This window comes from Emydura macquarii, unplaced genomic scaffold (assembly GCF_026122565.2).
Source record: "Emydura macquarii macquarii isolate MOO-44397 ecotype Brisbane River unplaced genomic scaffold, CSIRO-AGI_Emac_v2 contig_2422, whole genome shotgun sequence".
NCBI classification, from domain to species: Eukaryota; Metazoa; Chordata; order Testudines; family Chelidae; genus Emydura; species Emydura macquarii.
In genome coordinates, this window is record NW_027132559.1 from 29,556,020 (window position 1) to 29,668,626 (window position 112,607).

At 40.7% G+C, this 112,607-nt stretch overlaps 1 protein-coding gene across 1 annotated transcript; it reads right to left on the reverse strand.

Moving 5' to 3' along the window:
* Nucleotides 1–3,940: 3,940 nt before the first annotated feature.
* Nucleotides 3,941–72,926, reverse strand: SDHAF3 (succinate dehydrogenase complex assembly factor 3). The gene is made up of 2 exons (XM_067561690.1): nt 72,572–72,926; nt 3,941–4,833 (listed from the first exon to the last, which is right to left on the reverse strand). The coding sequence occupies exons 1-2, from the start codon at nt 72,752–72,754 to the stop codon at nt 4,630–4,632; spliced, it is 387 nt and encodes a 128-aa protein (XP_067417791.1). The 5' UTR covers nt 72,755–72,926; the 3' UTR covers nt 3,941–4,629.
* Nucleotides 72,927–112,607: the final 39,681 nt, after the last annotated feature.

Sequence of the window (112,607 nt, forward strand, 5' to 3'; positions counted from 1 at the left end):
GGAAGTGATGTTGTGCATGGCTGTATTCTTGTTGTGCATCAGGATGTGCTAATAAAAGAAAGCTAGTTACTGGTGAGCAGTTAATCACTGGTCTTATTTGCTTTTGTTGCATCTTTCCCCCCTATTCCTTGGGTACTTGGTCTATTTCGACTGTAGTCTAAGCTGGAGCCAAGGGCCAGAGAGGGCTGAAGGAAGGGGGAGCAGCAAAAAGGTTTACCTGCTGATGTTTCCTTGCTGGAGAGCTGCACCCTGAGGAATAGTGAGAGAGTGACAGGAGTGAGGGATGATCCCCTGGCAAGATTAGTCCCAGCAGAGAGGCTGTGGGAAATCCCACTGGGAAAAGAGGTGTTGAACCCCAGAAGGAAAGGATGGGGTGGCTGTCCTGGCAGAGGGACAGCGGTTTCGCAGAAAACATCGAGGTACAGTGAGAACAAAGCTGGGTTTTGCAGACTAAGTGCACTGGTGGGGATATGGATTATGTTTAGGGACTTCTGTTATGGACTATCTGCACTATGTCTTGTTAATGGACTAGAGCAGAGGTTCCCAACCTGTGGCCTGGGGGCCAAAAGTGGCCCGTGGGGTATTTCAAAATGGCCCACTGCTCCCCTCCTACTGGCTGCAGAAAGGAGCTGTTGCCTACGGACCCAGGCGGAGCGCATGGTCGTGGGGCTACAAGACCGGTGCAGGCTCCTTGATGCAGCCAAGGGGAAGGGAGATCAGCGCTCCCTTCCCCCTGGCTGTTGCAGGGAGCATGGCAAAGCGCTCCGCCTGGGTCCATAGGCGCTGGGGTCCCTGCTGGAACCAGAAGGAGGAGAATACTGATTTTCTTTCCTCTTGGCTACCGAAGAGAGCCACTGCCTAGGGACCCAGTTGGAGTGCACAGGGCTACAGGACGTGTGCAGTTTCCCTGCTGCAGGCAGGGGGATGGGACATCAGCAAGGAGGCAGCCTCCTCGCCCAACTTCTTCTGTCTGGCGGCAGTGGACTCACCAAGCTTGAGGAGGAGCAGGACTCTAAAAATCAGTGCCTTCCAGTTTGGCCTGCTACCCACCATGGCTTAGCTGCCAGGCCATGTGCTTCAGTGTGTGGTGACAGTCACTCATCTACACTAGTACTTTGTCTGTGAGTGTGACATACGGTGAGTAATTTGTAGGTGTAAAATAGTGAATGTAAAAATGAGCACAGTAGCATCAAAATGCTTACTTTAAGTATGTAGTGATTTGTGGTCCTTAATGGTGTATACGTCAAAACATTTTTTATGAGTTGATAGCCTGGTGGCCCTTGAGGGTTGTAAAAATGATATTTGTGGCCATCGAGCCAAAAAGGTTGGGAACCACTGCACTAGAGGATAAGCTGATATGGAGTAGTTGGGACCCAACAGGGAAAGTGAGGTGAGAGGACAGCTATAGGGCTGCTCTAAGGGGGCACCTGGGAAGAGGCCATGCATTTACAGACTATATTCCTGTTTACCTTTCCATTTTCCATTTCTAGTGATTAACAACACAAATTTACTTAGTTCTTTGATCAGTTCCTCATGAAGCCACATTTTCTGCTGTTTGTTTTTATTTTTCCCTCCCTTGCTCCAATGAAAGGGTAGTTTGTGCTCTAATTATGGATCTTTATGGACTCCCCAACCTTCTTCTACATTAAGGGATTTTAATACTTTCTCAGTTGGACCTTACTCACTAGATTTCTTAATCCTTCAAAATCCACTTTATGAAATGTAGTATGTGGGTATTGTATGTTCTATGAGCCCGTTCCTTAGTGTAGTGAATTCAAGTAGCCTGAGCTAACTGGCTCCCAAGATTCCCATATACTCAGTTTCTCTCAATAATAGAAGTAGGTCCAGTGTATCTTTTCCTCTAATTGGGTCTTCACGTTTTAGATCATAACCTACATGCTATTTAATTTTGAAAGCTTTTTGTTGCATGTTTGGCCATAGATTAGCCAACAGAAGGTAGTTTAAAATCCTCCATCAATTAAGTATATTGTGCTTTCAAGGAACCTGATAGTGGTTAAGAAACATCTTTCTTGCTCTCCTTCAGTTCTGGTGGGCTGTGGCTGATGCCCAGTGTCCTTTATTTTTCATTTATTGTATTATAAAACAAAGAATTTCACCCTTACTGTTTTTTGCTGATGTGTAGCTGGTTGCTTTTGTAAGGATTCAATGGGACTATCCGTGTATGGGAAGTGAAGCACCTGCAGTGTTGGTAGGATTGGAACAAAATTTGTTCATTATGACCAATAGTCTTATCAAACTTACAATGTGTCAAGATATTCCATCAATAATGGATTTCTATGAGACATGTAGCTAAAGAATATTGTTTTACTTACAAACTAAGAATAAAAACTGAACTGAAAAAATTGAATTTCAACAAAATTAATCTTCTGAGTCCTTGGATTTATTAAAAAGAGAAGGTGTGGGTTTTTTTTTTTAAATACAGATTAATATTGTTCCCAAATTACCTTATAAATTTCAGGTCCATTGTACATTTAAATATTCTAATGTAGATATTTATATGCCAAATTACTCTTATTATTCATCAATTTGTCTACTAGACAATTGGGTGAATTTAACTTTGCCACCAAATATTTTTATATGACTAAAAACATACTTAAGTAGTTATTTAAGAGCCAGATTGGTTTCATTTTATGTGCTCACAAAGAAAGAGGCCTTTAACTTAGAATAACAGTCTTTCACATTCTAATATTAATGTTCTAGAGGCAGAAATATAAAATGTTGGGTGCTCACTGGGCTTGAAACTATAAAAACAACAGGTTTTACTAGTGAGGTTATTTAAAGCTTTCCCATGAAAGCACACACTGTTCCACATTAAAACCTCACATAGACTTATTACAGAAACTTACTAAATTTACTGTAAATCCAATTTAAATTTGAACATAGTTCCTAAATTTATCAAAGACCTGAACTGGAGTTTGATTAGATTTTTAAAGACTTTTGAGCTATGGAAGAGGGGACCATGTCTTTCTATGTGTTGAAGTAGCTAGCAAAATGGGTGCCTGATACTAGTTGTGCCTTTGGGTGGTACTACAATGCAAAAACAATCAAACTAGAGCAGCAAAGAAATGCCGCTAGCACATGGTACATAGCAATCAAAAGTTCCCCTTGTACAGAATCTAGGGATTTAACCTTGAATGGTGATAAACAGCCTGTAACTCCTGTTGAGGGTTTCAAGAGCTGGGAGATAGTGTACTCCCTCAACCTGTCAGAATTAGCTCCCAGAACAGTAACTTTGGCAAACACAGCATGGTGCTATGGCTTGAGACATCTGTAAATGCACTCCCTTGTCAAAGCTGTTGTCCCTAAAGAGGAAAGAAATTATGTTATCTTGAATACTCTACAGGGAGCAGTCAGTGGAAGATCCAGAAGTAGAACAACATGAGCAATAATTATAATATAAATATAGGTTTAAAATACTGAAGAGAAAATTGCCTTAACAGCAAATAAGTTGTGCATTTTGAAGACATGGGAGGGCTATGGGAGGAAACTTTTTTTTTAAACACAAATCTGTACATTGCAGTGAACTGAGCATTACAATAGGTACACCGTGTCTTGCTGAATGCAGTGCTTTGTTTCCATTAAAGTTTGTCTAATCCAGTGGTTCTCAACCTACTTACCATTGTGGGCCACATATGCAACTCTCTATGTGTTATGTACTACCTGTATGGCCCTGAGGTTGTCACATGGGCTGCAGCTATGTGCCAAATGGATCGCAAGCAGCCTGCAGGCCACGAACCACTAGTCTAATCTATTTCTGATATTTATAAAATACCATGAAGGAGGCGCAGGGGATCATTCCTGTTATTAGATATAACAAAATTTGTTTCTGTATAAAAGCAGAATATGGGCTGATATTGAGCCGTTAAGCTTCTTTGCATTTTAATTGTATAATAATGACTTAGCATACTCATTTCAACTAAAGAATTATTTTATTGCTGAATGAATGATTAGAGAATTTACTATCTGCGAAATTGCAGGATCTCAGGGATAAGGAAGGGAATCATACTTGGATAGATGCTAGGGGTTACACCGTTTATTTTGCTCATAAGCCAGTGGTTTTAAGCGGAATACATTTTGTTTTAAGGAAAATTTCACAATAAAACTTATGAAGAAAACTAGCATTCAAATGAAAGAACAACACATCCTTCTAAATATGGTTTACTTCATTGCAATGCAATAAACCCAAATCAGTAGCACATTGAATCCACATCAGAAAATTACTGTTGATTGCATCCTTTCCATTATTAAAGGAAGAAGTGGATGATATACAAATAATGACTTGGCTTGAAATCAAGACCTACCAGGTGCTTAAATCCAATTCTAGCATAAAGCTTTCCATTTTGAAAACATATGACAATTTTTATATGACCAAATTCTTAAAATACAGCTTATTTTCTAAGTTCCACAAAGTGCAAATGTTTGTTCTGATATACATAACATGGAACCATAGAGTAATTCTAACATTCATCATTGCACAAGAAAACAGATATGTCAGGTTAAAACCAAGAATGTACCATATCATCAGCTTTCATTATTCTTCGTAATAATGTTCTATTCAAATTGAAAAAGGAAGCTCTATAAAATGCTTTTCAGTGCATTTAAAAAAACCTAGTTTTTGTATTCCGAGTCATCAGAAATATTAAATTGCTTATTAGGTTTAGTGGCTTCTTGCATTAATTCCTGCAGCTGTCCAATCTGTTCATTATGGAAGTCATTAAGTTTCTCCTCTGTGAGGTGGACTCCAAAGCAGGTCTTTTTTCTTGAGTTTTGTCTGTCTTCATTAGCTTGCTGCCACAGCATTTCTGCATAGATCTAATATAGAAAGAAAAATAAGAGAGAGGTCAAAGAAAGATGACAAAAGCAAGATTTTTGTTGACTTTATTAACTCTGCTAATACTTGCAAAGTTTACAGTCCTTTTACCAAGCATCCTTTTCTGGATCAGTCACAAAACAAAATGACGACAGCATCTTGCTGAATGAAAACCTATTAAAAGATATCAAAATTCCAATGCCTTTTGGTAATTTTACGCTTCTGTTTAAAACAAAAATCTGCGTCAGCTCTCTACCAATGCTGGATTAATTTATTTGTCATGCATCAAGTCATGCATTTCAATTGGTCAATAGTATATTTAATCACAGATGCTATGCTTTTATAGACTTTATCAAGCAAAAGTATCAACAAAAGTAACTGCACATTGATGTGATTGGACTGGTACTACTTGTCTGCAAATACACACTAGAATACTGCAATACATTCATGGGGCTAGCCTTGAAAATTACTGAATGACTGTTGTTAATATATAGCATTGCTGTCTGATTGCTTAGTAGCATGTTGATAATATTCTGTGCTTCAAAGACTGAATTAAGGCTACTCACGTTTCCTGGTAAAATCAGATTTTGATCCATAATACCCTACCTAATTTGGAATACTCTCTCTAACCCCAGTTCGGAGAAGTGCTTAAGCCCATGCCTGAGATCTATTGACTTCAATACGACTTAAGACACGTGTTTAAAGTTAAGGACATGCTTATGTGTTTTCCTGAATTGGGGCTGATGTCTCTTCCTCACTCAGGGGGTGCTTATTTATACTGATGCTTTTTAAATGCACCTCTCCAGAGCTCAAGGCACATGTACAAATAATTTTAAAAATGCATACAAGATTTCCAGTTGGTCTCATTGTGACACTGGCTATCATTCCCCCAACCACCGGATGGGAGTTTTTCCACTGATTTCAGTGGGTTTCGGATCAGGTCTCATGTGAATTGCAATAAATTTTGTAAGCATCACAGATTATGAAAGTGAAATAACTTATAAACATAGCAATTTTTCAAGGAGAGAATCCCATGGCATTCGGAAAGAAGTCAGATATCTAACAAAAGGAAATACTTTATTATGAATTTGAATGTGCAATGATTGTGTGATGTGACAAGCAGAATGGGGGCTCGGACAGTGTGTGTGCACTTCACTTGCTTGTGAAAGGGACACTGATAGGGTGGAATGACTCTACTTGCTTGAAATGGTGGATAGACATTCTAAATGATTATCAATTACTTAGATGACTGCTTACAGCACTGATGTTTATGATTCCAATTCTTCCATTACACAGCGCTTTCTCCTTGTTTTACCGTCTAGCATTAAATAATTCCCAATGGACAGCAATAGTCTATTAGGAAAGTAAATGGGGGTGATAATGACCACTACTACTATCCTTGAATTACATTCTGATGTAGATTATCTAAACAAACTATTTTTACAACATTAATTTCTCCAAATTCAAGACCATTATAATAGGGAATCTCACCTCCCACACAGGGTCCTAGCCTTGTCATTTACCGTGACCAAAAGATATATTTAAAATATTGTATGCCTTCTCCCATTTTTAAAAATTTAAATCCCACAGTTTAACCCTCAATTTCACATCTATCCAAAAAAATCTGGCCCCAGGGATAGCATTTTCTTTATTGGGTAGAAGAGAAGAAATTAAATGTTACCAAGAAACTTATTAAAAAAAACCCAAAATAACAGTATGCACATTAGAAAAATGAGTATCATACTATGCAGATTTTAAGGCGAGAGAGAATCATTAAGTTGTGTAGTCTGACACCTGGTATAACACAGGCCATAGAACTTCACCCAGCTACCCCTGCATTGAGCCTAATAACGTGTGTTTGACTAAACCATGTCTCCCAGAAAGCCATCCAAAGTTTTGATTTGAAGACCACACGAGATGGAAAACCTATCACTTTCCTAGGTGGCTTGTTCCAATGATTAATCACTTTCACTGTTAAAATTTGTGCCTGATTGCTAATTTGAATTTGTCTGGCTTTAACTTTGAGCCACGTGTTCTTGGTACATGATTACCTGCAAAAGCAAGGGACTGGACTCAATGATCCAGGAGGTCCCTTCCAGTCTTATGTTATGCTTTTCTCCGCCAGACTGAGGAGGAGCCCTTTAGTACCCAGTATTTTCTCCCCTTGAAAGTATTTATACGCTGTAGTCAAGTCATCTCTCCAATCTTCTTTTTGATAAACTCATGAAATTGAACTCTTAAATCTCTCATTATAAGGCATCTTCTCCAGCCGTTGGATCATTTTTGTGGCACTTCTCTTCACCCTCTCAAATTTTGCACCCTCTCTAACTTTTTAACACCATTTTTAACTATTACAAAATGTAATATATTCATAAGGTTACATTGCATCTGTCTAAATCATGATAGCCTTATGCTATAGATGCAATGAAGTATGTTAAATATCAACATTTCCTTTGCCTAAGTAGAATGCTTATGACATTTTCTGCCCTAATCATTCATAACATGTTTAACTTTAATAGCATGCTACTGGAGAATATTGCATTCCAACACTAATGATCTGGGCTACAATAAATGTTCCTTTTTAGCATGTGCTTGGTACAATTCTTACCAATTGCTGCTTTTTAAAATTGCACTGCTAAAAGTAGGGCATATTTAGATATAGAACCGTATTTCTCACAATATTTATCAGTTTTTCATTATTAACATTTGATTTACTGAAATTAAATTGTTAATTTTTTTATGCAAAATATCTATTTTTAGAGGCACAAATGTAGTTTTTTAGTATAAAGCACATGCAGTCATAGTCCCTACAGAAAGCCTTCAAACCTACAGCTTAATTTTAAAAACGATGCAACTCTTCTTGACAGCAAGCAATCAAACATTGCATATAAAAAGTAGCATCTGTGTGCACATCTAGTAGAAAGGCCAGATTCTGATAGCTTCACATGGAATAGTACCTTACTTCAAAAGCAGTGCACTGACTTCAATAGTACTTCTTATGGAGTCAGGCTACCCAACATGAACAACAATGGTGAAAATGGTCCCACATTCTGCCACACTTGCTCTTGGTGCGTAGTATGTACCTTACTCTTTGGACAGCCTTAGTGGTTTCAATGGAACTATTCAAAATATAAGGTACTACTTAACATGAGCAAGGGTGGCAGAATCTGACCCTTAATGGGGATTCACACGCTCTGTGCATTAATCAGGCAATCATCTTTTATAATAATGGCTAATAGGAAGATAAGGAAAAACTGCAGGGGAAAGGATAAACATTTCTATACTGTTTTGAATGTTTACTTAAAATAAGCTTGTTCAAGACCCCTTTGCTTTTCTCCTATTACAAACCTCTTCCTCAATTCCATTCCAGGCTTTCAACTGTACAATACAGGCCAATGAATCTGTACAAGTCTCACTGTGTATTCCTCAATATTAAATGGATATTAAATCCAATTTAGCTTTTATAATAGACAGTGAGGGATTAAAGTGGCACAGGATTATAGTGGAAGGGAGGCAAGATTTCAAACTTACCTCCCCCTCTTTCGAAAAGCCTCTGGCAACTATGACTTACTGACTGTCAAGACTCCTGGTATGGCCAGGAAAGCCTAGGGCTCTGTAAATTTGTTCCAGGTAATTATACAATGGAACTGCAACAGCAGGATACAGCTGTAACACTGCTGGGCTCGGAACATGTCAACAAGTCTTCCACCTACTCAGTGGCCCTTTCTTCTTGCTGATTCTGGCAGCTGCAGCTTTGAGCCAGCAGATTCTCAGCTGTCACCTCCTATATATCTACACACACTTCTCATGCTGCTCAGCACAAGGGCTTTTGCCGAAGCTGAGAGGAAGATGGTAATGTGAGCCGGTTGGGAAACCTCTGTTCCATGCAAGCAAGACTGGATGTCAGTTCTGAAGTGTGGGGGAGGTGGGAAAAAAGGGAAGCAAAATGCTTTGAAGGGTAGATTTTTTTATTTTTTTTAAAGACAGGAACTAGGACAGGATTTGAGGGAAATCACTACAGAGTTTTATGAGCATTTTGTTGACTGGATTTGTCAAGAGTTGCCTAAGATGCTTACTGATTTAAATTAATTGAACTATTCGTATACTTAAAGTTAAACACAGGCTTAAGTGTTTTGCTGGATTGGAGCCTAATTATTTACTTTTCTTAAAATGGACTTGGAAACAATGAAACTCTAAAAGTTAGAAATGAAGCATAAAATGCATTTGTGCATAATGTATGTATGGTCCATTCCACAAAGAACACTAACATCTTTTAGAAACCCTGAAGTGTAACTCTGAATACAACGAAAGTTTGAATTACTAAAGAAACTATATTTTGCATAGATTAAAATTTTGATTAACTGATTTGTGTAGGCAACACTTTTTGTAAAGAATTAAGTATGAGGAGGACTAGATGAGAGGTGATAAAAGAGACACTCCCATTTATAACTATTCAGTGGTTTATGTGAACTGAGTTGGCGAGATCAATCCAGTTACTAGCACTTAAGTATTCTCATTACGAAAGCCATTGTTACAACTGTAATTCAGAATATATCCGGGGGAAATGAATTAGTGGCCAAATGATGTATTCACAGGCATATGATAAATTACAAATATATCACATATAGCACTTCTGCATATATGATGTTTGGGCCTAATCCAAAACCTATTGAAGTAAATAGCCTTTGGATCAGGTTCTATATAAATTTATCCCATGGCTGTGAAGTTAAATACATGGATATTAACTGTAAATCTTTGAACAAACTATGATAAAACAAGCAAATCTAAGTTAAAGTAGCTACTCTGAGTTTTTAATCCAGGAACTTTGGTCCATGATTCCTATTAACATGAAAAAGAGCCGTAGCTCAGTGCTTAAAAACCATTACCTCCATCTTTCTCTCACAAACCGCCTCACTACATCTCTCCCCTTCTTAAATTAGGTGTGTGTTCAGGACAGTGTTAGTCTTAACTATGATTTATACTCAAGAGATCAAATTAATTCCTACTGTAATTCCACTGATTTCAGTGGCGTTACATGAGGCAGGAATTGGCCCTATGTTTGTGGGAGGGGTTGTATATAGATTTTCTTATACATAAGTGAAAATTTAGTGTTACTAGCAACATATAAAACTTACTGATAGATTAGCTAGTCTGCAGTTCCATGGTCTGCACAATTTCTTGTAAAGTCAGAAGACCACATTTGAATTCTGAAGCCTTTTTAGTCTAATAAATTACTGACATTACACAGGCAAATTCTACACAAAGAACAATCCAACTAATATTGATTTTAAGTGGTAGACCTAGAAGAAAAAAAACAACTTCTCATTCTACAGTTCTTCTTAAGAATACAAACAGCAACAATTGTACGATCTTGCTCCGTAACAATACTGAAAACAAGTATACTGAAAACTGTAAAGCTCATGGTATTTATACAATATACCCCTAGGACACAAATTGAAAAACAAAGAACCCTAAAAGGAATTCAAAATATAGTAAATGAATCTACAGTCACTGCAAAGATTGAGTGTGGGTTTTCTGTCTATTAAGGCAGAATAGCTTATACACTATAAAACGTGCAAATGAAATGTTGGCTGTGATAATGAATTATATCCATTTTCTTTACATTCTAACATTCAGGCATCACAATTTGCAAGGCACTGGCGTTAACGAGAACATAGCTCGGAAGCTATGCCATTCCTAATTAGGCTAGATTTCAAAGGGGTAGGAATACCTTCTTGGGAGCTACTCTGTGGTTGCTACTGAAGCTATGAGGCTACAGCAGTTTCCCTAGTGCTTGCATCCCCTCTCTACAAGGGGCAATAGCTAGGGATCTGAAGACATATCCCCTGGGCATACCCTTCTCTTGCCTTCCACCTCTTCTGCATGACAGTACTCTGCTCCATGACATTTCAAGGGTGGCACCCAATAGTTGCCATCTAGAGGCAATTCACTACTAATTCTCCTTTGCATGGAAACATCTGCCTCTGTAAGGGTAGGTGCATTCATCAGAATTTGTATCTAGGTGAATGAATACTTTGCATGTCTCAGAAAACGTCAACAGTTACTGTATACATCACAAACGGATATGAAACAAAAGTTTGGAAATACGAGCTTAAAGAAACGTTATCCTTTTCTTTTGCATGTGACAAAAAAATGGAACAGTCTCAGCTCATCATACCTAAAGGCAGTGATGCATCAATACAAAAGAATATTTACAAGAGTAACATACAAAGGAGCAAATACAGTGGATCTGACTTTGCCTGTGGTGCCATTTCAGGAACCACCCAAACATGATTTGAATACTTACTAAATTCAGTGTTGTTGCTGTCTGAAATTCATATTTATTTTTACTTAATTTGCATCAAGTAGCTGTAAAATTTACATATAGCTGTACTATATAATTTGCTGCCTTGGAAAACTGTAAATTTAAAGTTTAGCTTACAATGTCAAGTGACATTTTGTTCACTGCATACATATTTTGACATGCAAGTTTCAGACAAACTACTACAGTAAGTTAAAAGTCGTACTGGAAAAATGACTATACCGCAGATTTAAGCAGGATGGCCATTGTCCTGTTTGCTGAGGGAAAGGGAACATGCTTTACAGGTGTGGAGGGGAGAGACATCAGAAAGTGCTGCAAAATGGGGTGTGGATTAGTGTGGCCGGAAGGGCGGAGAGATTGAAAAGGGGTAACCCCAGGCATGAGAAGCTCTTTTTCCATGGAATAGGCAAAGCAGCTTGTTAAGGCAATGATTCCGCAGGAACAAATTGAGGGCAGAGTTGCAGGGCCGTAGAGAACTCATGGGTTTTTCTCCCCCGAGGCTTGGCCCCCCAACAGACTCCAGGAGAATATCGATTCCATCTTCATCTTTCCGGGGTCGAGGCTTAGCAGATGCCTTGTCTCATTTTCAGAGCTGGCATTAGGAGCCAGCCAGGAACCCGAGCCAATGTCGCTAGCACTATGGAACCATGGCATAGGACGTTTGACATGTAGCATGGAGATTTGTGGCTCTGCAAACATGGCAGAGCTATGAGAGCAGTTTTAATGATTTCATGCAGTTCCAGGATTGGGCAGGCTGGCCACAGATATGGCCCATTATGGAGAAGCGGATGCTGTGGCACATGGTGTCAGTGGCAACCTACCAACTTAGCATCCTCAAAAATCTTGAATCACCTCTCAGCCATTATGTTCATCGGTAGGCTAGATGGTTATCCAGATTCTTGCAGCGGTTTCTTAGTTTGAAGGTTTCTGGTGGGGTGGTCATGTACCAATGGCCCCAAGGAGGATTTACATCATCCCATCACAGTTAACGTTCTTGGGAATCTTGTGCATATCCTTGCCACCATATGTCATAGTGGACAGAAGGGGATCTTGCTCAAGGCTATTCTTGAGAGAAGAGGGACTTGAAGCTGATCTTGAACTTTTTCCAGGAGTAAAAATTGTGTGGTTGGACATGCTTCAAAGCAGGGTCTGACAGGGTGCAGTGTGGACCTCCCCCCCTCCCCGAGTACACAAGGTGAAGAGATATGTGAATAGGGAGTTGGCCAAATTTCTGCGGCCATATGAGGGTCACTAATTTCGCATCCTGGCAAAGCGTATGGGCACCAGAGTTATATCGGGAGGATGGGGTTCACCTATCAGACTTAGGTTTTTGGCCAATCTGAAAGGGCATTGGGAGATGTCTGGGGACCTGCCAAGCTAAATGCTGGTGCCTCCTTGTGGCGGATGTCCAGCGCAGATACTCCATAGCGAAGGCATTCAGTAATGGGATAAATGGCTTGGTAAAGGACTTAAAAAGTAGGCGTTGGTTAAAGGAATGGAACAGGGAGGTGTTTGGGGCTCCTATGAATGGTACTGCAGGGAGCCAACCCCTCTTTCTTATAGCCCACCTTAACCCTTGTCTGGGGGGAGCAGGGGGTGGACGGTAAGGTCCCAGCAATGGGTTAGCTGGGGGACATGGATGGAAAAAAGGGGGGCTGGCAGAAGCCCAAGGGTAGTTATTGAATGAACATGGAGTTACCTGCACTGCACACTGTTATCTGCCAGGTAGTCCCAGACATCTACTAATAAAGTTGCAATTGATTAAATAAATCAAAATCAATCAAATAAAGTTGATTAAAACTATATTAAGTGCCTTTAAGTGCAGGGGCGGGGGAGACTGTTGTCTGGCTTGCCAAGGAAAAGGGAACAGTGCGTTGAGGGTGTGGGGGGGGGAAGAGGTCAGAAGCTGCTACAACAGGGGTGTGTGGGTCAGTGTGGCGGGGGAGAGGGGCTGGGAAGGAATTTTTCCCTCACTATGGCCTAGATGAAGTGGGGTCCTTCTTTCAGTATAGCCGGACAACAACCTAACCTTCAAAACAAATACACATCCCTTCTACGTCTACATGAGATCAATAACATCCTTTTCATGTAGGTAAGAAGAGCATCAACAATGAAGTGTCTGCAGCATAACTTAGTTTTCATTTATTAAAATACTCTAGATCACCTTTCTGTGAAGACTTATCAATGTGTCATCTTCCTTGGAATGTGAACTGCAAGCCATTTAATTAATGGATTGAACTCTTGTTTAGTTTCATGACAGTATCAGTAATATTTACTTCTCTTCTGCCCCAATGGTTTTTGGGTATTTTTGTGACTTTCAACTATAGCAAAACGCCTCAGTGCATCACATGGCACACCTTACATAGCAACATACACTGGAGGGATTATTCTGCCATGCTTATTTGTAGTAGGCTGCAGCAGGCACAATGCAAAATGGATAACACTGAAGCCAAGTGTCTAGGTCTTCAGGTGCATCAGAGCCATGCCCAGTGCACTTGAGGAGGAAAGGGAGGCATATAAGTGTCTTTCCATCCCCCTGATCCATGATAAGGTGAGGTCTGGGTCAGTCAGCACTAGTTTGGCCCCTGGTGTATATTAGAACAGCCTGTTAGAACTGTTCTAACTAGTTCTGGCTTTAATGACCCCTTATTGGCCCAAAGTGCAGCAACTTCATACCATCTGGGTATTCCCATATTCAAGGAGAACTGCCAGATAGCTGCTAAAGCAGCTTTCTCTCCCTTGTGTTTCACTCTATCAGTACAAAGAGCACAAGATGGGGCAAGGATCAAGCCCAAGGTCTCTTCCACAAAGAGTTTACACTTTAAGTAAATTTACAGCAGTGGAAAAACACCAGTCACAAAAACTGTGCTAAATCAGGACCCTAGTTAATTCTCTATGTTACCACTCCGTAAAGCAAATATATGCACACGCTGCTACATATTAAAAGCAATTAAGAATTGCTTCCCCAGTGAAGCTACATTTAAACCACCAGCAAGTGAATTACAAGAAACTAAAGAACACTTTTTAGGCTTATTGGGTGGATTTTTTTCAAAAAAGCCTAAATAAAGTGATTTAAGCACAAGTCCCATTTAAAAAAAAAACTCAATGGAACTTGTGTCCAATGTCACTTAGGCTCCTTTGAAAATCCCACCTGTTATGTTAATGAAAAAGCAAACGTTCTTTAAGCCTTTTCTGCAAAAAAAGGGCAAGACAGTATTTACAGTAAGTGATAACTACAGAGATAAAATGAATGGGTTAATTAAATAATAATGAGGTTCATATAGTTTTCTTCCTCTCTTTGAAGCATTAACATCCATGCAATTCATAAATTATAAAAAGGCAACTGAACGCAGGATATTCAAAGTTCGAAAATATCATATCAAAGGAAGAAAGCGTCAGTCTTGCTGGCTCCAAAGTACAGAAAGGAAAAACATCTCCTTTGAACTGCAATGTACAGACTGTCCCTGATAAAGTGATAAAGTTTGTAGATGACACAAAAATTGGGGGCGTAATAAAAAATGAAGGGGACAGAGCAATTTGGATAAGTTGGTAAACTGGGCACAAGCAAACAGCATGCATTTTAACATGACTAAATGGAAATGCATACATCTAGGAATAAAGGATGTAGGACATACTTACAGGTTGGGGGACTTTGTCCTGGGAAGCAGTGATTCTGAAAGAGATTTTAGCATGCTGGTGGATTCTGAAAGAGATTCTAGAGAGCTGAACATAACTCTTTGGGCCACAGCATCACAGGGAGAGCTCAATACAATCCTGGGATGCATAAAGAGGGGAATCTTGAGTAGGAATGGGGAGGTAATTTCACTTCTGTATTTGGCACTGGTACGACCATTGCTGGAATGCTGCGACCAGTTCTGGTATCCGCTATTAAAGAAGGATTTGACAAATTGGAGAGGATTCAGAGAAGAGCCACAAGAATGATTAAAGGATTAGAAAACCTGCCTTATAGTAATAGATTCCAAGAGCTCAATCTACTGAAGAAAGAGAAGGCTAAAGGGTGCCTTGACTACCTTCTATAAAATTCCAACATGGGGAACAAATATGTAATAATGGGCTCTTCAATATAGCAGAGAAAATTGTAATATGATCCAATGGCTGGAAGTTGAAACTAGACAAATTTGGACTGGAAGTAAGACATCAATTTTTAATGGTAAGAGTAATTAACCATTGAAACAATTTACCAAGGTTTGTGGTGGATTTTCTATCACTTAAACGTTTTAAATCAAGATCAGGTGTTCTTCTAAAAGATAAGCTTTAGGAATTATTTTGGGAAAAAGTTCTATGGCCTGTGTTATATAGGAGATCAGACTAGATGATCACAAACGTTCCTTCTGGCACTGGAATCTATGGAGATGAAAATGTAGCATTTGGTCCATCACAGAGAAAAGCCCCAGAAGACTTTGGTTCACTATATAGCAGGGGCATAGCCAGAAGTGATTTTCCGGCACAGCCTGTGATTGACTTCAGTGGGCCTGGGCCACTTCCTGCTTCCGATCAAGTTCAGGTAGCGACTGGGCAAAGAAACTAAGCTGCCGGATGCTCCAGTTACTTTAGCAACTGGAACTTCGGGCAGCTTAGTGATTCTCCACAGGTCACTTCCTGAACTTCCTGCTTCCAGTCATGTGGCCGTAAGCAGGAAGTTCAGGTAGTGACTGGCCAAAAGCTGCCTGACGCTCCAGGGTAGCTTAAGCGGGGCATTGGTAGCAGAAGCAACAGATTGGGTGGGTCTGCTTTCAAAGTGGGTGGGCCATGGCTACCCAGGCCCATCCATAGCTATGCACCTGCTATATAGAAGAAAAACAACAAACAAACAAAATAAAACCCAACGAACATTCATGATCTTAGAAGTAGGAGACAAAAGACTGAGAAGAAGGATAATTCACAGTTACATATCTGTATGATTTGCCAGCAAATTGTTGCCTGATTCTTTTAAAAATAAAATTCCTAAAATTATGATTTTCCTTTTTTGGATTAGCAAGACTAATGTATTTATCTATTCAAAATTAATTAGATTACAAATGAAGAAAATGACAATACTGATGAAACAACATCTTTGTTAATTGGGCCAGGTCAGGAGGTTCTTTTCCTGGACACACTAAACATGACTAAAGCAGAGCACTGAAAGTGGTATCATATGGAAGCTTCCTGTAAATGGCCTTTCTCAGGGTAACATGAGAAAACAAGTGTGGCTGTGCAGGTTGCCCCCCTAATGTGATGCTGAAAGTTAACTTGGAATTGCAGCATTTCAAAGTCTTCTTCTGCTGCATGTAGTAAGATCTAATACACACAGCCAAAACTAGAGCACAGCCAAGCAATGATACTAAAGGAATAGCATGGTAGGAAACAATCTGTTCTTATTTTTGGCAGAAATATTCTGAATGTACTTCTGCAATATATTTTGCCAGAATTTTGTAAAGGTATATGTTTAAAAACGACTGATTTAAAAACTTTTTTTATTTAACCCAATTAAATATCTGTAAAATATCTGTAAAAGATTAGATCTTTAGAGAAGTGATTTTAAACAAAAACAAAATAATTGCCTCATGAGCCACCAAGGCATCATACACTTGAATTAAATTTTACCACAAGCTTTATAGGTAGTTTTAAATGTAACAGTAAAACCAGGAAAATTCTACCCACTGTACAGCACAACTCAATATACAATCCTGAAGTATATTTTCATTTTTGCCTCAAATAAAAAAACAAACAAACATAACCTGCACTTCATCCTTCAAAACCACTTTAAATATTACAAGATCAAATGAAATACAGCTACTGGATCAAATTAAATAATTTATTAAAAATCTAATCTGAACTGGCAGCTATTTTAACATTTCAATTTGAAGTCATGTAACCAGATACCAGGAGCAACTGATTATTAGATTATTTCAAGCTACCTTTGTTTGCAGAAGAGATGTACTAAGATCATTTAACATAAATATAAAACAGGATATAATGGTATTAAGTGGGCTTCTCTGTTGCTTTGTAGAATATTCATTGAGTCTTATTTTAAATTATTCTAAATGTGACACACTTGCATTATCACAAGTCTCTTATGTGTGCACCAAAAACACTTATTGCTCCGCTGAAATGAATAGACAGTGGCTATGGATCACATTCTCAAGGATATAATATACAGCCAACCACTGGAAAGCATGGCAGAAGTCAAGGAACGCTGGCTCCCTGGGATTTTCAAAGGAGTGTATGGGAGTCAGGTGCCCAATCCCCAATGAAACTCCACAATGGGACTTAGGTGCTTAACTCCCTTCAGCAGCTTTTTCGAGGATCCCAGCCATATAAAAAATAACTTTACAATACAGCTTATGTTCTGCAGTGCCCCAGGTACCTCAATGCACTTCACAAGGTAATACAAATTGAGCATGCATTATGTGCACAATCACAGTTTGCAAACGGCTCTGACCATTGATTGGTAAGGAGGGATTTTCAGAAAAGCACTCACTCAACACTGGCTTACCATTGCTCCTATTGAAGTCAAAAGAATTTTGCCATCAAGTCCAATGGAAGAAGAGTTTGGTTCCTTTTTTCAGGCCAAATCCTGTTCCTAATGAACTAAATGAAAAATTTGTCATTGACTTCAATGTGAACAGAGCAAGGTTAGGATTTTTCAGAAGCACTAAGCATTAACCAAACACAGACTAGCCTCCTACTCTGTTTGCAAAATACTATGGGATCTTTAAATTCCACCTTAACATCCATTCCAGACTCACATGACACCAAACACTGCATCAAAGGGTCACAACTGTAATGTAATATTCAATATCTACAATATTTTAAATTCAGCTCTGGGTCTTCTAAAACTTAGATGCCAATAAAACCCCCTAAAACATTAGTAATGAGCTGACCTTCATATTAAAATGCTGTAAAATCCTAATTTAGCAGATTTAACAGAGCTAGCATTCCATGCATTTATGGTAGATATCGAAAGTTTTCCTTATTTTTCAGATTAAAATATATTCTTTCTTGATACTGTAGTATGGAATTTTGGCTCATGCTTTCAGTGTCAGCTAGTGGCTTTTCAATGTATGAAAGTTAGTTTTTCACATCCTGCTGACACTTTAAAAAAATGAAACTCTTGGGGTGAGATCTTCATCCTTCCCTCTGGCCCCTTCATGCCAGGTAAAAGGGCTAGAGTGAGGTACAGGGGTTCTAAAAACCCCAGTTCCAGCTGGAGGTGGATTTCCCCAGCAGAGGCAATGCAGAAACTGCCATAAGGCTACCCTCTAAGGACCCCCCAAGTGTAATGGGGGCATGCCAGAAGAGAGCTGAGGTGAAAGAGTGTGACTGCGAAACTATGGAGTTTCTAGGCTGTGCGGCAGCCATAGGACAGCCAGGGAGGCTGTCATAACTTAGGCTCCCAAAGCAGTCTTCACTGCATTATTAGCTCAAGCTGTAACTTGAGTTTTGTTCCTAACCTGACTCTTATCCACACACAGAAATCTCTAGTTTGAGTTTAAAGCCCCATTTAACTTGAGCGAGCTGGCCTGTCGAAGACATGGATTGAAGCTCAAGTGTTGCTGATGCTCGAGCTAGTAATGTGGTGAGGACTCAGGGACAGGCTACAGCTCAAGTTAACAGCTAAGGAGTTGTGCTGCCAATCAAATCACTATGTGTAGGTCGAGCGTTGTTTCGCAGTGTGGGCCACTCTCACTAAAGCTAGGCGAGCTCAAGATGATGTAATTCAAGTGTAGTAAATCAAGCTAACTTTGCTTTGAATTCAAGCCCTAATTTATGCTGGGGGCATCTCTTCATTCATGCAAAGGCAGCTGAAAATCCTGGTTGCCTCTGATCTGCATGTTCTATGCTCTTTTTTTTGTTCTCAGGAAAATAGATGTTTCACAACTTAAAATATAAAACAATATTAACAGTTAGGGATTCTGGATGAAAAGGGAACCCAAGACTCAAATAGTTGATAAACTCTCAGTATATCAATTTTCTATCTTCTTCTGATCCCCCGGGGGGAGGGGAGGGAGGAAGGAAGGGGGGAATCTGATTTGTACTGCACAGGTGTTTGCTGTCCTTTGTTGTGTCACTTATTTCCATTTATTTCCATTCAATAAGAGCAAATCACTATAAATGCTGCTGCTCTTAGATCTGATCATCATCTGTAGCCAGTTTGTCAACATAAAGCCATACGCTCCAAGGACACGCTAACACGTATTCCTTACATTTCTAAAATTCATCTATCTTTGACGATTATCATTCTCAGAAATTGTTAGGCAAAATGTGGAGCATCAAGATGGCCAGTTTTACTCAAAGGTTTGTTATAATAACTATACAAGCACATCAATACTGAAATATAATTGCTTAATAGATAAGAGTATTATCTCTAATCCAAGAAGGTCACAAGTGTAAGCACCTTTGAGAAAGAATCTGACCATGATCCAGATATAAGTTATTTGAACTGATGTTGTATTTAAAGGAGCAGCATTATTAGTTCAACTTTCAAAAGGCTGCACTTTGTTTACATCTCTTTAGAGCACATTTTTATATTAATATTAAAATATGGAAGAGCAGATGTTTTATTTTTACCCAAAGGAATGCAAATTCTACTCACTACTCACTTTGATCCCTGCTTATATGAAGTCTGAGTACCAGAAACTATGTAGTAATCCTTAATTAAAATGTAAGTTGGTAGTTTAGGGGATTCTCCAGAACAAAACCTGTGTGTTGTGTAAATACAGAAACAATCAGAAAACTTCCAAGATTCCTAAATTCCAATTTGGAAGAAAACAAAAGGTTCAATAAGAGAATAAGAATTTGGATATAATAATGATTTTGTTGGGATTTGGGAAAAGGTATTGTAATGAAAAGGAGGACGGAATCAAGATCTTGTGGTGATTCATGTGAATTACAACTACATACACATAAATCATTATGTTTTTATTTATTTATTTAGTCCTGTAATTTTTTTTTAAATTTTTTTTTGTAATTTGGTAGAGGAGAAAGAAAGATTGCTTGGCTAGAATGGAGCTGATGAATATAATCATGTAGTATTTAGTAATGAGTATGGAGAATTATTATTAGATCAGGAAGATAGTAAGTGGGCTGCTTTATTTGAACACAATTTACTCAAGATGTTAAGAGGAAGGAATGACATTTATTTAGAGGAATGTGACACAGCTCAATGACAGATTCAATCATTTTGTTTTTAGTTTGTTTCAAGACATTCAAATTGGACATGATCTTTTTTAAATCTTAAATTGAGACAAAACTGAAAAGTTTGTGTGTCCTCGCTGTGAAGCTAGCTGCATAGCAATTCTGTTAAGTCAGGAATACGGCATAACAGTAATAAAACAACAGAGGTAGTAATATTGTAATTTGTAGAAAATTAATCTATAGTTAAGTGTTTTATTTTGATGTGGAACATATGTGACTTGAATGCTTTTGATCTCATTTTTTAAGTATTGACATAACTTTATTAATATTCACCATATATGACTAGGCATGGTGGTTTTAATAAGTAAGGGCTAAACTCTAGGTCACTAAAAGCCTTATACACGGTCTCATAACACCACATAATCTTTAAAGGGCCTCTCCACTTTCGATAATGGGATTTGGAACAGGCCTTAAATTTAAAACTCATTTCCCAATTTTAGTGAAAAAGTATGGAAGCAAAAGCAATTTGAAAAAATATGGGAAAGAAGAAAGCAGCTGATAACATTATGAAAATATGGGAGAAAACAACTGAAAAGCATCTGCATGGAACAGCTGAAATTTGGAAGGGTCAGTATAGATTTATGTCAGGAAAAAAATATAGCTGATGCTACTTTTAACTTACGAATCCTCATGGAGAAGTTCAGAGAAAAGACTGTAACTTGGCATGATCATTGTGGACTAGAGAAGGCCTATGATCCTGTACCAAGAATTAGTTTGGTGGAGCTTGTGACTGAGAGATGCACCAGAAGGATACGTCAGTCTTATCCAGGATATGTATGATGGAGTTACTATTATAGTTAAAACCAAATGGCGCTATAGCAGAAAATTTCCAGTAAACATTGGCCTGTACCAGAGGTCAGCATTGAACCCTTTTTTGTCTTCAGTTGTCTTGGATGTGATGAGTAAAAATATTCAAAGGGATCTGCCTTCGAATATGCTGTTCACTGATGATTTACTGATATGTGCACAAGATTGTGAGACCCTGCAAACCAACTATGAAAAATGGCAACACAGTTTTGAGCAGGTGAGATTTAGAGTGAATGCTGGTAAGATGGAGGCTCTGACAACTGAGGGAGGAGAACCCACCATAAAGGATATTACAGGCAGAGAGCTTAGAAGAGTAAAAGAATTTAAATAGCTAGGGTCAAAAGTTGCTATCAGTGGTGCTCTCCTGAGCAATGTCTGGCATTGTACCGAAACTGCTTGATGAAAATGATGGGAGCTGAGCCTAATTCTCTGTGATAAAAAGATGCCAATTAAGTTAAAAGATGGAGTGTATAAAACTGTAACTTGACCCATCCTAGTGTATGGAACAGACTTAGTCAGCTACAAGACAAGAAAACAGTATACTCTCCACAACAGAAATGAAGATGTTGAGATGATAGGAAACAAAATGAGGTTGTGAGGGGCCTAATGCAGGTTGCCCCAACTGATGACAAATTGAGGGAGGCTAAGCTACATCGGTGTGGACACGTCCAGTGAAGACCTGCGAGTTATATTGGTAGGATGGCCCTAGCAATGATCATAGATGGAAGATGATCAACGGGGAAGCCAAAGACTTGGTACACAAACCGGATATTGGCAGAACTTAGTGAGACCAATGTGCACAACAGCAAGACATAGGATTGTGAGTTTTGTAAGAAAGCTATAAAAGTCACCAATCCCAAACAAGGAAGTGGCGAGGAGGAGAAAAGCAGTTGCTTTAGTATTGTAGAAAGAGATTACAATCTGAAATGTAGATGTTGCACAATAAGTGAGGGTCTTAACGGAAGGAAGGGACTGGGGTCAGGAAACAACATGTGGCTGGGGACTAAAAAGTCTGGGTAAGCCATGCAGCGGCTCAAGAGCACTTTTATTTTCCCCTTGGGTATATAATCCAAGTTACAATCTAGCCCTAAGAGACACTATCCTCTTTTAAGGAAAAAAATACCCTTCAACTGTCATTGTGCTTTGGGGGACTGTTAAAGTGACATCGAGAGAAAAATATTTACTTTCAAAGGGATATAATAAAAAACCTTAGTGAATGTCATGAAAAAATTCAAAACAAGCAAAGAGAATTGTTCATTCTAGAGCTGTAACATATAAATAAGATGATAAACCTATTTTATAATCTTCTATATGATGATAAATAATAATACCTAGCTCTAGAAGAATACATAGTAACCAAAGAAGTTATAGAAAGGAAATAAATGGTTTGTTTAGAAATACTCGTACAAATACTAATAAATCCTCAGAAGAAAAGTCAATTCCAAAGATGACTCAGTTTTTGTTTTGTTTTGACTTTCTGTGTCTTATTTGGCAGCTCTCTCACCAACTGAATCTGTCCAATGCATTTTTGCCTACACTTATTATTTTGTCAGGCAAATGAAATGCCACACACGGGCAGAATACAAATGTTTACAACTTGTCTTGAAGTAGAACAGAATGAAGAACAACATTTTTAGTCGCAGCATCAATTAATCATAAGAAAAGAGGTTTGTTTAATATATTTTATTGTATTTTTTCACTTCTACATTAAAAATATAACTTAAGAAAATTCTATCCTGAAAATTTTTTTAACATAGATTGCTTCCAGTTAATTGCAACTGTAGTATCATTCAGACATGTGATGTAATAAATTACAGGTCTTTTGCCAATCCAATTAGCAGCACATAATTAAAGCACAAAATGGAAACATCTCCTACACTGCTCTATACAAAGTTCTTTACCTGAAGAACGATCACCTTAAATGGATCAAGGTTTTATCTTTTGGAAGTTCATGCCTACTACTCCCAGGTTTTCCTGGAAGCCAATGTAAAAACATCAGAAATAGAATATGTTAGAACATGTAGATATTTGCAGGGAAAAAACCTGTTTCCAAGACAACCACATCAGCTTCCAGACTTTTAGATACTAAACAAGAATATATAAAAGATTACATATCCCAGCTGATGGCACTAAAGAACGTGCACCATGTTTCAGTGCACATTCTTATTATTAATTTATACACAATGAAGCTCTTCAAGCATAAATATTTCCAAAAAAGCTCCAATGCAGCTGTTCTTTTACTGCTCGTGTAGCCAAAAACTCAGATATACTAGACATTAACATAGCAAAGAATATCTAAACACTGAAATTCTGTGGGAGAATACAGAACTATTTCTACACACAGACACTGTACAAATACAAGATGTTTGAGAAAGACCTGTTAATAAATAATTTTATATTAAATGTAGGCAATCTTTCATAAATAACCCAGAAGGTCGCTAGCCTGAAAAACTGACATATACACCACAAAGCACTGACTGGAAAAAAAATCCCTCGTTTATCTGAATAATTTCCATATTCTCTACTTTAATATAATAAAATAGGGTCCTTCTGTTGTTACTTTGGGAAACAAATTGGTTAATAGAAAATGCTGTCCAAGATTCTGTCCAAGATTCTGTCCTGCAGTCTAAGTTCTTTCCACTACTTTGGCCAGTTCTATCCTGGTCCCCCCAGTATAGACCAACTGTGGCAATCCAGCTATCTCTAGTTGGAATTACAGCCCCGTGGGGGCCATTATTTTAGCATAATTGCATGTGCATAGTTAGACATTCCTCCCCTGGAGCTAATCCTGGGAATTTGATTAGGACTTCAGTAAAAAAAGACCCTATATATGGAACTATGTGCTTTTTAAGTATGAAGAGTCATTGTCCTTGGGCAACATGGCTGGGATTTTCAAAAAGTTCCAGACAGAATATAACACTCAATATAGCCCCTTTGAAAATCATTCCCCCCGCACCCCAAAAAACAAAAAACAAACAAACCAGATATGTGTGCAGTCAATGGCTCCAAAGACTGACAAAAATTTATATATGCCATTTAAATTCATTGCTTGCTTCTATGGTATCTCTGTGAAAAGAAATATATACATTAACTTTCTTAATAATCGCCTCAATAAATTGATCAATATAGCTAATTACAGACTGGTTTATGTCCACTCTGTGTCTAATAACGTTTTGGAAGGACTACGTATCAGGAGAGCCAAGTGAAGGAGCAATATAAACTATTATGGGTAAAGAAGGCTCATTTATTTTAAATCCTATACATTAATTATGGGAAAACAAAAAAAAAATTTAGGAAGTCTACTTACCTTCAAGATGCGTGAAATTCTTCAAGATATGCGGTCTCTATGGTATTCACTGTGGATATGCATGCACTCCGTGTACCCAAGATCAGAAATTCTTCAATAGCAGAGTCCATTGGTCCACACTTGTGCTCAATGCTTCCTCCTCGTGCTGCAAGCAGAGTGCATGAGTGATGATGCAGACTGACTGCCCCTTCAGTTCCAACACTACCACAAATCAGTGAAAATCTGAAGCAAAGGGAAAGAAGGGTGGGTTGTGAATACCCATAAGAATCACACATCTCAAAGCACATCAGTTATTTTAAGGTAAGTAGCTTTCTTCTTCGAGTGCTGGTCCCTCTGGGTATTCACTGTGGGTGATTTCCAAGCAGTGCTTATTTAGGAGGAAGATATGAGGAAATAAATGGCACCAGGGTCTGCCAAGACCTGAGTCAGGGCAAAGTGTCTGGTGAATATATGGACTGAGATCCAAGTAACTGCCCTGCAGATTTGAGAAAGAGGGCTGTAGTTATGCTTGTAGTGATGCTACTGAGGCTGCCTAGGCCCTATTTTAGTGAGCCTTGATACCATGCAGAGAGGAGTTTCTGAGAGCTAGTAGTGGAGGAGGATGCAGCCAGAGATCCACCTTGAGAGTCTCTGAGAAGAGATGGTCTCACCCTTCAATCTTCTGGCAAATGAAATGAACAGCCAAGATTTTTTAAATGGCTTTGTTAAAATCCAAATGGAAAACCAAGGCCACTCTGTACATCTAGAAAGTGTAATTTCCTGTGATCTCTAGTGCTTTGTGTAAAATACAAGTAAATGAATCATTTGATTCAGATGGCAGTCCGATGGGATCTTAGAAACAAACTTAGGATGTAGTCCGAGGGACACCTTGTCTCTGTGAAAGATGGTATAAGGTGGGTCTGAACTGAGGGCACCAGGCTCACCTTACCCTCCTAGCTGAAGTAAATGCTGTAAAAAAGGCCACCTTCACTGACACATATAGGAAGGAACATGAAGCCAAACACTCAAAGGGTGGCTGCATCAGCACTTGAGCACTAAATTCAGATCCCAGGGAGCTGTCGGTCAATTTACCAGAGGGAAAGTGTTAACAATGCTTTTAAGGAATCAGACTGTTGTGGGATGAGAAAAAATTGAGTAGTTCTCTATAGGATGGTGAAATGTGATGATAACCACTAGATGAACTCTCACTGAGCTGACTGAAAGTCTCAATGTATTTAGGGAGAGGCAGTCAAGGACACAGTGACATTCTGATGGTTCCGCAGAAAGATGAGGCTTCTGGCCACATGGGGAAAAATGCTTTCACCAAGCAGCATAACGTGTATTATAACTAAGTTACTATTAAGCAAGATGGATTGTACCTCATTCGAGCAGATTCACTCTAAGTCTGTTGACCAACCAGAAAAGGCTGTGATCTGGAGGGAAGTCAGGTTGGGATGGTCGGTTCTGTTCTCATTCAGAAAGAGCTGTGGGCAAAATGACTGTAGGTGAATGAACATGCAGATTGTCATGATGGGGCAACCAATATACTATTATTTGGACCGCCTTCCTTCCTGCTTGTTTATATAACAAACAGTGGTCATGTTGTCTCTGAGGTAGAAAAGGGAGTGAAAGGGATCCCTAAACATACATTGTTCCTCTCTTCCCACCAGGTGAGAAACATTCAAACTGGAAGCAGAAGCAAGACCTTCTTTTTAAGGAGTCCTTGTTCAGGGTATAGACTGATTTTAAACCAGGTCTGAAGACTTCACAGCTGTAATCTGGTGAATGAGGTCCCATAAATACATACTGACATTTGCCCCCACAGCATCAGGCAGCAACAAGCTGTCATCTGAGGGCTGAGAAGGATTTGGCTACTGAGATCCCTCTAGGCTAGGAACCTATCTTGTGGTAAGTATGCTTTGGCCATAGTTGGGTCCAGGGCTGCTCCAATAAACTCTATAGTTCATGTAGGTGTTAAAGTGGACTTTCTAGGATTTACATGAAGCCCCAAGGATGGCATAAGCTTAGCAGGGTGGTCAATACTGTGTGTTCTTCTTGATGTGGTCAACCCTCTGGAAGACAATCTTTGAGGTAGGGAAATGTGGTATCTGTTTTTGGAAAATAGACTGATATCCCTGCTATGACTTTCATTAATACCTTTGGGGATAGCTGATAGCTCCAAAGGGAGTACTTTGTACTGGAAGTAGTACATGCCCACCATAAAGTCGAGAAATCTCCCATGGGCTGGATATATATCAATATGGAAATATACATCTTTCAGATCAAGAACTCCAAACCAGCCATGTATGTTCAGCAATGGGATTATGGCAGACCATGCAACCAACCTTAATCTTGTATGACAGATGAAGACATTTAATTGTCTGAGGTCCACGCTTGGCCTCCAACCCCTGTCTTCTCTGGAACTAAGAAATACCTAGAGTAAAACCTCCTCCCTCCGCATTCAAGAGGTATAGGCTTTATGGCTCCTAGCTAGATCAAGCAGTCCACTTCCTATCTGAGTATCCTCTCATGAGAGGGGTCCATGAAGGGATACAGGGAAAGGGGTTTGGGACGTGGGCTGGACTGGACTGGAATTTGATGCTCTAGCCAGTGGAAATAATGTCCAGTACTCATTTGTATGATGTTAAGGTCTAGCATAGTGGGAGGAAATGGGCTAGGCAGCCACTGAATGGGAAAGAAGGTGCTACCAAGAAAAATTAGTTGACAGCTCTCGTCAAAATACCATTTTAGAGGACTTCTGACTCTGGAAGGAAGATAGTGATTAAGCCCTACTTCTGCCTTGTTGCAGTCTTCAGCACTTTCTTGGTAGCTTAGAGGACTTTTGATGGTGTGGCGTGGTGTGGTGGTGGTGGCCAATATCTGTTGTGATAGAGAGTTTTCTCTGTGAAGGTGGGGTATAAAAATTCAATGAGCAGCAGGTGGCGCAACAATCTATCAGTGAGTGGAGTGCCTCGTCTATCTTCTTACTGAAGAGAGAGTTCCCGTCGAAAGGAGGTCCTCCATTGTTGCTTGAATCTCCTTAGGAAACCCACATGTCTGTAATCAAGAGGTTTGTCTTCTGACCACAAAGGTTGCTAGTAAGCAGGATGACATGTCTGCTGCATCAAGTGGTTCCTGTAATAATAACCTGGCCACTAGCTTCCTCATCAAATATGAGGGTAGTCTGTCAGCCAGATCTGTTATAACTGAGAAGGTCATACTTCAACATAAAGGCTTGGTAATTCACAATCCTGAAGATGAGGCTGGCTGAAGCGTTCTTTTGTTCGAGTAGGCCCAGCCTTTAGGCTTTTTTATCTGAGGGGGTGGTTTTTCTATGGCTGGGACTTCTGCATTCAGTGGCCTTATGAACTATCAATGAGTTGGGGTTGGGCAGGAAAGTAAGTATTATGTCCCCTTAGGGGGAACAAAATATCTCTTTTTAGCTCTCTTTGGAGTAGGAACATAGGTGCCTGGGGTCTGCCAAATGTGTTTAACCAGGTCTAAGACGGCTTCATTCATCAGTAAGGCTACCTTGATGGGAGCTGTTGAGTGGAGAATTTCTAAGCAGCTTGTATGTTGGAACCTACACTTCCTCCAATGGAATCTGGAGCGTGACAACTATCCTCCTGAGCAGCTCTTGGTATTGCCTGTAATCATTAGGTGGAGAGATAGTACCACCTCATTTGGGGATGAGGATGAAGCTGTAGGTGGTTCTGGCGGTACCAGATATTCTGGTTGCTCTGACTGTGCCTCCTGATCTTCTGCCCATGATTCTTCTCTAAATGTTGGAGGGTGAGGTTGGTATCTTCAGTAGTCCATCTCCAGAGCCAGTGATAACGGTTCCATGCGCCCCAATGTGGCTACCTAAGGTCGTAGGCGTACAGAGGTGGACCATATGATGAGTACCACTGCTCCCTCGGTGGTAAATGTGTCCTGGGCATGCAACGGTTTCCATGAATCCCTGGAAGGCCTAACTATGGTAGGTTGCTTTGGAGAGGCCTTTGTCAGATAGTGGTAATGATTCTTGTCCTTCCTCCAAGGATTCCTCAGATTCAAGAGGTGGGCCAGTCAGCATCATCTGTGTGAGGGTGCATGGTTAGAGTTGGGTTGGGGAGACTGTCCCAATATCACAGCTCTGCTGGAGCTGGGTATTGGGAAGTAGTGGATGGATGGAGTTTTGCTTTCCCATGGTAACACTGGTTCCATTAGGATTGGGGATTCTGGATCCAAGTAGATTGCCAGATCCTCTAGAAGGATGTATGTTGGTTTCGCCAGGGGAGAGCTGGTTGGTGTCTTCAGTGTTGGGACTGATGGTGCAGGCTTTGGCACGCAGTGTGGTACCACTGGTGTGGATAGCGTGTGCTTCTTATTATCTTTGTGCTGCTCAGAGGATAGTTTTGGAGCAACAGAAACTTCCAGTATCATCGGTGCCTGCCCAATCTCACCATGAGCTCCAGGAGAACAGAGTCAAGGGTGTGGAGTCTTGCTTGAACTTGAGTGAAAGGAAGGGGTGATGCCACTCGCTTCTTCAAGGAATGATGAGCCGATTTCTCAGAACTCTTATGTTTCTCCTTATCCCCATTGTGCTTCTGCTTATTGGAGTCTTTTGACTTGATGCTGTATTCTGCCAGCATGGGTGGAGCTCTACGTGCTAGTTCCGGATGAGGAGAATGGGAGGGCCCTGTATCCAATCTACGTCTCATGGCTAGCTCATTGAGGAGTTGGCAGAGCCAAATCTCCTGAGCCTGCTTGGCGTGAACAAGCAACATACCAACTAATTAAACTAGAATTAGTTTTGCTCCTTATCTATAAATTAAATAACAATTACCATTATTTACAGAAAAACATCAAGTGAAGAACATACAGACACAGAAGGATTCCATCCCAGACCACAAACGATAGAAGAGAAACTGAAGAAGCAGTTGGTCTGCACTGCCACTTATGCCCTGAGTTCACAGCACAAGGAAATGTAGCATGCAGGTACAGACCAACAACACTGCTATTGAAGAATTTCCAGTCCCAGGCACACGGAGCACATGTGTAACCTCCATGAATACCATAGGGACCAGAAGACAGACGGGTTTTTCCATCCAAACCTTCCCATTTTTGTGCTCTTTATTTCATCCAACATGGCTTACCCTTTTTCCTTTTAATGTAGAATTGTGAGGTTAAAGTCTCTAGTCTTCATATTAGAGACTATTCAACTTCTGATTTCAAATCTCAAGTTCCAGAGCAGTATAAGATTGGAAGTGAAATTCTGGTTTGGGCCCACAAGCGATACTGGGGTTATTTTGTATCCTATGATTATTTATTAAAATGAGAGAGGATCAGAGATAGGTAAGGAAGGAAAAAGAAAAAGGGAGAGAAAGTAATCGAACTCTAAACTTTAATCATTCAATTTGGGGAAAGGACTTAATATTGTTTTTCAGAGAAGATCAGTTTAACCATTTATATTTTAAAAAGATAACTCATAAGGGTTCTTTTTTTAAAAAAAAATTAACCTCACAATCTGTGCTGCATCCCCCAAATAGCAAGGGTCAGAGGGGCATTCACACTATTTTATGGTAAATTTCTCTCTCTTTAATTTTAGGTCCCTCAAAGTCACAACAGCTAGCTCATCCTCTGCTTTGATACTCCAGCATGTTATGATGAGCCATGGAAGGATTAGATTTTTAATCGATAAATGTCAGTAAATGTTGATTTCACCACACACACACACACACACACACACACACACACACACGGAAAAGTATTTCCATCTATAACTGAAATTTACAGATATGCAAAGTAAGAAAAATGCTGCTTGAGGATTAGTTTGATTTAAGGATATTTATTGTGTATATTTTGACGTGATGCTGACAATTTGTGTTTTAATTGTTAAAGCTTTAACTTTTTGAATCTGTGTCCACTGTCATTAAATATAAATTGTCTGGCCCCCGCATAATTTCCCGCAAGTGTGAAAATTTAAAAATAGATAAAAATGAAAAAAAAGATTAAAGCCCATAATTTTGCACAACTGCAAAAATTTAAATTATTAAAAAACCAAAAATGTTTAAAAAGAAACATTGATATTATCAATCGAAACGATAAAAAAAAAAAAAAGTTGAATTCTGCCAAGCCTAGTTATGATGAATATCATAGCTATCACAGAGCTTCTCTAGAGACTGAAACTGCTTGTAAAGGATTAAGAGATACGAAGATTGATTATTTTATCATGTATTTTTTAAATGTTTTAAAGTCTTTAAAATAATTATTATTTTTTTTATTTTAACAAATTATTTCAAGACTATCTGCACCTATCTTCCCCTTATGACAATATCCTATCTGCCCAATATCCATCAGGACCCCAGGGTATCTGTCACATTATAGTTAGTACATGCTGAGTTGTCACAGAGGCAACTTTGAGGAACCAAAAAGAGAAAGAAAATTAGGTAAAATTAGGTTTATTTTATATGCTGAATGTCCCTCTGATATTTAGGGTATTCAATACTGAAGTGTTGTAGGATTGATTTATTTCAAAACACTTTTAGAAGACATCTTTAAATCCTCTTTAATCCACCTTTAAGTTCCTAGAAGAGACCAAATACAAATGTGTCAAATCTATAGCTTTGAAAAACTTGTTCCTCTAATCTGTAAATCCTGATAGAATGACAAACCCATCTAAATCTCCTCCTGTTTTTTCTTTTCTACTTCTGCTACCATACCAGCATTTTTCCTAGTGTCATATGTGCTTTGCCTTCAGAGCACAAAATTGATTAAAAAACCAAGTCAGAATAATTGCTTAGAGAGATGTTTAATTTGCCTAGAAATGTATGCACAATTTTGTAATTCCCTAAATTGTCCCAACAAAAATTCTGAATGCCTCCATAGAATTCTCATCCATTTTGCATACATGCTGAGGCAAAAATATTTCTAAAATTGGCATTAAAATTGTTACTATATTTGAATAACTTAAGAGGGGAAAAGTCTTGAAAGAATGTTAAGAGGTAAAAAAACAAACATTGGAAAAGCCAGTAGATGTTAAGAGAAAGAAGAAAATAATTTGCAGATATGAAGAGGTAAGGTCTCTTAAGCAATCTTAATTAGGTTCTGTTTTGCTGCCAGCCACCTTGTCTCCATTTGATGACTTGTGTCAAGTATTAAATTCTTAAGTTTACTTTTGGATCAAGGATTTTTTTCTAAATACTTGGCTAAGGATTTCCCTAACAGCATCAATGTTTGGAGAAGATACTGAGAAGTATCAAGGACGGAAAATAGCATTGGTTATTATATATAAATTATAACTACCTGCAGTAACCACCCCTGCTCTTTGTATGTTAAATGGCATTATTTTATGGTCTTGGCATAGGAGGTTTGCATATGTAGATAAGTTAGCCCTTAAATCTAATGACAATTTATAATTAGCAGCAAGACTAATGGAAAATTATTGTCTTCTTTATGCTGCTGTTCAATTTGTGAATTGGCAAAGTATATCTTTTTCTAGGGAACATCTATGGCTTTCAAAAAGGGAAGAGTTTTCACAGTTACTGTAGAACTAAGCATAAAGTAATCTCTGTAATCTCTTCACACGGGCCACCGATTACATGAACAGACAAGTCATCCCATGTCAAAATGATGGGAGCAGATTAAAAAACAAGGTTACTTACCAGTAACTGATGTTCTTCGAGATGTGTTGCTCATGTCCATTCCACTATAGGGGTATGCAGGCCTCCGTGCACGGCTACCGGAACTTTTTTCCCCTTAGACGATCCCGTAGGGTCAGCTCCAGGGCCCCCTGGAGTTCCGTGCACATGCCGCAGTATATGAGGCGTTGCTGGTCCTGCACCCCCTCAGTCCCTTCTTTCTGCCAACTCTGGCAGCGAGGATGGGGGGTGGGTTGTGGAATGGACATGACCAACACATCTCAAAGAACATCAGTTACTGGTAAGTAACCTTGTTTTCTTCTTCGAGTGCTTGCTTATGTCCATTCCACTGTAGGTGACTAACAAGCAGGTACCTTGAAGGTAGGCCGGAGTTAGCGGTGAGCTGCCTGCAGCCCAGCCCTGCTGAAGCCCACTCCTTCCCGTGCCTTAGACAGAGGCGTGGTGGGACGTGAAGGTATGCACCGCCAGCCTGGCAGGTGCTCTGCAGATGCCCTGCCCTAGCACTTCCGCTAAGGAGGCTGTAAATGTAGCTTGAGCTCTGTTGGGTGAGCTGTGGCATCCGGAAGCGACACCTTCACCTGCTCGTGGCCGAACACGATGCAGGAAATTATTCCCAAGGAAACTGCGCTGGGCGGAGACCAGTGAACCTTTCATCCGGCCATATCCTGCGAGGAAGAGCTGCATCGCTCTCCGGAACAGCCTCATACATCTGATGTAGAAGCCAGGGTTCCACTCACGTTTTAGCGAGTGCTGCTTTCTGCTCTCCTCCAAACCATGTGGTTTGGGGAAACCTGGGGAGGATATGTGATTGGTCCAATGAGACTGGGCAACCACCTTGGGCCGGAAGGCCCGGTGCGGTCTCAACTGAACCTTATCTTATAGACTACAGTATGAGGGAGGAGCTCTGATCCTGGAGACCTTCCTTGCCGAGGTAAATACCCCCATGAAGCCCACCTTCCCGGAAGGCCAGAGTAGAGGGCATGACACCGTGGTTTTTTTTGGGGGGGAGGGGGGGGCTCGTGGTCTGGGAAGGACCAGGTCGAGATCTCAGGGAGGCACTGGGTCGTGGGCCTACAGATAGAGCCTCCCACCAGTTTCTGGGACCGAATCGCCACTTGACGGGAAAACCGCAATGCCCCTTCCAGCAGCTGATAGAAGGCTGATATGGCTGCTAGGTGGGTCTTCAGGGAGGACACAGTCAGTCCCTGGAGCTTTAGCTGCAGCAAGTATTTCCCAGATCACCTATATTGGCGAGAGACCAGGCACAGTATCCCAGGACTGCTCCCAGCAGGCAACAGGGACTTCCACTTAACCTGGTACATGACCTGCATGGAGGGCTTCCTGCTACCCAGTGGTACTCACTGGGCTTGTTTTGAGTGGCTCGCTCATCACCTCTCGGCCACCGATCTATCACTCCCTGAGGTGTCAAGGGTCAGGTCTGGGCACCACAGTTACCGTGATCCTTGGAGCTGGGACTGCGCTGGCTCGGAGGCTCCCAAGGCGGGCGATCGAGAAATCCAGCAGCATGCTGAACCCGTGCTGGCGTGGCCCAGTCAAAACAATCAAGATGGCATCTGTATAGCCCCTCCTTGTTTTGGGCATGACTGTATGCAGCAGGGGAAAGGCGGGAAAGGGAATATGAAGGTCTCTGACCACTACAGCCGAATGGCGTTGGCGATCGCCCCCACTCCTTGACCACAGAGAGAGCAGCACTACGGACACCTCGTGCTGCAGTCCAATGCAGACAGATTCCCTTTGGGGAAAACCCCCCTTTCAGACAGTCATAGACGGCCTTAGTGGGTGCCGCGACCCCTCATGGTGAGGAAGAGCCACTCCTTGACGCAGTCCGCCTCGCTGTTCTTCACCCCCGAGAGGTGATCACCGCCAGGTCCTAAGGACCGATAGGTTCCCTTCATAAGGCTGACGAATGGGCTCCTGCCGCCTGTTGATGTAGTACGTGGTCGATGTACTGTCTGTCAGCACCTGTACCTCCCTGCCCTTGATAAAGCAGAGGGACATTCCACAAGCCGTGCGAGCATTTCAGGGGCCTTCACATCAGTGTGCCGATGCCTCTCCTCCCTTGGTCAGCCACCTTGTGAGCTGAGGTGAGCACTGATACGGCCCATTACCCTCTGCTCGAGGCGGCTGCTATCAGGGTAACTGAAACAGCCTGTTCCATGAACAGAACGCCCCTTCACACATCCCAAGGAGTCATTCACCAGTCTCAGGAGGCTAGGGCTTGCTGCGGTTGGGGAGGGGGGATCGTAAGCTCCTGGTGCAGGAGCTGCCTGCTCAGACTGTATGCATGTGGCCCATCCTGAGGGACTGAGGGCAAGAAGGTGTGGTCTGGGAAACAACTGATCACCGATGCATTCCATAGGCTGCACCTGAGTTAACGTAAACTTTGTGTGTTTACTAGCAGGACCCGCCAACCGCAAGAGACGCCTGACTGGCTCATCCCACTCTGGGCTTGGGACCTGGGCCTGCCTGGGCGGATCATGCACTGTCAAGCATGCAGCTCCCATGCCAGGCCTTCAGTAAACACTGTCGGCCAAGTAGCAGACCACGGGGTAAGCTGTACGCATTAGAGGGAGTCAACCCCTATGAAGGGAAGGAACCTTTGAGGATGTGCGTCTCTGACATCCAGGGCAGCATACCGGGTTCCCGTTTCCACTACTGGAGCTGGGGGAGACCATGCGAGACTTGAGCCCCTTGTTCAGTATTTGTGAGACGACATAAGTCTGCCACCATCCTCAAATCCCTCCCCCCCCCCCTTTTTTTTTTTCGGGGGACAATGAAGTACCTCGAGTAGGACCTCTTCAGCCATTGCCTGCGGGACGTCTCCACCGCTCCTGGCTGAGGTGGCCTCGACCTCTTGGATGTAGAATTGCCACTGAAAGGGAGGAAGGGGGAGGCGTCGAAGGGATGGGAGGAGGAGACGACCGGGGGTCCTAGCTCACCAAACTATCTCAAGGACCCAGTGGTCCAAAGGCCTTCTAGCTCACCCAAGCCTGAAGGAGGGTATAGGCTAGGGCACTGTCCTTGCGTTCACCAGCATAAGGGCCTTTTCCGAGTGCCCTATTGCCAAGAGGACCTTACTGAGGGCCTAAGGAGCCAGTCAGGGTGGATGTTGTCTCCTAGACCCCCTTACTCTGTCCCATTGCCCATAGATCGCAAGATGGCTATGGCTGGCACCTCTGCTACTGCTGACCCTGGAGACCTGCCTGACTGTGGCGTATAGAGGCCCAGGGAACAGAGCATGATCTTGGAGTCCCTGAGACCATGCAGCTTCACCTCTATCTGAACCGAAGAGAAGGCTGACCCATCCACGGAAGGGCTCCGGGTGGGCTGCTGGACCTTTTCAGGATAGCCCAGGATTGCAGCCGCTAACCTCTGGGCATGCCGATGGCAGGGGGTATGGCTCAGTCCACCAAATCAGCAGCAACTAAGGGTGCCAGGAGCGCTGCTCTAGCTCCCATGGTACCCTCTTCTGTAATGGCATACAGGTTCAGCGCCTGCTGCCGGGCAAAGCCACAGCAAAGCGGCTCACTGAGTCCCCGGAGGGCTCACCTTCCACTTGCTGGTAGTGCTATTGAATAAAGTTTTCTCCAAACAAGTCTGGCTTGCAGTCACCCTTGTTCTCTGGAGTAGAGCCCGTCTGCCCTGCCCATCCCTGTGGCTGGCGACAACCACCATCAGGGACCCGGGGCGGGGTGGTGAACAGTATTCAAACCCCTTGGCTGAGTGTAATACTTTTCTCGACTCATTTAGGCATCGGGCTACAGAGGAGGGGGTTTGCCACGAGACCCTCACTATGTTGAGAGCCCCTCGGTAGGCCAGGAAGGCTACCACACTATGGAGCCCCTTGGTAGCATATTAAAGGTTGTCTGACTCCCCTTTTGCTCCTTTATGTCCATGCAGGCCACAGCCCCTCATCCCACCAACAGGCAGTCCCCACAGAAGTCCCTGCCCGTGGGGCCGAGTCGTCATCCGAGGGCGCATGGTGGCCCTTTTCTTCTACTTGAGGCACTGACTGCATCCCTGAGGAGTTGATGGACCGTGGTCCTGTCCCCCCCGGGAAACCCCCTAGGTCCCCATACAGACATTGGGGTGACCATTGCCTCTGAGGCCATCCGCCTGAGGCTCTGGAACCTTTCATTGATGGTTGCCCCCCCAGGTACTGCATCCCCAAGGGGACACTGAAGCACCGTTGAAGGACCACTGCTGGAGCTGCCCAAAAGCCTCTTACTATGTGGTACTGTCCCTCCAGAGAGCAATCCCTCGGTGACGACGACCTTGACTACCAGGTTCGTCGTGGGTGCTGCGGCCAGAGCAGGTGTACAGACAACGCTCCAGCAAGCTGGGCTGACCCGAGCATCAACTCTGCATCGAGGATCTTTTGCGCTCTGTGCATCTCGACGCTGAGTCAAGCTCCAATGATCCACACTGCCCGGCCTCGGTGCCGGGCAAACTCCTTGGTGCCGAGACTGTCTCCGGCTACTGAGTTTGGCGCAACCTCGGTACGGGGAACGGGGGTGTGGGAGGCCAAACCTCAGTGCCGAGGCTGCCTCTGGCATCTGGGCTTGCCTCAGTGTGGGGGGTGAACTCCTCGGTGCCGAGGGTTCAGCACAGTCTAGGCACTCTGCACCACCAGCGAACTCCTCGGCGCCGAGTCCATCTCCGGCATCTGGGTTCTGCACCACCCAGCGAATTCCTCAGTACCAAGACTGTCTCCGGTGACCGGAATCGGTGCTGCATCCTTGCGGGTGAACTCTTCATTGCTGGAGCGGTGGGGGATGGTCCTCACCCGGTGCCGGAGGGTCGAGACTGGTATTGGGCGGGCGACTTCACTCTCCACCTCGATGCAGGTCGGTCCAGCAACCGCGAGCTGGGATGACTTCTAGGGGAGTGTTCCTGCTCTACCCTAGGAAACCGGTCTGCAGGAGATCTTCTTCCCCATACCGGGGATCTCCTGAGCCATTCAGGGGGTCCCAACGCGGGCTTCCCCTTAACGCCAGCCCCTCCTCTCTCATGGAGGCATGGATGGCGGTGGGATATGCAGGGCCAACAAGGCTCTTGCTGCCCTTCGGCCACCAAAGTCGACGGTGCCAGTAGGTGCTCCACCCCACCTGCTCCGACGGTGCGGGGGAGAATCCACACTCCGTCTTCGCGATGCCGAGTCGGGTCGGCGCCGACAGTACCCTCTACACCAGCGGCACGCTGGATATCATGGTGAAGCGGAATGGCTCGAAGCCAGCTCGGAGCTCCATGAGCCAGGCTTCCAGGTGGATTTTCCAGGGGTCTGAAAACCTCTCTCTTGTCACGGAGGGCTTCCCCCCCACGCTTCAGGCAGTGGGGGTCAGTTAGCGGGAAAGCCTTCCCGCCAAAAGCGTGCGGCTTGAAGCCATGACACCAGAACATACCTGCTCTCAGTAAAGTCTGAGCTAGACTATCTCTAAGTCTCTAACTACCACTACAACAGTTATTAATCTAACTAACTAACTAACACAAAAAATCCTGTTTAAAGTTTAAAACACGGGGAATTAAGAACTTGCAATGCAAGTGCAGGCAGTTCCAGTAATCGTCACGGACGGAAAGATGGAACTGAAGGGGCGTAGGGCCGGCAGCACCTCATATATTGTGGCATGTGCGAGGGACTCCAGGGGGCACCGGAGCTGGCCTACGGGATCTGCCAAGGGTAAAAAAGTTCCGGTAGCCATGCATGGAGGCGTGCACACACCTATAGTGGAATGGACATGAGCAAGCACTCGAAGAAGAAACTGCATGATCTCAGCTGTGCACTTCTATATCTTTCAATGTTTGTTTTGATGTTTTCACCTTAATTTAGAATTTCCTAGCTTTCAAATTTTTAATGCACTTCATTGTTGTTTTAATAACTTTTTCACACAGGTAGGTGGCCTCTGAGCACACCTACTAGATCAGGCCCTGTGTGTGACTTCAGAAGAAGAACACCTATCTTCTCCTGGTTTGTGAATCGCTAGTAGAGATAGACACCTCCCTGCAGCCTGAACTTGGGCGCCTAACTCTGGGGGAGAGGCAGGGCTTGGGCCACACCCTTCTCATCAGCATCTCCCACTGGCTAGCATAGATGGATTCCAGCTAACTGTGCTGGCTTATGGGTCACATTCCAAGGTGCCTATGGTTCCTAATTCAGGCTTTCTGGATCGCAGTGTTGCTTCTGTGATTTGCTAGGTACCTAAAATTTAGATGTTACAATGCTCATCGTCACAGTGCCTAAGACCCTTTTATGGATCTGCTCTTTGTTCCTAAACATAGGACCTTACATTTGGCCATACTGAAATGCATACTGTTTGCTTGAGCCCATCTTATCAAGTGATCCAAATGACTCTGTATCAGTGACCTGACTATTTCATTATTTACACTTCCCCGATCTTCGAGTCATCTGTAAACTTTATCATTAAACATGTTCCCCCCGCACAAGTCATTGATAAATGTTAAATACCAAAGGGCCAAGAACTGATTACTCCAAGACTCCACTAGAAACACAGCCTCGAGGATTATTCCCCATTTTTAATTACATTTTGAGAACTATCATTTAATTAATTTTTAATCCATTTAATATATGCCAAGTTGATTTTGTAATGTTATGGTTTATTAATCAAGATGTCATATCCAAGTCAATAGCCTTACATAAGTCTTGGTATATTACACAAATACTATTACATTTATCAACCAAACTTGATCTCTTTCTGATGAGATTACAAGTTAGTTTGACAGGGCCTATTTTATTTTATTGAGAAAGACTGTAACTGACTAGTGTTTTCCCAAACATTTATCTAAGTTGAACATAATTTTAAGCTGTACAAATGCAAAATATTGCTGCAGAACAAAAACATTTTCTAATATTTCTAATATATGTGCATTTCTTGCCAGTCTTTCTTCTGAAAAAGCATCATGTGATAATTTATAGACTACACTTTCTTATTTTTTTAAAAAAACAGACCAGTCCAACTCATACCTTTATATCTTCCTTCACAGAACTTCCCTCCATTTCTATTTTAAAATAGCAAAGTATAAAATATGACAAAATGGTAACTGATTTTTTTTAAAGCAATAACTGTAAAATATTCTCCTCTGCAGAGCAAAATGCATCACTATTTTATACCAGGTAGGTGTAGAATTTCCCTAGGGGAATTCTACCGCTATTGCTGTCAAAGTTATCAAAGTTATCAAATTCTATCACTATTGCTGTCAAAGAAAAATCTTTGGAGTCATGTGTTCCCTCAGAAATGTGATTTATAAACAAATTCAAACCAAAAACATAAAAAAAAATAGTTATAAACACTCATGAAAGAGGAAACCCTGTCATTTTATGTACCTAGGCAGGCACAGAAACACATGCCAGTGATATATTACGGTCTGGAAGGTTTTAATCAACAAATGGAATATGATAATTAGGACAAGGTCAAAAGAACTCCAACTAATGCAACAGAATGAGCACATTTGAAGGTGAAAAACAAGAGACATAAAACAGAAAATCAACCTGAATTTGAAGTGCTTATTCATGTTGCAATTAAATCCATTATCCACTGTTTTCCTTGCTTTCTACCAGATTACTAAATAAACTCACATCAGGTACCATTAGATACTGATTTGGTTAACGAATGCCTAACATTTTAACTCTTGTGAAAGAAATCATCTGGAACGAAATCTTTTTGATACTGTGGACTGATTTTCAGAATTAAAGTCTTCAAAGATTCAGATGCCTAATTTGCATTTGCATACATATACTATATTGTAGTGGTTAAAAAAGGCTAACAGTAATGTTAGGAACTATTAGGAAAGGGGTAGAAAATAAGACAGAAAATATCATAATGCCACTATTTAAATCCATGATGTGCTGACACCATGAATACTTTGTCCATGTCTGGTTGCTCCATCTCAAAAAGGGTATAATGGAACTGGATCATAGGATCTATAAAATCATGAATGGTGAGGAAAAAATGACTAGAGAAGTGTTATTTACTCTCTCACAATACAAAAACCAGAGGTCACCTGATGAAATTGACAGTTAAAATACTATTAATTTAAACACAAGTAAGAGGAAGAACTTTTTCACAAAATGCACAACTAACTTTTGGAACTCATTGCTATGGGATGTTATGAAGACCAAAAGTATAACTAAGTTCAAAAAAGAACCAGATAAATTTATGGAGGATAGGTCCATCAGTGGCTATTAGCCAAGATGGTCAGGGATGCAAACCGATGCTCAGGGAGAACCTAAGCCTCTGCTTACCAGAAGCTAGGAGTGGAAGACAGGGGTGGATCACTCCATAATTGCCCTGTTCTGTATACTCCCCCCTGAAGCTATGGTATGAGCCAATGTCGAAGACAGGATACTGGGGCAATATAGACCACGGTCTGACCCAGCATGGCAGCTCTTATGTTCTTATTGTACACAAAAAATAAAAAATGAGTATTTGTGCATAAAATGATGGTATTTTCAGACAAGTCAGATATGCACAATTGTGCAAGCCTAATTCTAAAAATCTGGCCTTGTTTGAATTTAACAGTTATCACTTCTCAAATATACTCGTATTTATTTTTGTCAGCATACAAAATAGGTATACCACATACAAAACCTCACCAAAACCAAATTTAAAATTAAGGCTGCTAAAGTATATTTTCTCATGACAACGGAAACACTGAAGGGCAAAGAAATCAGAATTTAGGTTACATTCACATCCAAACACAACACTAATCTCCAAGCATAAACCTACTAACATCATGATCTTCACTCATAGCCACACCAAAATCTTCTCTAGCACCCGCTTTCATTTCTGCCATATTGCACCCCCATAGTGCACATATGGACTAAATGAAATTCACATTGTAATGTACAATCTTAGTTCTGACCTTTCAATATACATTAAAGAAATTACTGACAATTATAATCTTAACATTTACAATGTAAGCTTTTCCTCATATGGTACACCAGATACTTTAAGGATAGTTGACTACATGCTTGTACAACACCTCGCACGATAGGGTCCTAACCCATGACTGCAGCCCCTGGGTGCTACCGCAATACAAATGATAAATAAATATAACAAAACACTTTTTCCCCACCTTTATCAAAACCACAAACTTCTGCTACTGGGTAGTTACGCACAACAAAACATAAAAGTCATAATATAAAACAGATTAACTATATAACCTGTATAATTAAACAAAACGATACAAAAATCATATCGTTGAAATGTAAACACACACAGTTTCATGTGCATAGTTATGAACTTATATATAACTAAAGAACAAATTAATAGGCCAGCATCAAGACCGTACATTACAGTGTGACTTTCAATTCTTTGATGTGTGCATTGAGGGCAATACTATTCTTGGACTGAAAATCAGTGTGTTAAATGTGTTACAGAGGGTATTAGTATGTCACTGTGATCAAATATCTTGTAGTGGACTAATTCTTGGAGAGCAGCATTGTTTGGAGTGTGAATGTTGACTTGATTTCCTTGCTTATTAGATTAAGATTGGTCTAGCATTAGCAGCGTGGAGAAACTCATGTTGTACTATTTTATAAATTAATCAAAAACCACTCTATAGAAGTGAAGTCAAGTCCCACCCCCTGCTCAAAAAAAAAAAAAATCCACAAAAGATCTAGACTGAAATATTACACCCTAATAATAAATGCATAGATATTATATCCATTTGACAATACGTGAATAACGTATATTGTCACAATGCAAAATATTCTAGAGACACGCTCCTGCACATGTGCAGCAATGATCATTCAAAGAAAGCTAACTTTGTCATTTCTACCTCATGTGTTTGTGAAAAGGATAAGAAACCTGAACCCCAATCCTCTTAAGCATGTATTAATTTTATACACAAACTTGAAAATGTATGCACAAGTGTTTGCAGAATCAGGCAAGAAGTCCAGATAAGATATATACCTCCGCTATGACTTATCAAAAAGCTATTTAAAAATTTCCAAAAAGTGCAAAATTACTAAACTAATTTAAAAACAAAACACTGGATTTTCTGGAGTTCAGATATGTTTCTGAAATCCAAGATTTATATAAAAATAAATTTCATTTTATCCAAAAACTTTGATTATACAAATCCTCCAGATGGCCCCAAAGATATACAAATAATGAGAATTTAATGCACAGTCCATTATTACATCATACATCATCCCAGGATGAAAAATATAAACATTTTCATGAAGAGGAACGTTTTGGTCCCCCAGTGAAAGTTAATACAACTACACTAACTGTTTTTAAATGAATCAGAATAATCTTTCATTAAACTTTCATGATGCATGTTTTTAAGAAGGCTCCTAATTAAAAAGAAAGATTTTAAAAGTTATTTTCTAATGAATTCTCTAATAGGTTAGTACATTTAAAATGCAAACTCAAACAAGTTAAACCTAACATCATTCTTGTGAGTAGACTTATTTTAACAATGCAATTTTAATGTAGCATTAACATCATTATTTACACATAACATTAATTCAGAAAACATGCTATTCTATGTCCTCTGTAAGGAGCTATTTTGAATATGAAGACATTAAGAGCCAACTTTTCAAATAGCTCCCAACCCAACTTCCATTTGCTAATCATTCATGCATGAAATTTTAACACATCATTACTTGTGCACAATGACAGAAGGAACATGTGCAAAACTCATTTGTACCAGATTTTCACACAAAGGGAATTTGTGCATGCAAATTCTATGGTTTGTATGTACGTATTATTTATAGCATGCAAAATCTGAACAAATCCTTAAATGGAAGAATAGTTTGAATTTGGTCCTAAACTCACTGTTACTGTTCAGGGATGAGATGCACACGTGAGCTCTTTTACACTCTCTCCTGTGGGCACTCTTTCCAAAAGACCAGGGATAAAAATAACAAAAGCCTAAATGCGCCGTGTGTTTCCTAAATGTAGCCTGTCTTAAGCTTAAGTAGGTTCCATTTGCCCCAGCCTCTGCCAAGCACTGGGCTGGGTGAGACAGGTTAGCCCCCGCAACTGCTGCCTCCTGGACAGTCTGACGCCCCAGTAAGTCTCTCTCCCCTCTTTAGTCAGAGAATCCATCCCGAAGACCCTTTTTTTCAGAATTCCCACCCAAAGATCAAATGGGGCTCTGACCAGGGCACCAGAACCTGCCCAAACTGGTTTATGCATTTCTCCAGAGGGTGTCACAATGGATTCCTGTATTGTCACTTTGCACATCAGGGGACTGAATAATGTTTACAACCATAGTCTGTGGGTTCCTGCAGGTCTTAACCCTTCGCTACTTTTTAACAGCAATACTTTAAAGCACCAAATTCACAGAGATTTATAGAGACATAGAACATTCATAACCATAAATACAGATAATTCCCATGTTCTTCCCATCCATTAAAAAAAAAAAAGCTGAGACCCACAAATGTTACAAGACTGCTTTTCCAGGCCAGATTCTCGCATATGGCTCAACTCCACCCTCTGTCGGAAAAAGGAGGTGAATGAGTGGAGGGAGAGAGGGTCAGGGAATCAGATACAGCTCTGTGATTCTGACAGCAAGTCTAGGGACTGCTCTTATTTAGGACACTGGCCTTATATCAGATTCACATCACTTCTTCCCTCCTCCAACACACCTCCTACATCAGGGTGCAGGCAAGGTAGTTAGCACAGGAGCAGCCTCCTATGTCTTTAAACCAGAGGGAGCTCTATGACACCTGAGAAACTACCAGCCTGTCACTTATGGCCAGATCCATCCCCTTTTTACTGCCTGAATTGTACAAAGGGGCCAGACCCTGACTAGACTATATGTTCCTTCATTTCAAAAGGGAGAGAGAGAACAAATCCATTACATGAAATGGTTGCTTTTTTGAAAAATTGGTAAAAACAATAGAGAGATTAGTTCTTAAGTAAATTAAATGAGCACAATTAGAGGAATGTGATCTATTTTGTCTGAAAAGACATGAACTGTTTTACTTGCAATCTTTAAAAAGGGGGGGGGCGGCTTTAGATATTTACATGGAACTAATAAATTATGGGAAACATACAGAATTTTAAATGCACTCCCATACGTACAGAAACAGTCACCCACACATACAATCCTATTTATCAAAACAAATTGTATATCCTATCATTTCTGCAGGTACTTAATGACACATCAGCCTCTTACAATGATAAAGAAACCACTCACAACCACGTATTAATTCCAGTGGACAAGTACCAAGTTATTCTCTGCAACCTCAAGAGTAAATAAAATTCTCAGATCTTAGTATTTAAAACCCTTTCATATAAAAACCATGGGCCAGATGTTCCCCTGCATAATGAGCTCAGCTGGTTCTGGTTCTCTAATTCTGTGGGCTTGGCTGGGCCAGCCTGAGCATGAGTTAGAGCAGACTAGGTGCTGCTGTAATTTATACACTGGTACATAGCCCCTAATGAAGAAACTAGTTCTACATTAACAAAGATTTCAAATCCACTAAGTGAATAATTCTCTATTAGCCAACTATGGTCAGAATTCAGCCCCTTCAAACCAGCTGACTGGCATAAAGAGGGGAGATGCAGGAAGAATAATCTGGCCCTTCTGCCTCAAATACATGCAAGATTCAGCTCAGATTTATCAAGACTGAAGATTAAGCTGGTCAGCTCAAGGATCCAACTGCACTTCAATTGTCATTGAGTCATGGGACCCATTGATAACAGCTGTGCCCTCACCAAGTTACACCGCAGTCAGAATTTCTAGTATGGATGGGACCTAACCATGTTCTGCACTCACGCTTCAAGCTTTAGCTTGAATAAAGAAAATGGTTAGGTCCCATCCACACAGCACATTTTTATCATGCTATAATAGTCAGGGGACACACTCTGTAGTAACTGGGTTCCTTGGCTCAGTTATAGTAGCTAGAGAAAAACAGTTCACTGCACCAACCTACACAAAAAGCAGCAACATGCATCAGAGGACGCCAACTTGGAATTAAGTTATAGTCAAAAAGTGCTTGGCCCACCAGCTCCTAGAGAAGACTAGGTTGTATGGTGAGCATTAAAGTTATTTTCATTAAAGCTATTACACCTTATGTATATGCACCTGCCTCTATGCAATCATTGTTTCTAGCTGTACATTACAGCCAGTGGCAATGGCAAAGGTTGAAGTAATGTTCTGCCAGTATCTTAGATACTTGGACATTATGGTGATGGAAACAGATGAAAAACCTCAATACAATGAACTCCCATAGTTTAGTATAATTAAATGAAATTGCACATCTACTAGAAGGGGATCATACTCAGAAGATGGCAGTAAAACATTTAAACTCTTTGGAATATTTATGCTACTAGGTGTGGTGTTTTTCCTGGTGCTGGCCAACAGTGGTAAACACTGCTGAAGATGAAAGATACGAATGAACTCTGCAGAGGTGGAGCTGTCTGAAAACCACAATACTGGGCAAGATTTTCTGAGGGGAAGACAATAAAACTAAATTACAAAATTAACTTTGATATAGGTAACTTCTCAAATTAAGTAAATTGATAGAACTGTAACATCAACGAAGACTGATACAGAAAAAAGTAATCTGAGTAATTAACCTAAAGAATCTGAGCACACTTGCTTGATTGTGTGTGTAAAGTGAATTTTGCCTCAAGAATTCTATATTATATTTTATTAAAACAAATAACATAGGACTAGCTTGGCAGCCATTTTGGAGAAAGAAATAAAAAGGTATGCAAAATTTTCTTCTGCCCCCCAGGTGGCACATTGACAACGCCATTACATATATGTAATGTATAATAGCTGAATACCATGAGGAAGGGAAAGAGTGAAAAAGAGGAAAATGTCTTTCACTTTAAGTACAATTTACTTTATGCCAACTACATCCTGGACCACCTTGGACTGAAGGATGCAAGCAATGAAACTTGCAGATTCTAATTCACAAAAACATATTCAGCTAGACAGGTGAAAGAAGGTATAAATCACAATCCATGTGCCAGAAAATCCACTTATTGGCATTCACCTCCAAGGGAAAGCAGGTGCTGGTAATTCTGTCTGACTTTCTTTGGTGTTTCCATCAGGTGGGGACAACTCTAATTCCTACTGGGGGCTCCACAACTTGCATTACTTGGGCACTTGCTAATCAGGATACCTCCTCTTTGCTGTGGTGACATCCCCTTCTCAGGCAGCATCACTCACTTTTCAAGCTGTGCTAACTTAAAAGGCTCCCTGATAGAATGGAGGTTGCAGACCTTCACACCCTTACAGTCTCACCTCTGCCAGATGTTCATCTGTTGAAGCCAGCCACCAGACCTTAGTCTAAATTAGCCAAGTGTCGGGGGGGGGGGGGGGGGGGTATGGGTGGGTGGGAGGGTATATAATGGACTGAATGGCAACGTTGTACATTTTTTCTATTAATGCAAAGGACTTCTGCAAGCTCTAGATGAATGTGCTTCTTTTGAGGAAACTGAATAGTTTATATAAGTATACCTCATGGATACAGAAACGAAGTTATAAAGAATGAAGATTCCCTCCTCCCCTTTTTACATCCAGGATGCAAAATAACAAATGCATGCTATACTGCCTACAATCCTTTGCTCAACTGAAGAAGAGCCTTGGAGTTCTTCTTATATCAAGCATGTACCACAGTCTTTCCTGAAACAGATAGAGACTTTGGTTAAAAAGACAGTAAGATTTATTCTACCTTAACTAATTTATCCTTTAAGGAATGAATTGAGTCAAAGTTCTTAATGTGATTTTGTCTCTGTGGAATACTCAGAATTGCTCTTCATTGGATAGACTGCCCAGCTTTGAAACCTCTTTTGGTTAGGTAATAGCTAGGAGGACTACTGCTTTAATAGATTGGAAATAGAGTGACACCAGAGAAAAAAGTTCAAAAGAGATATCTATTAAAGCTTTCAGAATTGCAGTCGGGTTCCAAAGAGGGCATTTCCTGATTTGGAGACAACTATATAAAATTTGACAGCTTATGAGAATTTGATAACATAATGGGAAGCGATTAGATTTTGTCCATCTGACAATAAAACGGTACTCAGTGCTGACAACTGAATATTCTCTGCAATGGATACCTTTCTGATTCAAATGTTTCTTTCACATAACTGCTTGAGGTTTAATGATATTCCAGTGCAAAGACAAGTATTACATTGTCTCTTGAGATTAATAGTTTTTAACTGAGCAAGATTATTCTTTCAAAGACCATACAGTGCAATCTGAAGAGGCCTGAATGGCAGACAAGTCCCTAATACAAAATTCAGGGCTGAATAAAAGAGGAATTAGCCAATACCCTAACATGTTTACTAAATCCAGATACCAATTTCTTTGAGGCTAGTTTTGGACTACCAGAATCACCGGTGATCTGCCTTTTGGAATATTTAATGGTATGCATTAGAAGATTGAGTGAAAAAGCAGGATGTACACAAGAATAAAAATTTAGTTCATGTTCTTCTTCAATCTTCTCAGTTTTCTCCAACTATGAAATACTGGAAAACTGAATTTGGCTCCATTCTCTTAGCTGAATAGTTTTCTATTTGAATCAGTTCATCTTCATACTTTATGGTCTCTTTTATATTATAGGGTATATTTCAATCAAGTAACTGAATAGGCACATCATACTTTCTTTCCAAGAGAATTTATCTCTCTACACATCCTAGTATAGGAGACAATACTAAACAGTTTGTCACATGATCACTTAGAGCTGTTAATACTAGTTGATAGAAAATATAAATCTGAGTGATTCTGCCTGCCATCATTTGCCCTGAACTGTGTTCTGAGCTAACTGAAGAAATCTTGCTGGGAGAATTTATGTTTACTGCTTACATACATTGACACGATTCTACCACCTTCAGAATTATGTCCACATTCAATAGTGTCTCTACGACATGAGTAAGAATTTAACTAGACATGGCTTTAGTCTCCCTATATTTTTCTCTCATTCCCCATAGTCTTTTTCTAACATTCAGTGTATTTCAAATTAGGCATGTTCTTCCTCAAACTTGTAAGAGTGATTGCTACTTTGATCTTCACTTATTTCAGAAAGTCTCTCTTCATTCCTCAAATTCAACTTTCCTAACTGTTTTGTCACTTTATATTTTAGTTATTCTTTGCTCAAAGTCTGGAATAGATTTGTATGTCTTTTCATTACTGTTCTACTCTGCACACTTATAAAAATGTAATGCTTTTGTTTACTTATTAATTCCACTATTTTCTTTTTTGGGTTTCCCTACCTATGTTTTAAAGTTACATTTACAAATTATTTGTACAAAAGCCACTAAATAAAACTGCTGTGTATGGAATAAAGCAAACAAATGCCAAGACAGATGCAGATTTGTTTTCAGCATGTAAAATTTCAACTTTACCTGGCAAAGAAAAAGAAAAAGGATGAAGAGCATCAGAAGAACAGATTCTTTTGAACTGCTAACAATTTGTTTATTATATTTGGTTACAATTTTGTTTTACTAACAGAAAGAAGACATTCCAACTACTGATACTTAAAAGGCTACAATAAAAGTTTTGCTATTTGTGAATCCATAGTACGGTTGCAAAAAGTATCACTAAAAGCCAACATCTGAAAAGTGAAACGTGGTTTAAATTTTTTTTTTAAGTTTGAAAGCCTGACATAGTGCAGAAAAAAAAATACCAAGAAACTAGATTGTATTTAATTCACCACTCCACAATTTTTATTGAAAGGGGGATTTCAGCCAGTCCCTGGAGCTGGGTGCCTATTGCCCAGTAAATGGAGTATTTTTTTTCCAACTCATTGACTTTAAACTTTAGCAGTTTAGCCTTCTTCATATTAAACCCAGAACTCCACTGATGAAAAAAGAAAGGATTCGACATGTTACAGTAGAAATCAAAGTCAGAAGACTTGTTTCTGAAACAGTGGGAACAAAAAAATCTCACTACAAAAGCTGACTAATATGAATAAATGCATATTACAAAACTGTTTCTGGTACTCATGTTCTCCTTCACAAAAATAGACTGTGGGACATAATTTGTTAAGTAGTAATTTAAGAAACAGGTTTCTCAGATTTGCTTTTCTGCTATTTACCCAAAACCCATTTTACTACGTTACGACCAGAAAAGGATTCTACAAAGTGTCTTTGTGCTAATTGAATTTTCATATTAATGAAAAAGCACATGGTTTTAGGATTTCAAACATTTTAAATCACATTTTCAAATGCAGTACTTTTAATATACAGCTGACCTCTACTGCTCAATGCATCGATCATGCAATAGTTCAGAAATATGAATGTGGATTACAGTGTTCCCCATTAAAAAGGAACAGATTAGATTAAATTTAATAGCTATCAGTCTGGACACAGAAAACATATAAAATAAAATCCAAAACATAAGATAGAAAAACTTATACTAGAAAATGTTGCTCTTTCATTTTAATTGCTTGTTTCCACTTTCTTCTCATGCCCAAAAGTGATTTATTTTCTGCTTCTTTGATTTAGATGACTGAAATGCACTTAAACATGCTTTTAAAAAGACTTGTGCACATAAGATAAATCAAACAACATATCTTTATCTTTAAAACTACTCTGATCTGGGGAGTTAAAGAGTTACAAGGCACCTTGCAATCACTGCTCTTCCAAAAGGCCCACAGCATACACAGTTGTGTTGCTACGAACATCAGTAGTACTGTCTGGGCAGAGGAACAGCTAAGGTGGCAAAGGCTGCACTGAATTCAGTATAACCTCAGGTAGCCTTAGCTGGCAGGCTTAGCAGACAAAGTCTCTCTGGAACCCAGCCACAATTTAAAGCTGCCTTCCTCTGTTGGAAATCCTGGGTGAGTGCACTGATAGAGACACTGCCTGCTCTCCTCCACAGGGAATGCCCCAGGGTTGGAGTGGCACCCCATTGTCAATATATGGTTCACCTCTGCTGGTGCAGGGAAGCGAGCACATTCTTGAAGTACAATAGAAAAAAACATCCTTACAATAATGCCCTGTTCGCTGTCTGATACAGCACCGTGGAATGCTACCTTAAATACATATACCTTAAATCAGTTTAACTAAACCAGAAAGCCTTTCACATTCAGCGGAATAGACTCTATGGTGGTGTAGCATGGAGGAGTTAGGGATGGATTTCATCTCCCTACCACCTGGGGCCAAGCAAAGGAAGGCTGCTATTCCAGACTACAATATGTTAACAACAGCCACATTGTGTCCTCACCAATTGCAGTGTATCAGGGCCACTAGTCCTCCACTGCAAGTTTCTATGCTGGTCAACACAAAGCTTATCCATGCCATTAGTGTATGAAATCCTTAACCATTAAAAAACGGGAGTCTGCTTCCAGTGTACGCGCATGTTACTTAAAATTCAGATATAACCAAAGACAGTTAGCCACATTAAGTTATTTCCAAAATAAAAAATAGTAAATATCTAAATAATAGAAAATTCTTACTAGGAACTAAAATATCCTTATCCATTTCCATTGTGTGGCATCTTCATTCTTTTTCTTGACATATGTAATTAAACATATATTAGAGACTGAATGGTATTTTCCAAAGAGTCTAAGTGATTTAGAAGCAAAAGTCCCATTAAAAGTCACAGGGACCTGCGCTCCTAAATCAGTTAGGCACTTAAAAAAACTATGATAATGGGTGAGGTTTCCCAGAGTTCCCGATAAAGACACCTAATCCCTTCAGCGAACCCTGACATCTAGATCAATCTCATAACAAAGCTTCTTGAGCTCTGAGATATTTCTAATTTATTCTCCTGTCAACTAAACCAGCCACTCAATAATCAACTAATTCCAAAAGTCAGTGACTTTGCAGCATCAAAAAGCTCATGTTTTTTACTGGCAGCTTTTTAATCCATCTGTTTTCACTGCAACAGTAGAAAAAAAAATCACTCGTCAGAACGGTTTTTAAGAAGAGCCCCCTTTTACAATATTTTGTACTGAGGGGTAGTATTAAGAAAGTCATCAATACGTATGTAATTGCTTGTAGTATAATTTACATACACTGAAGAGACGAATGAAAATACCAAGATAAACGGTCAAGAAGGCTTCTTAGGAACAACACACATCATAAACATTTTCCTCTATTCAGTAATTCCTGGATGTGCTGGTCTCCCAGCTCAGGAGTGCCACCTGCTGTCAGATGGTAAGCAAAACTGACATTCATGATAACGAAAGCAAGTGTTAGAACCACACTGTTCACAAAGTACCTTCCACCCCCTCATCACTTCCTGGAAAAACACTGTTTTTCTTGAGGAGAACTATGCAATTCATATGCTTTCCTCATGGCGATAATGAGGATACTGTATTTCCAGACTGGAACCAGGATGATACAGTACCAGCACTGGAGCCATGAAAAGAAAAAAAAATGATACAGAACTGTATATCAGCAACAGAACTGCAGAAAATAGAGCTCTTTGAGATACCGTCTTTGCTGGGTACTGAAGACATGATATCATGTATGTGCTTTATTTAATCTTATACCTCCAAGGAATTGATATTTTACAGAAACTCTTCTGTTTTACTGTAATCCATATTAGAAAGCTTGCTAATAGGTACCAAAGTAATTTCTAAATATCTATCATTATAGCGGGAGAGAGAACAGCTACAGTGTTTTGCTGTCATCTTGAAACAGATATAAAGTGTAATAAGAATTGTGAAAAAAATTTAGGGTTTAAATTACACATTTCAACTATTCTAATGAAGTAAAAATGTGTACACACACACACACACACACACACACACACACACACACACACACACACACACACACACACACACACACACACACACACACGGAGAGAGAGAACAAACTAATAATTCCTAAAGAAACTGGAATATAAGTATAAGGGGAGATGTCATTGACACTGACAGATAAGGTTGTTGCAGCACACTTCCCATTATAAGAAACCTGTTTCAATGTTGCTTATAACTTTGACAAACTTTAATCGTCTGGGCTGAAATTTTCTATGCTGGGTGTCTACCACAGGCTGAATTTTCTTTTTTTTTTTTTAAAGTCAGCTAAAATGGCTCAGCCATGTCCAAAAATGAGATTAGGGGAAAAAAAAGTTGTTTTGCCCATATTAAAAATATATATTTATATCTTACAATTGTTTCATTAAGAACTTCTCGCTCTCATGTTTTGGAGCAGGGACTTGAAATTTGGCAAGGGGGGTAAGGCGATAGTCACCCTGGTGTCTCAGATAGACTACATAGACTTTAAGGTCAGAAGGGACCATTATGATCATCTAGTCTGACCTCCTGTACAATGCGTGCCACAAAACCTCACCCACTCACTCCTGTAATAGACCCCTAACCTATGACTGAGTTACTGGGGTCCTCAAATAATTGTTTAAAGACTTCAAGGTACAGAGAATCCATCAGCAAGTGACCTGTGCCCCATGCTGCAGAGGAAGGCAAAAAATCCCTAGGGTCTCTGCCAATTTGCCCTGGGGGAAAATCCTTCCTGACCCCAAATATGGCAATCAGCTAAACCCTGAGCATCTGGGCAAGACTCACCAGCCAGACACCCGGAAAGAATTCTCTGTAGTAACTCAGAACCCACCCTATCTAACATCCCGTCACAGGCCACTGGGAATATTTACTGCTGGTAGTCAAAGATCAGTTAATTGCCAAATTAGGTTGTCCCATCATGCAATCCCCTCCATAAACTTATCAAGATCGGTCTTGAAGCCAGCTAGGTTTTTTGCCCCCACTGCTCCCCTTGGAAGGCTGTTTCAGAACTTCATTCCTCTGATGGTTAAAAACCTTTGTCTAATTTCAAGTCTAAACTTCCTGATGGCTAGTTTATATCCATTAGTTCTTGCGTCCACACTGGTGCTGAACTTAAATAATTCCTCTCCCTCCCTGGTATTTATCCCTCTGGTTTATTTATAGAGAGCAATCATATCTCCCCTCAGTCTTCTTTTCGTTAGGCTAAACAAGCCATGCTCTTTAAGTCTCCTCTCATAAGGCAGGTTTTCCATTCCTTGGATCACTTCTCAGCACCTGTTCCAGTTTGAATTCATCTTTCTTAAACATGGGAGACTAGAACTGCACACAGTATTCCAGATGAGGTATCACCAGCGCCTCATATAACGATACTAACACCTCCCTATCTCTACTGGAAATACCTCGCCTGATGCATCGTGGGACCGCATTAGCTTTTTTCATGGCCATATCACATTGGCGACTCAGTCATCCTGTGATCAACCAATATGCCCAGGATCTTTTCCTCCTCTCTCACTTCCAAATGATGGGTCCCCCAGTTTATAGCAAAAAATTTTGTTATTAGTCCCTAAATGCATGACCTTTCACTTTACACTATTACATTTCATTCTATTTCTATTACTCCAGTTACAAGTCATCCAGATCTTCTTGTATGATATCCTGGTCCTTCTCTGTATTAGCAATACCTCCCAATTTTGTTTCATCCACAAACTTTATTAGCACACTCCCACTTTTTGTGTCAAGATCAGTTATAAAAAGATTAAATAAGACTGGTCCCAAGACCGACTCTTGAGGAACTCCACTAGTTACCTCCCTCCAGCCTGACAGTTCACCTTTCAGTATGACCTGTTGTAGTCTCCCCTTTAACCAGTTCCTTATCCACCTTTCAATTTTCATATCAATCCCCATCTTTTCCAATTTAACTAATAATTCCCCATGTGGAGCTGTCCTGGTGAAAAAACACCCGAAGTAGGGCAAGTTACATGCCTCCAAAAATCTCAGTTCACTCATGCTCAGTAGAGGCTTGTTAAAGTGCAGCAGATAAATTCTCTGAAGTTTCCACGTGCACTGAGCATGCAGGACTTCCTCTGCAATTGCTCCTCCCCACTGCTGGAGTCCACTGTGGTGCCAAGCCACAGAACTGAGAGCAGAGACTACCTCTCCTGTATTCTCAATGTCCCTTCTGCTGGTATCCAAATAGCAAGGAGGGGAAGGTGGAAGGAACCTGACTGGGATGCAAAGAGATGAGACAGGGAGGAACAGAAGTTGAAGGTGGTAGGTTGGGGGCAGAAGGGCAGGGAACCTGGAGACGGATAATAGCCAAGGGGAAGAGGGACAGGAACCAGGCTGTGAGTGAATATGAGTAGAGGGGTGAGAGGAGTCAAGGTGGGTGGGTAGAGCAGAGGCAAAGGCGGGGCAGGCTAAGGCCATGCAGAAGAAGGGTATATAATCACTAAGGCCTATTCCCCTACAGAACCTGGAATTGAACCCAGAAGTCCTCAGTCTCTACATTCCTGTGCTACCAAAAAATAGAGGATACCCGCTGGCAAAGAGTGTCTCATTTCCCCCGTTAGAGTTGCTGGTCCACATAATAGATAGCAGTCTGCTGCTGCTACCAATTACTCCATTAGCTCAAGTGGTAGAGATTTCTAACGTTTTGAACCCTGCTGATGATGCAAGTTGGGGGGAGGGGTGGAAGGATCAATATGTTTCTAGATGATGGAATTTCTGGTGGTTTTTTCAGTTTGCTTTTTTTACATAAAAGTTAAGAAACTTCATTAAAAATAAACTATGTTAAAAAGAACATTAAGATTGCAAAATCAAACAGTCAAAAATTAGGAAATGCCAGAATTAAGGCTGTTATGTTACAGTAATTACATGATTTTTAAAATAATTTACAGTTTAAGCAATCTGATTAAATTAAATTAAAAACATTAAAATTCCTGAGTTCTTCCAGCATGGGAAGAAGCTTTGAAACTGTAAGTATTTGCTGCCATCACGTGGAAACTTCAGAAATTGCATGTACATCAATAAAAACTGAAGATAATTAATAAAAATAGACAGTTGCCAAAATACCTATGAATGCATTAAACTTTTAAATTTCTTTATGTAAAGGGGGAATGAATCATTTGGAAGACTGGCAATAGAATATGGAGTTTTTTAACAGTATGGCAGATACAGAGCTGATTATGATGATATGTAAAGTACTAAGTGAATTCACTGTTCCATATGTTTTATAAACAAGAAGCTCTGAAGTAACAGAGTAGATGTCAGATTAAGCCTGTTCACTGGCCTCCATAATTGAACTCAGCTCCTTGTGGGCTGGTATTCACTTCACAAAACCATCATCACAACTCAGCCCCTTTGCTGATGGCTTCTTTGCCAAGGTTAGGGACTGAAAGGCTATGGAGAATTAAACTGCATATTCTCCCTCAGAGATGGTCTCTTCAGTTCAGACAAACTGAAGCGGTAATGCAGTATACCCTACACCAGTGGTTCCCAACCTGTGGCCTGTGGGGTCTTTCAAAGTGGCCCGCTGCTCCCCTCCTGCTGGCTGCAGAAAGAAGCTGTTGCCTAAGGACACAGGCAGAGCACGTTGCCAAGGGGCTACAAAACTGGTGCAGGCTCCTTGCTACAGCCAAGGGGAGGGGAGAGCAGTACTCCCCTCCCCCTGGTTGTTGCAGGAAGCATGGCAAAGTGCTCCCTAGCACTGGGGTCCCTGCTGGAACCAGAAGGAAGGGAGCACTGATTTCCTTTCCTCCTTGCTACAGAAGGGAGCCACTGCCTAGGGACCCAGTTGGAGTGCACAGGGCTATAAGACGCGTGCAGTTTCCCTGCTGTAGCCAGGGGGACAGGAGAGCAGCAAGGAGGCAGTCTCATGGCTGAACTTCTTCCGTCTGGCTGCAGTGGGGAGGGGACACTGTTGATGGAGCAGCCACGACCCACCATGCTTGAGGAAGGGCAGGATTCTAAAAATCAGTGCCTTCCAGTTTGGCCTGCACTTGGCAGGTCACTCATCGTGACTTAGCTGCCAGGCCACGTGCTTCAGTGTGTGGTGACAGTCACTCATCTGCACTAGTGCTGTCTGTGAGTGTGTGACATACAGCGAGTAATTTGTGGGTGTAAAATAGTTAATGTAAAAATGAGCACAGTAGCATCAAAATGCTTACTTTAAATATGTAGTGATTTGTGGTCTTTAATGGTGTATACGTCAATACATTTTTTATGAATTGATAGATTGGTGGCCTTCAGGGTTGTAAAAATCATATTTATGGCCCTCGAGCTAAAAAAGGTTGGGAACCACTACCCTACACTGACCTGCACAAACTGTAATGGGTTGGCCACTGTTGGAAGACAGGATGCTGGGTTAGATGGACCATTGGTCTGACCCAGTAGGGCTGTTCTTATGGTAATTCTCTAACTTACGTCAGGAATGGAGTAATAAAGGAGTTGACCACACTAGCTTTGGGGATGCCCCCATATCAAGGAAATCTGCAGCTGCTCTATAAGGGCCACTTTTCAGGTGCTTTGTGCTGGCTAGATAAGGCAGGTGGATGGATGACCAACGATCTGGCTTTTTAACTCTGTGGAACGGCTTCCATTTCTTAATGTAAAAGAAAACAACAGGATACATTCCTGTTACCCTAAACTATCAACATTCAGCAGCTTCAGCTTTCACCTGTACTATGTATCGCTGCAACTAAGTACAAATCATTTTAATGAGTCATCTAACCCCATTCCACCCACCCAAATCTAATATAAAAGAAATTAAAGGATATGACCTTAAGACAAATTAGAAAGATAAACAACATATTTTGCAGTGCACTATAATTATCAAGAGCTTGATTTTTTCAAGTAATTGCCAATTAAAATGCAATTTGAAATTAGTAGCTCCCAGGCACAGGAAAACGATTTAAATCCAAACAACAAGCAAACAACAAGCCGCTCAGTGTACTCCAAGTATTAGGTTACAGTATAAACTGCAAGAAATCAATTATAGGAGCTATTACTGAATGTATGTTCATATGGCCCAGCTTCAAGTGGTCAAAACTTTCAGCAATATGAAAGCCTTCTAAAGCAAAATGAAGAGTCTCTATGTTGCTCATCCAAACACAAGGTCACAAAGACAAAACCTTAAATTCCTCATCTAACATAAATGCACCCTTGATCTGACAGAAACCAATACTACAATAAAACTCTAATATAAAGGAACCTTATGCCCTGATCCTGCAACTGACTCCATGCAAACAAGGCAATGGGGGACAAAAGTGCAGGGTTCCACCTTCACACATGCAATTACAAAGAATGTTCTTAAAACAGCTTTGAAACCTGCATATTGACCTTTGTGCAGGCAACTCATCATGATCATCCAGCAAGCTGAAACAGTAGTAAGAAGACAGTGCATTTATGCAAGCTGGTGGCTGTGCTGGAGAATAAACATCTTGGATTGGAAGGGCAAAGAGAGATATTACTGAAAATCAGAGAAGCTGAGGAGTTCCAAGACAGTCAGGCTCAAGAAATACCAGTACCCTAGGCTCAAGGAACACTTGAGCTGGCCATCAAGGAATTGGACAGGGATGAAGTCAGAAAGGAGGCGTGGCAGGTTGTAACCACCAGAGACAAGAAGTCATGGCAGCATTCGACATGGATGGAGACAGATAAGGATGGGCAGACTGTAGCTACCAGAGAGAAGAAAATCATGAGGAATTCTAAACAGTTCAAAGTTTCAAATCAATACCAGGTCCTCAATGTGGAAACTTTGGAAGATCCTGCAGGTCCAAGGAATGGAAAGATGTTTGGGACACACCCATGGATGGCAGATCATTCCAACATGTAAGAAAATTAAGCTGGCCTACGGACAGTTTCCAATCATCCAAGGATGACAAACAATTCTGGTTGGATGAATCAAAAGAACATTCCTCAAGAGACAGGCAAACAGGACAGTGTGATGCCTTCCCAGAGCCAAGACATGAGATGTCAGATTGGTTAAGGCTTCTGAGGGTAACGGGCAAGGATCCATTGATGATGGTTCATATCAGCACTAACAACACTGAGTTGTGGGATATCTCGCAGATAGTAAACGACTTCAGGGAACTCAGAAGCATGCTGAAAAATGTTTTTCCAAGCAATCTTCTCTGAGATCTTTCCTGTCCCATGAGCAAAGGAAGACAGAAGGAAGAGGATCCTGGAAGTAAAGCGTTGGCTAGGTAAGTGATGTCTGATAGAGGGCTTTAGTTTATGGAACATTGCCTCCCCTTTCTATGAGAGGAGTGGGCTTGATAGTTTGGATGGCCTCCATCTCAGTAGCAGGAAGACCAATCACCTCGGGAACAGGCTATCTAGAGTAGTCAGTAGTGGGTTAAACTAATAGCAAAAAGGGAGGGTAAAAAAAAAAAAAAGAGGGAAGATATGAGCACTCAGCACAAAATCGAGACATTGAGAACAAAATGAATCAAGAAATCAAAGAACATGAAAAGAAGAAATTCTTGAATTGCCTATACACCCATGTTAGGAGCCTGGGTAACAAGAAGGAGGAATTGGAATTGCTCATTTATCAGCATAAATTCCATCAAAGTTGAAATTGGTGGGATGATTTGCATGAATGGAATGTTAAAATCAATGGTTATAACCTATTTTAGAAGGACTGAGTGTGCAAAAAGTGAGGGGGAGTGGCACTCTATGTCAAAAACATCATTATCTGTTTCCAAGTTATTGATAACTCAGAAGAAATTATCCTGAATGCTTATGGATCAAAGTAATAATAGACAAAGCACAAGATGGGATATTAGTTGGTGTCTACTACAGACCACCTAATCACACTAGGGAACAGGATGATCTCCTCCTTAGGCATCTATCTACAATATGCAGAGGAAAAAAGCTGAGTGACCATGCGGGATTTCAATTTTAGTGACGTATGCTGGAGGTCTCAAGCTGCCAGTACTAAAACGTCCTTAAAATTTCTAAACATTATTGATGATAATTTCCTAACTCAACAAGTGTTACAGCTGACATGGAGGGATTCTTTATTAGAACTTGCCCTAACAGATAAAGGGGAACTGGTCAGAGAACTAAAAATTAATGGTAGCTTAGATGCAAGTGATCATGATTTGATCACATTTATAATGTGCAAGCAGAAAAAAGTCCAGACCGGTAATATATATACTTGGTGCTTTAACAGGGCCAATTTCATAAAGCTAAAAACAATTATGAGCTAAATCCACTGGGAGGAAAAATTAAATAAGAAAAATGTGAATGATAATTGGGAATCATTTAAGAACATCTTATTACATGCCCAAAAAGTCACAATCCCAAAATTAAGGTAGAAGGCCAGCTAGTGTTTTAAAAAAAACGACCTGGTTTAAAGAGGGGACGTGAAGGCAGCTATACAAAATAAGAAGGTATAACAAGTGGAAGACAGGGGAAGCTGATATGAACACAAATCAGGGGCTAGGAATTGTACAAAATTGATGAAGGACGCAAAGGGATACAAGGAGAAGTCTATAGCCAGCAGTGTTAAAGACAATAAGGAGTGTTTTAATATAATGGAAACAAAAAGAATCCCAACAATGGTATTGATCTATTACTCAATACTAATTCAGAAAAGAAAAAAGTGCTCAATAAATATTTCTGTTCTGAATTTGGGGGAAAAAACAGATGATATAGTCTCATCAGATGGTGATAATCTTTCCATTCCACTAGTAACTCTGGAGGATGTTAAACAGAAGCTACTAAAGTGAGAGATTTTTAAAAAGCAGGTCCAATTCACTTGCATCCATGAGTTTGAAAAGAGCTGGATGAGAAGCTCCCTGGACCATTAATATTGATTTTTAATAAGTCTAGGAGCACTGGGGAAGTTCCAAAATACCAGAAGAAAGCTAATGTGCCAGTTTTTACAAAGGATAAGTGGGATGACTGAGGTAATCACAGGCCTGTCAGCCAGACATTGATCCTGGGCAAGATAATGGAGCAGCTGATAAGGGATTTGATTAATAAAGAATTAAAGGAGGGTAATGTAATTAATGCAAATCAACATGAGTTTATGGAAAACAGATCTTATAAGACTAACAACTTTTTGTTGAGATTACAAGTCTGGTTGATAAAGGTAAGAGTGTAGACATAATATACTTAACGGTTCTGTAAGGCATTTGACTTGGTCCTGAATGTCATTTTGATTAAAAATTTACAATATAAAACTAACATGGCACACATTAAGTGGATTAATCACTGGCTAAATGATAGGTCTCAAAATGTAACTGTAAATGGAAAATTGTTACTGAGCGGGTGTGTCTCCAGTAGGTTCCCACAGGGATCATTTCTTGGCCCTATGCTATTTTAACATTTTTATCAACAACCTGGAAGAAAACATAAAATCATTTCTTATAAAGTCTACAGATAAATCAATTATTAGGGGTGTGGTAAATAACGAACAGGACAGATCACTGATTCAGAGCAATATGGATCACTTGGTAAAATGCAAACAATATGAATTTTAAAACAGCTAAATGTAAGTATATGCATCTAGGAACAAAGAATGTAGGCCATACTTACAAGATGGGGGACTCTATCCTGAGAAGCAGTGACCGAAAAGATTTGTGAGCATGGTGGATAATCAACTGAACATGAGTTCCTACTGCAATGCTGTGGCCAAAAGAGCTAATACAATCCTAGGATGTATAAACAGGAGAATCTTGAGTAGGTTTAGAGAGGCTATTTTACCTCAATATTTGGCACTGGTGCAACCACTCCTGGAATACTGTTTCCAATTCTAGTGCCCACAATTCAAGAAGGATGTTGATAAACTGAAGAGGTTTCAGAAAAGAGCATGACAATGATTAAAGGATTAGAAGCATACTTTATATAGTGATAGATTCAAAAAGCGCAATCGATTTACCTTCTCTTTGTTAAGTTTAAGATTACAGTCTATTAAGTACCTACTTGGGGAACAAATATTTAATGATGGGCTCTTCAGTCAAGCAGAAAGTTAGAACATGATCCAATGGCTGGAAGATGAAGCAAGAAATTCAGATTGGGAAATAAGACATATTTTTAAACAGTAAGAGTAATTAACCATTGGAAAAATTTAACAAAGGTCTTGGTGGATCCTCCATCACTGACATTTTTAATTTTTTTTCTAAAAGATATGCTCTAGGGATTATTTTGGGGATGTTTTATGGCCTGTGTTACACAGGAGATCATACTAGATGATCACGGTATTCCAGCATTGGAATCTATGGTAAGAGTTACTATTTAAGAAGAGTTCCAGATTCAATATAAAATGTGTCCACTACATTAGCTCATAGAAAATAAACTTTTTTGTAGCATCCTCAGTCTTACACAGACCTGCAGAGTCCAGAGGTGGACATGCTTAGCGTATGCACAAATACAGCACTAGATACTTGACTGCAATTATTCCAGAACATGCTACTTTATCTATAGCAGTTGTGGAAAGCTGGTGATTTTTATGAGGGATGCTAGTTTTTTCTATTTTATTCTTTTTTAATTCACTTCTATCACGATGCTTTTAGATCAAATATCCAGCTGATAATAGCTGGGCAGGTAGCAAGCAGAGATTACTGGCACAGATCTCTGTATTTATCTCCCTATCTGCAAATCATGCACACAGCAACTCTATGAAAAAATAACATTGTATTTCCGTTACTCCATCTTACTTCTTCCAGCCTGTTTCACTCACTTGTTACATTTTGTCTCAAGCTAACACTGCAAGCTCTTTTGAGCTTCAGATACTGTCTATGATTATGTGTCTGTACAGTAGAACCTCAGAGCTACGAATACCGGAGTTACGAGTTGACCGGTCAACCCCACACCTCATTTGGAACCGGAAGTATGCAATCAGGCAGCAGCAGAAATGGGGGAGGGGAGAAGCAAATACAGTACTGTACTGTGTTAAACAAACTACTAAAAAAGTGTAAAAAATAAAAAGATTTGACAAGGTACGGAAACTTTCTGTGCTTGATTAATTTAAATCAAGATAGTTAAAAGCAGCATTTTTCTTCTGCAAAGTAAAGTTTCAAAGCTGTGTTAAGTCAATGTTCAGCTGTAAATTTTTGAAAGAACAATCAAAAGGTTTTGTTCAGAGTTATGAACATTTCACGCAACCTCCAATCCCCAGGTGTTCGTAACTCTGAGGTTCTACTGTATAAACCCTCAACCCAATAGTGCCCCAATCTGGTTAGGGTTTCTAGGCATTACTGTGAAACAAATAATAAAATTGGATAGTGGAAGAATAACAAAATGCGAAAGACAATATGGCAATTTTTCCTCTTTATTTATAAACTTCCTTAGAGCCATATTTAGCAGTCCTTACTCATGGGATTGCCTAATGAAGTCAGTTTTGCGCAAATAAGTAAGGAGTGCTAAAGCAGGAAACTTAACAAAATACTTGTACACATAAAAGTAAAGATGGGCTTTATACATTTTGATCTTCATTTTTTTTTTTAATCCAGTTGGAATTTTTGTTTAAACGATCATTCAAGAGCCCTGAAAAAACAGAAATATTATTAAATTTGCAGCAGAACAGGAGATAAGGTCCTGATAAGTTCAGAAGTTCTTCAGGACTCTGAATATGTTCCCTGAATAACTGGTTCTAATCATTATGGCCCTAAGTTTCAAAAATACAAGGTCCAAGGTCATGTACAGTTGTGCACATAATCTGTGTTCACAATTTTCTGATTTGTTAAATTTTAAATCTACATGCCCTATAACACCACCAGATAAATAGGTTATATGTAACTGAGGTAATGTATTTTGTGTTTGTCTAATTTTGGTTGTACAGACTGCCTTACCACCACTAGGTGGAAGCCTAAATAATCTTTTAAAAGATAACTCCATATTCTTTCTAATGCTGATTATAATGAATGTATCATTTTCTTTTTTAGAGACCTAATTATGTGTTGGCTATTGCTAAAGTGTATTTATGAGAGAAGGAGAGATCATCCACAGATGAATAAATGGGTTTCAGAACATAATTCTGTATTTAAAATCTTTAAATAATGTGTTAGCAACAATATGACTCTTGATACTTTCCCTGGTATAAAAATTCAAGCTGTTTTTCCTGAATGCATTAAATATTTAGACATAAAATCATCCACATAATACATTAATTTTAAAGCTTACACTGAAGTAGTAACAACAAAAATGATAATTGGTATAGCAATGTGGCAGCAGTGTTAAAAATACTGATGGTATTGCCCTTGCCATTTTGAACTTGGAAAATGCAAGAAAGGCCTGTAACAAATGTACATCTCACATCCTCCTTTAAGTCTCATTTTCTATTAACTGAAGACCACATCATTATTGGAATGGGGGGAAATGGTGCTGTGTTTACATGTAACAAGTTAACAAAAGAAGCTAATCAAACATTATACCCCATCAATGAACAAAGAAAAATACAAAATTACTGACCTCAGTAGTAAGCAGACTAATCCAAAAGAGAGTGATGTCACTCTCCACATGAGAGGTACCAAATGCTTCTTCCCATGACATATGCGTACCACAGACAAACAAATTCATCTATTGGGTATACTCACAGGTCATTGCAACTCTCATTGCAGGACAAAACTCCACTATAGGGTAAGGATTCTTGACTCCGTGCACTAACCATGCTTGTGTTTTTCTAGATTTGGAGGCAGCACAGGAAGAATGGGACTAAGGCCATGAGATTTTAAGGCTATATTACAATAGAATCCTGTTTTAAAGATCTGTCTGGGCAGGCAACCTTTGTTTTGAATGTTCTATCCAAATGATAACTACATCTCAATGCTGTTTTATGGAAACTTCCCAAAATCAGAGATGCAGAGAAACAAAATCTCTCCCTTGCAAAACAGAATAAGGGAAGTCACTGCAGTCACAGCCACGCACACACACACCAAGTCTGCCAGTCAGAACAGCATCCTGATTTCCTATCTGTGGCCATGTCTGGCCACAACTAAAGGCACTCAAAAGAGTGAGAAATGCTTTCCTGACTTTTGGAAATATCAAAGAAAACTAAGGAAATAGTTTACAATGTGATCCTTACAACTGAATGCCCAGTGAACACTATAAATTAGGGCTAAGGTTATCGGCAGCAATAGGAATTTACTTTTAATAAGTAGTTTTTTGATCCACAGTCAAAAGATTACTAAAAGTAAATTCCGCTGTATCTGGTAATGTTGCACTAGGTGAATGAAATAACACTCCTGAATCTTATTTCAGTATTTTTATTAAAATCTGAAATGACAAAATCCTCAAAAATCTATTTCACTCTCAGACAAAGAGCCGATCATCTATGCAACAAACTTCATTGCCACTTACAGCAGAATACAGAAAGTTAACAACAGTAATAGGGCTTAGATATCCTGTACAGATGCAGAGAGACAATCAAACAAGCATCCCAGATTTCCCATTCATAACCCAGTTTGATTCCAGCATTCACAGACGATAGCAGAAACTCAGTTCCCTAAATGCTCTTAGTCAACTACCACCTGAAAATCAGTTTTTCAGTTTCACCTCTCAACATCTGAGTCTATTGGTGGGTGGACAAAGCACTTCAAAAACAAATCAGAGTAGTGGAAGGAGACTCACACCAGCCCAAGGAGTTCAGAAGCAGGAAATGATGTTGTGGTTATGTGAAGATAGGAGAGCCTGTCACTGATAGGGAGGAAGTTGGATGTGGCCCTTCACATGTGACTTCATATAGTGCCCAATCCAACACCCTCTGAAGTCAATGGGAGTTGCATCAGGATCATATAGGACCAATACAAAAGGCAGACCCTGCAGAATGTCAGACAGCGTGTGAGAACAGAAGCATTTAATTTATGTTTAGTAAAATATTATCAGACCCCCTAAAACCACATTCTTCAGTCATCCAGTATGTAAAAAACCAGTAAATAAACCCAACACCTTGAGTCATATCAACAGTTTGGAAACGAATCTGACTAAATAACATTGATTATCAGAGCTTTTATCTGTCTGAGTGACAACACTGGTTAGAAAAACAAAATAGAAAAATTAATAATCCTAGAGCTCCTCAATCAAAATGACCAGCTCCTCCAGGTAAGGAATAGATGTAGCTCTACCTAAATCTCTCAACATAGCTCCTGAAATGGCTAGATGTGTTACAGAGAGCAATACAAACATCTCCCTTCTTCAGTAAGCCAAGAACATTACAGTAAAGCACAACTCTGAATCTGAAATTCCTTAGCCTTTTAGGAAGAGGGACTCGCGTGATTCTCTGTAGCCACAAAACAGCCCATACCCTCTTAGCTGGAGAACTGGTCCCCATAACACGACAGTCTTAAGGACTGAAGGATAATTAAAAGGTCTTAGAAGTGAATAAAAAATAAAAAAGATTCAGCAGAATTTTCTGCTGTAACAACACTAACCCATAATTTGTAACCCAGCCAGCTAAGTAATTAATATTAGCTTGTTATTATTTGTTTCTAAGCAATACATGCTCATCAATTACTGCACAATTTAGAGGTTGAGCTAAATTACTTATCAGCCCTATCAACATTAATAACATTCCCAGGCAATAATCATTATCCATCTAATTATACCAGCTGCCTCTTGTTAATGAGCACCAATTATTTTAATTAGAATATTAAATATTTAGAAAAAAGAAAGCAATGTATATGAATAATTGATATGCTTAATTTGAATCCACCTGAAGAGCTACAGCTCCTGACTAACAAAGCTTGTTTTCTTTATAAGTATCTCCTTCTAGTATTAATACTTTCATTTGGGTTTCAAGATACAAACCATTAATCTGATCTCAGTGCTATATAAAATAAATAGGCATAACATGACATTATACTACTAATTATTTTTATAAATTTAATATTTACATGAAAACTGTTTCTATTAATCTAATTCTTAGAGGCCTTGTTTCATGCAAAAGTGTTCAAAAAGCAGTTCATTTTTCTATTTTGTAAGTTCAAATAAATCAAATTAGATTTCCAGCCATTTCATTATCCACCTATATCTTTTTAAGAGTTTAGGAATTTATTTTGTAACAAGCTCCCTAAACTACTGTACTAAGCAAATTAATGTGGCCCTTCTTTGTCTCTTTAGTAAAAATTATAGTATAGCTAAGTCCCTACCTGAATCGCAGGATGTTCTTCAAATAATTGCGGCTGAGTTGAGGACAAGACATGGAAAATCGCAGAAAAGTAATAATGGACCTTTATTAGTAGTGTAATTTGGAAAAGCCACAGTGCACCTATTTATTTAAGAAAAATTTGCTGGGACTATATAAACACTCACCTAGTATGTTATTGTGAAGAAGTAGGAATTTTGTTAATATTTTGTATGAATACTGTGGGTGCCTCAGTTTCCCCTTTGTACTGCATGTTTAACTAGTTGGTGGGAAAAAGTGGATTAATCTTCGCAGAGACCCAAAGGACTAGGTGTAATTGCCACTTAGCTGCCTGAGCCCAGATATTTTGTAACCTAGCAACTGACAACTCTGGGGGCCCACCCTCTGCAAGAAGCCAGTCAGCTGTGATCAGCTGGAGACCAAAGAACTGAGGTGAACAGCCAGGTGACCTGTTTTGCCCAGGAATCAGAACAAAGGACAGAGGAGGGCCTTTGGAATGTAGTATATATAGTGCAGGCTGCTGGGAGCGAGACTCTTGTTTCTGGAATGAGACTCAAGGAGGGTCAGAAAAAGAGAGAGAGAGAGAGAGAGAGAGAGCATGCATATGCTCAGGGTTCTGGACAGACCCTGGTGAACTTTGCTGTAACTTCTCCATTCTTCATGCTAACCTAAGGACTTTCTACGCTGTGTTCCAGGCACCTAATAAACCCGTCTGCTTGTACAATGCTGCCTGAGAGTCGCTCCAGTGTAAGGAAGTCAGGATTCATTGCTCCCTTTGGGTGTACAAGCCTTCCCCAGGTGTCCAATTCAAGTGGACTCACTGAGGGGAGCTCACAAGGTGACAGAGAGGTGCTGAAGGCTCCAAGGCATAGTCCCATGAGGTGGTGAAGCCAAGAGGCTTACCCCCGAGAGAGAGAGCAACCCTAGAGGACGGCTGACACACTGAAGGAGGTCCTGCCAGGGAATGTTCCCGAGCGGTTCAAGAGCCCTGGGACTGGTGCTGAAGGCTCAGAGGTTCCATCCCATGAGCAGTGAGGCCCAGGAGCTTGCCCCCGTAAGAGAGAGCAACCCTTGAGGAGAGTTGACATACTGAAGGGGGTTCTCCCAGGGGCTGTTCCAGAGCACCAGATCTGTGAATCCATGAGGGTTATGCCTGTGGGGTTTTTTGATAGCCAGACAATTTGGTGCAACTATATCACATTACAATACATCATATATCACAATACGAAAATCAGAAGACTAAGTCTTAACAGAACTTCTGTGGAAAATCGTGTCCTGTCATTTCAGCCACTTACATGTTATAGGCACTGAATGTTAGTGCAGCACATCCCGATACAGCGCTGTCCTTCGTGTCCTGTCTGTTTTGGGAATATTTGTCCGTACTAACCTATTGGATACTCGGCATCCACAGAATTAGGCAAGATCAATAGTGATTGCTTTGCTGTCTCTGCTAACTCTGGAAAACGTTGTAGAACTGCAAGTGAATCCCAAAACTCTCCAAGATCATTTAATGTACAAATGGGGAAGGAAGTATGAGTTGCCAAACTCAAAATGTGTGCAAAATTGTGGACTGTGCAAAGTAAGCTAATTTAAAACAAAACTGCGGTGGAAGCCTAATGTTGCAGAAACTGCAATTTCCATGATATCATGAATTAAGAAGGATCTTAAATACAGCAATATATGGTAACACAATTGTTCTTCTGTGTTCATTTGCCTACTGAGACATATCTCAAACTGTCCCATTTCTCTCCTTTTTCTTTAAAATTAGTCCTAAAAGCTGCCTTTAATCTTCTGCTTCTCTTTTTGTATTCTGCAAATATATTTAAGATGGCAGCATCCTTGCATGTGAACTATATCACGGGTTCAATTTCCACATTGAGATTTGGGTTCATATCCAATGATATCGGTCCAGAAAGTTTTCAAAACTAAAATCCTAAAGTACTAGGATACAAAGGATGGTCACAAAATACAGGAATATAGAGAACTTAAATGATGTGGATTGATTTCCAAGACATAAACACCTGATGTGCCCACTTTCCTTATTGGGCATTTTTGTAAATAATAAAGTGAGAACAATAAAATTGTTTGGAACAGTGGTAACTTTTGGCCAAAAATGCCAGGGCTATTTTAACAATTAGTAAGTACCCAGAAAAAAAAGATTGGATGACAAGAAGGCACAATACAACCACAGTCCCAATTTTCAATGGCCCAGCATGCATTCTCAGGAAAAGCAAGATACACACAGTGGGCATGATCCTCCTATGAATGAAATCAATGTTAAAACTCCTTTTGATTTCAGTGATGCATGGGCAAGACTTCTCTTAGAGTTAATAGGAGTTTCAACCACTAAATCAAATAGTTCCAGATTAGGGATTTTTTTTAACCCAGGAAAATCCATTAGAAAACAAACACAATTCTGAGAACTTTAAGGTTGCATAATTAAATACTCAAAGTCAGGAAATGACAAAATTAACATCACATTTTCAACCTTAATTCAGCTCTCATGTATACATTAAGATATAATTAAATATTGTAAGATCACACATTCTATCTCTCCACTAATACAATATATCAAATCACATTGTAATACGCATCTTGTATGGTGTGCAGTGAGTGAGGAACTAAAATTGCATTTATGCAACAGTAAGCTGTATGTCTAACAAGAAAATCAGGAATAAAAATACTTCACGTGCCACATGCCAAGTTAATGTTGCTATAAGAAATGTAACTGTTTCATTTTTTTATTTTAATTGTGAAACCTCAAATTTGCTTTGACACACTATTTTTTTAAAGAAAAAAATTGGTGTGCACGCAATTTCTGGAAGCATAGTTGTGTTACTTGTAATAAGCAATATGCTAGTGCCTCTGGTGCACACTTCAAGTGCACCATATACCCGCAATAGTATATCTCTGAAGTGCATGATGTTCAAGAACTGATCTAGAGCCCACATGAAATTAGTATTGAATGGGCTATTCCCTCCAGCCAAGGAATAGACTGAGGACCTATATCCCATTGGAATAAAAGGAGTTAAACACTGGCCTGAGGACCTGTTGCCCAGCAAGGGAAGAGAATGATGAAGAAATGCTTTGGGACTTATTCCTCAATTTCAAGTTTCCTATTTCAAGTTTCCAAGGTTCTGGGAATCCTAGCACATTCTGGGGTGCAAAAAGTCCCACAGCCCTGTGAAATGGATGTGTGATTTAGTAATCATACCTTCAGACTGAGGTAATTTTGGGGGGAAATAAGAAGACTAAGGAATAGGTAAAAGGATCCACATGGACAGTTTGGCAAAGCCAGAATCTAACTTGGCATCTTTTCAAAAAGGTTTACACATCCCACTTGAGGTGTGTACTACGCCATTTTCAAATAGACACTATATTAAATTTAAACCAATTTCCCACTCCCTCCCCCATGCCTCACAAAACCATTAGCACTCATTAAAGATCATGTTAAAATTCAGGTTTTGAAATTCAGAAGGTCTTTTGCTGTAATCTTAAAAAAAACACAACTTTTTTTTTTTTTAACTGAAGTGAAAAACATGGTTTTTTACCACTTTTTCACAACTCAAATGGGACTAAAGGGGATTGTTCAAAAACAAAAAATTTCCAAGTCACATTTGGAGAAAAACCAAGCATAGAAAATTTAAACCCCAAAGCTGTAAGCTACAGGCAACTATTAGAGGAAACTGTTTTACAACGTTAATTATAGAATTCACTACCAAATAAAACCCATAGTAGCATGGGCTCTGTGAGAGGTATGAACAAGATTTCCAGTTTCCAAGCGCTATCAGTTGGTGAGCAGAGAAGAAAATTAGTTGGAAAATAATTTACCTTTTATTCTGCTTCTCTGATAAGGATATCTTGCAGGATTCTCACTCCCGGGTTGTGACTCCTTACTGAAAAACTGATGGAATTGTTCTTACTCTCAAGGTATTTTTTACCTTTAAGGTTAGCTGTAGTGGGATAAAGAATGCAAGTTAGGCCCCTCACTAGCCATTCCATGCCACAACTGCTGAGTATGAAAGTGCTGCCTTCCAACTATTCAATTCTAGACTGAGCAGGACATGAAGCTAAGAGAAAGAAAAATAATTCAAGATGATCAATGTGAGAGTACCAAAAAAAAAAAGTGCCTCAAACAAAAGTGAAAAACAAGGTGTAAGAGAAAGCTCTCTTTAAAAAAGTTAACTTTGAAAAGTTAACCTCTAGACTCTTAGAGGAACTGGGCAGGTGAGTGAGAATCCTGAAAGATGATCTTTTCAGAGAAGTAGAAATATAAATTAAGTATTTCTCCCTGTCTAATGAGGGCATCTTCGCAGGACTCTCACTTCAGAAAAGGATTGAAAAATGTCCAAAAAGATAGAAAGAAAAATTAAAACTACCAGTGGCAATAACAAAGTTAATGACAAAACCATTAACTGAGATTTTCTTTTTTCCTTTTATTATGTACAGCATTAAGCAGTATAAAGAGCACTAAGTGACTTTTTATAAATCAAAGGAGTGGACATAATTACTTCTTTCAGTAGATGTGAATGTTATCAGAAAGAAAAACCCACACAAGTGGGACAAATGAAAATTTGGGATATCTTGAAAAAAAATTCTTATCAGGTGGCAGAGTTTGGCCTTCTCCACCTTGGAAATGAGTTCTAGAACACAGAATGCAAAACAGGATTTCCTCCTGGAGTACAAGCCAACGCAATAATGCTTTGTGGATGTATGAAGAGAAAAACATGTACTGCTTTACATATGTCTGCTGGAAACACTCGTGAAGGTAGGCTATGGTCAACTTGAATTGAGCAAACACTTTGACTTAACTTTCTAGTTTCAGGTCAGCCAGGTCCTGGCAATGTGGCATTCAGGTATAGTCCTCTAATAACAGTCATGCCCAGTGAACTGGTGACAAAAGACACAAGAAGTTGGGTGGACTTTCTAAATGCTTTGGTCTATTCCAAGATCCTTTTACACTGAACTCATGAAGAATGGCCTCCTCAGGCATGAGAAGAATGTCGGCAGGACAAATTCATTACAGGGGAAACTCCACCACCACCTTGGAGAGGAATCTTAATATCCACTTCAAGTTGTAGCTCCTTTTCGTAGATGGCTTCTGAAATGCCAGGAGGACCAAACCACCTGCTCAGAGATACCATACCTGAAGATCTCTATCATAAAAACTTTGCTGATGACAACATGTGGCATTTTGGTGGTCAAGTCATCCTACTGGGCTTGCTGGAAGGTCCGTGTCTTCACCAACATGCACAGCACTGACACTGAAAGGTTATGGGTAGCTCAGGTTTTAGTTTTCAGGGTTCACTCTTGAAAGCTCTCCAAACTTGTGCAGGGCTTAGAGGGCCTGGGAGTACATCACACATTTCTTCAGTGCTCAGGATGACATCTGCAGACATGGGTGATACTGCTGCATGTTGCAGGCAGCTCAGAAGTAGCCAACAAAATGAGCGTGGCCATTACTCAAAGATTTAGAGAGATGCTACTGAGCACTCTTCTTTCCTCTTTAGATTTTATACCTACAAAGGGAAAAGAAAAAGGGTACCAGTGTGCCAAGAGATGCACTGGACCAAAAAAGAGAAACAAGCAACTAAATAAGCACCAACCTACAAAACAAACAAATATGGCAGAGGAACAGCTGAACAAATAACTATACTGAGCAGCCTTAAGACCACCTAAAAAAGATTGCAGTACCAGTGCTTCCTAACCTGAGGCACTGGTGCACTGAGAACAAAGATGCCACAAGAACTGTTGCCATGGTACTGGCTAACAGAAGCACAGAAAATAAGTGTCAAAATCCCAAAATGACACAGGGTACCGAAAACCAATGCTACTGGCAGGCTAAGGCAGGAGCTCAATTGTCAAGAAAAAACAGGTGCCAAAGCACTAAGAAACACTAGCAGTGTAATGTCACATTATAGTGTCAAAATGCCCAAGGCAAGGACCTCAAATATTTAGGGCACATTCCCAGATCTAGCTAATTGGAAGGATTATGCATACAAGAGAACACTTGACAAGGCATTGTTGGGATCTGGGATACAGCTGGAGAAAGAAGTGGCCAGTGAAGCAGTCTCTTATGAGCAGCACCTTTACCAACCAGTGAAGCCGAAACTGAACAGAACATTGGAAGAGGAGGGGCATGACAGCTATCAGGGAGCCTACTACCACTGCTCCCCCAAAAAGCTCCCCAGCATCCAAAAACCTTAAGAGCTCTGAGAGTTCCACCAGTCTGGTCTGGTGCCAAGGAGTGAGTATCCTGCACAGACAGAAGCTGTTATTATGGGTATCCCTTAATCTTTTGCTGAGGGTGTTGGAGGTTAGCACACAATACTATGTTACACTTATGTAGCTTTTTTTTTTAATCTGCAGCTCTGGAAGGGCTTTACAGAGGTGCAGAAGCATCACAATTTCCATCCTATGGGAGGAAGGACTGAGGCAGAGAGAAATTAAGCCCCAGGTTTTCTAAAGGGAAGTCAGTGGACAACGTTGGCCCTACAGGCTTGCCCGGGCAAGGTCACACGCACAGTAAGTCAGAGCAGTGCCCGGATCGCCTGTCTCCCAGTCCCCTGCTTTGGCCCCAGGCTGAGAGCTGATGGATGCAGCTGAGGCAGGGCCTAAGGCAGCACCCAGGAGAGGGGGGGGGACTAGACAGGCCGCAGCCCCCCAGCAGAGGGGTGAGGCTGGTCCTAGAGCACTTGCCTCCCATTCCCGCAGGAAGCGCTGGGCATCAGCGGGCTCGGCCGATCGGTGCCTCCGGAACTCCTCCTTCACGTACGCATCGCCCAGCGCCTTCAGCTCCAGCGGCAGCCCCCGGTGCAGCAGCAGCACCCGCCGGTAGAGAGCCCGCACGCGGGACACGTGCTGGCCTAGGGGGGCCGACATAGCCGGGGCTACAGCGCCGTGCGCTGCCCGCCGCCTGGAAGTGTCTGCGGCTGGGGGCTGCGCTCAAATGCAGGGGTGGCCCGGCCACTGCAAGGGCGGCCGGGGCAGGCCCCAGGGGCTCTCCAGGCGGGCAGCGCAGACAGACAGACGCACTCCGGTTTGAGGCGGTGACGCCGGGGTCGGGAGGCTGGCCAGGCGGCGCGTCGGGCACCCCTGAGCCGGGACGCCCCGCCCCAAAGGCGGCTCCTGGAGCCGCCTGCCCGCCCCCGGCCGGCGGCAAATCCGGTCCGGCTCGGGGCTCTCATGCCCTGACCCGCGCAGCCGCTAGCCTGGCGAGAGGCGGCGAGCAGCCGGACGGGCCGGCCCCTGAGGGGGGCCCAGCGGAGCCCCGGGTATCCCCGGCTGCAGCGCCCCCATGCCCACCCACGCAGAGCGGCTCCCTCCTGGGCTGGAGACAGAGGCAACCAGCCAGCCACTTCCTCTCCACGCGGAGGTGGAGGCACATGGCCTAAGGATGAATGAATCCACCAGCCCCTTTCCAAACCCGCTGGTCCAGGTGCCATCGCCGCCTGCAGCAAACAAGCCCTCCCTACACGGAGCTTGTCAAAAGCTTGTCTTCCCTGGGGGGCAAATGGTGCGTTTTCACTGGTGTGGCACTAACGCTTGTTAGCTGACGCGCCTAGGCGTGGTCTGCACGGCACACTCCTGGCGGCGGGGTGCAGGGTACGTGTAGCCACACACCGCACCGCAGTGACGGGCCGGCTGTGTCCCGTCTGTCGTGTGTTGGCGAAAGGCTCTGGCAGCTCCCCCCGGGAGGAGTCTTTCCTCATACTGGAGCCTTTCGTTGCAGCAGAGACAGATTCCAGCAGGGGGGCAGCAGGATGCTGGGGGAAGGCACTGCTTGGCGAGTAGGGTGCATACCCTGACGGGTTCTCACACTGGGGGTTGGGACCCCGCAAGGGGGCACGAAGTTATTTTGGGAGGCAGTGTGGCGAGCTGCGGCTGTGCATGGCTGACAGTCAGAGCCCTTCAGAGCTGCTTGGCTGGAGAGCAGCTGCTGCTGGCTGAGTGGGTGCTCTGAAGGCAGCGCCACCCCCAGCTGCAGCGTAGAAGTAAGGGTGTCATGTCATGGGGGTGGGCTCGTCACTTGTTTGGGGGGGGATCATTACAGCCTGAAATATTTTCAAAGGAGGTCCAAAAAAGAAGTTTGAAAACCCCTCACCTAAGCAGTGCTTCATCATCTAAACTGCTGTTTATACCCATGCTGGGGGGGAGTGTGCAGTGTAAATGTACATGTAGACAGTTGTAGTTTTAACCTATTACTGGTTCAGTTAGACTTTAGGGCCAGCTGACATTGGTTAAAACAAGTGACTTGTATATGTATATGATACCTAAGGATACGATTTAGTCACAAAGGTCACAGATTCCGGGACTTTAACAAACCTCCATGACTTCTTTGGCGTCAGCCCCCGCAGCTGCTGTGCCAGAGGTGGGAGCTGTCAGTCGCCCCAGTGGTCAACCTCCCACAGCTCCTCCTGTTATTTTTAGTAAAAGTCAGGGACCGGTTGTGGGTTTCTGTGAATTTTTGTTTATTGCCCACAACTTTTACTAAAAATAACCCCTGTGAAAAAATCTTAACCTTAATAACTCTCTATATGTAAAAAAAAAATGTTTTTAATGAAGACAACCTGGGATTTGAGCAGTGTTTAGCTTAACACAAGTTAAAACATGTACTTTTTTCCCCTTGAGTGAAGACATATTTTCCTGGTGTGTGTGACTGTGACACACTGTACCTTAAAGTAGCATCCTATAACTCCCATATTCATCATTCATATAGTTGTGATATTTCATACAAAGCATGCCATGTAAGATAGCATAGGAAAGGTCATGATCTGCCGAAACCCACTGTTCATTCAAAATATGTATATCGTTAGTGTGCATGAAGTTATGAGATTTTGCTGTATGGTTATTGAAATATGTTGAGAGTCTCTGAGTCGCCCACTGCCAGTTCTCCATGACAACAACAAAGATCACCAAGGGAGTTGTAAACAAGGGATTTATAGTTCCATAACAGAATTGCGCAAGCACTATACAATGGGGATTGCTCAACTCTATGACTCCGTTTCACAAGACCACACCAAGGGGATTGCTCAATTTTTAGTTTTGTCAGCAAAACCCACCAGGTCATGTCTGGGCTAGTGTTTTCCAGACACATGGACTGAGGGTATAAAATAGGGGACAGTGGCATCACGAGGCCACCTGTCTTCTCCCCCACCTTTGCTGAAGGCAACAAGAACTCTAGGAAGACAAAGACTTGAACTGAGGAGATTGGTCCAGGCTTAAAAGGAAAACCTGTGTATTAAGGACTGTAACCTACCTGCAACATCCAGTAGGGTGAGAAAAACTGCTTGATCCAAATACAGCTTAATCTAATAAATTTTAGGATTTAGATTGCTTACTTTTTATTTTCTTTGGTAACTGTCTCTGACTTTTATGCCTACCACTTATAATCAATAAAAATCTATATTTCTCTAGTTAAAAAGCTTATTTTTATGTTTTATCTTAACCAGTGAGTTTATCTGAACTGCTTGGGGAATCTGGTTCTAAGTCTGGTGCATGTCCACTTTCCTTCGATGAAGTGGTAAACTAATTAATAAACTTGCACTGCTCAAGAGAAGTGCAAGATAGTGTATTCCTGGGGCAGTGCAAGATAGTATATTCCTGGGGTGTAAGGCTGGGGGCTTGGGAGATTTGCTGGTGTTTCCTCTGTGTATAGTTTATAAGAGTATCCGTTCAATTTAGCGGGATGTGCCTCTGCATGCTGGCGGCTGAGTGATAACAGCATCCTACAGGGGTTTGCTGTTTGCTTAAAGGGGCACAGCCTTCCCACAGTTCCAGGTTGCACCCTGGGGATCCCATCACAGTGATATCCTTGTTTCTCTGATAAATTTATAATACAGATCCTCAGCTCTTCAAAGCTTGAACATGCCTTTAATATATTTTCTGTGAAGTGCCTTGTGAACTTGTGGGCACTATGAAATAAAAATAATAACCCCATTATTCCTGTCCCCAGCTCATGACTGAACAGTGCCTTACTGTGTCTACAGTGCTCTGGATATTTGTTCCTACATCCTTACCCCAGTAATGAAAAAATAATATTTTATTTGCCTGCCAAAAAGTGCTTTCCACCAAGCAAATGAACTAGTAGAATTTTTTGCAAGGCTGAGATGAAAATACTGTATATAAAATGTCTCTGTAGGGAAGTAGAGTTGTGTGTGGCCCATCAAGGAAGGTAGAAGTAGGTGTATTTATATGTGGTTGGGGGTGTGGGTTTCAAATAGCAATACTCATTTGTTTCAGCTGTACCCACCAAAATTAATTAGTAACAATGAAAATAGCCAAATAAATTCACCTTTATGTTTTGAAATTAACTAACATGATAAAATATAGTGTTACATGATGTCATGTCACCACAGTGCATTAAATCCCCTTCTGCCTTAGGTCTTTGTAGATGTACAGTTGCTTGGGCCTTAGTAATCTTGCCATGGTAACCAACATTGTTTTCTACATGGGAAGTCTGTACAACTGAGACAGCATACTTATCTAAATTATGAACTGTGAGAACAGTTATGTAGTATGGAAATTAGAAAATATTCAGTAATGTATAAATACATAAAAGTGACAGCAAAAGAGATACCAGTCTGGTGAAATATGGAATACTGTATATAGGCACAGTTCCACAAAAGCTATTCCAAAAGCCACAATTCCACAAAGCTAATTAGGCTCCTAACTTCCAGATTTAGGGCCACTGGTATTCACAAAACCCCTGCTTGGCTGCTGCTCAACCCTGTAGATGCCTAAACACACTCGGTCTCTAAATTTTTGTAGTAAAAGTTCCCTAGAAGCCTATGTTTCTGCCTCCATGCATGTATGTATTGTATAGGAAGCCTGAGAGCCTAAGATAGGCTTTGTGACTCCCAGTGATTTTCTAGGAACCTGATTCTGCACACTGAACATTCAATAATTTGCTTACTTTCCCCTAAATAAAAGTACTTATTAGTGCTCATGAAGAATAAAGTCACAAGAGTGGAGAACTAACTGGTCAGTGATATACTCCACTACACAAAAGTTCTGTACAGACTTGATCAGCAGGTTAGTAAAGCTAGGAATGTACCAAAACTGATTTAATCCAGAAAATATCAGTCAGTGTTGCTCAGTATACCTGAATAAATGTTCTGTTGAAATTTGTAGCTAAATCATAGGCATTGTCTGGCAGATAACAAAGGGTTAAAATATTAGTCAGGTATGTAGCTGGTAAAGGCATCATTAGTATGTATTTACATTATCTATAATATCCAAAAGCGAACAGTGTTTTATATTGTAATCTGAGACTACGTCTACACTTGCCGCCAAATTCGGCAGCAGTCGACGGGAGATACTCAAGCTGCGTCGAACTCCTGTCAACTTTTTAACTCCTACTTACTGCGGTGTCTTCAGTTCACTGCACCGATAGGAAATGCGCTCCCGTCGACACAGCGTTACTCCGCCTGGCGAAGGTGGATTAATAGCATCAATTTCCAGATTGATTGAGCAGGGCACCACTGCCGCTCAATCGATCCGGATAAATCAATCTGACGACGGCAAATTTGCCACCATCAGTCTAGACATAGCCTGCAATTTAGTGCAATGTGAGACCATTATACCATAACAGAAACCTACCTGAAGCCCCAATTCAAGAAGACACTTAAGCATGTTTAAATACCATTGACTTCACTTACTTCAATGGGATGTAAGCACATGCTTAATTTAACAATGTGTGAAGTGCTATCCACAATAGGAATGTTTTCCTGAATCAGGGCCTGAGATTGCACTGTTTTGCAATTATAATTATATCATCTACATAGAAATCATGGAGTGAGATTAAAAAATACCAAGAAGTTAATTAATGAACATCACTTTAAATGTATGTACAATATGTACAATGAATCTTTTGGTGTTTTTGATTGGTTGGTTGGGTTTCTTTTTCTCTCTATAAATCAAAATATAAATAGGTAAATAAATATACAATGGAACAGTATTATTTTCAGTAATCCTTTTTAGCCCTGACAAACTTAAATTATGTTGTCTCATGTACAAAAATGACATCATGTGCAAACCTCCTTTCTCAGACCATTTATAAATGTTAAATTAAACCTCATCTATCCTAGTACAGATCCTTGGTGATCCTAACAATTAATCTCCTGCCATAGTGAAAATTAACCATTATTCCTAACTTTTTTTCCCTCTCCCTTAATGGATCTGAAGTTAGTAACACTATTTCACTGCTTTCTTCAAGACTATTTAGAGTAGTTACAGTATGTCTACGCTACAAAGATTTGCTGATGCAAGTTACGTTGTCGTACAGCCGCTGTAGTTAGTACATCACTTATGCACATGCATACTTGACTCTTTGCATCAGCGCTGCATGTACTCACCAGAAGTGCTTGTGTTGATGCACAGTGTCGTGCATCATGGGTAGTTATCCCAGTGAGCAGCCTGCCACCATTCAGCACACTGTCCTTTGGGTTGTTTTGGCAATGCATGGTGGGGCAGAAATGAGTCACACAGGGGTGATGGGAGCAAGGGGTCAACTTCCCATAATGCAACGTTCTCCATCCCATAATATCTCTATTTCATATTTTTCACACCTATTTTCAATTTCCCATGAACCTGTGCTGGACTTGTTGCTGTCCGCCATCACTGACAGAAGCACAGAGTCCATACAGCTCTGCCCTATTGTCATGAGCGTTGCAGGCACAGGGCACACAATCCTCCAGTATTTGCAGAGCCACCAGAAGAACAGTGGGGAGCATGACAATTTCTTGGAGGACAGATTGCTGTGAGACATAGTACAAACCAATTCACGGTTGTTGGTGGCATTCACAAAGCAGCTGCAGATGGTGGAGAGCCACTTCTGGGCCCAGGAAATGAGCACTGACTGGTGGAATCATATTGTAATGCAGGTTTGGATGACGAGCAGTGGCTGCAGAACTTTTGGATGCATAAGACCATACTCCTGGATCTGTGTGCTGAGCTCACTCCAATCATCCAACCCAGAGACACCAAACTGGGAGCTGCGCTGACAGTGGAGAAGTGAGTGGCAATCACATTGTGGAAATTTGAAATGCTGTATTGCTACTAGTCAGTGGGAAATCATTTTGAAGTGGGAAAATCCACTGTGGGGGCCACTGTCATTAATCATCTCCTGCTACCCAGGACTCTGACTTTTGGCAATGTGCAGGACATAGTGGATGGCTTCGCAGCTATGGGGTTCCTGAACTGCGATGGTGCGATAGATGGCACATACATCACTATTCTGGCCCTAGCGCACCTTGCCACAGGATACACCAACAGAAAGAGCTACTTTTATAGTTATACTAGTGCTGGTGGATCACCGGGAACCCTTTACCGATATCAGTGATGGCTGGTCAGGGAAGGTACATGATGTTTGCATCTTTAAGAACACAGGACTGTTCAGAAAGCTACAAGCAGGGACCTTTTCCAACTGGCAGATTACCACTGATAATGCTGAAATGTTCGTAATGATCTGTGGGATGCTGCCTACTCTTTGCTCCCCTGGCTCATGAAGCCATACACCAGCCCCCTGAACAGCACCAAGGAAAGATGTAGTTAGAGGCTCTGCAGGTGCAGAATGACAATTGAAGGTGTTTTTGGTAGATTGAAAAGGTGCGGATGTTGTTTACTCACCATTTTGGATCTCAATGTGAAAAATATCCTAATGGTTATAGCTGCCTATTGTGTCCTGCATAATATTTGTGAAGCAAAAAGTGAAAACTTGCTCCCGAGGTGGAGCAGCTGTCTAGTGACTTTGAACAGCCAGACACAAAGGCTATTAGAAGAGCTCAACACAGAGCTATATGGCTAATGGAGGCTTTGAAAGAGCACTTTAACAGTGAGCCACAGTAATGCATTGTAATGTACTATGCTCTAGTTGGCCCTGCTGTTTTGGGGCCTGTAGGAATTGTGTGGTGCTTGGCACACATGTGTAAATATAACATTGTCAATGCACCTATTAATTTTGTAGGGCTGGCTGTACATTTGTGATTATTGCATTGAGTTTCTCACTGATCCTATGGGTTATGAGTACAAGACCACTTCTTTCACTGCCAGCAAGCATTATAAACCATGCATTGTAAGCTAATAAAGATGAATAACTTTCAATATAAACATGGTATTCAGTAACCAGAATGGCATCTAACAAAGAATCTGACAAACATAATAGTAAACACATTTTAACTTCAAACATTTGGGAACCTTAATAAATGAACAAGAGAAAGGAACATTGATACCCATTGTAGCTACATATACATCAGCCGTAGCTCTCACAGGTCAGTGTACGTGAAGCTGTGGTTGTCCATGCTTTCCTCTCCGGGAGGAGTGTAGACCAGGCCTTAGTTTCCTTAATAGTCTAGTTTTTTTTTGAAAACTCAAATAAATTACAAGACTTGTTTCTCCTCTATCTACTATTGCAGCCCTAGAATGGTTTTAATATATTAGGATCCAAGCCAAAAGACACATTCTATATCTTCATCGCTCTGTTATGATGATGTTGGGTTGCCTGCTAAAATATTATAAAGCAATGTGTCTCACGAAGTAAAAAAGATGAGAAAATATATATTCTCCATGGAAAATAGGTGCATCATTAATTTGAAGGGAATATCATAAACAATATAGAAAAGTCTCCAGGCAATTGGAGTTCCACAACATGATCCTGCTCTTCCTGTTGAAGACTGTTGGAATTTTGCCATTGACTTCACTGAGAACAGAACTGGTTCTAACGTAGGTCTATATGCTCCCAGGGGTGACTGCTGAAAAATTTAGCAATTTACTACAAAATTTGCCTCAATGTGCTATGTACAAACTAAAATATATACTACTTGAGATGCTGCTATATCAACTTACAATACAAAAATGGTTCTATGTGGGAAGAGTCAGAATAATGACAAGGACCGCCTACGTTACCTATTTACTACAAAGACTACTACAGGCCCTTTGTCTGACTGACCCAGAGACCAAAATGGTAAATATCAGAATGATTTTGACATCCTTAGACCCAAATGGCATGAAAATAGATGAGGCAGTAGGAATAAAGTAACTAGAGCCATAGAATATAGGGCACACAAAGATGGTATTAATTGAGGAAACTATCTAAACAAGGAGCAAACCATAATACATTATGTATTTTATACTCATGTAGATAGGTTAACGTACATATGCAGACATTTATGTGGCTGAGAAGAATATTCAGAGTTATAATAGTAAATATTGGTGGGGGGAGAGGAGGTAAAGAGATTTGGGACAGATACAAAGTTTTATGCTTCTGAACTTAAGCCAACTTCATCATCCATTTGTTGGTGGCATTTGGGGAATTATGAGGAATCTTTCCCTGAGTTCAGGTTATCCCATAACTGCCTGCTGCAAGATTTTGTGTATCATTCCTATGAAGCATATAATGATCTCCTGATAAATATACTGATACAGATCAGGATCAGGAGGATCAATTGCAGGGTAAGTCCTGCTCAGTCCGTGCAACCCTGGGTTCAAGCATGCCCCGTGCAGATAGAATCGTCAAAGAATTTAACTGCCAGACACCAAAGAACATGTGCAAACTGAGGTTTTCAAACACTTCTACTGCAGCCAAATTTGAGCATATTTTCACAGAAACAATGCAAGGCACATCCCTCGAACCAGGGCAACCTGCCCCACCCTCCACCAAATTTCAAGTCCATGCTCTAAAAAATGTGTTCACATGGGCAAAAACTGTATTTTTCTTTAGTCGCCTTCTCAGAAACAGCTGATCTATGTTAGATGAAACTTTTCAAAAGAATTCTGCCTAGGGCTGACACACAGAGAGGAAAATTTCAGTCTGAGCTTTTGAAGTTTGGCAAGTTATAAGCAACTGAAAAACAGTCTTACAATGGGAAGAATCAGGCAACCTTAACTACCAGCTCTGCCTATACGATATAAAATTTGCTTCTAAATAATTTTTTTTCAGTATTCAATGTAACTATGTAACTGCATGGAGATCAAGGCAGTATTGACTATGAATTTACTTTTGAAAATTTAAATATAGCCTAAAATTTTCAATATTTAGAATTACTTTATTTTCTTTTCCTTAATGGTCCTTTTTGTAAAGATATTTATACACTTGCTTACTCTGCAATACATACTATCCTTTTAGAATGTTTATATATACTTTTATATATATATATATGTATGTATGTAATGGAAAAATGTACAGTACACCGGAAAATAATCCTTAACATAATTCATGTTCTGTAAATGCATATATCTTTATGTACAATAGGAAGAAAGACATTTTAAATTATTAAAATATATTTTAAATGTATGCAATATTAATTTGAAGAGTTTTGTTTTATTACTGTAGTTGGCAAGCCATTTAGAAAATAATAAAAATAGGCCAAGATGCTTCTATAAGTGATTTAAGTACCACATAAAGGGTCATGACAGTGTCTTGAAAATTATTTCATAAATGATTCCAAGGAAGAGGGAAAGCAATGCAAAGGGGAAGATCACTACATCAAATTAAGATTCTAAAAATTTGTCAAGTGAGTAGAACAAATATATATGACTATAAAACAATATAATCTATTACGGCCCAAGCCGGTGAAGAACTGAGCACTTCTTGGAGCTGCTGAGAATGTGCAATTTCCACTGACTAATGGGAATTGAGGGGATTCCCAATCTCATGGGCTAGGACCCCCAAGGTCAAAGGGAAAACACTGCCTGGTCTACATTGCTTTTAAGCTTTCAGGTCAACTTTACATTAACCCAAAGGGAATTTGAACACAACAAACATGTATTTAAATGAATTTAGAAGAAAGCTTGTTGTCCTGTCTCCTGTTTTAATTAAATATGTTTTATATGAGAAGCACATAAATTCAAGCTATGTGGTTTCCCTGGCAGCCTTGCACTCTAAGTAAATGCACTACCACATTATTTTGTTTGCCTTTTTCCCCTAATTAAGTTTTTAAAGTTTCCTCAGCACTTCTGTGGCTGCTTCAATTTTGGCAACAGTACTTGTGGCAAAGGCGTTGAGAAGAACATACCTTTTTCCCCCCAAGGTTGTATAATCACAAATAATTTATAATTCCTCTACCTTTGCAATATGGCAAGACATAGGGATGAGAAAAACAACCCAGGAAATTAATGAAGCGTGAGTTTTGTTAAAATATTGCTGCAGTTTACAGCTGGGTATACAGTCTACTATACCCAACCACTCTAGGAACAATTTAGCTGGTGAATGTATTCATAGTGTGAGATGTAATTGTGAATATGCTGCAGACTTTAAAACACAGATTGGGTCTGAGCTATAAAAGTTTAATTGGAATCTGCACTTTACCATGCTTTGAGGGTGTTCAGATTCATCGTTTTGATTCAGTACAGAGCCACAAAGTTCAGATGTGGATCCACTTCATCAGAGTTTGGGGAGTTTCGGATATCAAGCTTTATTTTCAAAACAAGTTGACATTTAAAGACTCCAAATAATTTTCTATTGCTAAAACAAAATATACATAATCTGGTGCCAGTCATCATTTTGTCATAAACAGTATTCTATCAGTAAACCACATTGCTATCCCCTTAGATGCTCTCTGAGTGCATCATATTTGTCCTGGGAAGTTTAATCTATTGGCCATCTATTAAAATACTTGGCTTTTCTTAGACTGTTGGATATGAGTCTCCTCTCTCAAAACCAGAGATTGCAACTATATGACAACTATAAATCCAATATGAAACAATGTTCAGTACTGTAGCTGCTCTATTCCGCTTATGGCATTCCTTCACTGGAAAATCAGTACTGGATTGCAGACTGAGGACGTCTGAGTGGCTGTTTATTCCCTCTAATGTTTTTGTTTTGTTCATTTGATTTACAAATTTTTTTTGGTTCTTTGGCAAGGGATTTTATTCTAAATATGTTTCCTTTGTGGTTTCTTTGTATAACACCAGGTATCAATGATCCAGATTAAAATCTGGAATCATGTAACATCACATGGAAAAGTATGTTCGGCATATAAATACTGAAAGTTCCTTGGCCTAGTTGAAGATTACAATGCCATTGCTGCATACCAAAAAACATCTGGAAGCAGTGCTAATAATAATCTAAAAGAAGTGCTGTGTCTGTCATTACTGAGAAGATTACACCCATGAAATATGGATTTTAATATTAATTATAATTATATTGTTATTTAGCTCTGTGGATCATAGGCATGAACCCCTGATATGGCAAATAGAAGATGTTTTCTATGTGCCACACAAAACTAGTTTTCAGATTTAGAAAAGATGAGATTACTAACTACAAACTCCTGGTGAATTTGTGAAAGATGTTTGCTTTTTACCTTTCAGTGACCTGGTTTACACTGAAATACTGAGCGATGGTTTACTGTTATCATATTTGACATAGCAATCTATTGAGATTCTATGGAAACAACAAGCCAGTTTTCTGGGAAATCAAATTAATATACAGAAATGATTGATTAAGTTTCAGCATAACACTGTAGAAAGTATTCTGGACACTGACTCCTTGAAATTAGAATACTCAGTTTGAGGAAATTCTGTTACTAAGAGGCTATCACCAAAGTGTCCTGGTAACATTCTCTTATTTTAAATAAGAAATGTTGATCATTGAACAAAGATGGCAAATACCTATTTTATATTAATGACTGGGTGAAACATTTAATTCACATGCTGGAAAAAAAATCAATGAAAATTTAGCCTTCAAGGCTTATCTAAGAAAAGTATACCATAGTGGGGAGATGGCACCAAAACAGTACACTAATCTGAACCTTCAGAGCTGAAATTTCAAAGTGCCCCAAAATCCACAGGTGTATCCACATTGCTTTGAAAATTTCTATACTGCATCAGGAACAGGAGTAGAGTCAGTTGTGCAAATTTAGAGTCATTTCATCCAACAGTTTCTCAGATACAGCCCCTTCCCTGCTCCCTGCCCCTCCTCCATCAGGAGCTACTTTTAATATGCAAATTGCTGGAATATGCACATTCACAAGGCAATTGTCTTGAAAATTGGTATTCCACAACAGGTATTGTGTTACAGATCATGGTGCAAATTTGGGATTGTTTGCTCAAGGGGTTTCTGAGATACAGCGCCCCTAACATGACTGTTTATAACGATTTCAGATTCTTGTAACTATTTTGATGCAGATCTAGGGGAAATGTAAGGCTCTGACCCTCATGAAACATATTTCATGCACTGCTGCTGAGCTCAGCTACTGAACAATACCAAGGACCAGTTTTGAAATATTTCAGATATATTGCTTTATTAGAAACACATCTAGATACAGCTCAGAAATACAGCAAAATGATCACAGTACACAAGTCACATAAAAAAGAATAAAGATTGTACTGATAAGGAGAATAAATAGATGTGTGCATCATCCTCTTGATGATGGACTGAACTAATACTGAGAAAACTGGTAACAAGTGAATTTTCTGTTGATAATGGACTGATCAAATATATTTATGAAAGTATCAAAGACTGTGGCAAAACTACATAGAGACTCTAATGAGAACTGCAAAGAAACAGTGCAGACAGAAGAACTTCAATCTGAGGATAAACACAGACATGTTCAAAGTTAGTCAAGACAGAGGGGCCCTACTGAAGCATTGCAAAGATCACATGCTCAGCTGTAGTGTAGACATATCCTGGGTGTCAAACAGCAGACTCCAGAATACGTGGCCATCAGCTGCAGTTGATTTATATCACCAATTTTATATATAAATTCACTAGAAAGATGATATTACACATATGGATAAGATATTACACATATGGATAAAATACTTAGCATTAACATAAACTGGAAGTCTGTTTTCTTGCTTTGAGTGATATTGTTCCAGATTCCCACCTGGCTATTGTGTTTGTTATGATGTTACACATACTTGGCATGTACATATTGCTTTACATTTCAAAGCACTGTACAAATTTAATCCAATTAGTACTTTCAAAGGTATTTTAAACTTTATTATTCCCATTTTACACTGTATATATGGAGAATTTGAGAGGTTGTGATATGCCCCAAACCCACCCACACGAGTCAGTGGCAGAGTTGGGATTATAATTCCATCATTCCTGGCTCTTAATTCCATGCTTAGTTCACTAAACCCTGTTTCCTCTATGGTTTGCACACATTTGGATTGGTCTGCAATATATCTATATGATGGATTTTATGAAAAGTAGTTTGGGCAATATTTTGTCATCATGAGGAAAGTTATCCACAAAACCAGTAAAAAGTATAGGGTGTGCTAAGAAAATCTATATATAGATTATTTAGGCTGTCTCAGAGGGAACATACAGTTATTGAGGTTTGAAGTCTTAACCCTAAAATGAACTGAAAGATGTTCCAGCAGCACAAAGAGCTGCAAATGCCCTTAGTAGTAATGGTGTTGAAAGATATTGATTGTCTCTTGACATTGGCTAGCAGAAAGATGCCTTCAGGCAAGATTAAAATATTAATTAAAAATAAATAACATCATTGCAAAATGTGAACTTTGCTGCTTGCATTTTAGTAGTTACAAAAATATTTCTGGCCCTTAAATTGCAGCTTGCAAAGACTCTGTACTGAATCATTTAGTTTCTGTAAGGAACAACCCTGTCGTAGCCTCCTTATTGGCATTTACTCACATGCCACCCACATTGAACTCCAAATCTGGATCCAAGGATTGCTGAGCTATGAACACTCTATTTGTATAATTCTGCCAGTAACCACCCATATAACCTCAGAAGAATCAAAGAAAAGTAAAGATATGCTGAAGTATTCAAAAATAGTTTGAACACCATCTAATAAAAGGATGCTTGCAGGTCTGAATATGTTAAACACATCTTAATCCTCTCTTTGTTTAGTCTCTAAAATGGGAGAGGGGAAAGAAGATACATGTGTCTGCCCATAGAGTTTGTTTAAAAAAAAATTTACATTATGGATGTTTTGTCCCATAATGATGGAAAGGTACATCTCAGCCAATGTGCTGCACTCCATAATCAGAGGAAGGAGATTGAACATGTGCCCAAAGGGAAAACATGTAAGGAGGAGGAAGACTGAGAACTGGTTATAATAATTAGCATACGTAGTGTGTTGCACATTCCAAAGGTTGTACAGCTACTAACTATTAATCCTTACAATGCCTTTGTGCAGTAGGTAAGTGTGACACTCTTTTTCTGAGAACAGCACCCCAGAAACTCCATATTCACCAATGTCATGCAATTATGATATATTCTGTACAAGGTATGCCTTCTGTGGTATTATTTTAAAAGTCTTGATCTGCTAAACATGAATATCCTGATGAATTGTACGTGCTATCATTGTATGTGAAATTATGAAATATTGTTGAATATGCTACTAGAACATGTTGGAAGATGGGAAACATCCACAAACAGCCTTTCAGGCACAACAATGGAGTGGCCAGACAATGTTGATGACTCTCTCACCCATTCGTGGATAGACTTCACTAGCAGGGATTGTTTACAGTGGAGCTTCTCAGAGAGCAGCATGTACACAATGGAATACTGACTGACCAATGAGGATGACCCCCAGGTCACAAGCATCGGTATGGACTATAAAAGAAGGGGAATGACATCACCATTTGTCTTCACATCCTCATAACTCAACACGTGAAGAAACACCAGAAATACAAAAGTCATTTTGAACGGGGGAGAAGGGGAACCAGACTGCAAGAATGGGAGAGGAGGTGACCCAGACTGCAATTCAAGACTATGAACTGAAGAGCTGCAAGCCTGCTGGTACCATTCCTCAGCTGGGTGAGCTATTTCTAGATTCAAATTCTGTTAGAATTTAGATTGCAATTCTTATTTTTATTTCTTTGGTAACTTCTTCTGATCTCTTAAGCCTACTACTTATAATCACTTAAAATCTATTTTTCTGTAGTTAATAAACTTGTTTAATGTTTTATCTTAACCAATGTGGTCTTGAATTGAAGTGTCTAGAATTCTTAGCTCATTAACAAAAATTGATGCATGACTTCCTAACAGAGGGGGAAGCAGATTTATTAATGATCTTATGCTGGACAAATGTTTGTCCAGCACAAGACGGTATTATCTTGGGGTGCATTCCTGGGTAGTGAAGAGCTTGGGATCTATGTGGGGTTACTGGCTGTCCCCTCACTCCATGGTAGGTGCATGAGTGATTCAGTTGGGTGTGTAGTGCCACCTGCTGTTGTGTTGGATGATAACAGGGTCTGGAGAGAGACTGTGTATCAACAGGAGCATATTTGGAGGTCAACACAAGCCACAAGAGCAAGAAGGTTCAGCAGTACCCCAGATCCAAGCTGCATCAGGCTGCATGTCCACGACAGTAGGTATCACCATTTAACCAGTGAGAAAATTGAGACAGTGACTTGTCCAATACCCTGTAGCAAGTGAGGGGCAGAGCCAGATTTAGAACTCAGACCATGCTCACTTCCAACTCTTTGCTCAGCTCTCCAATCCAAATAGTCTACATGTCCATCTTTTGCATGTCCTTCATGAAGATGACAAGAGTTTCTTGTTTGGCAGATTAACATGAGCTACCTCTTGCAGTCCTAAGGTTAGACAAGAAATTTGCAGTTTGATGGGTTTGGTTGTTAACGTTTGTAACAGTTATATATTAGAAGGCCTCAATTATCTGAAGTGACTAATGTTTTTAGTGTCCATCTTAAGACATCTTAATAGATTCTGATTTTCAGATGGCAAGACACAGCTCAGAAGTATACCAAAGAGTCTCTGAAAATCAGGTCCTTTTAAGATGTCTCAAGTTGAGGCACTCAAAATCACTGGTGAAAATTTAGGCCATTATGATCTATCTAGCCATGTGTGTGCAAAAATCCCTAATTCATGTATACATACGCAGCAGTGGGTATGCAAAGTAGGTACATCATTGCACACACACCACTGTAAGCAGACCTGATTACTGAAAATCAGGTCACTAACACACTTGAACTTAAAATTAATCTTCTGAATCATCAAACATCATTTACTTTGCTATGGGTGAAGTTGCTCTAGAACAGAACATGCCAATGAAAGATGTGCTACTCATAAGAAAATACCTCATTTGAGAGGTATGCAGTCTGATTTTTTTGGATTAAATGGTCACCACAAAGGGGTATCTGAATTTAAATGATTCTTCCAAAAACAAGCAGAACAGACCCAGCCCCCAGCTGCCCAAAAGATTGAGGCAGCACAACGTGGCTTAACCACCTCCTTAGCTGAACAGAGCAAAAGTATGGCACAACCGAGGATCTTGCCCCATATTGTTTTTAAAACCAATGTCCTTAACTCTTTCACTAATAACACATTAGATCCTAAAAACACCTGATTTATTTTACACCATGTAGCTGCTTGTTTGTGTTTTCACGTGTCTCTCAATTTGTACAAGGAAAACAGACAAAATAGTTTCAGTTGCATGTAATCCATTTCTAGTCAGTTTCACTCTCTGGCTCTCATGCACAAGTGCCAGGCTGTAATGTTTCAGCTGCAAACTTTATAGGGAGATGTTTATTTTTAGTAAACAAATATTAAATCCCCTGTTTCTCTTGAAAATTATCAATATGAAATATGAAAACTTTCCTTTACAAATCCTAAAAGTAGGTTCCAATCTGACATCACAATGTCCCTTTAGACAAATAGCCTAAGAAAGCTTGTGTTTTTAATGGGAGAGTGATGATTACAATCAACTGTCTTCTTACTGTTCAAGAGGGTTTGTTTTGTTTGTTTGGTGAAAGGAAAACCTGATTATTACCTTTAACAAACTTTTATATAACAGATCACATGTAACTGACTCTGCAGGGAATTTAAATAAAAGTAGAACAAAGAATTCTAAAAGACATTCTAAATAGTTTCTGATTCTCATAGTATAGATTAATAGATTCCAAGGCTAGATGGTACCATTATGATCATCTAGTCTGGCAACCTGTGTAACACAGGCCATAGAACCTCCCCAAAATAATTCCTACAGCATATCTTTTAGAAAAGCAACCAATCTTGATTTAAAAGTGGTCAGTGATGGAGACTCCAGCACGACTCTTGGTAATTTGCTCCAATGGTTAATTACCCACACTGTTATCGATTTACATCTTATTTTCTCATCTAAATTTGCCTAGCTTCAACTTCCAGCCATTCTACCATGCTAAAACTTTCTCTGCTAGATTGAAGAGCCCATTATTAAATATTTGCTCCCCATGTAGGTACTTATTCATTGTAATCAAATCATCCCTTAACCTTTTCTGTGTTCAACTAAATAGACTCCAGTAGCTCAATCTATCAATCACTATAACACAGTGTTTCTAATTGTATAATCATTCTCGTGGCTTTTATCGGAATCCTTTCCAATTTTTCAGTATCATTCTGGAATTGTGGACACCAGAACTATTAGACACAGTATTCCAGCAGTAGTCACACCAGTGCTAAATACAGAGGTAAAATTAATCTCTCTACTCCTTCTCGAGATTCCCCTGTTTCTACAGCCAGGGATTTCAATAATCCTTTTGGCCACAGTGTCACATTAGGAGCTCGTGTTCAGCTGATTATCCACACCACCCCCAAATCTTTTTTCAGAGTCACTGCTTCCCACTGATTCCTCCATCCTGTAAATATGGTCTACATTCTTTATTCCTAGATGTATACATTTTCATTTAGCCATGTTAATATTGTTTGCTTGTGCCCAATTTATCAACTGATCTAGATTGCTCTCTATTGGTGACCTGTCCTCTTCATAATTTACCACTACCACATTTTTTGTGTCATCTACAAATTTTATCAGTGATGATTTCATGTTTTCTTCCAGGTCATTGACAATAATGTTAAATAGCATAGGGCCAAGAGCCAGTCCCTATGGGACCCCGCTGGAAATAGCCCACTTGATGACTATTCCTCATTTACAATTATATTTTGAGACCTATTAATTAGCCATCTTTTAATCCATTTAAGGTGTGCCATGTTAATTTTATATCATTCCACTTTTTTAAGCAAAATGTCATGCGGTACTCAGTCAAATGCCTTACAGAAGTCTAAGCAGATTACATCAACACTGTTACCTTTATCAGTCAAATCTGTAATTTCAGCAGCAAGAACAATAACAAAAAGATATCAAGTTAGTTTGACAGGATCTATTTCCATAAAGCCATGTTGATTGGCAGTAGTAACATTATCCTTCTTTAATTCTTTAGGGTGGAAGAGTGCATGTACATTGCAAGGGTGCAAGTATATTATCATTCACTCTGTACCTACACACACCTCCAAATCAATTCAACACCCTCTCTAAAGTAAATATCAATAAACAGAGACAAGAGTGTGTCATGTTTGTAGTTTTCAGGCCACCTAAATATATCTTGGCTACTGCAGCTAAGGAAATTACGAACATGCAAGAACTCTTACAGAGGTTATGAATGAAATAGTAACTTGGGAGAGCAGGCCAGAAATCTACATCTGATTTATTCTTTTTTCATTATTAGATGTATATTTAACATGAAAGTTCACATCTCATAATATTTCTTTTAAAAGAACTTACATATAACCAAAAATATGGGGAATTTTTTTTTTTTACATACAATCTAGCCATTCAAAACTGAAAGCCAGGATGTCATATTCAAACAAGCAGCTTAATACACATGCATTCCTGTTTTGTCCTGCATTCTGAATGCTGCAAGTCAGGACTCAAATGCTACATTCTGATGACATTTGAAGAGGGAATTCAGTTCACAGTTTTCTAGCTGCTAGTATTACCACAGCAAAGATCCAAAGCCAAATTTAAACCTAGGGCACATACCAGGAGAATGAAGTCCTGTATAGTGTGTAAGGTTTCCTACAGTTTTCTGTGTATTTCAAACATCTGACCAGTGTCATCATAGATTTCTCTTTTATTACTACAACAAATAAATATCTCTAGCATAGCAGGCATAACTGGTGCTGCTTTGCCTCTCTTTGTTTGTTCTGTTCCTTTCACACTTTTTGCCTTTTCTCCTCCCTTCTCCTCTTCTTTTTCCTACTGCCTTGTGAAAATCTCATTGTTGGGTGGAAGAACTGTAAGATCAGAGGTAGTTCCCCATCCCCTTTAATTCTGTTCTCCAACCTCCTCCTGCTGCTGCTGTCCTGTGAGCAGCTCATTGTAACAAAGATAAGTAAAACAATACCTTCAAAATTGTATTGGGATTTCATCTGCTCTGTTGCATTATAAGGCCCCAAGTCAGCAAAGCACTTGAGCACATGCTTAACATTAAGCACCTTAATAAATCCCGTGAAGTCAATGGGATTTAAGCATCTGCTTGAAGTTAAGCATGTGCTCAAATGGTTTGCTGAATCAGGCCCTTAATTTTTAATCCACACATTCAAATCAATGCATTCCTCAAGCTCTCAGGCTATACTCTTCCTGGTCAGTACTGGCTACTCTTCAAGCAGGACTAACTACCTGCAGGTTATTTTCTGTTTCCTCAACAGATGTTGAGGGATCTTTCTCTTGGGAACTCCAGGTAATCCTGATCTGGGTCTAGTCCAGTGAGATGAGTCAATGCTGTTATTGCACTTAACTCTAGATCAGTGGTTCCCAACCTGTGGCTCGTGGGGTCTTCCAAAATGGCCTGCTGCTCCCCTCCTGTTGGCTGCAGAAGGGAGCCATTGCCTAAGGACCAGGTGGAGCGCATGGCCATGGGACTACAAGACCAGTGCAGGCTCCTTATTACAGCCAAGGGGATGGGAGATCAGCACTCTCCTCCCTCTGGCTGTTGCAGGGAGCATGGCAAAGCGCTCTGCCTGGGTCCCTAGGCAGTGAGGTCCCTGCTGGAGCCAGAAGGAAGGGAGCACTGATTTCCTGTCCTCCTCCTGTCTACAGAAGGGAGCCACTGCCTAGGGACCTAGTTGGAGCACACAGGATGCGTGCAGTTTCTCTGCTGCAGCCAGGGGGACGGGAGATCAGCAAGGAGGCAGCCTCCTCACCGAATTTTTTCTGTCTGGCTGCAGTGGGGGAGGGGGCACTACTGGTGGAGCAGTCATGACCCACCATGCTGAGGAGGGGCAGGATTCTAAAAATCAGTGCCTTCCAGTTTGACCTGCACTTAGCAGGCCACCCACCGTGGCTTAGCTGCCAGGCCATGTGCTTCAGTGTGTGGTGACAGTCACTCATCTGCACTAGTGCTTTGTCTGTGAGTGTGTGACATACAGTGAGTAATCTGTAGGTGTAAAACAGTGAATGTAAAAATGAGCACAGTAGCATCAAAATGTTTACTTTAAATATGTAGTGATTTGTGGTCCATAATGGTGTAAACGTCAATACATTTTTTATGAGTTGATAGACTGGTGTCCTTCAGGGTTGTAAAAATGATATTTGTGGCCCTCGAGCCAAAAGTTTGGGAACCACTGCTCTAAATTGATTTGCTTTCATGGGCTTGAGTCAGCACCTTCTTTCCAAGCACAGTATTCCTCCTCGGTGTGGTATGCTGATGCTAACTGTGTTACATTTCCAAGCCAGTGCCACTCACCCAGTAAATTGGTACACCCTAACATTTTAGAAGGTGAATATGATGATTTTCTATGGTGCTTGTTCTGCTGAACTGCATCAGTTTAGTGAAGCAGGAGAACTACAAATTATAGGAATAGAGGTGATGGAAGACAGGGCACTTCAAAATGATACATTTTGAACTTAGCTGGTGTGAAATTTACTAACACTTTCTCCCAGTCTCACCTTCCACATATTCAGAAAAAAATACTTGTTTTGATTGCCTGTTTAAGTTATTTGTAAAGACTTTGGCTTTTGAATTAAATTTAAAAGTGATTGACTGACTGTTGGAATACTGTGCATCTGTGTAGGATTATGTGTAATTTTTTGCTGCATGAAACTTACAGAGATTGTATTATTTGAATAGAAGACTGGCAAATACCTTTAACAATGTGGCACATAAGTGAAGATGGTATAATTTTAACTGTTGGAAGCCTTTATTTATGTATATCTATTTTTAAAGAAAAGATTAGATGTTTCATTTATTGTGCATTTCCTGCCTCTATGTTTTTAGTTTTTCTTGGGACAGATCGACAGGTGGTATAAATCAGCATAGCACCACTAACTCTATAGTTTCAAAATATATCTAAAAAATGCCATTGAATTCAATGGTGATATACCAGTTTACACCAGCTGAAGATCCAGCCCATTATTTTTGTTTTCAAATATCAATATAAAATATAATTGTAAAATACTTGATTTGTTTGATCATTTCTGTCAGATTGCCAGCCAACTTCTGCATATAATGTAAGTGTTATTAAAACAACATTTTATATTTTTCATGTGTAGCTTATCCTGCCATCAGCTGCCCTGCAGAGGAACAGAAATCTGGTGACTAGATGTCACATATATTAGTAGTGAAAACACTCCTAAGAGCGCTCTAACTGACCACTAGGTGTCACTGTTGTTCCACAGCAACAGTTTATCAAACATATTCATCTGGCTGCAAATGAAGAGTGCAGTTTTACAAAGAAGTCCAGCGCCAGTCACAACTGTTAAATTGTTCTGTGATTTTTTCCCCCTCCAGTAAAATATATGTTAAATTAAGATCTCTGTCATAAAAAAGGATGAAATTACGTTTAAGGAATTTGTTAGCTGTGACTAACTAGCTAGACTGCCCTTGGATTCATCTAATATGGTACCTATGATGTAAAGTAAACATAGGTCTTTTAGTGGGACAGAAAGCACTATTAAAGAACTATTAGTGAAAATGACAAGGGAAGAGGACAAAGATCTATATCATGGCTTAGCAAACTGCTGTGAGACACTCCTCTGTGGAGCAATTATTTCTTCAATATTTTAAATGAAAGGATTAAATGTTTAAAATACGTAAAAGCTTCTCCCCCTTCTTAAAATAATTGAAAGTAGCAGTAGTCTTACTTTTCTACTATTTTATCACTGGCTTTATGTTGAACGCTTCCTAATTTGCATGGTATAATAATATTTATAATGTAGTTAGAGAGTGCCATTTGAGGTCAAAATATGGTAGCAATAGAGAAGCAAACACTTGGCAGTAATCCCAGATTTAGGCTTTGCAAGAAACTGAAGGTTTTTGATCAACAGAAACTCAGGAGACATCATTTTAGGCTTTTTTGGAAAACAGCTCTTTAAAAACTTAAATAGTTATTTTAATGAGGTTTGATATTTAAAAATAAATCTGTAATCTGAACTATAGTTCATTCTCTGAAAACAGAGCTTGAGTTTGAAAACAAAAGCAATATGAACAGATGGTGAAATTTTCTCATGTGACGAGTGTCAGAAATGACAAGTTGGCCCAAATGCTTTACTGATGTAAACTGGTGCAATGCCATTGACTTCAGCTGGGCTGCATTAATTAACATGAGTAGAGAATGTGGCCCCTTGTCTCAGTTTCAGTGTAGAAGTAGCCCTTTACAAGATGATTTATGCTCCAAGGTCTTGATGCAAAGCCTATTAAAGTGTATGGGAATCTTTCTATTGACTCTGGATTAGGCCAGGGATCAGGTTTTCTGTTAGATGTGCCTCACACGTCTCTGTTGGGGCCAAAGTGTCTGGAAAAGGCAATGTGTTTTGACTTTAAAAGAACATTTTTACCTCTTTGAATTCTATTTCTAGTCCTGCTATCTCAAATCCAGCTGAAATGACGTTATGTTCAGTATAAAAAAATACATTCTACCCTTTAGGTGGGGTAACCGATGCACAATGACTATCCTAGATGTGCACGCACCAGAAGGACCACAGATAGACACATTGATCAAGACCCTCACCCTCCCTCTATGGCCCTTTTTCACTGGGTAAAGGGGCTGAAGCAGCATAGAGGCCCTAAAACACCCATTTCTGGCCAGTGGAGAATTCACTGCGTGCAGGCACTCTAGAGACACTATAAGACTGCCTTCCAGGGACCCCATTAAAATCCCTGGTATATGGGACATGGTAGGGAGAGATAGGGAAGTCTAGGGGTGGGTGGAGTTATTGGGGAGGGAGCCACAGCACTGCAGAGAGATCCCAGGCATCAGTGGCCTACACAGCAGCACAGAGTCCACCATAACTTCTCTCAGACTGCCTTAATTATATTGAGAAAGGGGGGTGCTAACCCCCTGGAATAGCCTGGGATCAGAAGAGTGCGAAGATGGTTTAAAGCCATCCCTTCTCCTGGGCCTGTAAGAGTTGCAGCACAGAATCTCATCCACTGTGTTATTAACACACTTATCTGCCAATAGAAAGCTTACACAGCAAACATCAGCAGTACAGTATATGTTGTTGGTAATAATTCAACATATATCCCCCCGCCCACCAACAACAGAAGGAGAGTGTCGTGTGACAAGATGTAAGGAATCTCCAATCTGCCAGCCAAACCACAGGCATCAAACCCAATCCCATGTACCATTACATATTCATGTAATAAATACTCACCTACCATTGTCTGCTGTCCTAGACATATAAAGTACACTGTTGTGTTACTTGGACAAAAACAAACAGTCTCATCCCCCTGGACTTCCAACTTTACTGGGCCTATTCATGTGAATAAGGCAAGTAGGATTCAGTCTTACCTCATTTTTCAAGTTGAAAGTGCCTGATCAATAAATATGAAATAAGCAACATATATCATTGGTGAACCATGCTCCTCAAGATCTTAATTATCCCACTGACTTCCTTCCATGCCTCAGTCCCATGTCCCTGTCCATTTGGCCTACTGTCATGTTGTATTGTTCTGGATTTAAATGATAGTAAACTCCTCATGGAACAGACTTCTATTCTGTTTTCAATCATACATTGACTGAAGTGACACTACTCCAATACATTACACTGTTTACATCTGTGTAAGCGAGAACAAAATTTGCCCCCCACCTTTCTATTTGACTGAAAAGCGCCAGATACAGCTATAGAAGTATATTAAAAATAATAAAAGATAGCAATTTTTGCCCGAGCAGAAGAAAAGAAATCCACATCTATATAGAATCGGAGAAATGTAGAGCTGGATAGGATCTGAAGAGGGCACCTCGTTCGGCCTCCTGAGCTGATCTATACAGCAAAGTGTGTTCTGTTATCTTTGGACAAAAAAGATACCAAGTTTCATTCTAGAAGGAAAATTTTTTAAACTTAATACTTCATGATCATTTTATATCCAAAATAGCATTAACTGGTTACATTATTGCTAAGTTATAAAGAAACAAAAAATGTAATTCAGATCTGAGACAGCCATATCATTATTATTTGTATTGCAGTAGCACACAGAGGCCTAAACTGAGATCAGGGCCCCATTCAGAGAGACCTTTTACAAACACTTAATAAGAGAGTTTAAATAGACAAGCGGTGGGAGGAGAAAGAGAGACACAAAGAGGTAAAGTGCCCTGTCTAAGACCACTCAGCACGTTAGTGGAACAGTCAGAAATGGAAGCCACATTTCCTGAGTCACAGTCCAGTAGCCTTAGGCACTGGGCCATACTGCCTTTCACACTTGTGTAAGTGTTTTGACTCCAGTAGAATTATACCTGATATACCCTGGTATGAAAACTGAAGTCACACCCGATTTGCACTGATCTAATGTGAGATCAGAAATAGGCCTATAGTTTTGGGGGAAAAAAATTCAGAAATCCTTAGATGTAGGTTACCTGACACTTTTCATTATAAAAGATTCTTTTGAATTTTAGTGGGAAGTACTAAGGCCTCCTTTCTTTGTACGATGCCTTTGAAAGTCAACTGGGATAAAGCCCCAGGGCCAGCCAAGTGCCTTCTCTTTTCCCGAGGTGTTCAGTTCAGCTGTAGCTGAGATACACATTTTTGAATATCACCATTTCTATTCCATTGTTTGGATCGGCAACAAAATATTGGCATCCTGCCAAAATAACTACTGACCATGAACAGTCTAATCTAAGGTTGGGTGTACCCAGCACTTGAATACTGCAGTGATGAGTAGAGGAGACCTAGAAGAGACCATGAAGTAAAGACTACGTGTTCATCGCATGATGTGCAGTAAATAACTTAGGGGCCACTAATTTAATGGTGATGATAAAAAAAAAATTGAACAACCTCATTCCCTGAGCACCTTCCATCCTCTGCACTGAATGAGGTGGGGATCCTCTAAAACAATATATGTGATCATGTAATTAAAGACTGTATCATAAAGCATATGCACAAGGAGGAAGAATTAAGGTTTTATGGCATGCTAGATTCTGGCATTTCTTAACGATTGAGTGCTTGATTTTGCAATATAAATAACATTATTTTAACACCTTTTTTAATATAACAAGGATTTAAACTTTACTGGAGTTGCACCTGCTTACACATGGACTAAATGTTGCCCATAGCATATAATCATTTTTAAAAGAAAAGGCTTTGAAACAGCTGAAATATTTGAAGTTTGAAAAACTGCTACTGAGCATGCACAACAGTTACTTCTGATACCATTTTTTTCTGCAATCATGATCAGACCCTATTTATTCAAACTGTACTTAGGATAGTATCATCACAACACTCTCCTGGTGTTCTCAATGCAAAGTCAGTTGAGATGATATAATGATGTCAATATGAAATGCTGTCAGAGTAAATCTATAGAGATGACATAACAATGTCAAAAAATGAAAGAAATTATATCTGTGTGTGTTTTGCTACCACTCAAAAAATTGTAAGAGAAAAGGGTGCCACAGTTTTGGGCAATGTTTGTTATGACAGAAATGCTCAAACAAAGTAAAAAGGAAACTGGCACCTGGCAGCCAAATAGCTTTGTATCCAATGGATTTATCAAGATAAATTGATTTCCTGCATGGATATCTTTGGGCACAGAACAGTGCAGTGTGCGGTTTTTTTTAACCTGTTCACATTTTAAAGAATCGTGTCTGTTTCTTTTTCAATATTTAATTTGAAGGCCCCATTAGTCATTGAAATAGATGATCACCTGTCTTTCAAGAATACGAGAAGGAAAAAACACTCCTCATTCAGTTATACACTATGAAGACACCAGCACTGGAAATGTCTTTCATAGGGCTATAATAGAACACTATCCTGAAGGAAAGGATTGTATAGGCATTGTGGATACGTTCAGTCTAGGTCTATGTACAACTATTTTTCTACTTAATAGTGCTCGAAAATCCTTAGAAAAGCTGACACTCTTTGAGGAAAAATCTTGGTATTGAAATTGTTCATTTATAGATTATGCCACAATGCAGGAGTTCATGTATTATCTGAAGTTTGGTAAGAGAATATTGATGGGGTGCTTTATAAATGTACAGGACCTACTCCTGCAAACTCTTGTGCATTTGAGTAGTCCCAGAGAATTCAGTGGAACCACACCCAAACATAAAATTCTCCTTGTGCATAAACATTTGCAGGAAACTGTTACAAAGGAGATATTAGAAAGGAAAATGGTTAGCAACTAAAATAAAATGCAGCTCTTGGGTTTCAAGACTCTGCATTTAAGAATTGAAGGGAAAGGGTAATGATACTGACCTACTCCATAACTAAAAATGTCTGTAAAGTGCTCTTGTAAGTGCAAAGTAAGGCTAGAACTATTGCCTCATTTAATCTAACCTCCCGCATAACACAAGCCATAGAATTTTGCCCAGAGATTCCTGCATCTCGCTTAACAATTTGGAGTTGAAGTAGTGTATATCATTTATGGGAGGGATTGTCAGAAAGATCCAGCACTGGTCTAACCTTGCTTTTATTGAAGTCCATGATAACCCCCCTACTGACTTGAACAGGAAGAGATTTGGGTTAATGTTGAACGCTTTTGAAAATCCCACCCTAAAAAGACATCCTATCTTGATTTGAAATCCCCAAGTGATAGAGAATTTACCATGTTCCTTAGTAAGTTGTCCTAATGATTAACTACTCTCACTGCTAAAAATGTGTAGCTTGTTTCTAGTTTGAACTCTCAGATTTCAGTTTCCGACTATTGGCTAGAATATAGGACCTCATAGCTTCTTGTCCTGGGTTTAATCCATAAGTCTATATGGCTTTGGGAAAAAGACATGAACTGTTTTATTTTTTTATTTGATTATATGACCCTTGAAAAATGAAAAAATATTGCTCACTGTTATAGAAAGCTCCTCTCTTTATTTCTGGATGCAACTGAAAGTTTATACAGAACTGCCTTTACTTGTTGATGCTCTATCCCTCTGCTTGATCATATATAGCTACAATTCTGAACAACCATGACATGTTATAGGAGAGATAGTAGGATCATTCTTTTTGACAAGCCACATCCAGGAGCAATCCTACATTGTGGCCAGTGCCACTATAAATATTTTACTTTATTCAGTCTGTATCCTTAATATAAGTAGTAGTCTGAGTATGCAGTTATACAACTTCCTTGGTTCTTTCCTAAAAAGCTATCATTATCTTTCTCTTGCTTTTCTAGGGTTGGAAAGAAGTCAGACTTCTCTTTGGATTCTGCTTTCAAGTATTTTCTATATTTTCAATATTTGCACTTAAAGTCCTCATGACACTCTCACTAAGAGATTTATCAGATTGATGATACAGCAGATAAAAAAGAGACTATGTTAATGAGCTTCCTCTGAAGATATCAGCTTACATCCCTTATTGAGTATCTCTATGCATATGCTAAAAATTATGGGACTTTTTATGAAGCACCTTGGTCTTAGTTGATATACTGTGTACCTGTCAAAATTACCATATCTTCTGAACATGAGAGAAACAATATTCTATTGTATCGTGTAAGTTTTCAAAAATGATCCATTCAAAGGAAAACAGAAACTTAATTTTATGGCTGGACTCTTCAAAGGAGACTAATGGAGTTAGGCACCCAAATTTACCTAAAATCCCAGCCTCTGAGTAAACTTTTCAAAAGTGACTAATTGACTTAGGAACCTAATTCCCATTTTCAAAAGAGACTTAGTCCAGATTTTTAAAGGTATTTAGGCATTGCTGCACTCAGTGTTGCAAGTCTAACTGATTTCAGAGTCTACATCTCATTTTCAGAAGGGATTAAGGCATTTACAGGCCAAAATCTCCATTGACAGTCAATGACAGTTAGGCTTCTAAGTGCCTAAAGCACTTTTGAAAATAAGACTTAGGTGTTGCAACGTTGAGCACAGCAATGCCTTAATGTCTCTAAAAATCTACGCTTTAGGCACTTCGCAGCCTACATTTCTGTGAAAATCAATGGAAAGGTGTCACAGCTGAAGGCAACTGTTCCTGTATTCCTTCCTGTGGTCCAGCAAGGGCATCCACTCTAGGCTCCCAGCCATCACCTCTCTTGGGTGGAGACCCATGTCTCTCTCCCTCTTGACCAGGGTATTTCCAGGCTGCACAGCTCCGGGACTACACTGTGAATTCCCCAGCAAAGCCAAGCTGCCTAGCAGGCTTTCTTTACTTTTCTCCTCAGACAGTAAATAGTGTAATTGCCAAGTTAACCTGCCACAAAGCTCTTTATAATTAAGCACATTTATTCTTAAGGTAAAAGCACTGCAGAGAAACTATAGTAAAAATAATAAAAGGAACTTACATGCATGCTAATAAGCTTACCAGAGATCACCCCCACTCCAACAAGGGCTCTGTCCAGAGACCTTCAAACCCCACCCAGGGGTTTTCCTGTGATCAGCAGTTCAGAACAGCTGTTATCTCAGAATAAGTCCCCAGACTGGGCCAAGTCCTTCCGCCCTACCTAGGAAGGACTGGGACCCCATTGGACAGAAGGTCCTATCCGTTTGTTGGGTCAGAAAAAAGGCCCTGAATCAATTTAAACTCAAGCTATTTAACCAAAAGTCTTTCCTTTGTCTATTGGTCCCTGGAAAATCCAGTTTGAACCAGTATACGCAAGCATCTCCGTAAGTGGAGGTAGCTCTCTGGAGATGTTGCAACCTCAGTGAATTTTCCTAACCATCCCCCCTGTTCTCAGTTCCTAGAGAGCTGTGGTTTCCCCCCTCCCTCCCCCCATGGAATTATATACAATCCCCAGCCCACAATGATACATATATTAAATTCAACAAGGTTTAGTCTAATTAGGTAAAGTATGTCCAAGATATTGAGGGAAATCACCATACTTGTCAGAAATGGGACTTAGGCTCCCTAATGCCTAAAACACTTTTGAAAATGGTGTTTAAGTTCCTAAGTCACATAGGTGCTTTTGAAAATGTTACTGCATGTCACTAATGGATTAAGACTAGAAAGCAGCATTGTTGATTTAAGATGAGAGAGTATTTTTCTCTACACCAGTTCGACTATTTTTCCTGTTGTAGAAGTGGTGCCATAGAAACATAGGCAGGTAGTAGAGCTGGTCAGAACTGTTTACAAACATTTTTAAAAATATTTTGTAAAAAGAATCAGCAATATTTTGGTTGTTTTTTGACCAGCTTACACAGACTGGTTGAAATTTTTCAAAAATTCAAAATTTTGCAAAATAATTTCATTTGCGTTGGATCAGTCTGTTAGTATTTCACATTCACAAATGCCAAATCTACATAAAAAAGTATTAACAACATTGTAAAATAATTGTTCAGGGTATGCTTATCAGTAAAAAACAAATAATACAGAAATGTTTTGAAGCGCCTTTAAAATAAAGTTTTGATTTAAAAAAACTGAGTTCCCTTTTGTTTATTTCCTATTAATCCAGATTTTCATTGTAAGCAAACACTCTAAGCTCTTTCATATCTGTAGATTGTTAAAAAGGGAACGAGTCTACTGCTGTGTCAAACATGCCTCACTGGAAAAGCTATTGACTTTTCCATTCTACTGCTTTAATTTTCATCTACTCTTGCACATTGGAATACGCCAGGTGGGTACTATGTGTGCAACTGATTACGCTGTGTTACACAGCAGGAAAACCTCTTATTGCCTGCCTGGTTGAGAAGGAAAAAAAAGGTAGTAAACACAGCTGTAGAAGAAGTATTTTGTATGTCTGTGCTGTTTGTTTTAATGTACTAAAATGACAACATCATGGAAGTCTGAAAAAAAGGCCAAATTGTAAAACACAACCATAAATCTGTAGACACGCCTATATTATAGGTTATGCATTTTGGCACATGACTCAGGTATTTTTTCTAACAACCGAAGTGATTTATACACGTTTCTTTGCCACTTCATATTCAGTGTTGTTATATTATAAAATGGAATAGCTTTGGGGAGATGAATTTAACAATGTAAAGTGATCTAGGGGTTATGGTGTTATTATACTCTGCTCAAGTTTCAGTCTTGCCATTTTTATTCCAAATTGGGACCTTCGGTTTGAATTTTTGTCAGTCTATAATTTTCCTTTTAACTCACTACAAGGGTTTTGGTTTTTTTTTAAAAAAAACCTGGAATATTTATAAATCTGTGGAAAGAATAGAGGTTTTGTAATCTAACTGCCAAAAAAGTTCATTTGAAGAAAATGAAATCTGAACTTTGGAGGGAGAATATGCCTTTTTCCCTCCCCCTCAATTTGCCAAGGAGTAGAGTAACGCAATCCCTTTTATTTTCTATTCAAATGAGCCTGAAGTGTTTTCATCTGTGGTGAGTAAACTTTGTTTTGCAGAGAATGAATTTAAGTGCACACTGTAAATTTGCCTATATACTTGTGCTTAGGTAGGATAAATAACCTCCATTATGTCATAATTGTACAAACAAAACATGCAGGAATCTATAATCATCCCTCTCTTTTTTAACACTCCATTGGTTTGTGAAATCATGTAGAGCAAATATTAAATGTTAAATATTTAACGTGAGGGGCTGTCCATCATCTCTATCCTGAGCCTCTCAATATTAGCCATTGTTTTACCAAAGAAGCAGGGTTCTTCCCAGTGTTTCCTCAATTCAAACCCTGCCCATAGGAACCTGAAAATATTTCCCCTATTAATTTTGCTCTTTTTGTTTTGAATGGAGGTGGAATTAATGCAGTGTTTTGGTTTATTAACAGCAGCAACTTCAGCTAATGTACCACTCATTGGGTAAAATCCTAGCCCCACCAAAGTTAATGGGAGTTTTAGTGTGAACTTCAATGGGGCCAGGATTTTGTCTATTATGCCAAAATATATCTAAGAACCATGGGCCCTGATTCAGTTCCCACTAAAGCCTCTGGAAACACTCCAATTGCCTCCCATTGACTCCATTCAGCTTTGGTGCCGGCTGTGTGGCTCAAATCCTCAAAGGCATATAGGTGCCTCATGCCCATTGTGACTGTTAGGCGCCTAAAGACACTTGAGGATCTGGGCCTATGTCCCTGTCCCTCTAATCCATTATAGGGTAGGAAGCTGCTGGTTTTGTTGCCCAAGCTGCAGTGGGACTGCAATATCCCAATGGAGACGTTAGATGAGCCCTGAGACAGGCTGCACTGAGATGATTTCATCTGTCCCAAAAACTATTGCTGGCTCTTTCTGAACTACAAAGACCTTGAGACAATTACATGACAAAGGAACAATACGAAAAGACGGCCCAAGATTCTTCTGCCTAAAGGAATGACAACTGAGATGATATGTATAACCATTATATGTTGGACTAATCAAAGCTCAACTGCAGTGCCCTGCAACGAAATGGGGATGTGGCGAACCCAACTGGAGAGTTAGAAAATGCTCTGTAAAGATCCTTTAGAGCAAGGGTATCAAACTCATTTCATATGGCAGGTCTGATCCGATTCCCTGCCACTTCGGCAGGCCACATACAGCAAAAATGATTAAAACAGAAAGAGCTAGATAAACCATGTGGGTAATTACTTACATTCATTTTCAGTTTTAGTGATGACACATGCCAAATGTTCCTGAGTGCACCCTGCTGTAGTCCTATTGGAAACAGGACTAAGCAATGCACACTAGCAGGGACTATGCGGGAGAGCTAGAGCGCAACACACTGGGGAGCTCAACAAATCCTTCCCCCTTCTCCTCCAGCACCACCACCACCAATAGTGCAGACCGGAAGGCAAGCCTGAAGGTTCATGGGCAGTCCGCAGACCGGATCAGACTGTTCTGCGGATTGCATCTGGCCCGCGTGCTGTACTTTTGACACACCTGAGACTGCTGGTATTGAAAAGGATGGATTAAGGCAGCATCCCCAGATATGTGGACCCAGATATGTAGTCTGCAGTTTGGTCCATGGAGCCACAAAAGTTCTGATCCAGCTTCCATTTAAGTGAATGGGAGATTGGGAGTCTTTCAACTGACTTGAATTGTACCTGGATCATGCTCAACGTCTGCAACCTAGGATCCTCAAGGAGCCCCCACTAGTGAATGCTGTAGGGAGCTGAGGAGGAGGAGGTAGCATTGGCAGAATAGGAAGCCAGGAGGGAGATGTTGAGGTGAGCTCTGCGGTTAATTGTTGGCCCTTTGGAACCATGCCCCATTTTGGCTTCATCCACCTATATTCATCTTTTGGTCACTGAGCCACTAGAAGAGCAAAAAGGGGATTTGATTTGGGCTGAGGATCTGGCCCTTTGGGTAGATTCAAGGGCTGATTTTCATCTGTTTATATGAGGCCCTAGTGACACTCAGCATAAAGAATTTGTCTCGGGTTTCCAAACCGCAGTGCAAAATTTAAATTAAACAAACATCAGAAGGAATCTCTTTTTGATTGCAACAATACTAAATCTTTATTAGGTCAGTTACATATTGCGAAAAAACAAACAAACAAACAAAAAAGACAACTTTTGAGAGTGAAGGCCAGGATGCAGATTCACATATTGCTGAAACCTTTTTAGTTACTGAATTTTAATAATGTATGCTCTAGTGTTTTCTCCTTTTTAAAAAGAAAATGAAAAGAAGGGGGGAAAGACCATACTCCTTAATGTTTTCACTTTATGAGAAAAAAAAATCTCAAATTATATTAGTATCTGATTACAGAAATCACTGGAGATACTCATTTTTTCCCAATATTTACTGTTCTGCTAGATTAAAGAGCCATTACCATAATCTTTTCTCCCCCTGGATACTTATCCTGGGTCTTGACCCAAAAGCACCTGCCTGTTTCAGAAGATGAGAGTGACAGAATCTGAAAGAAGGACCCTATTTCTCACCAAACATTTAAAAAAGTTTGGCATTCTCAAACCCAAAATATCAGTATAGTCCTAGACACAAAGACTAGATCAGCCTCAGTAGCTCACCTTATGCAACCAGAAGGACTATTTTCACTCTGTAACAAGAAAAAGTCTCAATGAAAAAGCTGAGTTAGACAAGAAAATATCCCCAACTTTTATATAACTGAAGATCTTCACAGCTGATAGGAAGGGTCTCAATTTTTAAAGCCTACACATACTTGGGGGATATAAGCTGTATGCTCATTTAGAGCAGGGCATGTTTCCTTTCTTGCAAAAAGGCCTTCTTAAAGTAAAAAGGCTACAATTCAAAAATTAGAACAAGAAAAAAACCTCTCTTCCCTCTATATTTGAAAACAAGAGAATTAACATACAGGCCACCTTCATAAGCATGAGTAAGTTATCAATGATGCCAGACTTCTTCATCAAGTAAAAGGAGGCCAAGGGAGCTCTTGAACTTCAAAAGCCTGCATTTCAAAAACTTGACCAGTTATCCCTTAACATGGATTTCAGAAAGCAGGAATGATAATCTAGAATCTGTCATAAAGAGTAATCTCATCATAGGAATGGATAAAGGCATATCTGATGTCTTGAAACCCATGGACTTGATGAAGAAGCAACTCTCTTCCCTTCTGACAGACTGGAGGAGAGAAATGAGGTAAGACTGTAGTAAATATCCATAGGTTAGTGGAAACAAGCAGTGGAAATTATATCAGTAGAGATCAATCAGCCCACTCAAATGAAGGAATTAGCCTGTTATTCAGATTCACAACCTAGATTCATAGATTTTAAGGCCGGAAGGGATCCTTCTGATCATCTACTCTGACATCCTGCATAACACGGGTCTTAGAATTTCAGCAAGAATTTCATAAAATTGTGGGTCATGTGGGTTTCACAACTACTTCTACATTTCCAGATCACAGCGGCCTAATGTGATTTTTTTCCAGCTGTGCTTAGTGAAGTGTTGTGGCCTTTTATCTGATGCAGCTCTTACCGTGCCATTGTCACTTACAGGCCACGTTCTTGAAATACGCTCTGTGTGGCGCTACGGCTGAAGACCATTATGAAACCCCAGCTCATGTCACATGGAGCAGCCCATTTGCTTTGCAGTGCTTCCTACAGAAAGCATTTTGCACCCATGCTCTATGATCTGCACTAGCTGGTATTTTGTTTCTGGTTTTCATCCAATATGATAGTTAGACCTATAAAGCCCAAATGGCTTGGGTCTTAACTACCTTGGAAACGCCCTGCTCTGCAGTAGTTGAGATCAACTGATGTTCTCAAAATAGTAGCCCCAAGTTTAAATGGGAAGGGGCTGGTGGAAGACAAAACTCAGTCTCTGCGATACAGACATACAGTAAAGTATTGCAAATGACCAAGTTCAGCTGGGCCTGGATCTTCTCCTCTCCCCAAGTGAATACCACCGTCTGAACAGTAGCCTCAGGCCAGCTGGCAGCATGCTTGTAAACTGGCCGTCTGTGTGACTTACTAGTGATATAATCAGAGCAATGTACAAAAATAGCAGAAGGTGTTCTCTGTCAAAACAGTGTGCAAGTGCTTCACTACGCAGTGTAGTGTGCACAAAGCTGTTGGCACAGATAAGTGGCTTTGTCCAGCACGTCCCCTATGCAATTGAGTGCAAAAAGTAACCCAGATAGTCCAGCCAAGCAGCAACCAGTGCAGTGTGAGATGGCAGTGAGAAGGCTATGTGTGTCACTGGGACTACTCTGCCAGTGACTAGCACAAGGCAGGCTCTGAACCAAGTCTAATCCAAATTAGACTGAGTCATCTGTGTACCATTGAGAGCACTTGTGTGTGCAGCTGTGACGAGTGTTGCGGGCCGGGGGCATGATAGTTAGCACCTCAAATTCCTCTAGTGTCAGCAAGGCCAAAGAGAGCAGGGCTGGCTTCAGATTCTAGTGATGACTGGTAAGATGGAACTGAACATGCTTCTCTCCTCAGAGAGCAAGAGAGTCTGGAACCTCCAGACAGGATCCTACGTAAGCACAGGGTAGGTCTGGGACACAACCAAGATGTGGACAGTGATGCTTAATGGTCGGAGCCATAGGGGAAGCCAGGCCTGGAGGTGAGAGCAGAGTCAAGGATCAGGAGCATGGCATACCTCTTGGTATAGCCAAAAGCAGAGCCAAGGGTCAGAGCCAAGGATCAGAAGCTGAATGCCAAAACCATTGGGTGAGCTGGAGATGTGATTGGGAAGTGGACTGAGGGTCAGAGCCTGGGTGTCAAGGATGAGGAAGGGCAGGGGCTGATGCATGCACAAGAGCAGGTAGGCGCAGGAAGCAGGACTCCCAAATGCATTGAGCAGCCGGTGAGCTCTGGCTCTTGCTGGGTCGAGTGGTAGCTAGCTCCAGCCCTCCACCAGTCAGGTGGTGCAATCATTTAGGCAGCTCCTGGTAGGATCAGCTGAATCCGGTGTGTTGCTAGGATGATGACCTTGCTGCAGGGCATGGCCACTGTCACGAACTTGCCCCGAGCTGGAATGGCCAAGGGGCATGCTGGGGTGTGTGCTCGAATGTAAATAGGGAAGTGATGTCCCCAGCTGATGGCCCTGGAGCGATGGAAGGCGCAGGCTCATCCAGATGTGAAGCAATGCAGAACGGGATAGCAGTGGGAAGACTGCCTGATGTGGTATAGTTAATTGGAAAAAGGGATATGTCCACACAAACCTTATAGCAGCATAACTTGTTCTGAAACAGAGTCATGTTGCTTCCAAAGTGGAATAATTAAAGTGGGATAAGATACCAGATACACTGAAAAAAATAATTGTTCGGGGGGAGAGAGGGGAAAGGTGAGAGGTGGCCAGGCAGTTTATGCCAATAACCCAAAGTTATACCCAAAAACCTTTCCCATCTAAACAAGCTGTAAGGGCTTGTACATACACTGCACGCCCCCAACAGGGATATACATAGCAGTGGTGCACTGCTCAGGAGAATAAAGACATGCCAGGACCTTTGGGGATGTACCCTGCACTGCTCTCTACAAGCTCAAGCAGTGTCGCCCATGTCTGCACTGCTGGTTTTAGCAGTATAGTGTCTAGGATGAACAGCTAGCAAGTGTGACAAATCGGGACGGGAGGAGGGGGATAATAGGTGTCTATATAAGACAAAACCCCAAGTATCAGACATCTGGTCACCCTAGTAGTGTCCCACTGCCTCCTCTCTGCCACAACCTTGTGTGTAACCATATGTACCCTAAAGGATGCCACCAGCGTAGACAAGGCGTTTAGGTGTGATTATCCCTTGTTATTCTCCCCAGGCTTTCAGCCACTCCCCACACCTCCCGATAACCTGCATATAGTCCCTGGATGTTGTATAACTTTGCTCCTTTAAACTCTATGGGTTACCTGTTTGTTATTTTTTGAAACATTTACTCAATAAAAAACTTTAAATTTGTTCTCGGGAGCATCCAATTTCTGGTTCCTTTGCAGCCCCGTCCTTCTAACGACATTGTAGAACCAGAGTTGGTCTGATTTTTGTTTATTTTTTTAAATGAACATTTTCCATGGAAATTTTCGAGTTATTACCAAAAACTCAAAGCCAAAGCTATTTTTTTCCCCTGCAAAGTTGAAGACGGAAAGATTTCATCCAAACACCAAAAGATTTCAGCTGAAATATGTGAATGAAAAAACATTTGTTTCCTTTGGCAAGCAGGCACTTTTCACAAATATCGTTCCATCAGAAACCCCGTTTTCTGTCGGAAAACAGTTTTGATGGAAAATTTTCAACTCGCCCTTATGTAGCATGTCCAGAGGAGGCAGGACAACAGGATTGTCACCTGCTGTCGGCCTGGCATTTAGTATCTCTGCCCGCACAGGGAGTCTGGCCCAGTGGCAGAGAGGGTAAGTGACTGGGCAAAGAATGTCAGCGCTGGCGCAGGGTGAGAACCCAGGAGTTCTGCTCCCCTGTCCCTTGGCCACTTGCCTGCAGGCTCAAGGTGTGCTGAGCGCGAAGGCACAAAGTAGGGGTCAGAAGCCGGGGGTGCCAGGCTCTTCAGCCTTTGATCTCCCTGTTTCACACAGTGAGGTGCAGAGCAGGCTGCTGCTTTGTTGTTTTTATGCCTCAGTCCCTCTCCCCCACCTGTACAGCCCAGGAGGGACTGAACACCAAGCAGCTGCTAACCTGGGGAGCGGGAGCAGCAGCAACAGAGAATCAGTCCGTGCTCCTCTCTGCCTTTTGTGGAGAGCGGCTGGGCAGAGGCTGTTCCGCCCATGCAGCCCTCCCGGTAGGCATTACCGAGCAACGCCGCCAGGGGGTGCAAGGGAACGCGGAACAAGACGGGAGCCCCAGGCCTCAGAGGCGGAGGGGAGGAGGCTGCCCTGGCCAAGAGAGCCTGGCTGTAGCAGGTAGCTCTGCAGGGGGTGGGCGCGGAGCAGTTCGCGTCTAGGCCACTGTGTGGCGCTCCTGGTACAGCCATCAGCGGCTCCCTGAGCTGGGACCCGGGATGCTGAAATAACTCGCATTCTTCCTACGTGTCACAGCTGGGAGCGCGGTTCAGTGTCGGTCCCATGATCGCCCCCGCGCCTGCTCAGCGCTGTGCGGGCGGAGGGGCGACTCGCCCCCTCCAGCGCGCCAAGCCTGCAAATACATACCTGCCTACATACATAACTACCTGCATAGATACACACAAATCCCGCCGGCCGAGCGAGGTCTGAGCCCTCCGCCCCCAGCCCCCGCGCCAGCCCTGCGCCGATAGACAATGACCACATTGTGAATCGGGCACCCGGCTCCCGCGCGGCCCGCCGGATGTGTGAAATAACAGCCGCGGAGAAATCCGGAAGACAGTCGAGAAAACCGGGCTCAGGCTGGTGCAGACGGGGCCAGGAACCCCGCAGAGAAACCGGTGTCTGTGCCACAGGGCCAGGCACCCTCTGCCGGCTGGACTGAGCACAAGACAGCAGCTGGATTGGTTTTAAATACCGGTTCTGGGGCAGTGGCATTGTCTGGGGGGTTGTTGTTGTTGTGGTTGTGGTTGTTGGTTTAATATTAAAACTTCTTATTCCATGGGCCTATGAATAACACAGAGCAACAAACTTTCTCTTCTGGAGGATGCCAGGCCAGATTTACGAAGTCCGCTGCAGACGCTCAGGTCAGGAAGGGTTGGCTCGTGTAAACCCGACTCCGGTTCTGCTCCGCTCCTCAGACCAGCCTAATGCCAGCTTTATATTGCACGTTAGTTTCTCCTTGCAAACGTGACTGTCTTGCCTGGGCGTGTTGAGCTGCACTGCCCAGGAATTTATGGCACAAATGCGTCTCTCCCTCTCCCTGCTTCGGCTGGTTGAAAGCTCCACCGGCCCCTCCAAAGGGATGCAAATTGGACATTTTAATAAACTTGCTTTTCCCCCAGTCGGAAACAGATACCCCCGCCTCCTCCCCCTTTTTAAAATAGCATTTGCCATTGATTTAAGGAAGTGCTTCACATCATGAAATGGCGAGGGATATGGTTTTATATGAAGTGTGGACATTTCCAAAGCAAACCATGAGTTCAAGTACAACACACATGGTTGTGGTACAAGTGTTACCCCGCCGGCTAGGAGATCTTCAGAGAGCAAACAGTCTAAATCTGGAGAGTAAACAGCTTCAGAAAAATCCACAAGTCCAGGTCACTGAAAACAGCCTTTTATTTGTTTTCCTTAATGTCTAGTAAAATCTGATACATTTTGGCAGTGCTATTGTAAAATACCCCGGGACGGGCGCTCACAGACCAGGGGTCGTTCTCTCTCTTGTAAGGGGACTAGGGGCTGCTGGGGGGGGGGGGGGGGTTGTTGTATGTGTGCTGTTATTTAACTACGCTGCGGTGCGGCCCCAGTGCTGAGTTTATTTAAGACTATATTTTGATCATCACAGAGAGACCAGTGTTAGGGGGATTGTGTATGGTTTTGCTGCAAATAAAAGAACGGATCTTGAAAGCAGCCCTCATAAACCAGTCTTTAGGGGCGGTGGGATTGTTGTTTTCTAAGGGGCGAAATATTTCATATCAAATTTGAAAAGCCCCAGGAGACTGAAAAGGACATTTTGTGTTTATCCGAGTACATAGAACTGGTGCTGTAAGGCTGAATGAGTTCCGGGATGGACAGGAGATCTCCTAATAACCTGGATCGTAAGTGATTTGATTAAAAAACCTCTTCCCATGTTTTGATGGAAGTCGCCCTGGAAATAACTCTGGGGACCGGCCCTGAGTTAAGAAGCACAGCACGCTGCTCCCATGTCTCCGGGTCACCCTGCCCTTTCCTTAGGTGCCGTGGATTTGCTGTGGGTCACTGAGCTCTTCCCCCAGCCCCCCTCTCTCTCTTTGGTCAAAGCAACAGTCGGATCGTTTGCAAGGAGAGAGTTTTCAACCTTGCGAGCTATTGTCGACACTGTCGTGTGGCGCAGCGGCATGTTCGGGCCATGGGGCTCGAGGAAGGCGAGAAGGATCTGGCCCGTTGGGACTGGTTCCTGGCGTCCCCTTTGAAAGACACTTCGCAGCCGCGTGGGGCTGTGTTATGCGCTTACAATGGGGATCATTCGATAGCCATGTCACCTTTCCATCCACGGGAGAGGGAAACCCATCAGACCATGTCCTGCCCTCCGCTCTCCGCCAGACCCCTGCCGATAGCAATGGGGCGTTCGGCTGGGACGCTCAAGCGCCAGTGTGGCCCTGACGAGGTCCGTATCGCAGGCAGTGATGTAACTAGACAGATTGTAAATGTCGTTGCTTCTAGCTAACGGCGGCGTCTCTCTGAGGGGAGGAAGAGGACGGGGGATGAAGAAGTGACTGATCCCCCCCTCCCCCCATCAGAATTGAAATCAGAAATGTCCGCTACTGCCTTAGTTACAAATCCCCAAAC

Coding starts and splice junctions, on each gene's coding strand:
- SDHAF3 (XM_067561690.1), bottom strand. CDS start 72,754: ATGTCGGCCCCCCTAGGCCAGCACGTGTCCCGCGTGCGGGCTCTCTAC. Junction 4,834..72,571: donor GCTTCCTGCGGGAATGGGAG/GCAAGTGCTCTA, acceptor TTTCTATATTAG/ATCTATGCAGAAATGCTGTG.